This window comes from Chlorella variabilis, assembly GCF_000147415.1.
Source record: "Chlorella variabilis unplaced genomic scaffold CHLNCscaffold_4, whole genome shotgun sequence".
Lineage (NCBI taxonomy): Eukaryota > Viridiplantae > Chlorophyta > Trebouxiophyceae > Chlorellales > Chlorellaceae > Chlorella > Chlorella variabilis.
This window is the reverse complement of record NW_005435084.1, coordinates 1,254,365-1,372,709: the sequence shown is the minus strand read 5'-3', so window position 1 is coordinate 1,372,709 and position 118,345 is coordinate 1,254,365. Positions and strand designations below refer to the sequence as shown.

Here is a 118,345-nt window from a genome sequence, read left to right as displayed (position 1 = left end):
GGCGGCGGCAGCGCACGTGGCAACCCCCCGCGTTTCCTTGCCTCCCATCCACCGGACCCCGTCCTGCGCTTCACTTTGTTTAGGGAGGGGCTGCTCACTGCTCATTGCTCATTGCTCATCGCACACTGCTCAACGCTCATTGCCCTATATCCCACCCAGCCGCAGGACTCTACTGCCGCCCGCGCCCCGCCCCATCTGGCCGCTTGCGCGCCCCATCCCCCCTCGATGGGGCCCGCCCACACCGGGGCCTCCCCCCTCCCGACCACTGCTTTCTCAACGGCCCCGAGCCGGGGCTGCCCTCATTGCATACATAGTGCGCCTTTCCCTGCTTTTCTAGTGACCTAGCGTTCCGCACTGCCGTTTGGCCAGCCCATGCTCCCGTACCGTTGCGTTTCTCCCCAATGCGCCATGCCACTTTGCCAGTCATACACACGTTTCGATGCGTGCCCTGTCAGCTGCTTGCGTTGCATGTCGCCTTGCTCCACCCCTGTTTTATTGCTTTCTCTGCTTTCGCCCGGTTCCCGTCCCGTTTCGGCGGGGAGTCTATGTTGCAAGCTAGTTCTTGCTTTACCAGACTTTAAGCCCACACAAGCAAGCAAGGTAGAGCCTGAGGGCTGGACGGAGGTGTCGGCTGGCTGGGAGGCGGAATCCGAGGCAGATGGCTCCGAAGGCTGCGAGGAAGAGTCGCTGGGCTGGGGGGCAGATGGGTTGGATGGCTCGGAGGTACCCGACTCGTCAGCGGGCTGGGAGGCGGAGTTGGTGGGCTGCCACGCGGATGGGTCGGATGGCTGGGAGGAGTCGGTGGGCTGGGAGGACCCGGAATCATCGGCGGGCTGGGAGGAGTCTGGGATCCACTCGCTGAGGCAATTTGTCGCCGCAGCACAGCTGCAGCAGCTGGCCTCAAGTCGCATGATGGCATCGCATTCTCCAGGCTCCTTTTGGCATTTGCTCAAGCACTCCTGCATGCAGGCCCGCCACGCCGAGGAGCTCAGATACCCATCCTGAATGAGGCAGCCTGGCATGCCTGGCGTGCGCACGGCAACACCAGCGCCAGTCACGGCATGAACACGTTGCCTCCCTCCCCTGGCTGGTCCACATGCACCAACCGGCAGCAACTCACATCCGGATCCTTGATGGCATAGCTGCCAGCCGGGCAGCTGATGTCCTCCAGTTTGGCCCTGGCAGTATCCAGCACCTCATCGACAGCATTTTTACCGTACTTCACAGCATCTATGCAGTCATCCATGTGGATGAGAGCGCCCGCAGCCCCGCCGGCGATTGCCCCATAGGGGCCGGCCAGTGCGCCCCACCTGGCACCCTTGCCAATTGCCACCCAGCATTTCCTGCCGTTGTAGATGGCCTTAATAATGTCTGGAGTTTCCTCGATCACGGCTCCAGCTACAGCTCCCGCAACCTCTCCTCCCTGAGTTATCATGTCATCGGCAGCTTGGCCAATGTCCTCAATAGCTTCTCCTACGTCGCCGCCCACAACAGCACCAACCACTTGTCCAGCAGCAGCGGCGCCATCGCCCACGGCGCCCGTAACAGTTTCGATGCCGTCCTGTATCATGTTTCCTGCTCCATCAACCAAATCTCCCAGAACATTATGAAGCTGTCGCCCTGCATCATGATATGTGGCAGGGTGGGGTGCGCAGTCAGCGGCGGCAAGCGGGGCGGGAGCAATGCCAACCGCTGATGGCATCCTGCTAGACTCCGGTCCTCAAGATGATAATGAAACCGCATTCTCTGTTGGGTCTACTCATATGGGCTTGGGTGCGGCGGTGAGCTCATGAACGGAGGGCCCGGAAGGGTTTTCGGATAGAGGATTCTGGGGCCCTGCCCGCTCTTTGGACATCCCCACCCGAAGCATTGACTGCCTTGCTTACCTTCAGCCTGCAGGAGGAGGCCCAGAAGGCTTGCAAGTAGGGCAATGCGATGGAGAACCATCACTTGGGCAGGCAGCCGTTATCGGAGCTACCTCAAACAATCTCAAATGTGATGCAGAGCAGTCTGAGAGGGCCGGGGGGCTCGGCCACACATGTGGGTGTGGGGGGCTGCGTGCCCCACCAGGTGGCAGCAGGACTACGTGCACAACAGAGCCTTTGGAAGAGCTGACTTTATGCAGGTTTAAGCACCTTTCTATGTGGATGGCACTGCATGCAACCAGCAAACAGGCATGGTTGTAGTGGCGGCTTCGCCGCCGCCGCGGCGCGTAGTGCGGGATACTGGCTGCAGCTGGCCAGCGCTCAACTATTGCCTGCCAAACAAGCAGATGCAAAGGTGAATGTTACACAGGCTGATTTTCGTCAGTGGAGCAGACAGAGTCAAGTTGCAAGAAAGGAAGAAACAGAATGGAGCAGCACCAGAAGCGCATCACCTACCGCCGAGCTGTTGGGGAGGCAAAGCCACGGCCGAAGCAGGACCTGAAAGAGTGCCAGTGGCGGTGACAGCCGGTTCAGAAGGTGCAGCCAGGAGCAGCGTGCAGGGCAGCATGAAAGAAGCAGAGGAAAGGAAGGGCAGGCCGGCAGGCAGATAACGGGAGGGGCAGCCAATACCTCTGCCAGAGAAGGAGCAGGGCAGCGATGGAAGCGAGCGCTCAGACAACAACCTGCGGAAGGTGCAGAGTTACACAGGACGGGGGCAGCGGGCGCCAGGTGCGCAGCACAAGGCGCTGATGTGTGCTTGGGAGGAGGCCTCGACCTGCACTGCAGATTGCCGCTGCCGTGACCTGCATGCTCAAGTGTCCAGCGCCGCCGCCAGCTCGCTCGTCGCCATCTCGCTCGGCCTGCCAGGGCGTATTCGAAGGGCTGAGTGAGAGCAGAGGATGTTTGCCGTACCGCCTTCCATCTCCCATCCACACATCCAACCATCTATGACAAGCCAACTGCCCGCCACCGTCGCTCGCACGCCAGGAAGCAGTGTGGCCCCTAGACCCCAAAGTGCTGGTTGTAGATGGGCGTGAACTGCAGGCAGGGGAGCAGGGGGACGGGCGCAGGAGCTCAGGAGTGCTGCTGGGGGTGCAGTGCCGCAACCTGCAAGCTCAGAAAGCTTAGAAGTCATTGCTGGCAAAACGGCTGCCCAGGCCGGCAGCGCAGCCAGGCCTCACCTGGAAGTCCGCTGCGATCTGGCGCGCCGCAAACCAGCGGCCGTGCAGCGCCCGCTGGGCGTTGGCGGCCGAAGAAATCGCTGTGAACTTCTGCAGCAAGGGAGCAGAGGAAACGGTGCAGCAGAGCGCTACGTCAGCAGAACAGCTGTGGAGACAAGGATGACAAAAGCGCTTGAGTTGACTGACAGAGGAGCAGGCCCTACAAGCAGCAGCATGCCCACCTCACTGCCCAGCCCCGGGGCACCCACTCTGGCGCACACTCCCCTCCCGCAAGCCCTTCCCATGACTCACCACGTAAACAAATCCGCGCGAGTTCCTGTCCACAAACACATGCTCCACCGGCCCGTACTTCTGGCACTCGCTGCCCACATCCTCTGCAATCTCCGCATCCCAGTTGTCCGCCGTCTCCCTGCGGCAAGGGCAAGGGTGGGGGTAGGCAGGCATGTGAGAGAAGGACTGGGGGGGCTCAACTGCCGCAGCACAGCACGCGCAGGTTTGATAACATGCCGCACAGGACCAGCGGCACTTGGCCCCTGGCTGATGTGACCCCCCCACCCCACCCCACCACTCACTCTGCGGGGTCGAACATGTTCTTCAGCAGCAGGCACTGCGTGGGGATGGGCGAGGCCGGCCCCAGCAGGCCCTGCTCTAGCGCCAGCGCCGAGGGCACCAGCGGCTGCTGCGGCGCAACCTGCGGCAGCGGGATCTGCGGCACATTGGACACATCCAGCCCCGCGTTGGCGGCCAGCTTGCTCATCAGCGCCGCTCGTGACTGCGGGGCAGGCAGGGGGGGAGCAGGGACACCAGTCAGCACTGCTGCAAGCCAGCCGGGACCTGCTATGAAGAGAGCAGACGCAGCAAGCCAGTCCAGCTGTGGCTACAGCCCCAAACAACCTAAATCCCCTCGCGCACCTGCCCCGTCAGTTTCAGCCCGCCGCCCGTGCCCTCTGCCGGCTCGTCCAGCTGGTCCGCCACCTGCTCCGCTGCCGCCATCGCCACCGGCAGCGGCGGCGGCGGCGGCGCAATGGCCACCGCCTCCACAGGCGTCTCCACATTGGCCCAGCCCACCCCCAGCTGGTGCCCCACAATGTCCAGGCCGCTCAGGTTCTCCTTGGCCTTGGTGGCGTCAGACAGCAGGCGGTACCTGTGGTACAGGCAGGGCAGCGGAAGCAGGCGCGGCGCAGCGGGCACGGCGTTCGGAGCAGAGACGGCGCGCTCGGAGCAGACTGCAGCAGAAATAGAAGCGCCAGTGGGCGCAGATTTGCCCGCATGTGGCGATGCGCAGGCCATAGCGCGGCTGGGCGAGGCAGCGGGCACTCACTGCACAAAGCCGTTGCCGGTGGGGCGCGCCGCGGTGTCGCGCTGCAGCGTCAAAAAGTCCAGCGCCCCAAACGGTTCAAAGATGGGCCGCAGGTCGGTCTCTGCAGCAGCGCAGCGGGCACAGCAGCACAGGCGGGTGAGCAGGGAGCGCGCCGGCAAGGGCACGTGCTGGCAAGGGCATAGCAAGCTAGTGCACGGGCAACACAGCTGCAAAGAGCTCGGCCCAAGCACCGCGGGCTGCAGGCACCCACCCGTGATGGAGGTGGGCAGGTTGGAGAGGGCCAGGCGCGCGGGCCCCGCCGCCACCATGGGCGCCATGGGCATCGCCAGCCCCACCATCCCCGGCATGCCCGGCGGCATAGGCGGCGGCAGCAGCGGCGCGGCCATGGCCCCCGGCCCCAGCTCCCGCTCCAGCTCCTTCTGCTGCCGCTTGGCCTGCTCCGCCGCCTCCCAGGCCAGGTTCTTTTCCGCCTCGCTCATCTTGACCATCACGGCCTGCCCCATGAGCACCTGCCCCGTCAGCGCCAGCGCGTTGATCACGTCTTCCTTGCGCTGGAACTCGATGTAGGCAAAGCCCTTGGAGCGCCCCGTGGTCTTGTCGGTGATGACCTTGATGTCGTTCAGGGGGCCTGCGGGGGCGGGTTTAAGGTGGGGAGAGAGGTGCATGTGTGAGCCTGTGTGTGCGTGTGTGGCGTGTAGCAGGCTAGTGCGTGTGTTCAGGGCAAGGGGATGGTGGGGGCGGGGCCAGCAAGGCCAGGGGCGCCAGCGCCGAGCCGCCACCCCACCCAGCGCACCCGCTTTGATGAAGAACTGGAAGATCTCCTTCTCCTCCGCGCGCAGCGGCAGGTTGTAGGCAAACACGGTGCGCGTGTCGCGGTCGAGCGCCTCCATCTCCGCCGCACGCTCGCGCTCGGCGCGCACCTCTGGCGGCGTCACCTCCCTCCGCCGCGGCGGGCTGCGCGGGCGGCGGTAGGTGCGCTCTGGGGAGCGCGGGCGCTCGCGCCGCCGCTCGCGGGACCGCTCCCGCTCCCGCTCCTTGCCGCGGGAGCGGTCGCCGCGGTCGCGGCTGCGCGAGCGCCGCTTGCGGTCGCGAGACTTGCTGCGCGAGCGGCGCTTGCGGTCGCGGCTGCGGGAGCGGCGGCGCGAGCCGGAACGGTCACGGCTGCGTCGTCGGTCCTCCTGCAGGGCACGGCACGGCGGCAGGGGTGTAGGTGAGCAGCAGGCAGCAGGTGCATTTGTAGAGACGCCGGCGTCGGCAGCAAGCCCGTGGCGGCAGCCGATGTGCAGCATGCCGGGGCGCCATCTCTCCAGCGCTCACTCACCTTTGCTCCCTCATCCCCGCCGTTTGCCTCTGCTGGAAGCGGCGGGGCGTCCTGCTCCATCGGCTGAGGCGGCAGGGCCTCCTGGGCGGCGTACCTGCGGCAGCGCGGCGGTCAGCGTGTTGATCAGGCATGCCAGCAGGGCAGGGCGGGGCGGGAGCGGCATACAGTAAGTGCTCCTTACTCTGACATCGCCTCGCTGGGCGTCCCTAAGCCCCCGATTGCTGCGAAGGTGAGCTGGAGGTGCAATCAGGAGTATCAGTCTGACAGAGGGGCGGCGTAAACGCGCATTTTCCCGCCTAGAAAGGGGGTGCACCCATGCCGGCGCGCCGCGGCGTGAGTCAAGGGCCGACCCATTCCCCACCTGTTCAATTATAACTGCAAGTTCATCGGATCAAGGCCAGGGTGGGGGGCACGCAGCAGCAGCGCCCGCCACGATGAGAAGTCCCGCTGTGACTCGTTCTACGAGCCAGTTCTTCAACCCCACGGCGCACCCATGCGTGGTGAGCGGAAGGATGCGAGCGGTGCAGTCGCATTGCAGCACACGTTGCGCATGGCACCTGCCGCCGCCGCCCCTTGTCAGTCGGCTGCGCCGACTGACGGGCCGCCTTCCTCTGCACTTTGCTGGGTGGTTTCTCTGGTTTGCTGCATGGTTGATGTGCTGAGGGTGTGGTGAATCAGGCCTAGCATTCCCTGCCGTGTGACGCGCTGGTGGGCCGGGGAGCGGCCAAGGATGGAGGAGCCGGCCAGCTAGCGGAGTCAGGGCAGCTGCCAGTGGTGCATGAATCAGGGCAACCGGGGGCAGCTGCTGAATCCTCCTCTGTAATCTGCAGGTCATCAAGGTGGGCACCTCCAGCCTCATCCGCGCCGAGCAGGGCAGCCTCAACCTGTCCAGCCTGGCCAGCATCGTGGAGACGGCACGTGACCTCAAAGCACACGGCTTCAACGTCATCATCGTCTCCAGGTGAGCGGGCTGGTGGTTAGCGGGCTGGTGGCGATGGTGGCGGTGGCGGTGGCAAGCATGGCCTGGCCTGGCATGGCGCGGCATGGCAGCAGAGCACCTTGCACGCAGCCGGGGCATGCTTGCAAAGCGGTGGCGCTTGCCGTTTTGCCAGGAGGCGCCGCCGGCCCAAGGCCACCAGCCACGGGCCCCTTCCCCTTCCCTTTTGCCCCACCCAGCCCTGCTCTGCCCTGCAGCGGCGCGGTGGGCGTGGGCTGCCAGCGCCTGCGCCTCTGCGTGCGCCCCGACAGCCTGGCGCAGAAGCAGGCGCTGGCGGCTGTGGGGCAGGTGCACCTCATGCGATACTACGACGACCTCTTTACCGCGGTGGACATGGTGAGGAGGTGGCCGCCGCCGCCGTGGACCCCCTGCTGCCCGGCAGCTGGCACACAACAGCCTTCCCTTGCTGGCTGGGGGGCCTCTGCCTGGGGTGCAGGCAGGCGCTGGGTTTGACGACCCGTCGTGCACCCTCGCCCCGCCCGCCGCTGCGCGTGCAGAAGTGCGCGCAGGTGCTGCTGACGCTGGACAACCTGGCCAACCGAAGCCAGTACATCAACGCCAAGAACACGTTTGAGGAGCTGCTGCGGTGAGTGGGAGTGCACATGTGTGTGCAGGCTGTGTGTGTGGGGAGACCGCATGAGTGTGGGTGGTGCTGACGAGGATGGGGACTGTGCGGGAGGGGCATGCCGATGAGGGGCATGGGAGGCGTCGGGGAGAGTGACAGGCACCGCCAGCCTCAAGGCCGGCCAGGTGCTGGCCCCAAGGGGCTGAGCGCCGCCGCATTACTCTCTCCTGCCCCGCCTGCCCCGCAGGCTGGGCGTGGTGCCCATCGTGAATGAGAACGACACGGTGGCGGTGCAGGAGCTGCGCATCGGGGACAACGACACGCTGTCGGCGCAGGTGGCCACCCTGGTGCAGGCCGAGTGGCTCTTCCTGCTGACCGACGTGCCCAACCTCTTCACAGCCAACCCCAGCACCGACCCCGAGGCGCAGCCCATCTACGAGGTGCCAGACCTGTCCAAGCTGCACGTGAGCTGGGGCGGGGCTGTGGTGCCTGTTGTTCCCGCGCCTGCCACGATGCCTGGGCCCCTGCTGGCTACCCCCCTGCTGCTGAGCGGCCTGCCGGCTCCTTGCCGCCGCGTGTTTGGCAGCGGCAAGCCTGGGGAGGCTGCCCCTGCTAGCAGCCAGGCCGAGCCGTACCGTACCGCCCCTCCCTGCGCCGCCGCAGGTCGACACCACCACCCGCGGCACACAGTGGGGCACGGGCGGCATGGCCACCAAGCTGACCGCGGCGCGCATCGCCACCGCCGCCGGCTGCCGCATGGTGATCTGCACCGCGGAGGAGCCGCGCAACATACCCAGGATCATCGCGGGCGAGCGCATCGGCACCGTGTTCCACCCCACAGACGTGCCGCTCAAGCAAGTGGCGGCCGCTGTCGCCGAGCTGGCATAGCGGCTGGCAGCTCTGGAGGGCACATGCATGGATCTGCAGGATGGTACAACAAAAATGCAACTCTCTGCGCCTGCTCCCTCGGCCACCAGCCCCGCCTGACCGTCTGCCCCGCACTGCCACCACCGCCGCGTGCAGGGGCCGCAAGCGCTGGATTCTGAGCGTGCCTGTGCGGGGCGAGGTGTGGCTGGACGAGGGGGCGCAGCGCGCGGTGCAGGAGCGCAAGAAGTCTCTGTTCAGCGCCGGCATCCTGGAGGTGAAGGGAGAGTTCGAGGCACAGGTGCGCTGGCTGCTGCACACGGCGGCGCTGGCAGCCGTGGCTGGATGCATGCTCTGGGGCCCTGGGGCCCTGCCTGGCACCGTTCTCTTGTTGCTGCTGACTGGTGCGCTGGGTGAGGCGTGGTCAGGGTGGAGGCATGCCCAGCCCTGCCCCGTGGTGCCGGTCCCATGCATTCGCTCTTGATGCCACCAACCCCGCGGTTGTGCCTGCTGCAGGACGCGGTCAGCCTGTGCGATTGCCATGGAGAGGAGTTTGCGCGGGCGCTGATCAACTACGCTCAGGATGAGGTTGACAAAGTCAAGGTGGGCCGGGGCTGTGAGCGGCGCATACACGGCAGCAGGCGAGGGGCAGGGCGGCCTTCGAGGCTGCGGCATGGCAACCAGCAGCGAGTGAGGAGGAGGATGGCCTCTGTAAACGACAGCTGGCCTGTTTGTGTGGACTACACGTTGGCTGCCAGTGGTGTGCGGCATTCCATGAGCCCGTCCCCCCTCGCTTTTGCTGCAGGGCCTGAACAGCCGCGAGTTTGCCTCAGGGCTGGGCTACATGGGGCAGGAGGAAGTGTGCCATGTGAGGCGTGCGGCGGGCTGCCGGCGCAGGCAGCACCGGAGTCAGTGGTGCTAAGCTGGTTCAGCTACAGTATGCCTGCACGTCAGCGCTGCTGCCACAGTCAGCTGTCCTGCTTGCCGTGGGCATGCTTTGCCTTACGGTTTCTCTAATCCTTGCCTCTCTGCTGCTGCAGCGCGCCAACATCTGCTTGCTGCTGACGCACCACGACGATTCAGGTCAGGCCTGCAGCAGCTGTGCTTCCCGCTGGAGTGGTCGGGAGGGGCTCCGGGGTGTGGGTGTGCGCGAGGGCGCCGGCAGGAAGGCTGCAAACCACACAGACTGATCCGGTTGCTTGCTTCCTCTCGTGCAGACCACGAGCAAGACAGCGGCCACAGCCCCTACGACGGACCCTCCCGCTCCACCACGCCCCCCATTGGCTCCATCCTCCCCGCGGCGGTTGCCGCAGCAGATGCGGCGGTGGCGGCAGGCACGCGGTCTCCTCCGGGCAGCGGCGGCGGCCACCACACGCCGGGCAGCCACAACAGCGCGCGGCCCCACCTGCCCCCGCGGCGCCCGCCCCACAGCAGCAGCAGCGGCAGCATCGCCTCCACCAGCAACAGCTTCCGCCAGCAGTATGAGCAGCTGGAGCAGCAGCGGCAGCACCAGCTGGAGCAGGAGCTGGCGGCGCAGCAGGCTGAGTCGCAGGAGCTGGCGGCCCGGCTAGCGGTGCTGCAGTCGAGGTGAAGCCCTGCACTGTACCGCAGACACCTGTGGATCTGTGCATGGGTCCATTTCACCCTGTTGTCCCACGTCCCCAGCCCCGTGCACCATGCTCTGTAATGCCCACCTGCCCACGCCGGCTCCAAACAGCGTCCCGCCTCCATCGCCCTGCCACCGCCGCTGTGCGCTGCGCGCAGGGGCGGCGGCACGCCTGTGACAGCGCAAGGCGTGATTGGGCGTGCTTCTGGCACTACTAGCACCAACTGGGATGCTGAGCTAGCAGCTGCTATCGCCCATGAGAGGCAACAGGAGCAGCTGGCGGGTGCTGCAGCAGGGCAGCGTGCTGTTGCAGCAGGGGAGGACGTCACAGAGCAGGGCTGGCTGCCTCGCTGAGGTTTCAATTGTCGGTGCACGATGTAATGCTCTCTCTGCAACGATGCTGCCAAGCAACAGCATGTATCAGCGCTGCTTGCAACTCGTACCGGCGCCCGCGCGCGAAACTGCCATGTGGCGCTGAGGTGGAGCTGTCTTGAGTCCTTTGCTTAATGCAAACAGCCGGCAGGAGGTCCCTTGTTGTTCGTTGAATGCCCTGCCGGAGGTATGGCGGAGGGGAGCGGTGGGGGTGGTGGCTCACAGCCAAAAGTGGTCTGGGCTGGGAGGTGCGACGATTGCCTTGCTGCAGAGCCTGTGCGGCTGCTCACCCACCTTGTGCGCGCCTTGTTGCGAGTTCGCTCGCCGCCGTGGAGTGGCCGGGCCGCCCAAATTCAGCCTGGTGGCAGGGTTTGCGCGCCGTGCGCGACTGCTTCGTGCATCTGCAAAAGATGCGGCAGTCGCCAAAGGGCTTGTGGCCCTGATGGCGGCTGCATCACCGATTGGCAGCTGCCGCCCTGCCGCCCTTGCCTCGCCGCCCGCAACCACCCCTGCACGCTGCAGGCTGGAGGCCGCTTTCGAGGCCGAGGTCAAGCGGCTGGGTGGCGTGCAATCCGCCCGGCCCAAGCAGCTGCTTGATGCCCTGCGTCCGCAGGTAGGCGATGGGTGGCAGCGCAACACCGCCTTGCTACCGACATGCCGTGTGCTGCCCCGACCCTTGGGCCGCTTTAGTCACGCTTACTGAGCCTGCGTGTTGGGCGCCCTTCCTCTATCTATGTGCAGTTTCCCGAGCTCAACCTCCAGCTGCAGGTCGGTGGGCCTGGTTGCGTGCCTGTTGTGGGCGATGCCCCCAGCCATGCGAGGGAGTGGCCGTGCTGTAGCGGTCGTCACCCACCAGCTCTGTTTTTCTGCATCCCTGTGGCTGAAGAGTTGCAAGTGGCACTTACAAACGCTTCGCAAGCGGGAGCAACGGGAGTTGGAGTGGCTTGCCACCAACTCTGGGCCCGTGCGATGGACGGGCAAGTGAGTACGGTGGTGTGCTGGCCGGCAGGGGTTGTGGGTACTGTTCCCGGCTGGCCCTGGCTGCATCCCATTCCGAGGCTGCTCTCTATTGGATGCCTGGTGCAGGCTCAAGGAGGCATTCACAGAGGCTGTGGACCTCATGGGGGGCGTCCATTCCGCCCGCCCCAAGGCAATTTGGGATGCGCTGCATCACACCTACCCCATGCTCACGGTGCAGGTCAGTTGGCTGGATGGGTTGATGGCTAAGGGCGTGCAGCCCCATACTCGGAATTGCGGCAGGGGTGCTTGCGTTGGGCTGCGGTGGTGCACCTTTCCTTGTCGCGCAGTCACGCTGAAATCCATGCTCTCCATGCCGCCCCCTGCAGAGCATCAAGTGTAAGTGCATTCAGCGGCAGTGCGCATTCAGCGTAAGTGCACCAAGTGCAGAGCATTAAGTGTGGGTGCGTTGATTGTAAGTGCAGGGCACTTGCAGACGCTGCGCAAGAAGCAGGGGCAGGGGGGCGAGGGCGAGGAAGACGAGACGATGCTAGAGGGCGACAGGTGGGCCTGCGAACAGCTCTGCCTGTGGCGTGGTCGTCGGGTGGTACTTGCCTGGCTGCATGCTGCCGCCAGACCTGGGCCGCCAGGCTGGCTTGGTTGTGTGTGATGTGGCTAGCTGCGGCTGGCAACAGCTGAGAACACATTTTCTGTCCTGCTGGCCAACAGTGCATGCAGAAGCCAGGGCGACACGCCGTCGGTGGGTGGCACGTCGTCTGACCAGCAGCAGGGGCCTGAGCGGGGTCCGCTGTCAGCAAAGCGACAGTACTCTGCGGATTCAGGAGGCAATCCCCAGCAGCAGCAGCCGCCGCCGCAGCAGCAGGCCCAGGAGCAGCAGCAGGAGCCGCCGCAGCAGCCCTTGGTCACAGCGCTGCAGCCTCAGCGCGGCGTGCCGCCTTTGCCGCCACCACCGCCTTTGCCGCCGCCACCGCAGCGGCATGAGCGGCAGCTGGGGGTGGGTACTGGCAGCACCAGCCGCGGCCAGGTGCGGGAACCACAGGAGCAGGAGGGCGAGCAGCAAGGGTGGCAGCAGCAGGTCCAGCAGCAGCGCCAGCTGCGCCGGCAGCAGCTGCAGCACGCTTTGGTGCAGCCGCCGGGGAGCGCCAGCTGGGGGATTGACCTGGCGGCGGCAGCGCAGCAGGCGCGGCGACGGGCCACCGCCATTTCGCGGCATGTTCGCGTGGTGAGCTACCCTGCATGCCTACGGGCAGCAGCACTGCTTGCCTGCCTGCCGTGTGCATCATCTGTTGGCAGGGTTCAGAAGCAGTTGGCGCTGTCCTTCCGCCAGCCAACATCCCCAGTTCGTTTGTAGAGTGTTAGAGTTGTATGGCCGCAGCCTCCTCAGCCTGTCACGTGCGCGGATGCCCCCTGCCTGTGCACCTGCTGCAGCTGATTGCCGAGCTGGAGCTGCACGCTGCGGGGCAGGCGGAGGCCGTACATCTGCTGCAGCAAGAGCAGGCCAGCGGCAGGGAGGTGACTGAAGCCACGCTGCTGGCGCTAGCAGACCAGCTGCAGGGCGCACAGCCAGGCGGCTCCGGCCCCAGCAGCGCCGCCGCAGCCACGGCCGCAGCCGTGCTGGCAGCAGCGCGAGCGCTGGGGGCGCTGACACCGGCGCCGGATGGCAGCGCCGGCGCCGGCGAGGCGGGCGCTGACGGCGGCGGCCTGGGGCACACGCGGCGGCGGCGAGACACCGCGGTTCTGGGCTCGCTGGTGCCGCTGGTGCGGGAGGGCGCGCTGGCCGCCGCTCCGCCTGCAGACCCCGGCCACAACCCCGCCACCTGCCGCGTGCCTGGCTGCCGCCGCTGCGCATACCTAGACCGCCGGGCGGGGCAGGAGGCCGAGCGGGCTGGCCAGCAGGCAGCAGCCGCGCCAGACTCGCTACCGCAGCATGTGCAGGCGCCACCAGCGCCGGCCAGCACCTCGGCACCGGCTGCGGCTGTGAGCCAATGGGTCCTGCAGCAACAGCGCCTGGCTGGCCTGCCCGACTGGCTGCAGCAGCCGGGAGCGGCTGCGGCGCCGGGCGTGCGGCTGGCCACGACGCCCGGCGGCAGCGGCAGCGGCAGCGGCGGCAGCCTGCCTGGCAGCGTGGCCGCGGCGCTGGCAGCGTTCCAGCCGTTGCCAGACGCGGCCCAGCCGCTGTCCATCTCAGACAACACGAGCTCGATGAGCAGCCTGGAGAGCCTGCTGAATGCGGCGGAGAAGATGGAGATGGCGGCGAGCATGAGCCGGAGGGAGCAGTCGGCGCTGCTCGACCTGCTGCACTCTGACCCCACCCTGCTCAGCAGCGCAGCAGCAATGGTGGCGGCCGCCACCGCAGCAGCCCAGCCGCACACAGCGACAGGAGCGCCACCAGCCATGCCCGCCGCCGCAGGCGCCATGCCCAGCCTGACGACATCGGCGCAGGCGCAGCTGGCAATGATGACTGCAGGCATGGGGCGCTCGCCAACCCATGCATTTGCTAACCAGATGCTTCCCTCCTTGTTGTGCGCCCAGCAGCCAGCTTGCAGGAAGGTCTCAGCCATCCAACACCGGCCCTTTTCTTCCCTGCTGCCTTTGCCCGCAGGCGAGCTGCTGGCGTTGCCCACCCTGACGCTGGCCCCGCCCCCAGCCACCAGCCCCACGCCGGCCATGGCAGCGCCCTCCACCCAGGCCAGCCCTGTGTCCACGCACCAGCCCGGGGCTGCCCACCCTGCTCTAGATGCCACATGTGCGCACGTCTGATGTGGCGCTGCGCTCTGTTCTGTGTTTTGCCGGACAGCTTCTGCTTTGGGTGCATGCCAGCACTGCCCCGCTCGCGTACATCCCTCCACATGACCTCAGCCCCCAGCCCTTCATCTCCTCCCATGCGCCTTGCGTGCAGTGTGGGGCGCCATATGCCGTGCCGTGCCAGCTAGCAACGCGGCCGGGCAGCGCGCGATGGCGGCCTGGCTTGTTGAGGCCGGCGCCACTACGCCACGTGACGTGGTCAGCCTGCTGGACTCTTCCCCTCTGGTGCTGCAGCTGGCCCATGAGGCAGCCAAGGCGGAAGGAGTGCGGCTGATGGAGTGGGCTGCGCTGCTCAACACTTGCAAGCAGCTGGGGGCGGCGCCGCGGTAGCCGCCGGCGGCGGGCTGGCCACAGGAGCCTACCCTTTTCTGAATGACGTTGACCTACTCACCTTCAATATTTGATTGTCACCCTCCTTCTTGTACACCCTTTCTGATAGCCATCATCACATTACTCCTACTTTTCCCGTTTTCTTTCCGGGCACCGTACCGTGCATGACCCTCTTTGCCCTGCTTGCTGCTCTTGTTGCTTGCTTGCTTGCATGTTGTTTCACAAGACCTCACAAGACATCTTGCAGAGCGGATGCATGAAAAATGCAGAGGTTCCTGAAGGCCAGGAGGAGGGGTCTGTACAGGAAGGGGATGGAGAGGCAACAAGCGCCAATGCGGCGAGGGGGTCACGGCTGCTGCATCGGCAATGCGCCGAGGGCGGTCGAAAATTGGAGGCTCGTACAAATCAGTGGGCGGCGGCAGGATCAACGGCTGCCGCGCATCCGAATGATGGCGGGTGTGCCGTAGCCGGGTCCTGTTGGTAGTTGAATGTACTGCTAACCAGTAGGCAGGGGTACAGGGCGAGCAAATGCAGGGGGGCAGTAGCGCCGGTTCTGGTGGGAGATGCACGAGTCGTCAGGCAGAGATTTGGGCGCGGCGCTTGAAGGGGCTGCCGGTGGGGCTGCTGCCGCCCTTGGGCAGCTGGATGTTGGCAGGGGTGATCCAGCCGCTGCCGCTGCTGGCGACGGCGAGGGGGCCTACGGCGCTGCTGCTGCTGGCGCCGGCATCGCCGTCAGAGCCGGTGCTGCGGCTGGGCCCCCCCAGCAGGCTCAGCAGCTGCTCGTCCCGCAGCTGCCAGCAGCAGGTGAGGTCCAGGTGTGCCAGGCACGGCAGGAGCGGCAGCGCCGCAGCCAGCCCCTCTGCCGTCAGCAGCTGCGCCTCGGACAGGCCCAGGCGGGTCAGCAGGCCCAGGCGCTGCGCCAGCACCCGCAGGCTGGCGTCGGTGACCGCCTGTGGGCACCTGCAGGGCATGATGTGGGCGGGGCGCAAGTACCATGTTTGTGCGAAGGACGGGACGCAGAGCTCGGAGCAGAGCAGAGCAGCGTGAGGCATCCAAGGACCCCTAAGGCACCACGGCCACCATGCCACAGGATTTCGGCTGCGTGCATGCAAGGGCCTGGGTGGAGCTGCAGCCAGCTGGCCGGCTGGCGGGCCCAACCTGCACAGAGACAGCGAGGCGAGGCGGTCCAGATGAGCCAGCTGCACCACGCCGGCCGGCGTCAGCTTGTGGCAGCCGGTGAGCTGCAGGCCGCGCAGCTGGCGACAGCTGGCCGCCAGCTCAGCCACCGCGCCGTCGTCCACGCCAGTCAGGCTCAGGTCCAGCCAGCGCAGCGTACGGGCTGCCGGGCCGGCCGCCAGCGCCTGCACCCCCCTGCTGCCCACGTGCGCGCAGCCGCAGGCCGCCAGCTGGCGCAGGCTCGGCAGGCTGGCGGCCGCCGCCAGGCAGCCGTCGTCTGCCGCCGTGTGGCTGATGTCCAGGCGGCGCAGGCGCGGGCAGCCGGCCGCTGCCTCCAAGAGGAGCGTGGGCGACAGCGCCACGCGGCTGCCGGCCAGGCACAGCCACTCCAGCGCGCCCAGGCAGCGCAGGGAGGACAGGTGGCGGTCCGTCACGCCGGCGGCGCCGCCCAGGCGCAGGCAGCGCAGCGACGCCGCGTGGCGCCGCAGCGCGGCGGCAAACCGTGCGGCGGTGGCGGGGCGCTGCCAGCTGTCCGCCTCGGCGTGCAGCTGCTGCAGGCGGGCGGCCGAGGTGCCTGTGATGGCTGGGTAGGAGTCAAAGTGCAGGGCCCGCCTCGCGCCCGAAGAGAAGAACAGCTGACGCTGCCAGGGGGCCTGGTGGGAGTGCTGCGTGGCCGCCGCCGCCGGCTCCGCATCCAGGCAGCAGCCGCCCAGGTCCACCGCCGACAGCCGCCCCGCGCCGGCCGCCTCCAGGAAGGCGGTACAGGCGCGCAGCGGCAGCGCGGACCCCGCGGCCGAGAAGGTGTGCAGCTGGCGGAAGCAGGCGGCCGCCTCACACAGGTCCCGCTCGTGCAGCGACGTGAGGCGGCGGTGGGGGGGGCCCGCCGCCTGCGCCGCGCCCTCCCACCCGCCGCCGGCGCCGGCGCCGGCGCAGCAGCAGGGGCCGCAGCCGACGCAGCCGCTGGGTGCGACGCAGCCGCCGCCGGAGCCGCCGGCGCCGATGTCCAGGTGCGTGATGCTGCTGCCGCAGGTGGCCGCCAGCAGCTTGAGCTTGCTGGGGTGGCAGCAGCTGCCCGCCAGCGACAGGCGGCGCAGGCGGGGCAGGCGCCACAGCGCGGCCGGCAGCGCTTCGGGCATGGCCGGGAACTGAAGCAGGTGGGCCATGTGCTCCAGGTGCAGCGAGGTGAGGCCCTGCATCTGCAGCAGGCGCAGGCGGGGGCCACGGCAGGGAAGGGCTGGGGGCGGAGCAGGCACCAGGGGCGGGGCCGAGCAAGGGGAGCTGTGCGATGGGCTGGCACTTGCCGCGCCGGTCGGCCCAGCTCCTCACACGCCCGCATGCGGCCTGCGGCCGTCTGCTGGAGCACTGTGCGCCATCCCGGGCCTGCCATGCTGCCTGGCACTCCCGCCCCGGTGCTTGCTTCCGCCGCCCCCTACCTCTGTGATGGCCAGCCAGCACTGGTCGGTGAGGCCGGTGCAGGCGCTGATATCCAGCGCCACCAGCCCCACATCCACCGTGGCCCCGCACCCGCCCCCGGCCTCCTCAGCCTCGCTCCTGACGGATGAGGCGCTGCTGGTGCGGGCCAGCGGGGCGGTGCTGCCGCGGCGCTCCGCCAGGTGGCGCAGGCCCCAGTCTGTCACCTCGGCACTGCCCCGCACGCTGAGCTCCCTGCACGGCACAGCGGGAGACGGCGCGCCGCCAGGCGTGGGCAGAGCAGCCAGCTGCAGCAGGTGAGGCAGGGCTCCCGCACGCGCCCCACACCTGCCGTCTCTGCTCCCCGGCCCTCACCTGAGGTGAGGGAGCGCCGCAATGTGGCGCATCGCCACGTCGTCCACTCCGTCGCCGTCCAGCACCAGCCGCCGCAGCGAGGCGAGGCGCGGCAGCAGGGCCGACACCTCGGGATTCAGGCTGCAGCAGGGAGGGAGAGGCACGGAGCATCAGCGGCTGGCCGAGCGGAGCAGAGGTGCGGTGCAGCGCAGGGCCAAGTGGTTTGTGCTGCTGCACTGGCTGGGCATGCCCTGACCAGCTACTGGGGCCCGCTTCAGGGCACTGAGATCTGCAGGCCAGGGACCCCTGTGGCCGAATGATGCAGCTGCGCTGCCGAGCTCACCCGAGGGCCAGGGCGCAGTCGGCCATGTCTAGGGAGGCCAGCTTGGGGCAGGCCGCTGCCAGGTCTGCCAGCAGGCTGCCACGCAGGAAGGGGCAACCGCGCAGGCTCAGAGACTGCAGCTGCTGCAGGGGCGGCCCAACCGCCTGCGGGCTCCCCAGGGGCGCACACAGCCTGCCCTCCGGGCTGCTGCTGCTGCCGCTGCCGTCGGCGTTTGAGGGCCGCGCCAGCACGGCAAATGCCGCGTCCTGCACCGTGCTGCCGTCGGCTGCCAGGCTGCGCAGCGCGGTGCAGCAGCGCAGCGCGCGCTGCAGCCCTGCCGGCGTCAGCTGGAAAGCGCCGCCTATGTCCAGCGCCTGCAGGCGCCCGCCCAGCTGGCGGCAGGCCGCCTCCAGCTCCTCGTCACAAAGCGCCTGCCCCGCACCCCGGGCACTATAGTCGAGAGACACGGCTTGCGGGAAGGCGCCCAGCTGTGCGGGCTTGCCCTGCGGCAGGACGAGCAGCATGAGCTGTGAGAAGGAGCCATGCAGGCATCGGTCCAGCGAGCAGTCAAAGGAGGTGGGGCTTGGCACGCACCAGCGGCTGGAGCGTGGCGGGCGCCGGCGTCAGCGCGTGCCGCCAGGCGCTGCACGTGGCTCGCAGAGACTCCAGGTGCGCGTTGGATTGCCTCGACAGGCACGCCTCCACCTGCAGCAGGGCGGACGCAGGGTCAGCAGTCTTGGCGCGCGCAGCCCCCACATGTTCGTCGGCCCCTCCCCCCACCGGCTTGGACGGAATGTGGCGACGTGCGATCACCCCCAGGGAGAAGCAAAGGGAGGGGTCGGGGTTTCGAGCAGGGGCAAACATTTGAGATTCGCCCGCTCCACGGCTCCCTGGCACCCCTCCAAGCCTCTACCGACGCACTTACCAGCAGCACGACGTCGGAGGGCAGGGACGCCCAGTCAGGGGCCCGAGCCGCACCCTGCGGCAGGGCAGGCTCCATTCCGTCTGCCGGGTGTATAGCAGGCTGCCACTGTTGCTGCCGAATGCCCGAGAGTTTCGAGGGATATGCAGCCTGCCCCCGTATGGAGCACGCAGAACTCTTCCACACCTGCCAGCGAGGCCGCCACCACTCCCATCCCATATATGCCCGCCTGGGGAAATCGCTCATACAGGGGGAGGGCCCCGAAGGGGCCGAAAATACAGGGGGAGGGGGGAGGGAGGAGGAGGGGAGAAGGAGGGGGAAATTGGCGCGCGCAGCGCGCCGCGAGCACCAAACGGAAGGAAGTTCGCCCCACGCGGGCTCGGGGCCTCGGCTCTGAAGCGGCCTGCGCCGTGTCATTTACCTCCTTGTGATCGCTGAAGCTCGAGCAAAGCAGTGGCTAGCTGAACAAGAAGACGGGCGAGGGTGATGCCCGAGTGTTCCCGGTCTCCAGGCGTCCTGGCGCGCTGCAACACCCCCCAGAGAGTCCCATGTGTAGTAACAGCCAGGAAAGAGCTCTGAGGAAGCTGATCGCGCCAGAGGGCTTCCGCCGCCGCCGCCGCCCTTGCATTGCTGGCAGAGGGTTGGGCCCTCCAGGATGCAGCAGCAGTGTTGGCATTGGGCTGGGGCATGCAGCTGCAGTGTTGGCAGAGGCTGGGGCTCTCCAGCATGCAGCAGCAGTGATGGCAGAGGCTTGGGCTCTCCAGGATGAAGCAGCAGTGTTGGCAGAGGCTGGGGCTCTCCAGGATGCAGGAGCAGTGATGGCAGGGCTGGGGCAGGCAGCTGCAGTGTGTTGGCAGAGGCTGGGGCTCTCCAGAATGCAGCAGCAGTGATGGCAGGGCTGGGGCAGGCAGCAGCAGTGTTGTCAGAGGGCTGGGCTCTCCAGGATGCAGCTGCAGTGTTGGCAGAGGCTGGGGCTCTCCAGAATGCAACAGCAGTGATGGCAGGGCTGGGGCAGGCAGCAGCAGTGTTGGCAGAGGGCTCGGCTCTCCAGGATGCTGCAGCAGTGCTGGCAGGGGCTGGGGCATGCAACAGCAGTGCTGGCAAGGGCTGGGGCTCTCCAGGATGCAGCAGCAGTGCTGGCAGGGGCTGGGGCAGGCAGCTGCAGTGTTGGCAGAGGTTGGGGCTCTCCATGATGCAGCTGCAGTGTTGGCAGAGGCTGGGGCTCTCCAGGATGCAGGAGCAGTGATGGCAGGGCTGGGGCAGGCAGCTGCAGTGTGTTGGCAGAGGCTGGGGCTCTCCAGAATGCAGCAGCAGTGATGGCAGGGCTGGGGCAGGCAGCAGCAGTGTTGGCAGAGGGCTGGGCTCTCCAGGATGCAGCAGCAGTGTTGGCAGAGGGCTGGGCTCTCCAGGATGCTGCAGCAGTGCTGGCAAGGCCTGGGGCTCTCCAGGATGCAGCAGCAGTGTGGGCAGGGCTGGGGCAGGCAGCAGCAATGTTGGCAAGGGCTGGGGCTCTCCAGGATGCAGTTGCAATGCTGGCAGGGGCTGGAGGCAAATAAGATGCAGGCTGAGGCGGGCATGCAAGAACAGGAGTTGAGGGAGGGAGGTAAGTGCCCAACCATCTGCATGCTCTGACATTGCGCCGCGCCGACGGGCCTTGCATTTGCATGCCCCCTTGCTCCACCTCCTTGCAGTGTTGCATGATTACATCATGCGCGGCGCTGGAGGCTGATGCCTGTAAAGTTTGACCACATAGCAGCGATTCGGTTGGAGGTTGCCGCCGCTCCCGCCCCTCCTGCCGCCGCTCCTGCCGCCGCTCCCGCCCCTCCTGCCGCCGCTCCTGCCGCCGCTCCAGCCGCCGCTCTCGCCGCTCCTGCTCCTGCTGCCGCCCCTCCAGCCGCCGCCGCTGCGGGGCCTGCTGCTGCGGGCGATGCCTCTGGCCAGGCGATGCCTTGCCGCTCCAGCTCTGCGCGCCGCGCTGCCGCCGCCGCGGCGCGCTCCTCGCTGCTCCCGCTGCCCTTGGCGCGGAAGGCCTCATCTGCCGTCTTGGCCTTGCTCCACTTGCGCGACACCTGCTGCCGTTGCTGTTCGGTTAAGCGCTCGTTGAACGCCTTGTACCACTTGCACTGCAGGCTGTGCACGGTGGTCAACTGCACAGGCCAGTCGAGGTAGTAACGGCAGCCGCGGCAAAGGTTTGGGCCTTTGCGGGCAGCACGGCCTTGGCTACGCCCAGCATGCCCCTGCCCGCGACCGCCGCGCCCAGCAATGCCGCTTGACCGCTGCTGCTGCTGCTCCACCAAGGCCGGCGCGGGGCTGAGCACGATGGGGCCAGAAGCAACGGCGGTGGCACCGCCTGGGGTACCGCCGACAGCTGCCGCCGTTGCCGCCGCCTCCGCAGCTGCCGCCGTTGCCGCCGCTGCCGCCGCCTCCGCAGCTGCCGCTGTTGCCGCCGCTGCCGCTGCATCCGCGGCAGCCAGCGTAGCCGCGGCGGCGGCGGCTGGCGCGTTGGGGTCCTGCGCAGCGGCTGCTGCGAAGCGCTGCTGCTGGGCCTCGTAGAACTCCTTGAGGAACTTGCCGGTTGTGGGCTTGAGCGCTGTCGTGGTGCAGCTGCGGGCAGCCGCATCAAGGCGCGGCGCCAAGCCTGCCGTCCACTCTGCCGCCAGGTCCTCCCACCGCTGGCCGTCCTGCGGCACTCTGCCGCTCCGCGCGGCCAGCAGCTCCCAAAGGTATGCATACGTCTCCTCGCAGTGCGGTGGGGGGAAGGCCAACGCCACAGCCGGGGCGCGGCGGACGATGGAGTGGCTGCGTGTGGCGCTGCTGGACCGGGCGCCAGGCGGCGATGCTGCCGTCGCCGTACGCACCGTGCGCCGCTGACGCTGGGGGCTGCGCGCCTCGCTTGCATCCTCGTCGCTGCTGCCAGCAATTTCACTCCAGCGCCGCCGGTGCTGCGGCGTGCGGCGTGGCCTGGCACCTGCCTGTTCGGCGCCGTCGACAGGTGGCCCCAAGCCCTCTGCAGCACGCGCGGCCTGCAGGGAGAGGAGGGGACGGCGGGGCGGCGCGCTCAAGAGCGTGGGCGCCCATGCATTCACTGCTGAGGAGAGGGTGCTGCGCCGGCAGGCCCCTGCTGCAGCGCCGCCAGCCCCCCGTTGCTGCGCCCCCAGCAGCCCCCCTCCCTCCTGACCCCCGCACCCGGCTCTGCTCCTCGGCTGGCGCTTCCGCATCAGCAGGCCGCCCCGAGCCCTCCGCAGCACGCGCGGCCTGCAGGGAGAGGAGGGGACGGCGGGGCGGCGCGCTCAAGAGCGTGGGCGCCCATGCATTCACTGCTCAGCAGAGGGTGCTGCGCCGGCAGGCCCCTGCTGCAGCGCCGCCAGGCCCCCACCCTGGCCCCCGCACCGGGCTCTCCTCCTCAACTGCGTACAGTTCCCAGTCGGCCGCCACAGCCCGCGCAGCCTGCAGGGGAGGAAGGGCAAAGGGGCATCGCTGGCTGAGCGGGAGCGCTCAACTTGAGGGTGGCCGACAGGCGGCAGATGCGCAGCGTCACGTACCGTGCCCGCCACCTCCTCTACCAAGTCGTCGGCCTCCATCCAGCTCTCCAGCTCCGCGCTCTCCTCGGCCCTTGGCGTCGCCGGCTGCAGCTGCGCCAGGAGCGCCTCGAGCTCAGCTGCCCGAAACATCGCCTGCAGTGCGCCGCCCGGGTCGTTGAGCTTGGACTTGGTAGTAGCCTGCTCGAGGCTCGCCTTGAGCCGCCGCTGCGTGCGCGCAATGGCGTCGGCAGTGCTCCCGCTGCCACGCGCCGCCGCTGCCGCCGCATCGCTCGGCAGCTCCCCTGCCAGCGCAGCCAGCGAGCGCGGCACCAACAGGCAGCCGATGAAGTCGGCTGCAGTGAGGGGGGGCTTGGGCTCGCTGATGCCGGGGAACGGCAGGCTGCCCTCGGGGCAGCCCGCCGCACGCGCAGCTTGGCGCGCATCGTACAACAGGTGATGGTCGCCGCAGGGGTACGGCTTGAACTTGTCTGGGCGCGTGCGGGGGCGCGCCTCGACGGTGTACCTGGGGCCAGGGGACAAGGGGCAGGGGGTATGGTAGGCTGAGGATCAGGGGGGCACATGCGAGATGCATTGACAGCAGGGCGGGGCGGGAGGGCGGCGCATGTGGGATGCGTCCAGCAGGGCAGGCCCCCCTCCCCCAATGCCGCCCCTCAGCGCGCCTGAACTGAAAGTTGAGGATGGCGGCGTCCGCGTTCTTGGGCCCCATCTTGGTACCGGGCACAGCAGCCCGCATGTAGCGGTTCAAGCACTCCAGCTGGCTGGAACTGCGGATGGTGCGCGGTTTGCCGTTGGCGTCCTCATAGTACATGTCCTGGGTGGGGAGCGGGTCTGCAGGAGTGCAGGGGCTGCAACCATTGGGTGGGTGACGTGGCGGCGGTTGCATAGGGCAGCTCCTCAACCACAAGTCATGCCGCCGCACAGCCACCGCTGCCAAGCTCACGCACCCTCCAAGAAGCCTACTGCGATGAGTGCCTCGCTGCTGGTGATGAGCTTAAGCACGGCGTCGGTGATGAGGGGCTTGCCCGTGATCTCGCAGGTGGGGTTGGCGGCGGACCAGGCCTTGGCCCAGCCCTGGAAGCGGCGGAGGCCGTCCTCGCGTAGGGGGTGCTGCCAGCGCCTGCCCTTTGCCGACCAGAACCGGCGGAACGCCGGGTCCTTGGTGGGGAGCGGGGCAGCAACGCTGAGGTTGTGTTGCTGCTTCCAGGCATTGACGAGCTCGCGGTCCTTGCTATCGTAGATGAACGGCTTCTGGAGTGCGTCGCGTAGTTCCGCCATGGCAGCGCCTGCATGGAGTCAGGGCACGAGGCGAGGGCAATGAGTGCAACAGTATGCGCTGCAGTTACAACGCTGGTGGACAGCCGGGCAGCGTCGCAGCCGGGCAGCGTCGCAGCCCCCTAGGCCGCTGGCCGTTGATGCACCGCCCGCGCATGATCGCCGCTGCCTGCTTGCCCAGCCCCGCACCAGCGCTCCCCCGCCACACGCACATTTAACCCTGCAGCTCACCCCGGGCAGAGTGGTTGTGCGGCATGGCGTCCGAGAAGCGCTTCAGCACGTGGAAGTAGTCTTGCTTGACGATGGCCTCAGGCCAGACCTCCAGGATCACCCGCATCATGCCCTGCGGCCAGTCCACCCACCAATACAGCGGTTGCTGCAGGAAGGGAAGCGATGCGAGGCACCGGGGGGTGAGGGGTGAGGGGGTGAGGGGTGAGGGGGTGGAGGGGTGAGGGGGGAGCGGGTGGGGGGGGAGGCAAGCAGCCGCCCATGCGTCCCTTGCCCCCCGCCGCACTCACCTGGCCGCCGCTGCGCTCAATGTTGTCCCGCAAGCGTTGTAACGCGGGCTTGACCTCCTGCATGCTGGTGGTCTGCACGCCGATCTGCTGGGAGTCGGGGCGGCAGGGGTGGGCAACATGGGACGGCGGTGGGGGTTTGGGGGCAGCAAGGGGCAAGCGACCAGCAGGCACCGATGAGAGCGGCGGAGGGAGCAGGGGAAGGTAATGAGAGGTAGTGGGCTCAATGGCAGGCGGCCAGCAAGAGCGGCAGCGCCGACATGCAGCGCCGGCAGAGTTGTTGCACGCACCGAGAGCATGACCTCGCCCACCGAGTTGAGCATGTTGAAGATGGCCTCGTACGGCTTGCTCCCGTTGCTGGTGATCTTCTTGGCGGTTGCAAAGGTGTGGTCGCAGCTCACAGCGCGGTGGGGGCCCGCGTCGATGCCCGCCAGCACGGCCCGCTTCAGTTGCCGCCGCTCCTCCATGTGGACATCCAGCATCGTGCGCACGTAGGTTGCGCTCAGGAACTGCATGTGGGCAGGCAGGGAGAGGAGGGCAGGGGTAATGCGCTGTGGGAGAGGAGGGGGCTCTCTGAGAGACGAGGGGTGCCCACGAGTCCGTGGGAGGGCAAGCCGGTCGCGGCGGTGGCGCGCCGCTCCCTCGACAGCTGGGTGGTGCCGCGCACGCTGGCAGGCCGAGCCCCGCGCCGGCCAGGTCGACTCCGCCCGCTCCCTGCTTTCTCACCGGCAGCGGCCAGTCGTGCTCGGCGGCCGCTTCCACATCTGCAGGCAGCACACGATGCTGGCCGCCAATGCGGCTCATGCCGTAGAAGTCCAGCAGCACCTGCACGCGCCAGGCCTCCATCCTCGTGCGCACGCGCTGTATGGCGGCCTGCGGGGGGTGGGGACGAGACGCGATGGATGGGCAGGCGACGGGCTAAACGACATGCGATCAGGGCCCCTCGCCCCAATCCATCGGCCCCACCCACCCCAGCACCGCAGCGGTGCCATGAACACACCTCAATAGAGAGGCCAGACTCGTAGTCCAGGATGAGCTGGGCCAGCAGGTCCTTGTGCAGGGCACCCTTCTTGGAGAAGACGGCGGGCACCGCGTCGGCAATGAAGCCCAGGTCAACGATGCGCAGCGCGGCGTACAGCTCCTCACTCGTAGTGCTGTATTGGCCTACAAGCAAGGAAGTGTGCACTCTCACAGTCAGCTGTGCACACTCACAATCAGCAGCAGCCAGCCGCCGGGGCGCCGCAAACGCGTGCTCGGCCACCGCATGGCCGCCGCTCCCTCGACTCACGGCTGCAAGGCTCGCACTTCAGCTTGAAAGGCAGAACATAGGCGGCGCCTCCAGGCATCGCCAGCTTGCGGATGTTGGGCAGCTGCGGCCCCTTGGAGATGAGAGTGAACTTCAGGCAGTTGGGACAGGGCAGCTTGGCGTGCTGCGGCAGCGGCCCGCCCTGCGCCGCCGCCGCCGCCGCCCGGAGCGGGCCAGCAAAGTGCTGCTGCAGGTTGAGCGCCACGAAGTTGCTCCGGTGCATCAGCGCGTCGCCCAGCGTCACTGCCCGGCCGTGGGCAGCCGCAAAAGCAGTCGCCTCTGGCCCTTCAAAGTTGAGGCGCGGCTGGGGCGCGGTTGCAGCAGCCTTATGCTTGCCGCCCAGCCCCAGGACGTGCTTGAAGACGCACTGGACGGCGCGCAGCTCAGCTTCCTTGCACCCCAAAGGGTCCCCATCCGCGCCGCCGCTGCTGTCTCCCGGAGGGGCCGCGCGGCCCCTCCCAGCGCTCATGAGTGATGTTCAGGTGCTGGTGGTGCGGCGGCGAAGCAGGGGAACGGGAAATGAGGGAGAGAAACAGGTTGGGGAAATCGCAATTTCCCCTCCCCCTGGTGCGATCATCATGATTTAAGTAGGCTCGATTTTTACACGCCCGATGAAGAGCGGTGCGCGGTCTAGCAGAGGCACCACCTGCGCCCGGTGCCAGCGCCGCCTCAGCCGCCGCCGCTGTTGCTGGCCCAGCGTCGCAGGCGGGACGGATCCTGATGGCTGCGCACCAGGCCTTGCCAGTCAGCCAGTCGTGCCTGCAGCGCGGGCACCAGCTGCTGTAGACCGCCGTCTACCACCGGCGACGCCAGCGCCCGCTGCACTGCTGCCATGGCTGGCTCAGCATCGCCCACCCCTCCAGCAGCAGCTACCGCAGACACCGCCTCCAGCTGCTGCTGACTGGCTGCCAGGGCAGCGGTGGCAGCCTCCAGTGCAGCCACAACGTCGTCAAACTCAGACTGGAGGCTACGCACCGCCGCCCTCTCGGCCAAGCCTGCGGCAAGGGAGAGGCATTTGGCAGGATGGTCGTGGCGCTGCTCTACAGCCCCAAGCAGAGCAAGGCAAGAGCGCAGCAACGAGATGCAGGGCAGGCATAGATGAGTGCAGACAACAGAGGTGTGGTAGAACCTGCAACAGCCGCAGCCCCCAGGCAGGAGCGCAGCAGCGAGGCCGTCAGCGGCTGCCGCCGCTCAAACGCCGCCTGCAGCCGGCCCTGCACCGCAGCCACATCAACCATCCGGGCGGCGGGCAGCCCATGGCTCCTCGCTGTTTGCACCTGGAACACAGGCGAAGCAGGGTGAGTAATGATGTAGATAAAAGCGATATCTGCATCACGCATGCAGGGCAGCCAACACCAAGCAGTTGCAGGGCGTGGCGGGGCTGGGAGCAGCCCTGGCGGCTCACCTGCGCGTTGTCGCCGCTCAAAAGCAGCACGGGGAAGGAGGCAGCCGTGAGCGGCCTGTTTGCGGCGCTGCTGGCACCCTCTCCGCCGCTGCCGTTCGTGCTGGAGACCTCGTCGATAGCGCTGCTGCTGCTGCTGCCGCTGCCGCAAACCTCCCGCTGGAAGAAGAGCGCCACCTCAACAATCCTGTGGTCTGCCCGCTGCCCCTTGGTCCCCACATCCACGCTGCGGCTGCCCGCCACCTGCCCAGCAGGCAGTGTGCATTGTGTTTGTGTAAGGGGCATGCAGTTGGGAATTGCTGGCAACATACAAGCGGCAGCTGCGCGGTTTGCTGCCTGCAGAGGCGGCAGGTCCGCGGCAGGCGCCTCACCGCCGCGTCGTGCTCCACAACCAGCCCCTCGCCCTCGTGGGAGCCCAGCACAGTCAGGAAGTCGGCGCCTGCGATCAGTAGTGGCAGGGCGCAGGCAGCACAGTTCTGGGGCAGGGCCAGGGCCAGGAGGGGCACGTGGCAGCCCTGTTGCTGCGACCAGCACCACTGTAGGATGTGGCAGCGGCTACGCCTCAGCACGCAGCAGCGCAGGCCTGCCCCGCACCAGCCGGGCCGTAGGCGTCCAGGCCCTGCCCCAGGAAGCGGCGTATCGCGGGGCGCACCGCCCCGTCATTCTTCAGCCCATCCAGCTGCTTCAGCACCGAGTCGGTCACCACCAGGAACACCTGCGGGTTGTGTGTGTGGGTGGTGAATGATGGAGCGGGGCGGAGCAGCAGGGTCGAGGCACAGGGAGCGGGGAGGGAGTGTACGGGCATTGAAGCAGGCGGCACAAGCAGCACAAGTGTGTCGAACGGCAGGCTGAGAAGACAGATGGCACGACTGGCAGCGTACACACCTGCTCATGGGCGGGTAGACTGCGCCCAAAGCGCCCCTGCTGCGCCAGCTGGCCCAGCAGGTCGAGAGTGAGAAAGGTGGGGATGGAGACGTTGGCGCCTGCTCCCAGCATGGGCAGCAGGGCGGATGTGTCTGGGAAGAGCAGCAGCGGCCCGCTGCCCGCTGGGGTGGCGGGCATGGCAGGTGGTGGCGGTGGCTGCAGCGGCGATGCTACACTCTCGGCCGTCGACTGGCTGCTGCTGGAAGCAGCAGGCGCAGCATCAGCGGCAGGCTGCGCCTGCTGCAGGCGCTGCTGGCTCCAGCCGCGACGTGCGGCCTTGAGGACTGCCGCCTCCGAGGGGAGCTGGTACTGGCAGCTGCAACACCGGGTGGGAGGGGACGAGGGAGAGGACTTGATGCACCAGGACTGAACAGCTCCTTCTGCTGGTGGAGGCTGAGCTCCCTCTTGCAACACCATCACGGCAAGCCAGCGCCCGTCTCACCTGACCCACGGCAGGCGGGCATGGCAGGCCTGAACCAGGAACTGCAGCGCGTTGCGCGAGCCGCGGCTAGCGGGCACGGCAGCGGCGCCCGCGGGAGTCGCCACTGCCGCCGATTGCAGGTAGGGGGGCAGATCGGGCAGCGAGGGGGCTGCGGCGGCATGAGCAGGCAGCGCATCAAGCAGCGGATCAGAGGATGGCAGCAACAGATGGCACTGGGATCATATAAAACATGCGGAAAGAGAAAAATGTCAAGACTCGTACTTGCATCGGGCCGAATGGCGGTGGGCACGTCAACCACCAGCCCCCGCCGCATGTGCAGCTCTTCCAGCACCTGCGCGCGCACACACACACACACACATGTGGCAGCAGGAGGGACGGCGGCATGAATGGGGGGTGGTCGGGCGGGTGCTCACCATCACCTGGCTGTCTTGGTTTCCTTGGCTGTACCTGCCCACTTCCACCCACCTGCACCAGCCCCTCCAGCGAGATTCGGTTCCACTCCAGGCGCAGCCACAGAGGGCGGCGGGAGCCTGGTGGAGGCGCGCCGCCATTGCTGCCAAAACCGGCAGCAGATGCCCCCTCTCCTGCCGCTGCCTCCGAGCCGAGTGCCTCCACACCTGCGTCCTCAGGTTCAGCGCTACAACTGCTGGTGTTGCTGCCAGCAGCTGGCTCTGCAGCTGCCGCAATGGGCACAGCCAGCGCTTCCAGCAGCACGGCCGCCCCCTGCAGCGTCATCAGGTTGTGCGACAAATGCACCTGCGAGTGGAGGCAGCAATCATCAGGCGGGGCAAAAGTGTGGATATTGCTGCGCGGATTTTCCCCGCAACAACAGCAGAGGCCAGGCGGCAGCAGCACACACCGCGGGAAGCTGTAGAGGGGCATACCTCCACCATGCCGGGGTGTTTCTCCAGGATGCGGGCCACCTGCACAGCCCCCTCGTCGCCCAGGCGGTTGTCAAACAACCACAGCTTGCGGACGGATGCGGTGCCGCACGCCTCCTGGCAGCACCATTCAGCTAGCATCTGAGCCTCCCTACACAAAGCGGCAGACAGGGAAGCGGGCCGGGGGGCCGTTGCATTGCAGGCCATGGTGGCGTTGGCAAAACCACCCATCCTACCGCCAGGCTGCCTACCCTCACCGATCAGTCAGCGACATCCTTTCCAGCCGGATGGACAGCTGCACAGGTGGCGCAGCGCCCGGCAGTAGCGCCGGCTCCGTCTGCTGCACCACCGCCACTAGCTCGGGCGACTGCAGGGCGGCCTCCGACACTGGCCACCAGGTTCGGCACCCAGAGGGGGAGGCAGGCTCCCCCGAGCTGGCTGGGCTGCCGATGCTGCCAGACCCCGGAGCACTGCCTGCACCCGTGACGGAGCCACCGCTATTCTCCGCGGCCAAGCTGCTGCCGCCGCCTGCAGAAGACTCTGCTGCCGCCGCGTCTGCCAGCACGCCAGCCCAGCCCAAGTCACTGCTGCAGCTGCTGGCTGAACTGCTGGCACGGCTAGCAAGCCCACCACCTGGACTACAAGCAGCGACTGCAAACACCGCCTCATCCCCTGCCTCTGGGCTGCCTGCTGCTCCTGCCCTCGACCCTGCCGCATCCATATCTTGCTCTGCCAGGGAGCCGGCTCGTTCCAGCCGCTCTACTGACACCGGCGGCCTGCCCAGCGGTGGGCTGGAGGGCAGGTGCTCTGCCGTGACTGGCGGCGGCCTGGCCGTCATGTGATGTGGCTGTGGCTGCTGCTGCAGTGGTGGCGCAGGGGGCGGCGGGGAGGCAGGCGCGGCCAAGGGCTGCCCTTGCTGCGCCTGCTGCTGGTACTTCCAAGCCACAAAAGCGGAGAGGCCTCGCAGCCAGGCCGCTGAAAAGCGCTGCCCATCGGGCGGGCCCACCTACAGCGGCAGGCAACCTCAGCTTGAGTGCCAGGAACAGCAGGACTGCAAGACAGCTGTCCAGCAGCTGCGCACCTTCCACAGCCCCTTCTCCTTGTCTCTGTCAAATGACACCGCCTCTGCACCACGCCCAAACAGCTTGCCGCTGGCCGCCCCAAACCCAGCGTTCACGCCCTGCGGGCTGGTGCCGCCACCACTGTAGCCTCTGCCGTAGCTGCTGGCAGGGGAATACCGCTGCTGCTGCTGGCGCAGCTGAGGAGAGGGCGTGAAGGATCGTCGCCCGCCACGCCCCCTGCCACCGCCTGGATAGGGGCTCCCCCCTCTGCCCCTTGCAGCGGGGCCCGCATCGCGGCCGGAGAAGTCGCCTCGGCCGCCCCTCCCTATGCCACCCAGCGGCGGCGGAGGCGGCGTGCCAAACCGCCCCTCGCCGCGTCCAGGTGCGCCCCTCCCACCTCTGCGGCGGCCAAATTCCTGCAGTGATGGGCAGATGCTTCCGCAAGACTGAGGCGCAGAGAAGCGCAGGCGCTCGGCGTCAACCTGCTGGCGGGACCTAGCGCCGGCTAGGCACAGCACTCCTAGGCAAGCCACCGGCATCGGATCGCCTTGGATGATACCTACGAGCACCCCCAAGGGACCCACCTCGCGTGAGGAGCCTCCCCTCCCGGCCATCTTCTGATCGGCACCTCCCTGGAGCTCCACCCTGGGGTGGCTGTCTCCCAGACCACACCAGCTAATCGAAAATTCAGAGTGATGCAAGACTTGGGCCTTGCTGAATTGCGCAGCACGTGCTGAGCCACCCAGCAGAAGCGGGTTGCAATCGAAACAGCCCGCCTCCCCTGCCCAGCACACCGGTACCTGAAGGCAAACCAGCTGCCCCTCCCACGCTCTGCCACTGGCAGCGAACCCGGCAAGCTGTTCAAGCAGGGGATGCAGTCGCTCCAAACCTGGCTGGGAGGGGGAGCGCCCGACAAGGAGCCGCCGGCGGGGTCCAGCGTGCTCAGCGAATGGAACAAGTATAGCAGCGGCGGCGCCGCAACCGCTGCACCCGCCGGCACCGACCCGCTAGCTGCAGCAGAGGAGGGCACCTCAGGTGTGGACTGATGGCGCTTTAGGAGCAGGTGGCACGGCCTGGGAGGCAGGATGGCGCGCGCATTGCCGCAGCGCATTTGCACCGTCGGCCATTGCTCGACCGGCTGCGAAGCGGGGAGGTCTAGTCTGTTGCCCACCCGCCGCTGCTCCATGCGCCACCTTTTGCAGCCAAGAGCCTGCTGTCGAGCGCAGTCAACCTGGTTAGCGGCGCGGCCAGCAGCGCGGCGGCAGCAGCGAGCGGGGCGGCCTCAAAGTGAGCAGCCTGCCGAGCCGATGTGCCCATCCATCGACTCTCTGGCCCGCTCCGAACAGCGTCCTTAGCCCCCACCTCTCTCACATGTTGTTCCTCGTGCCCTACCCCACCCTGCACCTGCAGCGTCCCCAGCACCACGCAATGGACCTACTTTGCTTTCTTCCTGGGTTCAGGTGCGGCATGGGGGCCACGTACAGTGTGCGTGCAACCCCACCATTACCTTGCGCTGTGTCCAGTGACCTTCCGCGAGCCCGTGCACACCTTTTCTCGCCCCACAGGTGCCCTGTTCCTGGGCATGGCCTTCTTCCTCTTCCTGCCCATGATCATCCTGGCGCCCGCCAAGTTTGCCATGACCTTCAGCATCGGATCAGGTAGGCAGGCAGGGCTGGAGCTGGAGGCACGGCACAGTGTATCATGCTCGTTCTTGCACCACACCTCATCCTTTACCCCACCCCTGCCTGCCCCCGCAGCGCTGGTCAGTGCATCCCTGGGCGCGCTCAAGGGCTGGAAGACCATGTTTGGGCACCTGGCCTCCCGCGACCGCCTGCCCTTCACCGCCGCTTATTTTGGCTCGCTGGTGGCCACCCTCTACGCGTCCCTCATCATGCACTCCTACCTTCTCTCCCTCCTGTTCTGCGGGGCGCAGGTAACGGGCCGCAGGGGGCGGGGCGAGGCAGCGGGGAGCAGGGCGCCGTGCTTTCCTGCTAGGCTCGCCTGCCAGCCCAGCCGTGATGTGCCTCCACCTGCTGATGTCTGCGATGTTCTGACAAGGGATGTTGTGCTGTGCTGCCTTGCAGCTGGTCACCCTGCTTTACTACATTGCCTCCTATTTCCCTGGCGGCACTGCTGGGGCGCAGGTGCGCATGCGTGGGGCGCAACCAGAGGCGCAGCCGCGGCTTTTCGTCTCCCCAGTTGCAGATCTGCTGCTCGCCTCTTGTCCGCACCCCAGCAGCCATCTTGCGTGCCGCTCACTCGCCCACCCACCTGCCTCCTACCCGTACAGTCGGTGCTCGGCTTTGCGGGGCGCGCCAGCATGTCGCTGGGCAGCAGCGCCCTTCGGGCAACCTTCAGCTCCTCGGGGCGGTGACGGCAGCGGCGGCGGCAGGAGGCAGAAGGCGCCTGTGAATGAAGGCCGGTGGCCATGGCAGGGGCCTGACATTGCTCTGATTGGAAGTTCCGAGGCCTGAACGTGCCCCAACCACATTTTTCCACACGCTGGCATGCAATCATGCAAATGGCACCAAGTCTCTATAGGGTCTTGAAGCTGCCATGGACCACAAAATTAGCAAGAGCAGAGCGTCAAACACATGATATAGCAACAGATAGAGCATCAAAGCAAACGAAGCATGGACAGTAGAAATGGCGACCTCGGTGGGCCAGCAAACTAGCGCTCAACACACCAACAATGCCACTGCTGCGCGTGCTGTCGATCAATGAGCACAGCGCCATGATCTCCATCAATCACTGCATCAGGGCTGCCTCAGCACGTCGCACACCGCCTCCACCTGGGGCAGCACCGTCTGAAGCAGGTTTGGCTTGCTGAACACTGTGACCAGGATGCCGCTGGGCAGGTAGTGTGCCGTCATGCCCAGCTGCTTGCCACGGCTTACCGCACACACACTGCCTTCAGACTGCTGCACAACCACGGCTCTCTGGCCGCACACGTCCAAATGGTCTGGTGCGCCGGCTGCTGCATGACGGTGGAAAATGCAGGCGAAGCGGGGCGGCTCTCAGCAGGCGGTGGAGGAAGCGACGGCGGCGAAGCTGCAGCTGCAGATCAGGCTGCTCTGCGCGCATCCCTGCCATACACACCTGTGTGAAACAGAGTGTGCAGCTGCTGGGCGAGCGGGGCGGGCTGGTCGCAGCCCTCCCTCCAGAGCTCGTCGCTCAGCTGGCCGCAGCTGGCCAGACAGGCGCTTGTGTTGTGATCCAACAGTGCGTAGGATATCAGTGTGTTTTTGTTCAACAGAGCTTGCAAGGGGGCGTCCCATTGGGCCATCTGATCAGAATGATCAGACTGACCAGTCTGCCTTGTCTCACATTGCCCAAACAAAGCCACGAGTTACAGGCGCGGATGGACAGCGCCACATCAGGCCGGAATTGATTTTGCCATGAAGGCAAGGCGGGACAGCGGCAGTACCTCTGCAACTCCGCCCCGCCCACCAAAAGAGAGGCGCGCTCACTACTTCCTTTGCTCATTGATGAGCGCGTCTGTTGCTTCATGGCCTTGTGTTGTGCAACGGTTTACAGAGCATGGTAGAAATGGCAGGAAATGCACTTGAGAGCGGGAGACGAGCGGGAAGAGCAACAACAGAAATGAACAGCAGTCACGAGCAGCAGAGGAAACAACAAGCAAAGCAAACATTTACAGCAGGGGACAGCTGCCAGGCGCTACCGCACACAGCAGCCACGCCCCGGCACTATCGCCGGCGCTTGGCGAGCGGCGCGGCAGCAGTGAGCGACGCCTGCCGCCACTGCTGCTGCGCCATGTGGGCGGGCTGCAGGCTGCGGGCGGGCTTCAGCATGTCTGCAGACCGCTTCACGCCCGCTTGCAGGCGCTGCTGCAAAAAGTCTCGTGCGGCCTGCGACGGCTTGCTGGCCTGCTGCGCGTTGAGGACCCGCACCACCACAGGCCCCACCTCCCGCTCCACAATCTCCTTGCGTTGTGGCTGGCCCAGCACCAGCAGCGGCTGGCCTGGCTGCTGCTGCTGTCGGCGCAGCTGCTCCGAAATCAGCCGAGCCTGCTCTGTCGTCGGCACGGTCCTGCAGCGGCCGTGGCAGTGCGCGGCACCAGCACCAGCATCAGAATAATTATTGGCGAGGAGATGCTGTGCAGCACAGGCGAGGCTTGGGCAGCAGGTGTACGGTTGGGAAGGAGCCCGCACTCGAAGCACTCACCGCTTGTTCCTAGCAAGGGCAGCGAGCACATCATCCGGCAGCAGGTCGAGATCCTCTTCCTGCTCCTCCTCCTCCTCCTCCTCCTCCTCTTCCTCCTCCCCTTTTGCACCCTCCTCAGCAGCTGCTGCTGCTTTGGCCGCCTTCGCCGCTGCCGCTGCCTGCCGCTCGGCCTTGGCGGCGCGCAGGCGCTCCTGCTGCGCCGCTCGCCGCTCCTTGGCGGCGGTGCGTGCTGCCGCCTTGGCCCCCGCCTCATCCCGCCGCCGCTGCTCCGCCGACTGCTTGCCGGTGGCTAGGGACACCTCCTCAGGGGCATCGTCCTCTGCAGCGTCAGTGCAAGCAGTAGCAGGGGGTGGTGCAAGGAGTCGGCGGCAGCATGCGGCAGGCGGTGGCAGCAGCGAGCAGCGGCAGCAGCGGCGGCACTGCCCCCACACTCCGTGCACCCCTTGGGCGGCCCAGACAATCTCCGGCTCTCTCGCACCACGTGCCGCAGGCCCTGCTGCAGCGCAGGCTCTCCTTTGCATAGTCGAATGCACTGCATGCCCGCCGCTGGCCACCTCCACCGCTGCCCACCGACACTCAAACACACCCGAGTCTTCCGAATCGTCTGCTGGAGCCGCAGCTGCGGCCGGCTCGGCTGGCAGCTCATCGTCCGCCCTGCGCCTCCGTGTGCCCACCATGATGTCTTATTCTGCAGGTGGTATGCAGATAACTGCCCTCTGGGCATTTGGGGTGCCCCGCCCCATCACCCAGGCCACGACCGCAGCACGGCCGCCCGACGTTGGCGAACCAGGCTTCAGCTCTTTGTTTCCTTTCCACATACCGCTTCTGTTGTACGGAGGAGTCGGTGCAGGTCATAACCCCAAGGCACTTGTGCCCTGGCAAGTTCCCCTTCCTGGGCTCACACCCCTTGCCGCCGCTCCCCACATCCGCCTTGTGAGAGAACCCTCGGTCGTGTCCCGGGCCGGCCAGGCCAGCAAAGGCGCCTGCTTGGGCAGCCCACCCGCCGCTTCGCCAACTTGGGCCGCCAAGCTTCCAGAGCACCATAGCCCGCACGTAGCTGGTGAAGCCCATGGCTGCCCTGCTGGAACGGGAGCTGTTTGGAACCTTTGGAACGCACACATATGCCACCAGCATGACCACCGCCGCGCCCAGTTCCAGCGAGGCGGGCAGCCTGCCGCGGCGGCCACTCTTGCCACCACAGCCTGTGCCAGTGCGGCACCAGGCAGCAGGCGGCGGCCAGAGCTGGGAGGATGCCGCCACGCAGATCTCGGCGTCGCCGGCCAGTAGTGACGTCACCGAGCAGTTTCTGGACTGCTACAGCGAGAGTGAGTTGGAAGCAGTACCGCTGTCGGTAGCCCTGACCTCTGCTGGTGTTTTTTGTAGGTCGTGCATAAGGGCATCCTGCCAGCACCGTGTGCCAGCCCCTGACTTCAACCCCACCCCGTGCCTTCCCCCATCCGTGCAGTCCCCAGCGCCTCCAGTAGCCTGGGAGATGACGGGGGTGCGGCGGTGGAGGAGCTGATCAGCCGCGCCCTGCCCCGCCTGTCCACATCGCCCGCGGCCGACGCCCTCGCCGCCGCCAGCAGCAGCGGCGGCAGCACCGGCAGCTCCGCCACGTGGCAGCTGCAGCAGGAGCGGCAGCGCCGGCTGGCGGCAGAAACGGCGGTTGCCGACCTGCAGCATCAGCTGGACGACATCTCAGCCGTCCTCTTTGCCTTCCGCAGCGACAGCAGGAGCAGCAACAGCGGCGGCGGTGGCGGGACCGGTGCACCCCCAGCGCAGCAGGCCGTGCACAGCGGCACCAGCCCCGTTGTAGCGGCAGTGCTGGAGGGCGTGCTGCAGGAGGCAGCGGGGCGGCGGGCCCAGGCTGCAGAGCAGGCGGCAGCCCTGCAGCAGCTCCTGGCCGACAGGACGGCGGCGGCGGCGGGAGAAGCCCTGGTGGCGCGCTTGGTGGCGGGCATCTGCGCTCGTGCGGCCACGGCTGCCGACCTGGAGGCACAGTGGCAGGCGGAGCGGGCGCTGCTGGAGCGGCGGCTGGAGCAGGCGGCACGCATGGGCCAGGCCATGCTGAAGCACCAGAAGGAGCACAGCGCGGGTGGGCTGCACAAACCTTTTGGGATGCAGCGGCTGTGAGTTGCCAGCCCTCAGCTGAGGAGGCGCACAGAGGGGTCCTGCCAACCTATGCCTTGCCCCGCTCACGCACACTCCACCTGCCTGCTCCCGTGCAGAGCCCGAGCCCTGGCGCCAGCAGCTGCTCAACACCGCATTTGCGGTGGGGTGCAGCATCCTGGGGGCCGCCGCCGCGGTGGCAATCATCCGACGCGCACAAGGGGCGTAGCAAGTTGCAAAGGCGCCTGCCGTCTTGCCCTTGCCCGCTGTGTGTGGCTGGCTGGAGCCTGCTCCAGAGATCTTGAAGTACATCGATCACGATATTCAACCCTTGTTTGTTTAAACACAAGATTTACATTCACCCCCTGGCTGCTGTTGCATGCTTGGATGCCGTGTGTCACCACCGCCCGCATGAACCCTCCCCGCTGCATGTGCCCCTCATGGTCCTGAACCCTCGTAATGATCCTTGCTAATTTATTCCTACTGCGTTGCTGCAGTCGAGTCCCTTGCCCCTGTTCTTCCCTTGCCGCTAGCACATTGTTTTTTCTCATCATTCAAGTAGTGTAACCCTTGCTTGCTTGCCGACTCGACTACATTAGCAGCAAAAATGCCAGTAACCCCAGCCTCACTCACTAAGGGCACCGCATCATGGTTCGTCGGCCGCGGCCCACGTGCTGCAGGCTGCCTGCGCTGCCCATCCACCACCACCACCGCCCCTCCTCCCACCGCTGCCGGTACTGCCGCATGTCGCCGTCCACCTCCACCACGGTCTGCAGCACTGTCTGGAGCGCGTCCCACCTGCTCCCAGTGCACGCAATGGGCAGGCGATGGTGTTGTTGTCGGTGGGGAGCTGCTAGTGATGGCCAGCTGCTATCAGCCAGCCCGCTTACCTGACAGCAAGGTTGCGATCCTTGGGATAGGCTCCCTTGCGCCGCATCCCCATAACTTCCCTTAGGCCGGGCGTCCAGGCTTCAGCATCACACACCGAGATGAGCCACCAGAGAACAGATGTCTCATTGTCCTGCAACGCGGCACAAAACCCCTCCCACGGTGGTTAGGCTAGTAGCAGGGCAGGTCCCAATCGGTTGGGTTTCAGTTTGCTGCCACCCATGGCCACCCTGGCAAGCCGCTGCACACCACACCTCCATGTTTTTATGGGGGTACTGCAGATGGGTGCGGCGCACATCAAAGCCATACGGCTGCAGCTCAATCATGCTGCTGCCGGGGCGCATGAGCCAGGCGTTGGCCATATTGGCGCCGTGCACTCCCACAAACACATCCGCCTGCTGCGCCGCCGCCATGCCAGTGAACAGGTCGTTGATTTCAACCTGCACAACACCACGCAGCAGCCAGAAGCGCTGTGTTAAAGTGAAGCATGGGGACTACCCCTCCCAGCCAATATTCTGCACAGCATCGGCAACAGTGCGCACCTCTCGACAGCTCCCGCGCACATGCCGCCCCGCTGCTGTGGTGTGGCGCCATGCGTTGCACTGCTGCACCAGCTCGCGCACATTCAACAGCTGGCGGTCGGCGCTGGCGCGCTTGTGGAAAATGACGCGAAGCACCTGCTCGCTGCCACTGCTACTGCTGCTGGGCAGCACTCCCGCATTGGAGCCGTCCCTTCCAGCCGGCTGATGCTGATGCTGCTGTGGTGCGACCACTGCCTCTGATGCTACGGCAGCAGCAGACTGCAGCTGGCTGGCATAGTGCCGCACCAGGTGCTGCCCCAGGCCGTGCAGCGGCCAGCTGGTGATGTTGATGCCTTGGCTACACACAAACATCTGCTTGAAGCAGCGCTGTGGGCTGCCCTCGTAGCTGTCTGGTGGTGGTGGTGGCATCCCAGCGCCTGCCCCGGCGCCCTGCAAAGGATTGAGCGGAATGTAGCCGCCTGGTACCTGCACTCATGAAGCAGTGTGTGCGTGTGTGTGATGATGTGCACGAGCCCAGCGCGGGACCAAAGTATGCAGGCTGGTCTCACACAAGCCGCACAGTGCCCCCACCTCTCGCGAAGGCAGGCGGTTGGTGAAGTCAGCCCAGGTCTCCACCCGCAGCCCCACCATCGGCTGCATGATGTCGTAATTCATGGCCGGTGCCGCATGCCCCTCTGCCGTCACCAACACCCACTTGATGTGCCGTGCCCAGGGCGTGGCGCGCAGCACGCTCCACACCTTGGCTGCATTGTCCCGGAAGAAGTGCGCCAGGTTGGCATTCCACATGGGATACCTGCGGGCTCAGGTAGGTGGTACACAGGATACGTGTTAAGATAGGGCCCTGGGAGAGGGTGCGACACTCGCGACAGGAATGGGCCAGGCCCAGACGTCGACGTGTGTGCTGTAAATGCTCACCACACGATGGGCACGGTGCAGGCGGAGAACAGGGGCTTGTTCAGATAGGATGTGCCCTCGGTGCTGCTGGCAGGGCGCACACGGATAGGTGGCAGGGAATAGCGGTAGTCCCGTCCCGACTGCACTCAATAGGAGTGCTGACCACAATGAACCGAAATCAACAACATGATCAATTCGTTGCAGTGGTGGAAGCGCCACACACTCACACTGTTGCGGTGCAGGAAAATGTACTTCGTTCGTTTCTGTGGCGGGCTGATGAGGTATGGCGCCGTACCCGGGCTGCCCGGCCCCATGCGGTGCTCCTCGCCATACAGAATGACGCTGCCCTGATCCACGCACACGTCAGTCAGCAGGGAGCAGCTCTCGGCCCACTGCGACGGTGTGACTGTGGGGGGCGAGTCGCAGGCACGGCGACTGTCGCTGCCTTTGCCGCCATGTTGCGGTGCGGCCGCCCCATCTGCGCTCGCTGCTCCCCCTTCTGCCAGGCGCGGAGCGATTTGGCAGGGCAGCGGCAGCTGTAGACGCTCCTGAGCGATCAAAAACAGCGTGAGGGCCAGGAAGGCGAGCAGCAAACAGACTGCAGCGGGCCGCAACAGGCGATGACGATCTCGTGGCGATCCTGGGGCCATCTGCATTGCAGCGGACACCATGCAGCGATGCAGGGGGGCCTGCCATTTGAACCCGCCACGCCGCCACCGCCAGCGAGGCACGGCGCGGCACAGCACTGGCCAGGCCGAATTTTATTTGCTTTGTGGCCCGCCTCTGTATGTGGGAGGGAGGCTACCAGCCAGCATCTAGTTGATGCGATCTTGAAAACGCAAGCCAGCACCGCGGAGGCCCGTGGGCACGGCTGTGTAAACTGTGGCACCGGGGGGTGCCGGCACCAGGTGGAGAATGCTACATGGTAAGCTATTCAATGCTTGGTCAAACAGAAAGAATGGTTAAGAATATTCACATCAAATTGAGGCGGATATGCGAGGGCTTGGATGTCGCAACCCCAGCCTCACTCAGGGCACCGCATCATGGTTCGTCGGCCGCGGCCCACGTGCTGCAAGCTGCCTGCGCTGCCCATCCACCACCACCACCGCCCCTCCTCCCACCGCCGCCGGTACTGCCGCATGTCGCCGTCCACCTCCATCACGGTCTGCAGCACTGTCTGGAGCGCCTCCCACCTGTGCAGCAGTGCCGAGCACAGCATGCGCGGCGTGGTTGGAAGCGGGGCTGCTGGCGTGCCTACCGCACACCAGCGTCGCAAGCTTAGCCTGGCCTTTCTGGGGTCCGTCGCAGCCGAAAACCTGCAGAGCTGTTGCCGTCGAGGACAGCAGCCAGCCTGCATACCTGACGATTAGGTTGCGGAATTTTGGATGGGATTCACTATGCCCCAGCCCCGAAGCCTCGCCGGCTCCTGGCGTCCAGGCTTCAGCATCACACACCGAGATGAGCCACCAGAGCACAGAGGTCTCATTGTCCTGCACCGCGGCACGGACTAGCCATTGCAGTAGATTTGGGCCCGCAATAGGGCAAATGGGCCACATCAGCGGACTCTCCTGAGGCTGCCAGCACTGCCGTGAAACTCTCACAAGCGGGCCGTGTGCCGCACCTCCATATTGAATAGTGGATACTGAAGGTGTGCTGGACCAGCGTCAAAGCCATACGGCTGCAGCTCAATCATGCTGCTGCCGGGGCGCATGAGCCAGGCGTTGGCCATATTGGCGCCGTGCACTCCCACAAACACATCCGCCTGCTGCGCCGCCGCCATGCCAGTGAACAGGTCGTTGATTTCAACCTGCACAACACCACGCAGCAGCCAGAAGCGCTGTGTTAAAGTGAAGCATGGGGACTACCCCTCCCAGCCAATATTCTGCACAGCATCGGCAACAGTGCGCACCTCTCGACAGCTCCCGCGCACATGCCGCCCCGCTGCTGTGGTGTGGCGCCATGCGTTGCACTGCTGCACCAGCTCGCGCACATTCAACAGCTGGCGGTCGGCGCTGGCGCGCTTGTGGAAAATGACGCGAAGCACCTGCTCGCTGCCACTGCTACTGCTGCTGGGCAGCACTCCCGCATTGGAGCCGTCCCTTCCAGCCGGCTGATGCTGATGCTGCTGTGGTGCGACCACTGCCTCTGATGCTACGGCAGCAGCAGACTGCAGCTGGCTGGCATAGTGCCGCACCAGGTGCTGCCCCAGGCCGTGCAGCGGCCAGCTGGTGATGTTGATGCCTTGGCTACACACAAACATCTGCTTGAAGCAGCGCTGTGGGCTGCCCTCGTAGCTGTCTGGTGGTGGTGGTGGCATCCCAGCGCCTGCCCCGGCGCCCTGCAAAGGATTGAGCGGAATGTAGCCGCCTGGTACCTGCACTCATGAAGCAGTGTGTGCGTGTGTGTGATGATGTGCACGAGCCCAGCGCGGGACCAAAGTATGCAGGCTGGTCTCACACAAGCCGCACAGTGCCCCCACCTCTCGCGAAGGCAGGCGGTTGGTGAAGTCAGCCCAGGTCTCCACCCGCAGCCCCACCATCGGCTGCATGATGTCGTAATTCATGGCCGGTGCCGCATGCCCCTCTGCCGTCACCAACACCCACTTGATGTGCCGTGCCCAGGGCGTGGCGCGCAGCACGCTCCACACCTTGGCTGCATTGTCCCGGAAGAAGTGCGCCAGGTTGGCATTCCACATGGGATACCTGCGGGCTCAGGTAGGTGGTACACAGGATACGTGTTAAGATAGGGCCCTGGGAGAGGGTGCGACACTCGCGACAGGAATGGGCCAGGCCCAGACGTCGACGTGTGTGCTGTAAATGCTCACCACACGATGGGCACGGTGCAGGCGGAGAACAGGGGCTTGTTCAGATAGGATGTGCCCTCGGTGCTGCTGGCGGGCCGCACATGGATGGGCTGCATGGAATAGCGGTAGTCCCGTCCCGACTGCACTCAAACCCATGTCACACTTAGTAAGGCAGAACCATGGACAACAATGGGGGGGCATGCCAGGGGCTGCTGACCCGCACATCATTTTGCGGATTGCACAGAGTGACACACAATAACCTTGAAACCGCTGCAGCCATCACACGATCAGCCGCAAACATGGAAGCATGACTGCAGCTGGCAGCCCCTCACGCTGTTGCGGTGCAGGAAAATGTACTTTTTCCAGTCGAGGGCTGGTTCAATGAGGTATGGCGCCGTACCCGGGCTGCCCGGCCCCATGCGGTGCTCCTCGCCATACAGAATGACGCTGCCCTGATCCACGCACACGTCAGTCAGCAGGGAGCAGCTCTCGGCCCACTGCGACGGTGTGACTGTGGGGGGCGAGTCGCAGGCACGGCGACTGTCGCTGCCTTTGCCGCCATGTTGCGGTGCGGCCGCCCCATCTGCGCTCGCTGCTCCCCCTTCTGCCAGGCGCGGAGCGATTTGGCAGGGCAGCGGCAGCTGTAGACGCTCCTGAGCGATCAAAAACAGCGTGAGGGCCAGGAAGGCGAGCAGCAAACAGACTGCAGCGGGCCGCAACAGGCGATGACGATCTCGTGGCGATCCTGGGGCCATCTGCATTGCAGCGGACACCATGCAGCGATGCAGGGGGGCCTGCCATTTGAACCCACCACGCCACCACCGCCAGCGAGGCACGGCGCGGCACAACATGTGGTGCGCACCGGGCGGTCGGCCGGAAAAAGTCGCATCTGCTTTGTGGCCTGCCTCTGTATGTGGGAGGGAGGCTACCAGCCAGCATCTAGTTGATGCGATCTTGAAAACGCAAGCCAGCACCGTGGAGGCCCGTGGGCACGGCTGCGTGTGAACCCTGAAGGCAGCCGGGCTGGTGCTTGGTCAAACTGAAAGAATGGTAGGGGAGGTAGAGAACAATTGAGGTTGATACGAAAAAAATGGACACACAGGTCACGATTCACAAGGACGTAGCGGCGGGCAGAAACAACAAGGTGCGAGGGTGCGGCAGAAAACATCAAGCAGTTTGATAGAGGGGCAGCAAGGAGAGTAGTGGCCTTTTATTTTTTTGCTGGATTGTGGCTGCTTTCACTGGATGACGCCCTGCTCTCTTGCTGTCTTGCACGTCATATGCAGGTCGGGGCCCGCATAGACTGTCTGCGTGGCGCTGCTGAGCCACCACCAGCGGCCGTCCTGGAACAACTGGCGGTACAGCTGCATGTCGCCTCCCACCTTCACAATGTCCTCCAGCACAGCCCGCAGCGCCGGCCAGCTGCAACATGCAAAGGGCGGTGGCACAGTGTGTGAACAGCCAGCAGGCGCACAGCTGTGCTGGCAAGGGTGTGCTGGCCATCACCCCGCATGCATAACAGTCTGTGACGGTTCAGTGATTGACCAAAGACAGACTACATACATATAATGTAATAAAATCACCATAACCTGGGAGCTGCAACTGCTGCACTGCTGGCCCGCCACGACGCCCATGCCCTCTCAGCACCATTTGCTAACCCGAGCCAGACATGCAGCACTCACCGCACAACCAGGTTGCGATACTTGGACCAGCTCTCGCCCTCGGTAGCGCCCCGCTCCCGCTCCTTGCCCTCCCTCCAGCCGGGCGTCCACGAGCCCCTGGGATCGCAAAGCAGCAGCTTGTAAAACTGTACCTGGCTGTCGGCATCCTGCAAGCAGGCAGAGCAGGACGAGGCGGGCAGATTGAGGCACAGGGGCAGGGGCACAAGCAGCCAGCCAGCCCAGATGCCGGCGGGTGGCCTCACCTTCATGTTGCGCTCAGCCAGATTCAGGTGCGGCTGATTCTCCTCAAACTCAAACATCGTCAGCTCCACGATGGCGCTGCCGGGGCGCATGAGCCACGCGTTGGCGATGTTGGCGCCGTGGGCTCCTATGAAGATGTCTGCCTGGTGCGCCGCCGCAATCCCAACCTCTAGGGTGCTCAACTCAACCTGAGAGGGCATGCAAGGCAGCAGGGGCAAGGCTGGTAAGACAGGAGCATGCATAGAAAGGCAGAGGCAACGGCGGCCATCTCAAGGCCGCCAAGCAACATGCTACGCGCTGGTAGGGGGCAGCAGCCCCGCAAGGCACGCACCTCCCAGCACAGCGCGCGGACGCGGGCGCCAGAGGGCGCTGTGTAGCGCCACGCGTTGCACCGCTCCACCAGCTCTTTTGAGTTGATGAGCTGGCGGTCGGTCAGCAGGCGGGGGTCGCCGCCGCGCTTCTGGAAGACGACGCGCACCACCTGCTCCGCCGCCGCCGCTGCCTTTTGGCTGCCGCCTTTGGGTGCCTTGTTCAGCTGCTTGAGCACCGACACCGGCGGCGGAAGAAGCGTGCTGCCTTGCTGGCCGGGCGGCTGCGTCTGGGGCATGGCCAGGACCAGTGCGTCGCCGCCATAGTGGCGCACCAGCATCTGGCCGTACTCGTGTAGCTGCCAGGTGCGCGTGTTAATGTCGTGCAGGCACACATACATGGACTTGAAGCATCGCTGCTGGGTCCCCTCGTAGCTGGGCGGCAGCTGGTTCCGGCCGACGGGGCGCTTGCCAATCTGCAAGAGCAGCGGGGGTGGGGGTGGTGGGGGGTGGGGCATGGAGCTGAGGCGCTGCCCTTGCTCTGCGCACATGCATGGCCGCCAGCTGTAGTAGAATGCAGCAGCAGGGGTGCCAAAGACAGCAGCGCCAGGCCAACTGTCCTGCCCCGACAGCAACAGACACAGCAGGCGCTGCGTGCCCTCTTGCCTGGTCATCTGCCAGCCGCACAGAGGAATCTGCCAGCGATTCTACGCTCATGTTGCTGAGTGGCTGCCACAGGGCCAGGTTCATGAAAGAGAAGGCCAGGCCGCCGCCCGTCTGCAGCAGGACCTTCACATGCCCCGCCCAGGGTGTTTCCCTCAGGGCGCTAAAAAAACGAGCGGCATTGTCTGCAGGCAGCAGGAGGGGTGCATGGTCGAGTTGGCTGCAGGTGGTACCATGCACTCGTACAGCAAGAGATGCCAGCGGCGCCCAACGCAGCTGTGGCATCAATGTGCAGACTTGCCCAGGCCAACGTCAGCACCTCCCACCTCTAAACGTGTGCGCAAAGTTGAAGGCATTGTGCTGGTAGAACAGCACCGGAACCGTGCAGGTGGAGAAGGAGGGCTGGTCCAGGTACTGGCGAGGCTCGGTGGCGCTGGCCGGCCTCGTGGGGACCGCTGGCAGGCCCCACTTCAAGTCTGCATTGCCCTGCACACACCCAAGCAGGGGGGGTGGGAGCTCAGCAGCGGCACGCAGCTGGGGCCAGGCCACGCCAGCCGCTGTCCCGCCAGCCGCAAGAGGGAGGTTAAGTGCGCACCATGCGCCAATAGTGGAGGTAAAAGGCTGTCTGCTGCGGGTCTGGCACCAAGTCTGGCAGTCCTATGGGAGGCCCGTTGCCCCCCTCAGGCCTATACTTGGACTCATAAAGTATGATGCGACCCTGCGGCAGTGCAAATTCGGTGCCGTTTGCTGGCAAAAATGCCACACGGCGCCTTCTCCAGAGGCGCCTCTGGAGAAGGCGGGCAAGGCGTTGGCAATCCTGGAAGCATTCAAGCGGCTCACCTGGTCCAGGCAGACGTCCTGGAGCCGCACACAGCTGTCCGCAAAGGGCGACGCCTCGCCGACTGGCACGCTGCAGTTGAGCGGGGCACAGGGCGGGAGCGGTGCCTTCCGCACCAGCGGCCGCGCCGAGCGGCTGCTTAGCAGATCCCGGGACCCTTCTAGCAGGCCAATGTCCTGAATAAGACTCGACAGGTTCTGGCCGCGGAGCACAAGGGCGCAGACCACGAGGGCAACTGCAAGGGGCAGGACTCCGGCTGCTGTGCGCAGCACCGCCGTGCAGTTTGTTGGCTTGGAATCGCTCATGGTGGATCCGTGATCAGTTAGAAGGAGAGCAGTAGGGACCAGGAGGTGGGGGAACAGGCATCTGAGGCTGAGATGGCCCTAAAGCTCCCTCATCCCGCTCAATGGAACACCCGAGCCGCAAGTAAGATGCAAGGGGCGACGGGGGCGAGATCTGCTGCACTGTTGCAAGTTGAATTTGCAGGGCCACGTACCAGCTTTGCCTGCTGCCAGATGGCGTAAGGGGAGTGATCTCCATGGGCCCACCCAATGCCCTTGCTTGGCTTTCTATCCCATGCTGCTGCTAGTGAATGTGCATATGCACAGGATGCCCGCACAAGCCCATACAAGAAAAAATGCAGTGTGCAGTGGGGTCAGGTCAGGTCGGGTTTGTGTCAGTATGGGCGTCAAGAATGGGGGTGGGACAGGTAAACACGGTAAAGCAAGCCGCAATGAGCGTGGCTAATTTGTTTCTGTGTCATGACATGCTTCCAGTCAAAGGATCGTAGAGGCAAGCCAAGCCGAGCCGGAGTGGTGCTATCCTGCCCTTGCAGCCACTCTTGTCTTTCGCACCAGGCTGGCTTCGGCGGTATCCAGCGCCCAGCCCAGGTGCGACAGGTCCACCACCAGGCTCAGCTGCAGAGCGAGGGAGCGGGCATCCAGTGGGAGAGGGGGAGCCATGATCACTGGGCTATGAGAGGAGGAGGCAGCCCTCGTCAAGCCCGGTCCCCATCCCTACACCTATCCAAGCTACCCACCTCTTGCCGCTTCCAATGGAAGGTGCACAATTGGCTGAGCTGCTCGGGGCACTCCCCCGTTTCCAGAAGCGTAATCTTTTCCTTGCTGCAACATGAAAGAGCGCGAGCGGGCAGGCCAGAAGCCACACAAACATCGAAAGAATTTTAGCGGCACAGGCACAGGCACCCGCAGTGGCGGGGAGGCAGATCAGGCAGCTGGCCAGGCATCGCATGCCAGCTCCCCGCTCTCGCTCCTCCTTACATATTCCGTCTCACCAGCACCACAGCCTACTGCACCCCAGACCCCCGCCTCACCTGCTCAGCTGTTGGTACTGATCCTGCTTGGAGATGACCTCCCAGCGCATGTGCTGGCGGCTGGGGTCGGAGTTGTTGAGGGGCACAAAAGTGAGCCCCGTGAAGCCCCAGTCACGTGCCTGCAGGGATGTGTAGACACGTATATGAGGAATCGGAGAGTGCAGCGGACACGGGGCAATAGGGCTAATGGAGCGTTCTGACAGCACTCGCCTCCCCGGTCCGCCGACCCCCTCCACCCTCTGCCCGGCCGACACTGGCGCTCACGTATGCCTCTGCCCACACGCGCTGCAGGGAGTGGGCGCTCTCAATGTCTGGCGAGATGTGGATGGCCACCGCCTTGGGGGGCAGGAAGGGCCACAGGGCGATGGCTGAGCCGTGCACCATGACCAGGATGCTGACGCCGCTGATGATGCGCAGCTGGTCAGGGAAGGGGACGTCCTGCAAGGGGGAGGTGCACAAGGGAGTGCTAAAGGGACGGAGGAACAGGTGAGGGGATGGAGAAGCCGGGGACCTTCTTGAAGGAGGGGAAGAGCCACCCCAGCCAGCTGAGCACGCCTGAAAGCAAGGATCCAGCTGAGCAACTGACCTCAAAGTACTGCAGCCGCACGTCGTCCCCGGGGAAGCGCTCCCGCACAAACTTCTCCACGCTGCGAACGTTGAGCATGTGGCGGCCTGCAAGAAGGTGTGGCGAGCGCATGGGGAGGGGTGGGCGGAAAAGCATGGCGTGCCGGTCAAACGCGGCCCACCAGGATAGCACCTCGCCACCTCATCCACACCCATCCGCCCGCTCGCCCACCTGCTTCATAGGGCCTGTCGACAATCAGGACAGTCTTGCCCTGCACCCGGGCAGGCGTGTGCACGTCCAAGCCATAGCACGCCCCCAGCCGCTCCCGCCAGCTCTGGAGCGCCGCCGCCGGCATGCCGGCTCGCTTGTCCTTCCGTATCGCGCCGAACTCAGTTTCACTGAAGGGTGAGAGCGAGCAGGGCAGTCAGTGTCAGAAGGCAGCCACGGAGCGGTGAGCCTGCCCGAGACACTCCAGACCACACAAATGGTGAAACAACAAAGGCGTTCACAAACCAAGGGCAGCGAGCCCCCACGGGAATCTCGAGGCGGCGCTGCCCACCTGGCGCAGCCTCGCTGGGAGTGGCACTCTGGCCCGATACCAGACCAAGCCTTCTCCAGAAGCAGCGTCTGCAACATGGCATGGCAACACAATCAGCAGGCAGGTGGCATGGCACGCGAGGCCTACCCCAGGAACACCTCCACCCGCAGGCAGGCACAGTGCTGTTGCACTGCTTTTGCCCCCAATGTAGACTCCCTGCCTTGCCAGTTGCCCGCCCCAAATCAGCGCACTGCATGCACCTTGCTCTCCAGCCGCGGGTCGTCGCGATAAACGGCCGGCCAGCCAGTGACGCAGCGCGCCTGCGTGGCGTTGACTGGCGCCAGCAGGGCGCCCTGCTCCCGCGAGTGCAGCAGGAAGAGCTGCACCTCGCGCCGTGGCGGGTAGGTGCACTCCCCCAGGTGCCGGCACAGCGTGTTGTGCAGCGTCACCACCTGCCGGCGGGGCAGCAGGGGCGGCAGGGTGAGGCGGGCAGCAGCAGGCAGCAGGCCGGGAAGGGGGCACGCTGGCCCACGCGGTGCGCACTGCCTGCCCCTCGCTTTCCTCCTCCACCCATACCACTCACGTCTTCTCCAAAGTGATGGGCCAGGTTGTCCCACCGCTTGGTCACCTTCCAAAGCCAGGACAGGGGCACCCTGAACCACTGCGGGGTGCAGCGTGGAGAGTAGAGAGGCAGCTGGGTGGGTGGGAAGGCACGGAGGGGAATGGGCCAGCAGCAGCCGCGCCAGCAGACTGCCACGGCACTGATCGAGCTGCCGCTCTGGCGCCGGCACCCTACAACCCACCATCATCCCCTCTCAGCATCACATCACCCCACATACACCACACAGCGGCAGCCCACACCTCATTCTCCCCCTCCAGCAGAAAGCCCGCCTGGCTGCGGTGCAGCACGGTGGGCGCGTACTTCTCATCTGGTGCTGGGTGATAGGTCACATCCACGGCAGGCAGCTCGAGGGAATGGTCTGTGGCAGCATGGCATGGAAGCAACGGGGCGGTGAGAGGGGTCAGGCAGGGGCGCAGCATGACAGGGAGGCAGGCAGGAGCATAACGTGAGAGGGAAAGACAGGCGGGTATACATGAGATGGGGATGGGCGGGCTGCATCTGAGCGCACGAACCATCGGTCAGGTAGTAGGCGGTACCACGGTGCACGATGAGGCTGGAATACTCGCACACACGGTGGTTGGCGTCCTTAGTCGGCGTGCACTGCACATGGAGAGGCACAGGCACAAAAGTGGGCACAGCAGCTGTTCCAGCACAAGAGCCCGAGCAACAAAGGGAGGGCGGGTGGCGAACGTCTCGACCTGACGTCTTCTGCAAGTCAAAGCGTGCCGCCTGCGACAGCCCACCCGCCACCGTCCCTCGCCAGCCTTCCCACCCCGCATCCCCCCCCCCAGATCGCCGGCATACGCAGATCTTGCCTTGTGAGAGCTCTGGGGCAGCGCTTTGAGCCTCCGAGGTGCCTCCTCCAGTTGCTGCAAGTTGTACTGCCGCTCCTCGGACGCACCGAAGGCGTCAACTAACGCTGCTCCTGCCGCCTCTGACCGGCTGCGATGCAGCGCCCAGAGGCTGCCGGCCAGCACGAGCCCCAGCCACGCGGCGGCACGGCGGGAGGCCATGGGCGAGTGCCCCTTGCTGCTGCCGCCTTCGTGCGTCATGCACCGGTGCCGCTCCTGTGTGGCTGTATCTACGAAGGCTTGCGAAGATAATTGGAAAAACCTTCAGTTCTCCATCTGCGCAGCAGAGCAGGATAGGGCCCAGGCGCAGGTGTGGCTCGCCACCCAGAGCGCGTCAGCAGGCGGCGGCGGTTGTGGTGCACCATGTGCCTGTGCTGCCCGGGCCGGCGCGGCGCCCCTGCAGCGGCCCTGCTGAGGCAATCATCATGCAGCAGATGCCGCCAGTTCAGCCGAGGGGGATTCCCACGCGGAAGATGCAGGGCACCGCTTGTTGCTGTTGAGAGCCGCCAAACCAATGCAAGTGGACGCACCTAGTGGTTAAGTAGTTGGTGAAGTGCGCCAGGAAGAGGGACGGCCCAGTGGCGCGTCCAACCTGTGGCGGTGGTCAGGCTGCAGTGCGAGGGCCTCCAAAGACGTTGCAAGAGGGAATGCGGACAGAGAGAAGGCGCTGAGTTGAGGCAAACTGGATTGTACCATTGACGGCGGGGCGGGACAGTTCCTGCGACGGCAGCACCCGGTGCTTGTTGGCGGGTGGCACCTCGACATGAAAGTCCAAGCCAAACACGGCAGCACCCAGGATATTCAGTGTAAGACAATCAGGGCTTTCGGCACTGCCAGGGTGGGCGTTCGCCAACCGGGTTTGTGCCCTGCCGCCGGCGCCCGCGCCATCAACTAGCACGTGGCTTCAGGAAAGCCTTGCTACGTAAATCGATGCCCACAACAAAGCTGGACAGTCTGTTGTAGGCTGGACAGTCTGTTGAGGATGCACGTTGCACATTGCGCGCCGGCCGCAACCAGGCGGGACATGTCCGGCGGGCAACCCTGCAGTACAGTGGTCCAGAGGAGCTGGCGAAGCGACGCCAGGCAAAAGCAGCGGTGCCCAAAGCACCACAGCCCGTTTGCTTGCCTGCAGAAGGGTGGGGCACGCCCTCTACTAGCTCCAAGCGCCAACCACCCACCACTGTTGGCGCGCATTATCCCTCGCCACGCCGTTTACCACAAGTGTAGGAGGTGGGCAGCCGTCGAATTGTTGCGACGGGGAGTGCGCATGGGCGCGCAACATGTTGCTGCAGGTTCCCCCTGGAGAAAACGCGGGAGGCTCTCCCTGCGCGCGCTTGCCGAGCGCAGCAACACGCGATGTCGCTGTCACATTGGTGCAGGTTGCGCAGGCGGGCAGCAGCAGCGGCATGACGCCGGAGCGCGCCCCGCGGGTGACAGTGTCCACCGCCACGGCGACGGCACACATCCGGGTGCAAGCATCAGGGCCGCTGCTGGCCAAGGAGCTGCTGAAGACACCAAGGCAGCTGCCCCAGTCCTGGTGGGGCATCAATGCCAGCCGCGGAATGTAGCCCTGCCTTGCGTTGTTCGTCCGCCGCCGGCTCACCGCATGAAGGGCTTGCGGTTGTGCAGGCTCGACAGATGGTACTGGCCAGTGGTCTTGGTGGCGAGCGTGCTGCTGGCAATGTGCACGCGACTGGCAATGCACAGGTAGGAGGGCCGCTGTTGAGCTGGCTCCGATGCGTGCGTGGGCATGGCTCCACCGAGCTCATCCATGTGCTGCAGGGGCGCCGGAGCGGCAGGCGCGGCGCAGGGCGTTCACCTGCCGGCCCAGCAGGAGCTGTCGCTGTTTGAGCAGCAGCTGTATGGGTGTCGCACCTTCAAGGCGCAGCCCGTGCCGTATGTGGACACCAATGCCTCGCTGCGGGTGGTGGACACCTACACCCCCGAGCAGCGGAAGCAGGCGGAGGCGTTCACGGCAGCAGTGGGCGCATGCACCGACTTTGCATGCCTGCGCAAGGCCAACCAGCTGGTGAGTGGCCCGCGCAGCTGGGTTGGCGCCGCTCCATCCGTGTGGCGCTGCTCTCCGCCTGCACAAAGGCGGCGCCAGCTGTCTCCAGCTGCCTGGGCCGCTGAAATAAATGCCTGGGCGCCTGGTGCTCGCAGCCACGGGGCCCAGGCCAGTTCCGCTTCCCTCACTACATGGTGCTGGGCTTCCCCAAGTGCGCCACCACCTCCATCTACTGGTGAGCAAGCAAGCTGCCGCTGGGAGCAGGCGGCGCCAGGTGTTGCTGGTGGGGCTGTTCCCGGCGCTGGCAGCACTGCACGGCCCAGCTAGACACGCAGGTTCGCGTCGGGACCGGTGCCCACAGCGCTGACTGGCGGTTGCTGATTTTCCTGCCCGCCTGGCCTGCAGCCACCTCATCCAGCACCCTCAAGTGCAGTATGCCAAGGAGAAGGTGTGCAGGGCAGCGCCAGCAGCCTGGGTGGTGGGAGCCGGCAGGACTAGGCAACCGCCACGCCCGTCCATTGTTGGCTATACAAACCTCCCGCCCTGCCCGTCTGCAGGAGTCGCATATTCTGATGGACAAATGCGACGGACAGCTGTCCACCTGCTCGGCCGAGGTGCAGCGCGAGTACCTGGAGGTGAGATGAGAGAGGAGGAGGAACATGGCCCTTCACAGCCCCTGCCCTGCCATGCGTCATGCCCCGGGGGGTGCTGAGGAGGGACTGCACGGCATGGTCGCTGGCAGTCCATGCCCTCACTGCCTGCTGACCTGCTCCCACGTGAGTGGGCTGCTGTCGCAGGTGCTCAATCTGCAGGAGGCGTCGCAGGCACAGTTCACAAAGGCGGCGTTCGATGGCAGCACACATTATGCGCAGGTGAGAGGCGCGGCATGGCAGCACCTCACCTGGCATGCGCCATTTCCAGCCCTTGCTCATGCCCGGCCAGCCACCACCCGGGTTGCCTGCAGGAGGCGGAGTGGCTTGCGGAGCAGCTGGCGGCGGAGTTTCCTTGGGTCAAGGTGGTCATTTCCATGCGAGACCCCATCTCCCAGGCCCTGGCCATGTTCCTGCACAACCTGGGCCACAACCGGACGTGAGTGCCTGGGTGCATGCATGCGCTGCGTGCTGCACATGTGTGGAATTGGCAGGAGGTCAGCTGCTGACCAGGTTTCACGACCGCCTCCCGTGGCACGCTCCTGCAGTGCGGCGTGCTACGAGAAGACCGGTCACAGGGTGTACAGCTGCGTCATGGAGTCCCTGGGTGCGCTGCCAGCTTGCCTGTGATGACACATGGCGTTTGGGCAGAATGTGCATGTGCAGCAAGCTCTCCTCTCAACCGCCGCCTCCTGCAGAGGATGACAAGCGGGTGCGGTATGGCCCCAAGATCGAGCAGTGGATGAAGGCCTTCCCAAAGCGGGAGCAGCTGCAGCTCGTGCAGGTGGGGGCGGCAGTGCAGCTGGCTGGCAGGCCGGCAGCAGGCAGCCTGTGCACCTGCTTTAGAGCCAAGTCGCATCCACCTTGGGGCCGTCACTGAGAAAAAGGCTCTGCCACTGCCCACCCGTCCCACACACTCGCCCCACCTCACTTTGCGCCGCCGCAGTACGAGAGCCTGATCAGCAAGGCGACCATGAGCGGCGACCTGCAGGCCCTCAAGTCCTTTTTGCAGATGGACGAGCACCTGCCCTCTGACCGCCTGCCCCTCACCAACTGGAAGCACATGCGCGGCGACCCCAACGCGGTGAGCGTATCCTTGCACCCGCCAATGCTGCATCATGCGTCGGCAAGTGCTGCGCGAAGGATATCTCACGAGTCTCGTCCACGCCTCCTGACCCGCACGCTGTGCCGCCGCGTCTGCCGCCGCAGGTGGGGCGCTACTGGAACATGACGCGCACCGAGTACGAGGACTTGGTGGATGTGGCCAGGCGCACCACCAAGGAGTGCGTGGGCGCTGCCGACCCACCATACCGCAGCCACGTTGCGATGCAGGTGCTGTAATGCAGCGCAGTGCTAACATATTCGCGAGCCTGCTGCTGGGCCCCGGCCTGCCTTGCAGGGTCGTGAAGCTGCTCGACAAGCATGGCCAGGTAGACCAGGAGGGCAAGGTTGCCTGGACGCGGAACTGGGAGCGGGTGTGGAAGGTGAGGCAGACCACAGCTGTCGCAGCCTGTTCTTGTGTTGCATGCACATTGCTGGCAACCCAGGACAGGTCTGGGGACTACCGCGGCACTGGAATCAAGTCCGTGCCTGGCCCAACCGATGCTGCAGCAAAACCTGGATGAGAACTGCGAGGAGGGCCCAGCCGGCAATTGCAAGATCGTCGTGAGCTGACAGGTGCCGATATCAATAGCCGCACCCTCCCTGACTGACATACACTCGCCCGACCTGTGAATGCTGTTTTGCTGCCTTGCTGCTGCTTTACAGCCCCAAATGACCGACAATGCTGCCCAATCATCATTGACCGTTCTTGCGAATCGCTCGCACAGATGCGACTGCCCAACCCCATTCCTTGCATCTGTCGACCGTGCATTGCTTACCATCATGTTCAGACTTGCACCATGCTTATGCCACCCTGTAACAGCACGTATGAGCAGGAGTTCTCCTGGGAAGGAGCCTCCAAGCTTCAAGGAGGCCGTCGGCCGCCACATCAGCGGCTGACCTGGCGCCGCCTCTGCGCGTGATCTTTGATCGATCAGCGAGGTATCTGGGCCCACAAACTTGTCCAAATGTGATCGTCTATTGAGGTCAGAGCCCACCCAACATCTCTGTGTGCCAGCAGTTGTTTGCTGTGCCCCATGGCCTGGAGCGACAATGATGCGCGCATCAGGTCGCAAAGAATTTTGAACCAGCAGCTGCCGTCAAGGAGTTGCGGCGGCGGGCTGGGGCGGCCCGCAAGGGAGTCACCCAGTTCGGCGTGAAACAATGGCTCCCCCTGTGTTTCCTGGTCGCCCCGGTGATCGCGTTGAAGGCTCCAGCGCCGGGTCGCCCCGTCGTTTTCTGTTCGGTAAAGCCTGGGCTGGGCCGCCCCCCGCCGGGGGCTGCTTCTACCGCCGGGTTGGCGCCCCCACCGTCCCTTCGGTCCAGGATCACTTCTGACATTGTTCGCAGGTTTTGGGCAACATTCATCTTGTTCAGACCATAAATATTATCATCGTCTTCCTCATCTCCGGGTTGGTGTTGCGAACAGAAGACATCAAGCGGGCGCTGTCCTATTGGCCAGGCATTGTGTACGGCTTTGTGGGGATCCTCGCGCTGACACCCTTCCTAGGCTTTGCCTTGCGGGAGTTGCCTCTGACGCCGCCCGAGTTTGCCTCCGGCCTCACCATCTTTGCCGCCGTCCCGACCACCCTGGGCGTGGGCGAGGCGCTGGTGCGCGCCTCAGGCGGCAACGCGGCGCTGGCGCTGCTCCTGCTGGTGGGCACCAACGCGCTGGGCATCGCCACCATGCCGCCCTGGCTCAAGGTGCTGCTGTCAAGCGTGGATGGCTACCATGTGGCGGTGGATGCGCTGTCGCTGTTCACCAAGCTGCTGGCCACGGTGCTGGCGCCCGCGGTCGTCGGCAAGGTGCGCCCAGCCGCTGCCTTGGCCTGCCGCCGAGGCTGCACGACGTCAGCCTCATGCATGGGCACCCACTGGGCTGCCGATGCCTACGCAATGCCCGCAGGCGGCCCGCGAGCTCATCCGCCCGGTGGGGCGCTGGGCCACCCGGTACAAGCAGCCGCTGGGCATGCTGAGCACGGTGCAGCTGGCGCTGATCATCTGGCAGACGCTGAGCGGGGCGCAGGATGTGCTGGTGCAGCAGTCCTTCCTCGACATCTTCATCGTAATCGTGGCCGCCGTGCTCATGCACGGTTTCTACCTGGCCTTCAACGCCGCCGCCACGGTCTGGGTGCTGCGCATGCCGCTCAAGGAGGCGATTGCCGCCACCATCATGTCCAGCCAGAAGAGCGCCCCCGTGGCAGTGACCGTCATCAGGTTTGGCCTGGGCCGGTGGCTGGGAGTCCAACATGCTCTGCCGCCCACGCCAAGCAACACCACGGAAGCCCAGAGGCTACTAGACTATGTGCAGCATATGCGGCTGCTGCACAACTGCCATGCGTGATTAGCGCTGCCCGCTCCCTGCCCCATTGCTGCGCAGCTACCTGACGAGCGACGTGACGCAGCAAGGCCTGCTGGCGGTGCCCTGCATCGTGGGCCAGCTGGCGCAGGTGTGCGTCAGCTCAGTCACGAAGCTCCAACAAACTGCTGTCCATCCACGCCCCCTCATCATGACCAAACACTATGGGCACTGTTCCTTGCCCCTTGATTGCAGATCTTCATGGGCAGCTTCTTCGCCCCGTTTTTGAAACGGCGCGTACAGCGGCAGGAGGCGCTGGCAGAGCCGGCGCCTCCCGCAGCACCGACGGATGCAGCCACCACTGAAGCGGGTGATGATGCGGATCTGGAGGGCGGCAGCAGCGACAAGCTGGAGGCAGCGTCCAGCAGCATTGAAGCCGGCGCAAAGGACAGCCCCACAGATGCTGCGGGGCCGTCCGGGGCAAGCAAGCCGAGCGACAGTGGCGAGGTAGAGCTGCCAACGGCAGGCGCAGAAGCGGTGGGCACTGCAACAGCGGAAGCGGCAGCAAACACAGAGGCAGCAGCAGATGCCGCAGCAGTGGAGGCCGCGGCAGCAGCAGAGGAAGGCAAGAGTGCAGCTGCCACACCAGCCGCCCAAACCCCCAGCTAGAGGGCGGCGCATGGATGCAGCCAGCCGCTTGTTTTTAGGGTCCTGCCTCGAGTGGCCTTGATTTTTTTTGTGCCAAGGTACCCTGTCTGTCCATTCTTCCCCCATCACTCCACAGATCCTTTGCAGCTACCTCAACAGCAATCCAAACATCACCTGCTCCCCACTTTTTTGTGTGCTTGCACCATTTTTACTTACAATCGCTTCCGCTCATCACAGCAGTGTCCTCAATTTCTCGACCCATGAACAAACTAGCCTCGCTCTGCCAGGTGACACCAACAGTGCCATTCATCAGGCTGCACCTTCTTCTGCTTTCCGCTTGGCGCCCCGCCCGCCCTCATCGGCTGTCGCCGCCGCCCCGTTTGTTGCTGGCGCGACATCCGCTTGCTGCTTGTCTGCTGCTGCTGCCGCCTGCTCATCCTGCTGCTGCTCCCGCCGCTGGAGGTACACCCCACACTCCACATGATGCGTGTAAGGGAACTGCGGGGCAGGGAGGAGGGAGCAGGGCAGGAAACACGTGCAGGTTTGGGTGCAGGCCCTGGGGCTGCCCCACAGGCTGCCACAAACACTCGCCACAACCCCCACATACCTGGTCAAACATGGCGAAGCGCTTGATCTCAAAGAGGTCCCGCACCTCTGCCAGGTTGGCGTGCAGCGTGTCTGCAGGGCAGGGGAGCAGAACTGGCGTCAAGAGCATGCCAGGTCCTTGGCTTGCGGGGGCACGCCCAAGCCTACCAAGGCAGCCTGCAAGTTGCCCTGCTGTTTCACACGCTGCTGTGCCCTGCCAGCTCAAGTCGTCGCACCAGGGTTGCAGCTGATGTAGACCACGCTCTGGAAGTCCTTGAGCAGCTGCACGGTCTGGCTGTCCAGCCCCGCACGCGGCGGGTCCACCAGCAGCGTGGTGAAGGACAGGGACTGCAGGTCCAGGCCCTCCAGCCTGCACGGCAGCCAGGCGGGGCAGCCAGGGAGCGGGTGAGAGAGAGCAGCGGGCTGGCTGGGAACTCGTGCCTGAGAAGAGCCTGGGCCTGGCTGAGCTGCTGCCGGGCTCAGGGTTTCCTCACCCGGGCGCCGCACCGAGCTCACCTGCGCATCTGCCGCCCCTCCTTCCATGCCGCTGTGAACTCCTCGCTGCTCATGCGCGCCACAAACACGTTGCCCACGCCGTTTAGCTCAAAGTTGCGCTTGGCGGCAGCCACGCTAGACTTGCTCACCTCTGTGGCCACCACCTGGAGCGGGAGGAGGCCGAGGATGGGTGCAGATGGGTGCAGGCTAACAACTAACAGATGTGGGGCGAGGTACAGGCGTTGCGGGAGGGTGGGTGGCGGCGGCTGCCCAACGCCCTGGCCAGCTTGCTGCGTGTCATGAAAGGGGCTGGGCGTGGCACGGCTGCTTGCCTTTCTAAAGTTGGGTGCCAGTGCCACTGTGAAGTTGCCATTGCCGCAGTACAGCTCCAGCAGCTCGCCGCCTGTACTGCCGGCTGCAGGAGCAGCCAGGAGAATGCGGCGAGCGCTGAATCGGGATGCGGCAGGTCCATGCCGGCGACGACGCATGGCACAGCACCTCTGTTCTTGCCGTGCCGGGGCCTGCTTCACACCAGAAGTGGCACTGCTGCCCGCCCACCTGTCGCGCTGCGCGCCCAGCTCAGCATGTGCTGGCACATGCCGCCGTTGGGCTGGCTGAAAGACGCCTCCACCTGCACCTGCTTCAGCTGCTGGCCGTCCACGCTCAGCACCTCCTGCACCTCGTCCGCATCCACGCAAACCTTCTGGCCCCTGCGCCGCCCCCGGGCAAGCAGCAAGCCGCAAATGAGCGGCCTCGGCAATGCAGCTGAGCAGGCAGGCCGGCAGGCAGGCAGACGTGCCATGCCAAACCTCGCTCCCACTCTAACAATAACAATCGCACCTGCTGCGCCCGATGATCTGCGGCGTGGCGGTGCTGCTGGGCGCCTTGGCCAACACCCCTCGCAGCTCCTGCGCCGCCTGCAGGCAAGCGCAGCGGCAAGCTCAATGCTGAAAGTGAAGGGGTCACCAGGAGCCCTGGAATGCACTATGTGTGGCCACCCCGCCGCTGCGGCTGTTCAATGCCCGCCGGCTAGAGACCTCTGCTGCGGCGGCTGCCTGCCCTGCCCTAGGCTGACTCGCACCTCCTTCCACTCCTCGCCCAGCTTCTTATGATAGATCAGGCTGACCATAGACTGGCCGCTGAGGGTGGTGTGGAAGTTGGCCTGCGGCAGGGATACTTTGCGGGGTTGGTGCCCGCTCCAGGTTGATGCTAGACAACCGGGTTGCTTGTGGCTAGCCTGTCGGCAGTACTTCTGCCACCAGCAGTAGTCTAGTAAATTGATGGGCTTGCCTGGAACAGCTTGTGGCGTAGGATGGGGCTGGCCTTGATGTGATCCCGCAGCAGACCCATCAGCTCATTCAGCAGCTCTGCGGGTTGGATGAGCAAGCCGGCGTGCAGACAGGCGGGTGGCGGGCAGGCGGGCAGATAGGCAGCCAATGGCCGCTTGCTGGCCAAGTCAAACAGCCCCCGCTTTGAGTGCAATCCAGCCAGCCATCCACCTGAGGCCACCGGGAAGCTATCCACTCGCACATCCCGGTTCTTGCCCTCTCCGTCCTTCTCGTACATGATGTAAAACAGGTCATCCCCCTCATGCCACACCCGGAACTCCGCGCTGCAGCAAGGCGTTGGTGGGCACACTTATGGTGAGCCGCCGGCGGCTCGAGCCTCAGCGGGCCAGACAGCAGAATCTGAGCGGGTATTGGATGCGCATGGGCGCCCATACAGCCAGGGCACAGCAGCAAAGATGCCTCGCCAGCACAGGCAGCCAACCTCAGGGAGCTCACCGCATGCGGTAGTGCTCCGGGCGGCTGCGGAAGGCCTGCAGCGGCGGCGGGTTGAACTCTGCGAACAGGTTGCGGATGCGCTGCTCTTTGGCCTCCAGCTGCGAGTCGTACTGGCTGGGGTCAATCGCCGTCAGCGCGGGGCTGAACTTGGGCGGGGCGGGAGTGGCAGCAGCAGGCGGCGCCACCTCGCTGGTGGGCGCCGCCTCTGCCGCCGCCTCTACCCTGCGCCCCTGCGCTTTGGACCTCGTCATCTTGCTTAGCTGGCGCAGGCCCGCGTGCAGGCTGCAGCGGAGGGGCAGGAGGCGCAGGGAGGGGCCGGCAACAAGAGCCACCAGGACTGGCATGCCTTGGGACGAGCGACAGGGGCTGCGTCTGCCCACCAATTGCGCAATGCATTGACTTTTGCATGCAAGGGGGTGGTGGCCTCCCGTCCTGCCTGGTGTACCTGTGCCTCTTCTTTTCTCTGCTTTTCTCTTGCGATCATCGCCCTGTCATTCATCGCCAGCATGGAGGCTCCTGCAAGAGCAGCAGGAGCACCGCCATCCTCCGCAGTGAGCGGTGAGGCCCGACCAACTGAGCCTTGCCCAGGCCTGTGAACTGCTGTGTGAGATCACCGTGCCCCTGCATCAGCTGCCTGCATCGCAGAGGCGCTGCAGCAGCACCTGGATGACTTCACGCAGCAGGTGGCCGCCACCCGTGGCAGCCAGGCGGCGCTGGCTGCCGCGCTCGACAGGCTGCAGGCAAGGCGCAGGCCGTGTCTTTTGTGGTGAAATCTATCAGTCCATCTATTTACTAAGGTCATGCATGACGCACGGGTGCACTTCCATGACTTGCGATTGCCGCCATGCCCGTTCCCGCCTTCCTGCAGGGCGAGCTTTCGGCGGCAGAAGCTGCCCTGCCGGGCAAGGAGGCGTTCAGCGCCTCGGTGCGGCTGGTCAAGCTGCAGGGACGCATACATGCGCTGAACAAAAAAGTGGCAGAAATTGAGGTGGGAGCACACCTTGGCATGCCTCGCGCTGCACCACCTTGATGAGGGCCCACCTCCTAAGCAAGCTGGTGTGCTACTCCTACCTGGTCGCTCTTGCTGCTGCAGCACCGACTAGAGGGCATGCGCAGCCACCTGACGAGGCAGCAGGCAGCCCAGCAAGGCGGCATCAACACCAGCGCCGGCAGTGCGGGGGGTGGCAGCAGCGCCGGCACCGGAGCTGTCGGCGAAGCCACGTGAGCTGGGTCCTGCACAGCAGCCCGCCGTGAACACACCTGCCAGCTGTGCCTCGCGGTCAACCCATAGCAGCATGACCCACGCCGCTCGCCTCGGAGCTGGCAGACCAGCAGGGTCACCCCCGGGGATTTAGCACACGTCTGAGCATCAGCAGCGGCACCCGGCATTTTAAACCACGTCGTTCACACTTGCGGCATGCCCGATCGGTACGCTGTGCCGCCTATGACTTGTCCTGAAACCCCCTGTACTGTCTATTATTCCTGTCCCCTATGCCATCCACGCCTTGTTGTTGCTGCAGATCCATCGATGCTGGAGTGCGGGATATTTTCCCATGTGCTGAGACAATGCTGCCTGCAATCCGTGGGGCTTGCCAGCCGAGGTGCGACTCCCATCCGGCTCTGGGCAGCAAAGCAGCTCAAAGCTTGTCAGCCGCGCTGCTAGTGCATCGCTTCCAATGCTTCAAAGCCATACTCTCCTGCTGTATTCAATTTGGAGAGGTCAAGTGGTGGCAGCCACCGTCGACGCGGCTGCCACCGCCGTCGGGGTTCATGTGCCTGCCAAAATGTTACCTGCCTGTGTTAACTCTCCGGCGGCCACCAGCTTGCAATTCAATCATGGTGGCCATCACATCGCTCACTCGAACCCCCTTAGCGCTCCCCCGATTTCGTTTGGTTGGTGCCCCCGGTTGCTGCAGTACGCCTGGCTGAGGAGCACTTAGCGGAGCGGGGCGAGCAATATTACAATTTTGCTGGGCCGCGGTTTCGCTGGTCTGCAAGGCGGCTTGGGCGACCCGTCTGCAAGGCTCTGCGCAGCTCGCGCTCAGGCGCCGCCTGGCCGGCGGCAACGATGGCGGCAGGCAGCGAGAGGCTCAAATGGACTGCCCGGTGCGTCGCTAAGCCCCCTGCACGATGGCTCCAGCCAATGGCAGTCGGCGCCCACAAGCGGCCTGCTAGACGAGCCATCTAGAGCCTCATGCTGTTTCGAACGCTTCTGGATGAGCCAACATATGCGTGGGCGTCGCCAGCACAGACCCCTGAAAACCCAGCATAGGGCCGTCGCGCCGTTGGCGTCGCTGCAGCTGTTCGCCCCACACGCATCCAATCTGGTACATCCGTGCAGGATGGAGGAGGCGTACGAGGCGGCTCTGGAGCAATTGGGAGGCCTGGAAGTGGCCAAGCCCAAGGTGAGCAGGTCGAGCAAGTTGAAGGGGCAACTTACGCCGCGGACGCTGCCGTCAGGTGTCTTGATGCCTGTGCTGCTGCCTGCAGACTATGCTGGATGTCCTACAACCCGAGTTCCCCGAGCTCACGCTGCAGCACGTGAAGTGGTAAGGGTGCTTCCTGGCTGCAGCACGGACAGCCTGCTGCTGCCTGGCCTGCTTCCTGGCGGCAACGGGGCTTCCAACCTTTCTGCAGGCACTTGCAGTCCTCGCGGCGGCGGGAGAGCCGGGAGAGGGAGCAGGGCCCCAGCGATGCCATCCGCTGGACGGGCAGGTGAGTCTGCTGCGACGAGCAGCAGGCACAGGGCGGCGCTGGAACTATATACAGCTTCTGGCTCCATGCATGCCTGCCTGCCCGGCCAGCCAGCCAGCCAGCCAGATGCCCATGTACCTACCTACTGATGCTCGGCGGTGGGCAGCGCTCAGCATGCCACTGCCGCCCCGGCCAACCATCCCACTGGCATCGTGCAGGCTGGAGGCGGCGTACGAGGGGGCGGTGGCTCAGCTGGGCGGTATCTACCAGGCCCGGCCGCGGGACATCCAGGAGAAGATGCAGGGCAAGTTCCCAGACATCACTGCCATGGTGAGCCGCCTTGCACTGCATTCGGCTGGATGGACACAGCCCAGCCAGGCTGATGAGCCGCCTTGCAGCGCCAGTGCAGCGCATTGCCAGCGCAAGGCATGCTGGCATTTGTGTCGGTGTTGCCCGATCCGACTGCTTGGTGCTGTCGATCCTTCAGCAGAGCAGCCCTTGTTGTGTTCCAACAGCTTGGTAGCGCATGCCGTGCTCAGACCACATGATGCGCCGGCTCTGCCACATCCCGTCGCCACTGACGCTTGTACACACCCAGCACTGCCACCCTGCTCCTCTCTCCCAATTGCAGTCCATCAAGTATCACCTCTTTGCCCAGCGGCGGCGCGAGCAGCGGCTGCAGCAGCGCGGCGCAGGGAACGCGGGAGGGGCGGCCGCAGATAGTTCACAGGCGGCCGCCCCATCAGCGGCAGACGCACCACCGCCAGCAGCCGCAGCATCCGCAGCAGCAACAGCAGCCGCCGCTGCAGCACCAGCACAAAGACAGCCCACCAGCAGCGGCGGATTTGCTGCCCATCCTATGGATTGTGGGCAGGGGCAGCAGCAGCGGCAGCGGTATTGTTTCTTTGCGCACCCGGAGCATGTGCCGTGGATCCCTTTCACCGTGCCATCAGCAGACGAAGCGCTGGCCGTGCTTCGCAAGAACACGCAGCATTGCCGCCAGGTGATGACGCGCTGCCTGCTGGGGACGCGTCGAGCAAGGCTGGCACCGCCTCCACCCGCTAACCTGGTGTGCTGGTGTGGCTGACCGGCTGCCTGTACGTCCCTGCGTGCAGGTGATTCAAGAGCTGGAGCAGCAGGCGGACCAGCTGGCGGAGATAGTTGTGGCGCTGGAGGCAAGCAGCATCACCGCAGAAGCTGTCTTGGGCAGCCCTGGCGAGGACGACATGGCAAGCAGCAGAGCAGGCGCAACGCTAGGTGTGGCGCCTGGCGGCGGCACCTTGACGGCAGCAGAGCTTGGGAGCGGCCTGGCGGCCGCGCAGCGGCTGCTGGATACGCCAGCACAGATGGCGCAGCAGCTGCTGCAGCTCCTGCCAGACCTGTACCCCCTGGGGCCCGGTGGCAGTGCTACCATCAGCGAGGCAGCCGCGGTGCAGGCAGTTGGGCAGCGCAGCGACCGTGCCGTGGCTGCCCTGTGCGCCCTGCTTCTGCAGCAGGATGCGGCTGCAGGCCTCCCGGGAGGCCCAGCCTCTGGCGCAGCAGCGGCGGGGCCGTCAGGCGGGGACAGCGGCAGCCACGATGCCGCCGCCTGCACTGTACCCAACTGTCGCTTGTGCGGCTATGAGCGGCGCTTGCAGCAGCGGCGCGGTAGGCAGCAGCAGGGGAAGGGACAGCCTTTAGAGCAGCAGGGGCCCGCGCAGGATCAGCTGCTAGCACAGCTGGCGCCTCTCTCGCAGCAGGTGCAACAGCCGCAGCGAGCACTTGATGATATGGTGGACGCACCACTGCCGCTGGCAGCGCTTCACTCTCACGCCCCATTTCCTCCCTGGGTGCCGCCACCCTCGCAGCAGCCGCAGCAGCTGGGCCGTGGCGCACCGGGGCTGCTACAGACTGAGGTGCAGCTGACCCAGGAGCAGCTGGACTTGCTGGCTAGCCTGCTATGCCAATGAATCCATCCCACCGCGCCTCCTGCCTGCATGATTCCTCTGTATTCCTGAAATGCAAAACCTGTCTCCTCCCTCTTAACCTGTCGGCATTTCCTCAGCGGCGCCACCAGCGGCGCCAAACTTCGCTCGCTGGTTGAAGCAGTGATGTGCATGGGGTTGATTCAAAATTTTCAGCCATGCTAGAAAAATCAAAACTGAGATACGTTGAAGCTACATTCATCAATGCCCTTCAGCTGGGTCGCCGGAGCAGGGCGGTGAGTTGGGCTAGCGCATTGTCTGCGGCGCTGCTCACAGCTCCCGCCAGCGACCCCGCATCCTCCGCCGCCTTCTCCGCCTCCACCACATCGCCCAGCCTCCGGTCGAGGGCGGCCCATGTGTCGGCAAATCCTGCGGTTAGAATGCACAGCCAGGAAAGCATGAAGGAAGGCCCTGGAGTGGGGGCGGTCGAAGAAGAAGGCTCTCCTGCATCACCAGCAACCAGCAAAGCGCAAGCTACCTGGGGAGCAGTCGGTCAGCATGTAGAGCTCTGTGGCGGTGTATGCGCCGGTCAGCAGCAGCCGCTTGGTGTACCTGCACCGTACCACACACGCGGTACCGTGATAACAGGCAGGCAGGCATCGCAGACGGCCATGTCTGCGCTGCGGCTCGCCACGGTGCAGCCGGCGACAACAAGAGGCGCCAAAGGGCAGCTGCCCTTGCCGACTCACCAAGTGGAGTCTGTGGAGGCATCGCCCGCAGCGTGCCAGATGGCGTCAGCCAGGTCAGCATACAGCCGCAGCGTGCGGGGAGCCGCTGCGGGCTGCAGGCGAGGTGGTAAGAGGCAGGCAGGGCAGGTCAGCAGCCCCCACACAGCAGTGCTGGGGCTGGTCCCTGATGGGGCAGGGCTCCTGGCGGTACGAGTGCCAGCTTGCCTGGGCGAGGAGGCTGAGGGCCTGGGGCCAGTGGGCGATGTAAGGCTCCACCATGCGAAGCCGCAGCTGCAGGCCCGTCCTGAGCCGCTCCCTGCAGCACTACTGCTTCCACTGTGTGACAGAAGCATCACCAGCCGCATCCACAGAGCTGGGTGCAAGCACCATCCCCCAGATGCGCGGACAGCCACATTAGCGAGCAAGGAGACTGCACACCCACCTCATGTCCATGTCAGCCAGCTGCTGCTGCATGCCGGCCAGCTCCTCCTCTAACCGCTGGTTGCAGTCAGCCACAAACAGCTGCACCGCCTCAGCATCAGAGCCCAACATGCCCGCCGCTGCCGGCGACAGGCCCAGGTCGGCCGCCGCAGCAGCTGCAGCCGCGCCGCCTGCCCAGCCATGCTGAGGGACGTGGCGCAGCATCGCCTCCAGCAGCTGCCGCCGCCGCTGCTCGAAGTCCTCTTGCCGCTGCTGCTCCTGGTGGTGCTGCTGCTCGCCGGCATGGCCCGAGCCGGCAGCAAAGCTGCCGCTGGGCGCCTCGCCCACCCCGCCGCCAGCAGCAGCATCGTTGCTGCTGCTGCTGCTGCTGGTGTAAAGCCTCCATGGCTGCGTGGTGCGCCGGTGGTCTGCTCTACTGCCGCCTGCTGGTGCCGTCGCTGCCGCCGCCACCACCACTCGGATCAGTGCTTCTGGCAGCAGGCGCTCCATAGGCGCAGCTGCAGAGCCCGCCATGGTTCTACACAGGCCCAGCATACTGCTTCTGCAGGCGCAAGGCGGAGCGGCGAGAATGGTGGCCAAGTCGGCTGCAGGAGGCCCGCACACTGGCGTGCAATGCTGCAAAGATAGCTCGTAACGTCAATTGATCGAGATCGGTGCCAGAAGCCGGGCAGGCGGGCGGCAAAAGCCGGCAGCATGGTTGCCGGTTTTCCAACGCCAGAAAAACCTCCCAGTGACTGCTGCTCGCATCCATTTCCTTGAATCAACTCGTGTCGATCGCTCCCGCCCGTCGCAAACTCCATCCTCCCCCAACCGATCGCTCAGTTTTTGCCCAGCTGCCGATAGCAGTCCGCTATGCCGCCCAAGCAGCAGCAGCAACCGCAGAATCAGCCGCAACAGAAGCCACCCCCCTCCGGCAAATGCAGCGGCAGCAAGCCGCCCGGCGGTGACGGCAGCGGCAAACCAGCCGGCCAGATGAACTACTTTGCAGCTCTCGCTGGCATTGCCGATGCGGATGCACTCAAGGACGAGATTGCGGTCGAGGAGGAGCAGCGGCGGGCTGCCAGCAGCAGCAATGGCGCAGCAGCGGCAGCCAACGGGCGGCGCAGCAGAAATGTGGACGGCGAGGGCGGCGGCATGAAGCAGCCCTTGATTTGGATCGACCTGGAGATGACAGGACTGGATGTGGAGTCGGACCAAATCTTGCAGATTGCCGTGATTTGCACAGGTAGGCGGAGGGGCTGGGGGAAGGATGGGGTTGCAGGAAGAAGCTGGTGTGGTGGATGCCACACCAATGGCTGCCTGCTGTGCAGACCGAATTCAGCTGGACGTGTGCCCCAGCCTGCTGCTGCCACTTCTTTTCCCCGGCTTGCTGAGCTTTTGCCTCTTGCAACCACGGCACAGTGCCTAATGTCTGCTCTACTATGCAGATGGGGCGATGGAGGAGGTAGTGGAGGGTCCAGAGCTAGCCATCCACCAGCCAGAGGAGGTGCTGCAGGTGAAGCACCAGGGCTGCGCTGGGCAGCGGCAGCACCAGCAGCGGCCACCAGGCTGCCGCGCTGGTCCCAGCCTTTTCGCGGCTGCTGCTGCATGCATTGGAGGGAGAGGAGGTTGAGACCTGTCTGCATGTGTGTGTTGTCAAGCCCGCCACCTGCTGTGCCCGCCCGCAGACCATGAATGAGTGGTGTGTGGAGCAGCATGGCAAGTCTGGGCTCACGCAGGTGCGCACTGGCAGGGGCAGGGCACCGGCATCATGCTGGCTCTTTCCGCACCCCACCTCCCAAGCAAAGGCTGCCTGCGTGCAAAGCCGGTGCCGCCAGGCTGAATGCGGAGGCAAGGTGTCGTGCAGGCATGCCGCGACAGCACCACATCGCTGGCAGAAGCAGAGCAGCAGGTGCTAGAGTTTGTGCAGCAGCATGCGCCGGAGCCTGGCACAGCGCAGGCAAGCAGAAGGGCGCGCAGCGGCAGGGCCTGCCCGCCAACCTGCTTTCCGCATGACACTGCATTGCTGCCGCCTGTTGCTGCCCTGTGCCTGTGCCCACTTGCGTGCCTGCACTATCGTCCATGCTGCTCTCGTTGCTGCTGCCTGCCTGCCTACCTGCCTGCCTACCTGCCTGCCTGCCCGGTTCCATGCGCAGATTGCGGGGAACAGCGTGCATGTGGACCTGGCTTTCATGCGCAAGCACATGCCGCGCCTGGTGGACCACCTGAGCTATAGGTAGGCGGGCGGGTGGGCCATGCGCTTGTTGGCGTCAGAAAAGTACAGGCAGGCAGCGGCACTCTGCACACGCTGATGCAATCGCCTCCCACCAACCAATGCTGAGCGTGTGCAGGATTGTGGATGTCAGCACGGTTGGGGAGCTGTGCCGCCGCTGGTTCCCGCGGGAGCACATGCGCGCCCCAAAGAAGAAGAACACCCACACCGCGCTGTCAGGTGCGACTCCCGCATGGTGCGTGGATGCTGATTGGGAGTGGTGAGGAGCCGCAAGAAGCAGGTCCCCGACACAATGCATCACGCTCTGCTGCACTGCAGACATCCGTGAGTCGATTACTCAGCTCCTATACTACCGCCGATCCATATTCAAGAAATGGTCGGGCGCCAACCTGCCCTGAGGAACCAGCTGGCCATCAGAAGTACAGCAGCTCCGCACAGCCGCCAGCATACAAGGGGCAGCACAGAACAAAATGTGACATGAAATGATGATTATGTGGTCAGAATCATAACATTCTTGCGCATAAAACGAACACCATGAAATGCCTCAGCTGCCAGCAGTGTCGCCTCCAACGAGCTCACGCACGCTCCCTGGTGTGGATGAACACGCTGCCTTTGTTGCCGCGGCTGATCCTGAAGTCCTCTTCGAGGTGTAGCCACTCCACAAACCCGCGCCCATCAGCCTTCACAGGCAGCGGCAGCTTGAGGGGGCCTAGCTCCAGCACCACCTGCAGTGGCGCATCGCAGGCTGCTTGGCCCCACCACCAGCGCCTGCGGCAACACACCTCCTAACCATACATAGATGTGGTTGGTGCGCCCCTTCCAATCAACCCAGCGGCAGCATTTTTCCACTCACCTCGTCAATATCAACAAAGGTGCGCGTGTTGCCCTTCTCGGGGCCGCAGGCTGCGCATGCCCGCACCCGCACGCCGGGCGCCAGGCAGACCAGGTTCTCCAGGCGGCTGCTCTCAAGGTCGACGATCTGGAAGTTTTCCACCTGCAACGCACATGCCAGCCAGTTATGGAGCCGGTCGGCTGCAGTGGGCATGCCAGCTCGACGAGCAGTGCAGATTGCAATCCCTGCACAGCTGCCGCTGCCGCTGCCCACCGCTACACAAGCACACGAAAGGCAGCAAAAGGCAGCAGAGGCTGGAGGTCGCAGATGCAGCCCGCTGTGCACCTGGCTGGCCAGCGCCTTCTGCAGCGGGTTGGCGGTCTCGCCCTGCTGCATCCACACCAGGCGCCACGTGCCGCCGGCCAGGGGGCTCGCCGCGGGCGCCGCCTCGCCGCCGCCGCCCGCCACAACCTCCTCCGCCAGCCGCTGCACCTCGGCATCGTCCCGGCTCCGCCGCTGCGCCAGCACATCCAGCAGCCGCTGCTTCGGCGGCACATCCTTTGCAAGCACAAACAGCGTGCCCTGCACGCAGCGGCAGGGCAAGGGTGCGGCAGAAGTTGGGCGGGCATGCGGCCAGCCAACAACCAGCATGCCAGGAGAACGAAGCGCGCGCGCCTGCCCGCAGAGCCTGTCCTTGCCTTGTTGCCGCGGCTCAGGCGCAGGCTTCCATCAGGTGCCAGGTATGTCACGTCTATCCAACCCTTGCGCTCGTCTCCCAGCAGCTTGAACGGGACAGGATAGGGGATCTTAAATGGCAGCGACTTAAATGTGAAGGCCGCCCTGCACAGCACAGGCAGGCATGGCACACGGCCCAGCGCACATCTCACCGGCAGCATGCAACTGCTCGTGTGGCAGCACATCACTCCTGGCAGCTGGCCAGCACGCATGCTCGACAGCAGGGCAGCGGGGCCGCCTCTGCCGAAACCACGAGCCGCTTGGCTCACCGATCAAACTGGAAGTCCACTCGCAGGTTGGGTCTGGCAGGGGGCTGCGACGAGCTGACCCCCAGGATGCCAAAGGGGAGGCCCTTGCCGACGCGCGGCGTGAAGCCCGGCAGCGGCTGCGCGTCGGTGGAGGCCTCTGCCTCCACCCGCAGGAAGCCCACCGAGCTGCCAAAGTCCACCACCTGGCACACGCGCGGCACCTCCTCCCCTGCCAGCTCAATGTCCTGGTACACTGCAGGCGCAGCAGGTGGCATGATGTGGGGGGGGTGATGCAAGTTGTGGAAGCGACCCCTGGCAGGGGGCAGTCGTGGCCCAACGCCGAGAGCGCAACCAAAGCAGGATGCGCCGGGCGTGATGCCCTCCAGCTGGCTGTTTGCCCCACCTGCGAAGCTGTCCACGGCGGTGAATGTGCGCTGGATGGGGCTTGCGGTGCCCGGCCGGGTGGTGAACAGCAGGCGCCAGCGCCCCTCCAGCAGCGGGCTGGTGGCAGGGGCCTGGAGGAGCACAAGCGACACAGCAGCTGCTAGAAGGCATGGCCGCACAGCTGGTGGCGTGCCACAGCACCGCATCATCGGACACAATTACAATGCACTGACTATGGTACTGCTCCCTTGCTTAACAACCCCAGGCTCTCCATCCCCAAACAAGTCTTGCTGCTGGCCACCCCACCTGGACACCACCGTCGGCCTCGAGGATTGCGACCGCCTGGTCAAACCGGGCCTGCTGCTCAGGGCTCATGCCGCCCTTGCCGCGACCCTCCACACCCGACAAAACCTCCAACACCGTTTGCTGTGCACGCTCCACCTGTGGGCAAGGTGCATGGTGCATCAGTGGTCTGCATCGCTCAAAACAGGCTGCCCTGCTGGCACATCCCGCCAGGGCCTGGTATATCTGTGGCCTCTCCTGCATCCCCATCGCCTGGCTTTTTTGCCCACCCTGCGGCTGCACTCGCCTTGCGGTCGAGCTTCGCCAGGGACAGGACGCTGGGCTGCGGCCTGGTGGCTAGGGCCGTGGCTGCTGCTGCCGCCAGCGCCGCCGCAGGCTGCCGCCGCCCGCGCTGGCACTGCTGACGCAAAGGCACGAGGGCCATGCTGCTGCTGCTGCTGAATGCTGGCATGGCGTGCTGTCTGGTGCTCATCAGCGCCACAGTGCCCAGCGTTGCTGCAGGCATTTTTGCGGGCGCTCGATTTCGGGAGTGCAGCAGCTTCAAGCACCAGTCTTCAGGTTGTTTTAAGGTCTGGATGCAACAAGCAATTGATCAGAAGCGCTGGCTCGGGCCAGATTGCGAGCATTTCCTGTCGCTGCGGGGCCTGCTGAGCCTAAGTGGAGGCCAAAGGCCTGTAGAACTGCTCTCCACACCGAGTTGGACGTCTCCTCGCGAACCCGTCTTCCCAGTCATGCCATCCCCGGCCCTAAACGCAGCGCTAGGCACTCTGGGCGGCCTGGCCGCGGCGGCACTGGTAGCTTGGCCTTTGGCTATCTGGTATGAGGTAAGTTCTATACCATTGCAGGAACCCCAGGCATAATGTGCGGTGTGGTGCAAGACAGGGGCCCAACCTTCCGCCACCCGCCTTCCGCCCGCCACCGCCCTGCGCCCTCCGGGTGCTTCCATCCGCTCACATTTTGTGAGATGAACATCCACGCCAACTGCCTGCGCTGCCTGTCGCATGCGCAGGTGCGCAAGTGTGAGAAGCCCAAGCACACGGTCCTGCGCACGCTGGGGCAGAAGAAGGGGTGGTTTGGCAAGGTCCGGCCGGCGGCAGAGGTCCGCCTGTACTCTCCCTACCTGCTGGCTGAAGTGACACTGTCTGGCGGCAACATGGACAAGGCGCTGTCAGGTGGGTGCTGGCGTGCCCACCAGTACTGCAGAGGGACCTCAGCTGGCAAGCCATGCGACTGACCTGCTCTGCTTCCTGCTCTCGGCCCCCTCTTCTTCGCTGCTGCAGACGGCTTCCGCCAGGTGAGTGTGTGATGCAGCCGCTGCACACGGGCATGGCTTCTGCTCCCTGTGAATCAAGCTGATGAACTTCCAGGGCGGCGGGGGACCTGGGCTGACGTGTGCCACCGCGTTGCTGCTTGTTTCAGATCGCCGGCTTCATCTTTGGCAAGAATGTGGCAGCCGACGGCGCCTCCAGCAAGGTGGCCATGACCAGCCCCGTGACCCTGGAGATGGGCGGCGACAGCCAGAAGATCGCCATGACAAGCCCCGTCACCGCCGAAATGGGCCCAGGTGCGCGGCCAGGCCGGGCACCTCGAGCCCTTGGCGTGCGGGTTGCCGCCTGCTGGCTGTCGTGGCGTGCGTGTGGTTGACGGCTGCCGGCGCTGCTGGGCTGCATGGTTGAGGTGTGCAGGCAACGAGTTGAAGGTGTCCTTCATCATGCCCAGCCAGTACACCAAGGACACGCTGCCCAGGCCAGGTGAGCGGTGGCGCGCAGCCGCCTGCGCCTCTGCTGGCCTTGGCATGCTGGATGCTGCTGGCCTTGGCATGCTGGATGGGATGCCGCCCGGGGCCACGCCGCATTCCTTGACGATGCCGCTGCCATGCCGGCGTTGCGGCACCGCAGTCAACCCCAATGTGGTGATCAAGGAGATGCCGGCGCGCACGATGGCGGCGTTGGCGTGGCACGGCAAGCCCCCGCGCGAGGCGGAGGTGCAGGCCAAGGAGGCGGAGCTGCTGGAGCTGCTGGGCGAGGCGGGGCTCAAACCCAAGGGGCCCGTCCACTGCTGGCAGTACGACCCGCCGTGAGTTGCAGGAGGGCGGGTGGTGCTTGAGAACAGCATACCCAGTCCTGATACCCATGGCTGTCGCCCTGGCACCAAGGCAATCACCCACACTCGGCCTTGTGCTGCAGGTTCCAGTGGCGCTGGCTGCGCACCAACGAGGTGCTTTTTGAAGTTGAGGACGGCGCGACTGCCACCAGCTGATGAGGGGATTGTTGGGGAGGCACAGGCGTGCTGGCTTTCTCACGGCAACGCCTTGTCACAGACAAACGAATGTACCATAGAATTCAGGCCAACTGCATGTATAAAATGTCAGTGTTCATTCATTGTCCCGGTTTGTGTAAAGCTGCGCAGCAGTTCATTCAAAGTGGAGCACGCTTTAGAAGCCCCCCATGCCGCTGGCTCGGCGCAGCGCTTCGTAACTTGTCCAGAAAACCAGCTGCCAGGGCCCGAGCCTGGCCCAGGTTGGCAGGAAGCCGGCATACATGCCCCGCCATCCCTCTGCAATCCATGGCAGGCAATGAGCGTCAGCCGACCTCTGCATCGGGACCATGTCGCGCTGCTGCCTTCCTGCTGTCTTGCATGTCCTTTGGTAAACCCCGGCACTCCAGCCAAGCGCAGGGCCCACCTGTTCGCAGCGTGGCAGTGAAGCAGTGCAGCATGCCGCGGTAGGTGGGGTGCTGGTGATCCTGAGCCATCAACCGACTCTTCACGACGTCTGCTGGGGTGCTCACCACTGCGTGCATGCAATAAAGCAGGCCCCAGCAGCAGCGCACCACAAACGCGATGGGGTGCAAGGAGGAGTGGAGCAGGGTGGGAATGGAGCGGGGCCATCGCATGCATGCGACAGGCAAGGTATCCCGCTCGCTGTTGCTGGTGGCTGCTACCCACCGCTGGCACAGAACCCGCTGCACACGGAGCTGAGCGCATGAGCCCAAACATTGTCGCCCCCCGTCACGCCACTGTGGAGCACAGCCTGCTTTGCAGAGTCGTAGGTTGCCAGCTCTCCAAGGTTGACCAGCGCCGCACGCTGCACCGCGGGCAGGCTGCCCCGCCACAGCCCCACCATGCCCTGCTGCTGCACAATGGTGCTGAAGGCATGCAGAACGCCACGGTACCTGCAATTAGCACGACAAAGGATGACCCTTAGCGGCAAGCATGGCAAGCTGCGCATCGTAAATGCCATGCCGTCACTCACGTCCATTTTTTTCTCGCTTTTTTCTCACCTCCGATCCGCTTGCATGCGCACTTTAATTAAGTCCGCGGGGACTGCCACCAGCTGTGCCATGCCGCCTGAAGTCAGTCCGATTGCCAGGCTGGCAGGCAGCGGCAGCCTGGCGCTGGCTTGAGCGCCGGGGGCTGGCTGCAGCAGCCGCTGCTGGACTAGGCCGCGCAACTGTTCAAAGGCAATCACTCTGATGCCAGTGTATGGGACATGCCTCAGCACAGCCGGAGCCAAGCCGGCATACAGCCCCAGCAGGCCCTCGGTGCGCATCACGCTGGCAGCGGTGTGGTACAGGCCCGCCGGTCGCACACCCGCCACCTGCTGCTGCTGCCCCGCAAGCTGCAGCCGCGTTTTCAGCATGTCCAGCGGGTATGTGGCGGTCTCGGCGGCGCCGGCCGCCGCCGCCGACAGCATCAGCTTGGCAAGCAACCCGTGCTGCGCTTCTGCCATGGCAGGGGCGGTGGACGCCACCCGGTCGCACCGCCGCCGCCGCGCGGGGGCACAGGCGGCAGAGCCCAGGAACTGGACCGATCCAGGCTCCCAGAATTGTAGGGATGTAAACGTGAATTGAATAGCAGCAAAACCAGCAACAGGGAGGCGACGGGGGTTGGGCCGACGGGCATGCGTTGGTCTCAGCAATGTACCGTTTGCTGGCAGCAAACGTGGCCAAGATGTCGATCAAGTCGGTTGATCGTCGGCTTGACCAGGCTCCACTCTGAGCGCAGCACGCAGCAGCACCATCATCTAATACCCAAACCAACGCTTACCTCTGTCTAACAGTGCACAGCAGAGAGAAAGCGCTGCAGCAGCAGGCGTTGCGGATGCAAGCTAGGCTCATGGCCGCCACCTACGCGCAGCCCTGCGGCCTGGTGTCCCGCCCTGCTGCCACACCGCAGCGGGTCGCATTCAGTGCAGCAGGGGCTCGGGTGCTGGCGCGCGGGCGGCGGGCCAGGGTGGCCAGCGGCGGCGGCGGCGGCAGCGTGCAGGTAGGCACGGTCGTAACCCCGCCCCCTCATTTTCTGTATGCCTTAATAAGGGTTAAATAACCATGGTTAGCATACTTGGCTATTGCATGGTTAGAAAAATCTGTAGCCCACCCAAAGCCCCGCTATACCGTACTATGCCGTTAGTATGCCATAGTAACCGTACTATGCAACGGCAACGGCTCGTTGAATATGCCATAGTAACTGGTTAGTATGCCGTAGTAACTTAGTTATTAGTAACTGGTTAGTAACTGGCTAGTATGCCATAGTAACTGGTTAACCAAGTATGCCATAGTAACTGGTTAGTATGCCAATAGTAACTGGTTAGTATGCCAATAGTAACTGGTTAGTATGCCATAGTAACCGGTTAGTATGCTTAACCCTTTGACTCGTTATGGTGAATCCCATCCCTACGTGCAGGCCCCCTCCCTGGACGACCTCCGGGCGGGGCTGCAGGAGGCCATCAAAGCCGAAGACTATGGCACGGCGGCCAGGATCAGGGACCGCATCGCCCAGGTGGAGCAGGAGGACCCGGTGGTCACAGCGGAGCGGGAGCTGGAGCAGGCGGTGGCGGAAGAGCGGTTTGAGGTGGGCAGCCAATCAGCAGTGCGTCCATTGCCTGCCCAGCCCGGCACCAGTGTCTCTAGCCGGTTGGACCTTCGTGTCACAACAGCTCATTGGCCAGAGGTTAAATGGGGCAAAATGGTGTCTCTCTGCAGCACGCTCACCCTCCCTCCCTCACCTGCATGCTCCGCCCCATGTGCCGCAGGACGCCGCCAAGCTGCGTGACCGGCTCAAGGAGCTGCGGCCCCCGCCGCCGCCCCCTCCCGCTGTGCCCGCATTCGACACCACTGCCACCACCACCAGCGAGGAGGTGACGGATGGCGTACGCGTGGTCTGTCGCTCCTTCTTCGTTCCCAGCGAGAGCTCGCCCGCCCGGGGCGCATACTTTTTTGGGTGAGGAGAGGCAGCCAGTGGCGCCAGCTCTGCATCCTGCTGCAACTGGCACAGAGCCTGCAGCCACCGTTGAACTCTGCTGCGCCTGCACTTGACGCCCTGGCCCGCCTGCAGCTACCAAATCAGCATCACCAACGAGAGCCAAGATACCGTGAAGCTGATGGAGCGGTACTGGCACATCACAAATGGGTGGGTTGGGCAGGCAGGCAGGCTGGGCATTCAGGCAGACGGGCAGGTGGCAGGCGCTTACCTGTTCCAAACCTGGTCTTCCAAGCTTGTGTATTGCTGTGCCGAGTGTGCTTGCTTGATGTGCTGGCTGGCTCCGCCCCAGCAGCTCCCGCCGACTGCTGGTCCCTTCCCGTGCTGCCTGCCCTGCAGGCAGGGGCAAAGCCAGGAGGTGCGGGGCCCGGGCGTGGTGGGCGAGCAGCCCGAGTTGGCGCCAGGCGAGACTTTCCAATACCAGTCTGCGTGCCCGCTGCCCACGCCGCGGGGTAAGATGAAGGGTCACTTTGAGTTTTACGCGCGAGACGAGGAAACGCGGCAGTGGAACAGGTCCTTCCTGGTGAACATCGGCACCTTTGAGCTGCGTTCGGATGTGTGATGGAACCACTTTCGCCACCTTGTCCCACGCCTCTTGAATGTGCGCTGCCCTTCCTCTGCTTCCTGTTCTCCATCTTCTCTTTCTGAATGCCTGAATGAATGCACACAATCACTAGTCTTTACATCGTCTGTTGTCAGCCTTTTCCATTTCTGTTCCACTTGCCTGCTGAGCTTCTGAGCTCCTCTGCAGCATCGTCCATTGCCAACCTGCTGGTGCCTGCTAACACGGTCCTCTCACTCACCTTGCCACGACTCTCAGCGTCTGCTATGCAAGTTAGTTTACAGAAGGCAAATGCTACAGCGGGGTGCTGCTAGTGCTACAGCGGGTGTGCCTCTGCGGGGCTGCTGTCAACTCGTGTGCGGAAGCAGGCAGGCAGCGCTTCATTGTCAGCAATCAAACAAACATGGGTGGCCCCGCGGAAGGGGGCCGCAGAGGGAAGCAGACAGGGAGAACAGATGGGGCACGGCTGGAGAGCCGTGCCCACATTCATTGGCGAAGCGCCGGCGGACAGCCGCTGAGGCGGCCCGCCGCCTCCTCGCCAGGTGCCGCTGCACCGGCGCTTGCTATGTGCTAGGTCTGAGTCAGGTGCGTGGCTTGGGCAGCGCTGCCAGCTGCAGCTGGCGTCCTCATGCCGTGATGTCCTTGCTGCGCTTGGCGGCGGAGGGCACGCCGGAGCTGTCGGCCTTGCGCTTGCCGCCGCGCCCGCTCTCTGCAGGGAATCAGCAAGGGGAGCCACGCCAGCGAGGTGCGCACGGCATTCAGCCACCCAGGCGAGCCATCCCGCGGCCGCAGCTGCACCCTGCTTGCCTCCATCGCAACAGCCCAGCCCTCCACCACACAGGCCATCCACCACCAACAAGCGCCCACCCCACGCACCCGAGGGCGCCTGGCTGTCGCCGCCGCCGGCCTTCTTGGGGCCGCGCGCCTTCTTGGCTCCCGCCGTCGCGTCGTCCTCCTCGTTCTCCTTCTCAATCAGGCGGATAAGGGTCTCGCAGCGCCGCGACAGCTCCTGAGGCGTGCGGCTCTTGAAGAACCAGTCGAAGCGGAAGCGCCAGTGGTTGCGGATCTCCGCCTTGAGCTCGTCCCACGCGCCATACCCCAGCTTGTGCATCATGCACACCTGCGGGGGGTGGGTCCGGTGTGCATGTGTGTGCGTGGCTGGGTTGGGGGTGGTGAGGACACGCGTGCATGTGTCGCATGGCAGCGTGGCGCGAGCATCCACCAATGCCACACGGAGCAAGCAGAGGCAGCAGTGCGTGGCGGCATCCCGCCACCCACCAGGAAGCGGTCCTCCTCTTCGGTGTACGCCTTGCCCTTGGCGGGACCGTACTGGATCTTGAGCTCCTGCACCAGGTTGGAGCAAGCAGCGGAGCGTGTGCATGCATTGAGTGAGCAGCAGGGCGGGCTATGGCAGGCACAGCCCTGCGTCCACAGCACACCGCAGCGCAGGCCTGCCGCACCTGCCACGGGTTCTTGTACTTCTCCAGCTTGGTGGCGATGGCCTGCATGATGTCCTGCTGCCGCTGGATGCGCTGCTCGCCGCGCTCAATGTTCTTGATGTACTGCGGGCGGTACATGGTGCACATCGCGGTACAAGTCAGGGAAAACGAGTTTCCCGGCGCACCGCTTGGAGCAACCGCCAGCAAGCGGCGACCGCCAGCGGCAGGCGCAGTTCCCAGCCCCATGTGCCGCCAGCAGCTGAGTCGCAGGCGCCAGCTCAGCAGCTACCCACCCACCTTCTCGTGGTCGTTGATCTCGGTGTACCGCTCCCAAAACACCTTGGCATACGCGCGCACCTGCGCAAGGGGCGGGAAGGAAATGCGTCATGCGTGTGAGTTCGGGGGGTGACGGGGCGGGTTAGGGGACAGCAGCAGCGGGCGGCCCGTCGCTGCTCCATGCCCCTGCCCACCCCCAACTGTGCTTTGCCACAGCCCCAGCCGTACCCCACACCAGCACACACACACACGCGGCCCCGCACCTCCTCCTCGCTCTTGGTCTCGATGTCTCGCGCGATGTCTGCCAGGCTGGCGCGCCCGTACTTCTCGCAGGCGCGCACAAAGGCATTGAAGTCGCGGCGCATCCAGTTGGAGAAGCCCTCCCCCAGCAGCGCGTCGCGCTCTGGCAGAGGTAGGGAGGCAGGGAGGGTAGGAAGGGAGGGAGGGCATCGTGAGGCGGGAGGGACGCAGGATATGGCAAGGCAGGCGCAGGAGTGTGGGCCTTTCTTCGCTGTTTTCTTGGCCTCCTCCTTCCACATCTCCTTGCCACCACCACCCAGTGCACCAGCGCTGCCCCGCACCCGCCAACTCCTCCTCCGACAGCGGCTGCGGGTCGTCCTCCTTGGGCGCCATCTCCGCCGCAATGGTCTCGTCGCTGGCGCCCTGCTTGCGCATGGTGTCCTCGCGCTGCGGGCAAGGGGGCGCAGGCAGCGTGGGGGCGCCGGTGGCATGCTGCTGGCGGACACGCAACCTCACCCAGCACTCCCTCTCAGCAGAAGAAACGCGATGGCCTATCATCCACAGCGAGCAGGAAGGCGCCGCCCGATGCCAGGCATCCAGCGCTTCAGTCAGCGGACCCTGCCCTTGGCTGCCTGGGCTGCCCCGCCCGCCCTCTCACCTGCGCCTGCGCATGCTTGTGCACCTCATATGTGTTGTCCTTCTCGTACAGCTCGGTGAGGCGGGCGACGTTGAAGAACTGGAAGTCCTGCGGTACACATGGGGCGGTACAGGACGGGGGTCGGGCGAGAGCCGATGAGGAAAGCCCAGCAGCCAGCCAGGCGCTCCCTCTGATCATCCACCGCGCCCCAGGCACGCCCCCAGCTTGAACATCCCTGCCTGCCCATCCCGCCAGCGCGGCGGCGTGCCTGCAGTGCGGGCATCTTTGGCAGCTTGGGCCCCGTGTTGCGCGGCCCGTACTCCCGCTTCTGCAGCGCCATGCGGTAGAACTCGTTCTCTGCGTAGCTGGCCACGCGCTTGCGCTCGCGCTTGGGCGGATCCACCCAGTTGGCGCCTGCGCCAGGGAGCGTGTGGGCAGGCGGGAGGGGAGGGGAGCGCAGTGAGGGGAGGGGCAGGGCTTCGGATTTCAAACAGGGGTGGAGTGCGAGAGGACGGCGGCCCTTCAGTAAATGTGAGAAGCGGAAAGGGGGGAGAGGAGCACAGTGGGGCCGGGTGGGCAGGGGAGCGCGTGCGAGCGCAGCGCCGGCGCCGCCCACCCATCAGCGCCTTGAGCTGCTCAATCTTGGCCAGGTCGGCGTCGCCATCCTCCGCCCCCTCCTTGTCCTCGGCAAACTCGTAGGCTGCAGGCGCAGGGGGGAAGGGGAGGCAGGTGGGGCAGGGGCAGGCAGGCAGGAGCAGGCAGGCAGGCAAAGCGGCGCGCGCACCTCACAGGCGCCCCCACGGCGCGCCCCGCCCAGCCCAGCCCCACGTGCTGCCCAGCCCAGCAGCGCGCCAAACCCGGCGCCCGCCCCCAGGGCGATGCAGCCAACAGGCATCGGCGGCGGCAGCGGCGGCGGCGGCAGCCCCGGGCCTGCTTTCTTTCCCCCCACCCACCCGAGATGCCTCCATCCATGGTGAACTTCATGGCATCGTTGGAGAAGTTCTGCAGCTTGTCGTTCAGCTCCTTGGTGGCGGCCTCGCCCTATAGGGCAGGGGAGGGGGCGCATGCGCGCGTATGTGTCTATGTGTGGCATGCGTGTGGCATCAGCCGGCTGTGGCACGTGTGCCCCGGCACACACGCAGGCTGGCAGCGCAGCACGCCGGCCGGCCAGCAGCGAGGGCGCAGCCACGCGTGCGCGGCAGGGAGGCGGGCGGGCCGCCACCACCCTCACCTTGGCGATCAGCGCATCCACGTCCTCATCTGTGATGTTGGCGGCCTCTGAGGAGAAGACGCGCTCGGCGCCGTACCGCACCTGCGCGCCGCAGGCGGGGGGTGCAGGGCCGCGGTGAGGAGGCGAGGCACCAGGCCGCCGGCGCAGCGCCGGCCAGCAGCGGCGAGGGCGGGCGGGGCGTGGAGGCCCAGCAGCATCGCAGCTCCAGCCCCCAGCCAATGGCAATGCCCCCAGCCAGCCGCCAGCCAGCGGCGAAGCCCCAGCCAGCCGCCAGCGGAGCCGCCAGCCACAGGCAGGCAGCCCACCATGCTGAGCAGGTCCTCTTTGTTCACGCTCTTGGTGTTCTCCACCAGGCGGCCCTGCTGGATTACCAGCGCATCCAGGCGCAGCTTCTTGTACGCCTTCTCAATCACCTGCGGGTGGCGGCGGCGGCGGCGGCGGCGGCGGCGGCGGTTGGTGGGAGGGGCATGCCACAGATGAACAGGAGGGGGGCATCCCAATGCGCGCGAGGGCAGGGCAGCGCCGCGGGATGGGCCCGGCAACTAGCTTGGCGAGCGGGTAGAAGCGGGAGGGCGGTGGTGCAGGGCAGGCTTGCAGCCGCCAACACATGCTGCGGTGCACCAGCACCACGCCCGTGCCCCGCAGCTGCCGGCACTCGCCTTCTCCTCGATGGAGTGGTCTGTGCAGAAGCGGAACACCTGCACCTCCTTCTTCTGCCCAATGCGGTGCGCCCGGTCCATGGCCTGCAGGTCCATCTGCGGGTTCCAGTCTGCAGCGGGGGGGCGGAGGAGGCGAGGGGCGGGGCAGGGGCACGCAGGCGTCAGAGAGAGCGGCAGCGTCGGTGCAGCCTCCGGCTGCGCAGGCGGCGGCCGGGCAGCGGGGCAACCCACATCAGCGGCTTGGCGCGCGGATCGCCGCAGCTGCGACTCTCCACCCGGTTCTGCAGCCAGCCAGCCAGCCAGCCAGCCCAGCCAGCCCAGGCCAGGCACCCAGGCCGGGGGCACCCACCCGAGTCGTACAGAATGACGATGTCTGCAGTGTACAGGTTGATGCCCAGGCCGCCGGCGCGGGTGGACAGCAGGAAGACAAACTTGTCGCTGCCGTCCTGCGGGGCGGGCGCAAGAGGAGCAGGCGCGTGGTTGGGGGGCATGGTTCGGGGAGCGGCATGGAGCCAGGGGTGCGGCTCGATCCAGGCGGCAAACACAGCGCCGAAGCCGAGGCCGCCAGGGGTCACACCCTGACCGCCACCTGCCCACACACACGTCGCCGCAGCCCCACATATCCACCCTGCCACCACTCGCCTTGTTGTAGTCATCGATCTGCGACTCCCGGTCCTCCCCGCTGGTGTTACCGTCGATGCGGCAGTAGCCGTACTGGCGGTACAGGCAGTAATCCTCCAGGATGTCGATCATACGCGTCATCTGCGAGAAGATGAGCACGCGCGAGCCGCGGCTCTGCAGCTTGGGCAGCAGCTTGTCCAGCAGCACCATCTTGCCTGCGGCAGGGGCGGGGCGGTTGGTGGTGGTGGTGGGTGGGTGGGGCAAGAGGACATGGGCGAGTGGATTGATTGTGTGGTGAGAGGGCACACATGGCTGGGTTGCCTGGCTTCTGGCCCCCTGGCCATGCCGCGCGCAAGGGCCCCACCCCCCGCTCACCCGCATTCTCGACCAGATGGTCCCCTGTGAGGTAGGGCGGGCCCGGCTCCGCGCCCTGGAACAGGTAACTGCAGGAGATGTGGCGGGAGGAGGGAGCAGGGGCTGGTTTAGAGGACCCTACTGATGATCACAGCTGAACGGAAGCGAGGCAGGGCCCGCAAACCAGCAGCGACACCCCCCCCTCGAGGTCCCAGCAGCGTCTCCCGGTGGCAGCAGCGGGCGGGCGCGGCGGCTCACGGGTGGTTGCAGCACTTGCGCAGCTGCATGACGATGTTGAGCAGGCGGGAGCGGTCGGCGCCGCCCGTCACCGCATCCATGTCCTTTTGCAGCAGGGCCGCATAGTACTTGCGCTGCAGGTGGGGTGGGGGTGGGGTGGGGGTGTTCAGGCGTGAGGGCAGATGAGTGTAGACTGATGGGTGATGGCGCGGGAAACAGGTGCGAGGGCTGTGAGGAGAGGAGCAGTAGGTGTGGAAGCACAGCCCTCCCGCATCTCCCCACCTGCATCTCGCTCATGCCAATCTTGAGGATGGTTTCCTTCTTGGGCGGCAGGCTCTTCTCCACGTCGCTCTTCAGGCGGCGCAGCAGGAAGGGGCGCAGCACCTTGTGCAGCTGCTGCACCACCTCCGCCTCCCCCTCCTTGCTGTCGCCCATCTGGAACCACTCGTCAAACTTCTCGGCTGCACGCAGGGGCGGGAAGGTGGTGGTGGTGGTGGTGGTGTGGATTGGTGTGGTGGTGGTGGTGGTTGCTGGGGGAGGGTGGATCAGAGGAAGCGACAATGCAGGGCAGAGCGCACACACGACACAGGCGCCCAAGGCGGCAGGGTGAGCACAGCGGTGACCGGCGCCTGCCCTGCCAGCGGCCGGCCCGGCTGCCCGCCCACCTGAGGAGAAGACCTCTGGAAGCAGGAAGTTGAGCAGCGCCCACAGCTCGTGCAGGTTGTTCTGCAGCGGCGTGCCAGTGATGAGCATGCGGTAGTTGGTCTTCAGCAGGCGCACCACCTGCGATGGGAAGGGAGGTAGGCACGGCACATGTCAGCAGGGCGGAGACCCCGGCCGCGGGCCTAGGTGCAAGGTGGGCGGATGCAACCGCAGGCTGGAGGCTGGAGGGTTGGGGAATTGGTTTGAGAGCGCTGCGCCGGCGCCCGCACCTGGGACAGGCGCGAGTTCTCGTTCTTGATGCGGTGCGCCTCGTCGATGATGATGTACCGCCAGTGGAACTTGCGCCAGTGGTTCTTTTCCTGCAGGCAGGCAGGAAGGCGGTGGCGGCAGCCGGCTAAAATCAATGCCCGGCGAGGCGAGACGTTGCCGCGACCTGCTGGCTGGTGCCACCGTGTGTCCTGACGCATCGCTGTCCCTGGACCGCCTCTCCCTCCCTCCCTCCCACACTGCCCCATCTCAGGTTTTTCTCTCCCCCCCACCTTGATGACCATCTCGTAGGAGGTGACCACCACGTCAAACTTGCCGGGCTGGCAGATGCCGTTCTTCTGGTTCTCCTGCAGGCAGCACACGCGCAGCGCGGCGCGGAGAGGGCGGCGAGGGAGGGTGACGAGTGGGCGTTGTCGATGGGTGGGGCAGGCAGGAGCAGGCGGCTGCTCCCACGGCAGGCGAGTCCAGGCGCCCCTCCCTTGGCTGCCAAGGCCAAGAAGCACTGCTGCCCGCTGGCTCTCCCTGCACCCACCCCCTTACCACCCACCCCCACGTGCCGCCACACAGCCCCGCGCCACCCACCCGCTCCTCCCTGTTGCCGTGGAACTTGACCGCCTTGATGACGGGGCACCAGCGCTTGAACTCGTTGAGCCAGTTGTGCAGCGTGGACTTGGGCACGATGACCATGTGGGGCCCAGTGATGCCGCGGAACTCGCGCAGGTAGCCCAGCAGGGATATGGTCTGCAGCGTCTTGCCCAGGCCCTGCGGGGGGTGGAGGCAGGAGGGAGGGGGGAGCGGAAGCAGGGGTGAAGGGCAGCGTGGGAGCGGGGTGAAGGGTCGCCGCTAGTGCCTGCCAAGGCAATCGCCTCTGCCACAGCCAGGCACAGCTGGGTCCCGTGCCTGTACCCCTCACCACCAGTACTCAGCACTGCCACCACCAACACACGACCACACCCAGCCACCAGGCCCAACCCTCACCATCTCGTCTGCCAGGATGCCGTTGATGCCGTTGTCGTACAGGTGGATGAGCCAGTTGAGGCCCTGCAGCTGGTACTCGCGCATCTTTCCTCCCGAGATCACGCTGGGCTGCACCTGCAGGCGGTGCCCCGCCCCCTCGCCGCCGCCCTCCTCGTCGCGCAGCAGCTCCTCATCCTCCTGCTCCTCGGTGTACCCGGCCGCGTGGCGGCCCCGCTTCTTCTTCTTCTCCTCGCCCGCGGCCGCCTTGGGCGCAAAGTGCTGGAACACCTCCGCCTGCTTGAGCAGGAACTGCAGGCGCCTGCGGCCGCGCTCCGCCTGCAGCACAGCAAAGTCGGAGAGGTGGTGCGGTGAGGACGGGCACGAGGGAATGACGTGGGGGGCGGTTGGCGGCGGGCTGCAGGAGCAACCGAGCGGCAACCGTTCCAGTGTGTGCCCAGTGCAGCTCTCCCCTTGGAGTGCCCGCTGCCGGCCAATCTGCGTGCTGCCATCAGGGATACACAGAACCGCTGCGTGGGGGGCCACAGACCTCGCCCTTGGCGGCGTCAGTGTTCTGCGTCGTCCGCATCACCTCCAGCTGCTCCCGCCGCAGCTTGTCCTGCGCCTTGAGGCGCTCCCGCTCCTTCCGCGCAATCTCGCGCGCCATGGCGGACTCCAGCTCCTGCAGGTGCGGCGGCAGAGTGAGAGCGCGGCAGCAGCAGCAGGAGGGAGCCCATGGCTGCTGCACCCCCAGCACAGCACTTGGCAAGCCCCCAGCGCCCCGATTTAAACGTCTGGGGAGATTCCCACCTCCTCGGGCGCCTCCTCCTCCGTGTCATACTCCTCCGTGGGCTCCTCATCGCCCAGCTCAGTGCTGGCCTCCTGATCGGCCTCAACGAAGTCTTCGTCGGGTGCAAAGCCCTCGCTATCAGACCCAGACATCGCCTGGTCCTTGTCCTGGGCAGACATGGCTGGCCGGGTTGATGGCTGTGTGAGACGCCTGCTCCCAACGCCGCCTGCTGGCCCCGTGCGCTGCCCTACAGGCCTCAACCAATTGGTGCACCTTGTGGGCGAATGCTGGAGCGTCGCAGAGCGCGGGAAGGGGTGGACAGGGCCTGTACTGCCTGCCGTGATGGCTTTAAATAGAAGGCCCACGTTTGGCGCCCCTTCATGCGTTTCCTCGTCACTGGGATTGCCCCGACGCTGCCACACGCCGCGCAGGTATCAGCTTCCTCTGTCAAGGCCAGTCAAAATGCGCCTGAGGCCCTCTACCTTCCCAGCACACCCTAGGCACTGCTGCCACTCTTAGGTTGGGCTGGACGTCCAGCGCCGGCAGCCGGGCTGCACAGCCTGCCCGCTCTAGATTATGGCGGCGACAGCGCCGCTGCCGGTGCCTATCGCGGACGGCACAGTTCGCGACAGATATGGCTTCCCGGTGGGTTGCATGCACAGCTGTGCTGTTAAGAGTTGACAGAGCATATATGTGAGCCATCCGCTGCCACGATGGTTGCAGGTGAAGCGTGAGCTGCAGCACCTGTACCTGCACCTTGCGCCGGTACTGGCGGAGGAGGAGGCGGAGAGGTGCGAGCGGTGGGATGAATACCTGAAGGAGCTGCGCCAGCTGGTGCCCAGGTGGGTCTGTGGGTCAGGCAGGTGGCAAGGCCATGGGCTTCCTTCCATCCTGCTTGCAGCGCTCCACCACCGTCTTGGAACCAACCCGCTCCCCTGCCTGCCTGTGCAGCGTGGAGGGCGAGGGCGAGGTGGAGCTGCTGCGTGGGGTGCTGTCGCACCTGGATCCCAGCACCAGCGAGGGCGAGCCCCCCGCGCAGGCCGCGGCGCTGCTGCAGCGCCTCAGCAGCCTGGTGCAGGCGGGGCTGCCCATGTCGAAGCGCGGGGCGCTCTGGTGCCTCTTCCTCAACGTCGACGCCAAGCGGCGGGAGGGCGAGTATCAGCGGCTGGTGGCAGAGGTGGAAGCCATCGAGGCGGCCTGCAGCGCCGACGCCAGCGGCGGTGCAGCTAGGGGCGACAAGGATCATCATCATCATCAGCAGCAGCAGCGGGTGGTCAGCGTGGTGGCGGATGCGAGCAGCGGCGCGGCCGAGGCGCAGTACCAGCACTACCGCCACCTCCAGCACAACTTCCACGCGGTGGTCGACGTCTTCTCTATCGTCCAGCTGGATGCTGACGAGTCGCCACGCTGCACGCCCGCCAAGCCAGCCGGCAGCGGCGCAGGGGCCCGCAACTCCCCCAGCCCACAACCGGCAGCGGCAGCGCAGCCTGCGGCGGCAGCCGTCGCGCCAGAAGCTGACGAGCGCTCGCCAGTGGCCACGCCGGCGTCCACGCTGCACATTCCCCATGCTTGCAGCACGCCCAGCAGCAGCAGCGGCTGCGAGGGCGACCTCGTGCCAGACGCTGCGGCGGCACGCTGGCGCCAGCAGGAGTACCTGTCGCAGATTGACAAGGACCTGCACCGCACGTTCCCGGGCCACCCGTGCATGGACCTGGGGGGCCGCGCCGCGCTGCGCCGCATCCTGTCGGCGTACGGGCAGCGCAACCCTGCTGTGGGGTACTGCCAGGGGCTGAACTTTCTGGGGGCCACCTTCCTGCTGCTGCTGCCCGAGGAGGAGGCCTTCTGGTGCCTGGCGGCGCTGGTGGAGGACCTGCTGGGCACAGCCTACTTTGATGAGCGCATGGCGGCGCCGCAGGTGGGGCTGGGGGCCGGGTTGGTGTGTGTGGGGGAGGCTTGGTGGCAACAACGCCGTCAGTCGCTGCCATCGGGTTGAGTATCGTCTTGTGGTGTGCTGTGCCTGTGCAGGTGGATGTGCTGGTGTACGGCCACCTCCTGCAGGGCCGCTTCCCCACGCTGTGGCGCCACCTGGCTGCGCTGGAGGTGGACGCCGCCTCCGTCACCCTCCACTGGTTCCTCCTCTGCTTCCTCAACTCCCTGCCCCTGGACAGCGCGCTGCGGGGTGAGGCCGGGCCAGTGCCTGCTCGCCTGCTGGAAGCCATGGATGCAGGCTGCCTGCCTGCCAGACGCCTGCACTCATGTGTACCATGCCTGCTGCCTCCCCACCTGCTGCACTCCGCCTTGCCGCAGTGTGGGACCTGCTGTTCTTTGAGCACTCGCCTGTGGTGCTGTTCCGGGTGGCGCTGGCTCTGGTGGAGATTTACGAGCAGGTCAGCACAGGCCCCTGGCGGCCCTGGGTCCCAGCCATTGCGCCCTCGTGCCACAGCCGAAAGCCCCGCCCCGCCCTCGGCCACCCTCGCACCTCGCCGCCGCCGCCGCTGCTGCCCCCTGCAGGCGCTCATGTGCAAGGAGGAGAGCAGTGACGCCTACATGCTCCTCCAGTGGTGCGCCCAGATGACCTTTGACGGCAGCCGCCTGGTGGACACGGCCACCATCGGCTACGCCCACCTGCGCCCCACTGGGCTGGATGCCCTGCGCAGCCGCTACCGCTCGGCGGTGATGGAGAACCTGAGGGTGGGTGCCCCGCCCAAGAATCAACATGCCTGGCTGGATTTGAGCCACAGGCAACCTGCCTGGAAATGCATCGCCCTGGTGGCACAACAGCTGCCTTCAACCGCACTCCGCCGCCTGCCGGGCGCTCGCAGGCCTCCTTCTCCTCAGACGACGACTACAGTCGCTACATGGACAGCCAGGGGTCGTCCCCAGCAGGCGCAGCACCACCGTTTGGGGAGACCTTCCAGCGCGTCAGCTCCGCCGTGCTGGCAGCAGAGGAGGCTGCCCAGCGTGCGGCAGCGGCTGTCGGGGCAGACAGCGGCCACCTGTCGGTGTCGGGAGGCAGCCAGCGCAGCAGCCCTGGTGCCGCCAGCGCCGGCAGCCAGCCTGCCAGCCCGCTGGTGCGCATGCGGCAGGCAGTCAGCGGGTTGACCTCACGCCTGATGCCATCAGCGCTGCCGCCCCTGCTGCCCGCCGGCGCGGTGAATGCCAGCGGGCAGGAGCAGCAGCCGCTGTGCAGGGCAGCGCCGGCTGCGGCGGCACGGCGGTCTTTGCAGCCGGCTGCGGAGCTGCCGCCTGCTGCTGCGGTGGGCGGGAGCAAGGGGAAAGGCCTTCACGTGCGGACCAGCAGCATCGGCGGGGCCAGCCATGCCAGCCCCAGCCCTACCGCCGCCCTGAGCCACTCTGCAGGCACCGGTGCAGCGCTGGGCAGGCATCCCGATGGGAAGCTGCTCACCCCATTCAGCGAATTGGAGCCTCTGGTTGCAGCTGCCCCGCTGCCGGATGGAGCTGTGTCCTGGACGCCGCCGCAGCGCCGGCCGCTTGCGGCTGCCAGCCCCGGCGGCGGCGGCGCGGCGCCCTGGCCAGCCAGCGCTGCGGCAGCGTTCCAGTCCATGCCCGCCACACCCTCTGAGCTGCTGCTGCCGCTGCCACCGCCGTCGGCCACCCACCGCCGTGCCCTGACTGCCGGCGAGCCCCACAGCCGGGCAGGCACCCACAGGCGGCGGCGCCGCCTCACAATCGACCTCCTCAACCTCGCCGACCTGCGCCCAGACCTGGCACAGCCTGGCGTGGCTGCCGCGCTGGCCATCGCCGCCAACCCGTCGCCCAGGGCTGGCGGCCAGGGGTGCGGCAGCGCAGCGCGGCTGCGCCTCAGTGCGGCGGCGGTGCCGCCGCTGGGCGTCGCAGCAGCGTGCGCTGGCGGGGACGCTGCCGATTCGTGTGGTGCTGGCAGCAGCGGCCCTGGTATCGGCGACGCGGGGGAGGATCTGGCCCTGCCCATCCGCACGCTGCACTTTGAGGATGCCGCTGATGGGCTCAGCAGCAGTGATGAGGATGATGCAGGAAGCAGTGGTGAGCGGGTGTGCTGCTCTCCCTTGCTCCGTGCTTTTGCTGGCTTCCCGTGTGGACCACATGGCCCAGCCACTCCTGGCCTGGGTGGCAACAGCGGTCGATATTGATGCCCAGCTTTGCCGATCCGATGCTGCAGGCAATCCGGGCGTGCACCGCACTACCACAGCGCCGCCCTTTGCCCTGCTGGCGGCTGCCCGCCCATCCGCAGCCACGGTTGGCAGGCGAGCAACCGACCCCGTTGAGGCTGCAGGGGTGGCCAGCGACGGCAGCGGCAGCAGCAGCAGCACACCGCCGACGGCGGCGGGAGCGGGGCTGGCGGTCTCTGAAGCATCGCTTGACCACCGCGCCGGCCCAGCGCCTACCCCTGGCGCTGGGATGCAGCTTCCCGCATGCCTGCCTGCCAGCCCCGGCCGCGGCGACCAGCAGGGCCCTGCGCTATCTGCCGTCATCGCCCAGCTGCAGGAGGAGGTGGCGCTGGCGGAGAGCCGGCGGCACGACGCCGAGGTGGCGGCGCAGCAGGCGCAGCAGACGGCGGCCGACTTGCGCCGCCAGCTGGACAAGGTGCAGCGCCAGGTGGCCGCCAAGCGGGCGCTGCTGGCGGAGCTGGAGGCGCGGCTGGAGGCCACCACCGAGGCGGAGGGCGAGGCTGCGGCCCGGCAGATGGCGGCGGAGGCGGAAGAGGCGCGGCTGGAGCGGCAGCGCCGCCAGCTGGGCGCAGCAGACACCCTCATCCAGCGGCTGATGGATGCAGTCGGCGCCGCCACGGGGCGCCGCGCCACCGCATCTTCCGCCACCAGCAGCGGCATGTCGGTCGGCAGCGGCGCCGGCTCTACCAGCAGCAGAGGGGCCGACGCCGCGAGCGCTGCCAGCAGCCAGCCGCCAGCCAGCCCGCAGTCGTCTTGCGGCAGCAAGTGCAGCGCTCCGCCCAGGGCAGGCAGCCCTCTGTCCCTCTCCTGAGCTTGTTCGTAACCCTTAACTTCGTATCCAGTTTTGCGTGTGCCCAGATTGCCGGCACCCCCGCCCTGTCATTCTACCTTTGCGCTTTAGGTGATTCTGTTTACATTGAAGACTGCAGATACTGACTTTGTTACAGCTCCAACACTTGCCTACTCGTAGCCCTGTAAAACCGGAACGTGACTGCCAGTTGCCTACAACACGAGCGGCTGCTGCTGCGGCAAGCGCTGAGGCGATGCGACCGCCGCCGCTGCCCGCCGCTGCTGCTGCTGCGCTGCTGCCGCCGGCCCTTCCAACGGCTCCACGCTGATGAAGCGTCGCTTGGTGCGGGGGTTGCGGCTGAACTGGACGTGCCCCTCGATCAGCGAATAGATGGTGTGGTCGCGGCCCTGCCGGGGCATGGGGCAGGAGGTGCGGGGGTGAGCGCCAGCCAGCAGCGGCAGGCCTGGTGATGGGGTGGGCAGTGCAAGCTGTGCACATCAGCAATGGGCGTGCAAGGCGGGCAGAGGGGCCTGCGCACCATGCCCACGTTGTCTCCCGGATGGAACTCGGTGCCGCGCTGCCGCATGATGATGTTGCCGGGGATGCACCGCTGCCCGCCAAACAGCTTGACGCCCAGGTACTTGGGGTTGGAGTCCTTGGTGTTCTGCGTGGAGCCGCCCTGCTTCTTGGAGGCAAAGCGCAGCTGCTGCCGCTGCGCGCCCGCTGCCGCCGCCGCAGGGGCCGCACCGCCGCCGCTGCACTCGGCTGCCGCGGCGCACCCCGCTGCAGCGGCAAACGTGGGGCATGCAAGGGAGTCGGGTGTGAGCACCCTTGCAGCGCAAGAGCAGCTCTGCAGCGGGCGTTGACAGCAGGGGCTCAGACTCACCCTCAGCGTCGCGGACGGCTGCCAGTTGTTGGCAGCTCCTGCCCACGTGCCTCCATGCTGCTGTCAGGCGCTGCATTGGAAGGGTTTGCCCACTGGTATTGGCGGCAGGTGGCTGGTCGAGCTCTGGCGACACTTCTTGGCGTGGAGGAAGAAGCAGGATGCAGGGATGTCCATCCTGTGCGATCGAGCGTGCTGAGTGCATTTCCTGCTGACCTGGCTAAATTGTTTCCATTCCTGCCTTGGATGCATCCAGCTTCCATTCTCAATCGCATCCACTGAAGAAGTCAATTTGCACTTGCTATCAGTCTGCACGATGGCTGCGGCGCACTGGCGGCAGGAATTGTTCTGCAAGTCCACACAGCGCGCCAGGGAGCTGATTCCCTTCCTCCTGGAGCAGCACAGGATCTGCGGGCTGAACATGCCAAACAAGGCGAGGCACTGGCCCATGGCAGCGGTCGGCGGGCGGTGGTGCGGTCGGCGGTGTGCCGGTGTCAACTGGTCTTGCTTGCTGCCTGTTTTGGCCCTGGTCTGTCGCCAATCTTGCTGATGCAAAAGTTGTGCCATCGCAAGCGAGCTTCGTCGAACCTTTCAAATGCCCCCCCCCCCCCCCCCCTTGAATGTTTTTGGGCGGTGCCCACCTCCTCGTGCGCCTCTTCCTCTGCTCCCCAAACTCCTCCCTGAAAGCATGACATCAAAAGACAGCCGCCGCCTTCCCATCATGCGTGCCTGCAGGCCCGGGGGGAGCTGCCGGGGCTGCTGGAGCGCGCCCGCCTGCTGAGCTCGGCGCTGCCGCACGCCGACATCTGCTGCCACTTCTCCATCAGCCACAACTACTCGGGGTCGGCAGCCGCCGGCTTTGCGGCGCTGACCAACTTCTGCCGGCAGCTGGCCGGCATCCAGGGGTGCAGCCTGCTGCTGGTCAGCGGCGGCGGGCGGCGCAAGCAGCTGGACTCGCTTCGGGTGGGTGGGCGGGGCCGCCTGCCAGCCTGCACCTCATGCCTCCATCCAGCGGCAAGGCTGTTTGCTGTTCTACCCTAAGCAGTGGCTCGCCAGCCTGTCCTATGCTGGCATGGCTGCTGCCGACCCTCGTCTTGGAACAACCCGGCTTGCAGGCACTGGAGCTGGCGGCTGCTAGCCCGGACTGGCAGGAGCTGCGGCTGCCCGTGGCGGTTGCCTTCAACCCGTACTTCCCAGATGCCGGGCGGCAGCAGGAGGAGCGGCGCCGCCTGCGCCGCAAGCTGATGGCCGGCAGGGGCCGGGTGGCTGCTGTGTACCTGCAGGTGGGTGTGTGGTGCATGTGATGTGGCATGCTGCACAAGAGACAATGCACCATAAGGTTGTGGGTGCGTTTGCTCACACGTGCAGGCAGGCAGCGACGTGCACCGCCTAAGAAAAGGGCTGCATCACCTGCGGCAGCTGCTGGCAGAGCTGGAGCAGCTAAACGCTGCCAGCCAAGAGCCTGGCACAGAGGCAGGGGCGCCTCCGCAGCAGCCGGCTAGCAGGCCCGCCAAGCGGCAGCGGCAACAGCAGGCAGGGAGCTCAACAGCAGCGCAATCAGCCCCACTCAGCAACCATCAAGGGCCCAGCACAGGTACAAAGATAGCCAGGACGCAGGAGCAGCGCATCCAAGTGTTTGGCTCGGTGCTGGTGCCGAGCCGCAAGCTGCTGGCAAACATGAAGTTCCGCCCGTGGGGAGGCGTATTCCTCAGGCAAGCAGGCCCGTCTGTGGTACATCAGTCGCATGTAATGTCCCCCGTACTGGCCCAGATCAGCCGGTCATTCTGACAGCCGGCTGGTTGTCTCCCTTTTTTTGTCATGCAGCCCGCAGTACCTGAGCGGCGTCCAGCAGGCAGAGGCGATCACCCGACAGGTACTGCAGGTATATGCCGAGTACTCGGTGACACCGCTGGTGGAGACGGAGGTGACGAGCGAGGCGCAGGCGGCCCATGTACAAGAGCTGCTATAGGAGGCGCTGCCAGGCTGGCTGGCTGGCATAGCTAGTTGCTCGGCGCTGCCTGGCGCCGCCACGCCGGCTCGACATCTGCCCTGTGCTGTAAGTTACACCTCAAACGATCATGCTGGGAGCTTGCGTCAATCAAAACGCTGGTGAAATCGAGATACAGGCGCGCAAACGGGGTACAGGGCACGGACTTCAAAAATGCGTAATGGCGGGAGGGGCTGCAAGGGGCCATAACATAACGGCTCCAAAGCAAAAAATGCAGCATCCACAGATGTGTGGATGCTGTGGATGAAAAGGGCTGAGTACTGCTCGCAAGTACACTACAAGGTATCAAAAGTTCATTCCATGCTCAACACTGCCGCCCATCTGTCGGTGCACAACAGACGGCGCCTGCACGGCGCCGACCTCAGGTGCCGCCGCTGATGGCAGCGGCTGTGCCTTTCTGCAGGCGTCGCGCCAGGTCGGCCGCAGTGCTGAGTGCACTGTCTAGCTGCACTTGGAGCTGCCGCATCGCGTCCTGCATCTGCGCGACATCGTGCCCCAGCGCCGCCGCCGCCAGCGCCACCTGCTGCCCACTGCTGCCCTCGGCAGAGTCTGCAGGCAGCACCAGGGCTGCGCCTTGCCCTTGCTGCTGCTGCAAGCGCGCAAGCTGGTGGTGCTGCTGCAGGATCACGGCAGCCTGAATGGCGATGATGGCAGCGCAGCAGGCCCACGCAGCAGATTGCTTGCTGCTAAACGTACGGGCGCCTGCCCGCAGCAGGCTCAGCAGCCAGCCTACTAACGCAAGCACGGTGGCTACAAGTAGAGGCCGCTTTGGCTGCTGCTGACGCTCCTGCTGCTGTTGTTGTTGTGTGGTCAGCTTTGGCTGCTCAGCCTGCTGCTCCACAAGCTGCTCCACAAGCTGCTCCAGGTTGCGGAAGCTGCAGGCAGGCGCATGGGAAAAGGGGACGATCACAGCGAGGCTTCAGACAGAGCGAGGCTTCAACCAGGAAACAACCAGGTTGGAAATGAACAGCACAGAGAGCAGCAGTGCGCACGAGAGGCGTGGTGCGGGCAGCGGCTGCCTTACCTGGCAGCTCTGCTGCTTGGCCTGGACGGGGAACCGAGATGCGTGTGGTGGCCCACCGGGCTGCCCCGCCCCGCGCCGTCGCTGCGGCTGGCGTTGCGGCGGTGCCGCGCCAGCACCGGCAGCTGGCGGCCCACGTGCACGCCGCCCTGCTGGCTGATGGAGCCGGCGCGGGAGTGGCGGCGCAGGTGCTGCACCGCGCCTCGGTAGTGGGGGTCCACCCTGCTGAGCAGCAGGTTCCACTCCGCCTCGCTGTGCGGCTCGCTGCCGCCGGGGGTCAGGCCGGTGGACGGGTCTGCCGCCAGATTCTGGCTCGCCTGCACGGCAGAGGGGCAAGGCACACACTGAGTGCTGCCATCCACGTGTTGCTTCTAAACAGCTATACGCAGGGGCGGTCTGGATCCCACTCGGCATGGGCATGCGTGTGCCGCCGGCGCCAGCTCGGCGCCGCCGCCAGCTCAGCGCCGCCTCACCATCTGGCGCCACCCCTGCACCATCTCCAGCGTGTCGTCAAAGCTGCCCTTCTCGATGAACCGCTGCCACATGGTCTTCTTGGAGAAGGGCACCTGGATGTGCACTGTTACTCTGCTGCCGCCTTTGGCCGGCGCCACATCCCACCGCGTCTCCACGCTGCAGGGGGCGGGCGGGGCACCAGGGCCGGGGGAGGGGAGCAGACGCATGACTTGTGTTGCATTCAGGTCACCAAGTGTTCAACCCTCCCACGAGCAGCCAGGCAAAGAAGGCATACATCCACATGCTCACATGAAGCCATGCGGCGCACTATATACACACGCACACGCACACACACACACACTCTGCTCACCTGAAGTGGTCTGCGTAGGGGATGTCACTCATCACCTGGCTCGTCTCCAGCACCAGGTGCCGCCGAGCAAACACCTGCCAGGCACAGTGGCGGGGCAGGGCAGGGATCGTCGGCATGCAGGCTGCGGCTCGGGACGTTTGGGCCAGTCGTCATTGCCTGTCTGCGCACTCAGTTCCGACCAACAGTCGTCGGTCAATGCGCGCTGCCACCACCAGATGAACACACACCTTGAGCCTCTGGGTCTGGTGGCACACCGCCTGCGGAGGACCGATGCGCGCCTTGACGGGGTGCACAAACTGTACGTCCCGCACCATGCCCACCTGTAGGCAGCAAGCGACAGGCGGCAAGGGGTCGGGGGGACAGCACGGCAACAACCGAAAGTCAGAAGGTCAGCAGGCGCGCCTCTGCAGGAGCCAAGTTGCCACATGCTGCCGCCACCCCAGCGCGGCCTGGCATGCAGTGCAGGCCGCCGCCGCCGCCGCGCGGCGTGCCTTGAAGTGCCGCTGCCACTTGCTGACGCGGATGCTGGAGTCGCCGCGTGAGGCGTGGAACTTGTGCAGCCAGTTGGAATGGTTGGCCAGGAAGCGGCTCCAGAACTCCAGCGGCGGGCAGGGCAGGTCAAACTCCTGCACGGGTGCACGCCGGGCGGCATTGGTGTATCTTCCCTATAACTCCAGCACAGGTGCAAGTAATCCCGCGCAGGTGCAAGTAATCCCGTGCGCAAGTAATCAGGACCGACACAGCAACACAACCTAAAGCAGCAGCAGGCGAGCCAAGCGCACCAGCACGAGCTGCATGGTGGGCGGCACCGGCGGCGCGGGCTCGCTCAGCGCCACCTCGAGCTCCAGCTCCTTCTGGCACTGCAGGTCTGTCAGCGCCTGGAACTCGTAGGTCAAGGGCCCGGCATCCCCGCCGTCGGCTGCCGCCCCTGCGTCACCATCACCGCTGGCGCCGCCACGGGACACGCCGGGGGTGGCGGGCCCCTCGCCGGCGCCGGCCGGGAACGAGGCCCACGACACAAAGCTGTTGTCTTGCAGCAGAGAGGGGTGGGAGGTCTCGGCGGTCGCCTCGCCCGCGCCAGGCACGTGCCCCGCGCCGCCCGGGTCGCCGGCCAGCGAGCTGCAGCCGCCGCTGCCGCTGGCGTCTCCCACCGACCCCTCCTCATGTAGCGCCTCCAGCGGCGCGCCCACGCCCAGCCCAAACGCCCCCGGCTCAGGCGTGTCGCGGGAGCAGCTGCCCTCGCGGTGCACCAGGCTGCTCATGCCGCGCAGCAGGCGCGACACGGACCGGCTCCTGCCCGCCACCTCGGGCACCGCATCCGGCTCGGGCGTGGGCGGCGCGTGCTCGCTGCAGTGCCGCCATTGGTTCATGATGAGCCTGCACTCAACCCGTTGGGGTGGCCACGGCATATGTTAGGGCTGTGGCTGCATGGGCAGCGGGATAGGCAGCAGCGCTGGGCTGCTGAGGCGCGGCGGGGCACTGCCAGGCTGCCGCCGCCAGCAGGCAGGCCATCCTGCTCCTGCACCCACCCACCCCTCCGCCCATCACACCGCACCCCCACCCACCCACCGGTACGCCTCCTCCCTGGCCAGGAAGCTGGTGAAGAACTCGCGCTTGCCGCTCTCCAGTGTCAGCTCGATGCTGTTTGGGAAGCCCACGTTCTTCTTCTTGCGCACCTCCACCACGCCGGCCAGCGGGATGCACTTGGTCTTCTGGTAGCCAAACAGGTTGCAGTGGAAGCAGACGTGCTCGCGGAACAGGTACATGCGCCCCTGCAGCAGCACCTTCTTCCTCAGTGCGCACATGAATTCGTCGATCAGGTGCTGCAGGCAGGGGGGCAGGGTGGAGGCGCAGGGGGCAGGGGCACGGTGTGGGGGGCACGGTGTGGGCGCTGTTGGGCAACGGCAGTGCATGGCTGTTGGCACCGACCCGGCGGGATGGCGGCAGCCTTTGGTCGCTGTCCCAGCATGCCAGCAGTGGCAGCAGCAGCAGCGGCAGAAGCCCACCTCGGTGGATGGCAGCTGGAACATGCGGCGCAGGTCGTCGGCACGATTCTGCGCCCGCCGCAGCATCGACTTGGTGTGCACCAGTTCGGCAGGCGCCGACTTGGCTGGCTGCGGCACGGCACAGGCGGGGTGCGGCGACATTGCGTCAACATGCATTTGTGCATGTATAGAGTTTGGGGGGCATGAGCAGTCAGGGGAATGACACCCCATGTTGTGTAGCGGCACCGCACTCGGCTGATAGGCCGCCAGTCACGTCTTCGGGGCCCCAAGTCTGCGCCTCATGGCAGCAGCCCCACTGCCCACCTGCATGTAGCCATCATCGGATCCATCCACCAGCGGCGACACGCGCTGTACTGTGCTCAGAACAGCACGGGGCGGCGGAGGAGCTGACGTGAGCGGGGCGGGTTGCGGGGCACCAGGTTGGAGCGCTGGCTCCCCGACGGATTCCTCGGCTGATCCAGAGCCCTGATATCCATCTCCTGCCTCTACAGGCGCCTCTGCCGGAGGCTCACGGTGCTCTGGAGCGCCTCCGGAATCGCCCACTCCCTCCATGCCAGCCGGCAGGCCACGATCGCAGCCCTAGGCTGCTGCGCTGCTGCCCAGCGGAGTGTGGGCGGCTCCTGGGCGGCTTGCTGCGCGCACGGGCCTGGATGCCGTAACTCCCCCTGAACTCGGGTGAAGCAGAACTCAACTCAGTGCAAACCCTCGAGAAAGCACTGCATCCTCGTGTAGCGGGACATTTGAGAGCAAAGCAAGCAGCAGTTTCCCCTGCCTTCTCTGCAGCTGCGGCCAGATGGCAGGCACGTCAGCAGCCACATCTCCGCCACCCTTCCATACCCACGGTGGTGGAGACTGTGCGATGCTCAAGGGATTACAGTGAACTCGGACAACAGCACAAGTGAGCCGCAGGCTAGGCCGCCTATCGGCACCAGTCCAGTAGTGCTATGGTGCGCGACAAGCAGGCCCGTGCCGCCTGCCTCAGTACACCACCTCTGTGACCTCCGTCAGCAGCGTGTTGATGGCCAGCAGCAGCGCCGCGGTGCCCGCCACGATGCCGATGACGAGGAAGGTGTTGAGCACGGCCTTGACGGGTGCGGGCCACTTGATGAGGCCCACCTCCTCCATCACGCCCTGCGCAGCAGGAGGGCTCGCAGGGTGAGGGGCCAGGGCAGGGAACAAATCAACAAGAACAGCCAGCAAGGAATGAGGAGCCAAATGTATGCCGAAGCACACATCCCACTCCACGAGACACTGCCGCACGCGGCAAGGCCTCTACCCACCTCCACCAGGCCGTCCTTGGCCTCCCCTGCCTGCTTCTGCTGCCTCATCATCGCCGCGCGCTGCTGAATGTCCTCAATCGACACAGGCTCCGCCTGCGCAAGGAGCGCGAGCACCAGCAGCAGCAGGCGTGATCCAGGCTGTGCATGTGAAGCACTGTGCCATTGATGACAGGCTGCGAAAGCACCACCAGTTGTATGTTGGCAAGTTGCTGCGCCCCAAACAAGGTGCGCTGCGCAGGGTAGCCCGCCCATGCATTACCTGCTGGCCGCTGGTCCCTGCTGCCGTCGCTGCTTGCTGCTGCTGCGCTGCTCCCGTGGGCGCTGGCGGGGTGTCTGGAACCTGGGGCTGGCCCTCCTGCTGCTGCGTGCCCTCCTTCTCAGCTGTGGCCCGGCAGAGCCGCTGCCGCCCGGTCACAAGCCTTGCCGCCAGGCGCGGCGGCTGCAGGGCACGCTGCGCCTTGGATTGCAAGCAGCGCCCTGCGCTGGATGTGCCCGCTGCGGGGTTGCGGAGGCAGGCCACAGAGGGCGGGGGAAGAAGAGCTGTGACCGGCATGCTTCGGATAAGGCGACGGCGGGGCCCAGACGAGATGGGTGACCCGCCGATTGACTCGATTGCGCTGCCGGAGGGTGTCGGCAAGGCAGGCAGAGGGCTGGGCGAGCGGGCTTTCCCGTGCAGCTGCTCTGGTGACCTCCGCGGCGATTCCGATTGCGAGCAAAGGTAGCGTGGCGACGAAGTAAAGCAGACTGGGACAGAATGGCGTTGCTGGGCGGAAATGCAGCTCTGGAAAGTGGCTGGCCAGGCTTTCCCAGCCTCTGGCTGCCGCGCCTGGCCCTTTTCGTCACGCCTGCTGCCCCCCTGGTGGCTTCTCGTGACCCCCCACAGACCAGGAAGCATGTCTTACAGGGACAGGTCCAGGAGCCCTCCTCGGGCCAGCTACGGCGCCTCTTATGGCGGTGGCAGCAGCTATGGAGGTGGTGGCGGCTACGGCGGTGGCTCCAGGTGCGCATCAGGCCCTTCCAGACTTAAAGTCCCCCGCGCGCCTGGCGGCGCGGATGCCACAAGCCTAAGGGCGCTGCTGAGCGGGCTACGTGAGCCTGAACAGCTGCAGCAGTGCAGACAGGCGGGCCGTGTGCGGCGCATCAGGGCGCCATGGCCCGGCGCCGCTGCCGCAGGGGTTGCCGCCGCTTGCCGAGGGCGTGGTAGCTGGGCTCCAGCCTGCATTCCTGGCTGGTTCTTGATTTCTGAGCTGCTAAAATGCAGATATGACTCTGGCGGCGGCTACGGCGGCGGCGGTGGCTTTGGCGGTGGTGGCTTTGGCGGCGGTGGCTTCGGCGGCGGCGGTTTTGGTGGCGGCGGCAGGGATGGCATCAACTCCACGTTTTTGCCTAAGGAGGACTTCAGCAACCTGCCCAAGTTCGAGAAGGTGGGCGTCAGGAGTGCAAGCAGCACTAGCAGGGCTGTGAAGCTGACACGTCTGTCCTTCGGTGCTTCCCGCCTCTCCTGCCTCCTGCGCCCTGGTGGAGAGGGCTGCTCACCCCCAGCGCCCCACGTCCATTACTTCTGCAGAATTTTTACTACGAGCACCCGGCTGTGACGGCACGGTCTGAGGAGGAGGTGCGGCGGTACCGCGAAATGCGCGAAATCCACGTCACCGGCGAGGGCATCCCCAAGCCCGTGAGCAACTTTGAGGAGGCCTCCTTCCCTGGTGAGCCCCTGGAGCAGAACCACGTGTTTGGCTGGGAGGGGTGGTCACCGTCCAACGCTCCTGGCTGCTGCGTGCTGCTGGCGAAGAAGCCGGCCGAGCTGCTCCGCTGCCTGCCCATGAAAAGAAAAGAAAACAAACAGCTCTGCCCGTTTTTTCCCGCACCCCTCGATTGATGCTCGCATCTTCATCGCCCCCCCCACCCCCACCTCCACCCCATCCCACCTGCCCCGCCGCCTGCCCCGCCTGCAGAGTATGTGCTGGCGGAGATCCAGCGCGCGGGCTTCACGGAGCCCTCGCCCATCCAGGCGCAGGGCTGGCCCATGGCGCTGCTGGGGCGCGACCTGGTGGGCATTGCAGAGACGGGGTCGGGCAAGACGCTGGCCTACCTGCTGCCCGGCGTGGTGCACATCAACGCACAGGTGAGGCAGGGGGGGCACCGCCGGGGAGGCGAGGCCGGCCAGCGCCATGCCTGCGCCGGCGGCCCTGCCTCGATCCGGGCCCCGCTCCCTTGCCCGACCTCCCCTGCTGGTCCTCCCCTGACCGCCTTCACCCGCTGGTCCTTGTCACCCGTGCCGCAGGCGCACCTGTCCCCCGGCGACGGCCCCATTGTGCTGTGCCTGGCGCCCACCCGCGAGCTGGCGGTGCAGATCCAGAACGAGTGCGCCCGCTTCGGATCCACCTCCCGCATCAAGTCCACCTGCGTGTACGGCGGCGCGCCCAAGGGCCCGCAGGCCAAGTGAGCGCCGCAGCGCCGCCTGCTGGAGGCCGCGGCCGTTGCTTTGCGCACGTGCCGTTTGCCAAACTTGAAGCAGCAGCTGTAGCCCACATGGCCAGCCCCATGGCCAGCGTTCCTCCCCTCCCCACGCCTGACCCTTCCCCCCACCCTCCTGCTGCGCCCTGCCCCTCCCTCCTGCGCCCGCCTGCAGCGACCTGCGCCGCGGCGTGGAGATTGTGATTGCCACCCCCGGGCGCCTCATCGACTTCCTGGAGTCCCGCACCACCAACCTGCGCCGCGTGACCTACCTGGTGTTGGACGAGGCGGACCGCATGCTGGATATGGGCTTCGAGCCCCAGATCCGCAAGATTGTGGGCCAGGTGGGCTGCGCTGGCGCCGGCGCCGGGCGGGGCGGGCTGTCGTCTTCATGGCTGTGCGGGTGGCCTCAGTAGCCTTGGTGGCTGTGTGGCTGTACAAAGGGAATGGCGCCCAGGCCCTCGACGCGCACCATCGGCTGCTCTGTTCGACCCTGCCCCGCGCCCCGCGCTCGCCCTCGCCCCTGCCGCAGATCCGCCCCGACCGCCAGACGCTGCTGTGGAGCGCCACCTGGCCGAAGGAGATCCAGACGCTGGCCCGCGAGTTCCTGAACAACCCCTACCAGGTCCTCATCGGCTCGCCAGACCTCAAGGCCAACCACCGCATCACCCAGATCTTCGACTTCCCCGCAGAGCACGAGAAGTATCAGAAGCTCGTGCGGGTGCTGGAGAAGGTGTGTGTGGGGCCGCGCGGGGGGGGGTGTGTGTGGAAGAGCCGCGGCAGGCTGGGGCAGGGGCCGGCCGGGCGGCAGGCGCAGGCGCGGCATGTGCAGCGGTTGGACCAGGCGTATGGACGGCGGTTGGCTGAGGCGTTGCGTGCCTGTGGGGGCCCTGCCTGTACCCCTGCTCTCTCGCTCGCTCGTCCCCACATCACATCACACCACCCTCTGTACCGCCGCCGTGGGCGCAGGAGATGGACGGCCGCCGCATCCTGATCTTCCTGGAGACGAAGAAGGGGTGCGACGCGGTGACGCGCCAGCTTCGCATGGATGGCTGGCCCGCGCTGTCCATCCACGGAGACAAGTCGCAGCACGAGCGCGACTGGGTGCTGGCTGAGTTCAAGGCGGGCAAGCACCCCATCATGATTGCCACAGACGTAGCCGCGCGTGGCCTAGGTAGGTCGGCGCCCCCGCAGGGCCCCTCGCCGCGGGCAGCGCTGGCGGTGGTCTGCCCGCCGCCGGCTCCCGCGGCCCTGTGTGTGCTCGAGCGCGTGCGCTGCTGGCCCAGCCTGGCTGTAGCGCGCGGTCAGCTGCCTGCGTGCGTGTGCGAATGTGCCTGTGCTGTCAGCAGCGCCGCCTGCTACCGTGCCCGCTGCCCTGCCCTGCCTGGATGCGTTGCCTTGCTTGGGCGCCTGCGTGTGGCTGCGATGGCGAGCGGGGCGTGTTGCGCGCCTGGCGCTGCCGGCGGTGGCAGCGGCCGAGGCAACGCGGCGACGCGGCCTGGCTGGGAGCGGTTCCATGGGAGCACCATGCACGGGCGCCCGCCTCGCGGCGCTGCTGCGGCCTCACCCGCCGCGGCTCGCCGCGGCAGTGCGGCCGCGCCTGTTGCCTGGTGTGCAGGGCACCTGCGAGCTTGCACAGCCACCCACCCTGTCCCTTTTGTTTGGGGAGATGGCAAAAAGGAGCCGCATGTCGCGCCGCGTTCTTGGCCTGCCGCCTCCCACTCACTGGGAGCCGCGGCGGCTGGGCGCTGCGCAGGCAAATGCTGGCCACCCATCCACCCCCCTTGCATGCCCCCTAGCTCCCTCTCTGCTTGCCCCAGGTAAGTCGTGGGTGGCCCGTGCAAGCTCACCGCAGCGCGGCTTCACCGCCGCCGCTGCGGCAAGGACCGCCGCCTTCAGGCGTGAGGAGCCGGCGCGGCGCGGCACCCCCGCCCGCCGTCGCCACCTCACCCGCTGAGGCCCCTGCGTGCCGACCACCGCCTCCGCCACCCGCCGCGGCGCCCCTCCGCCAAGCCACCTGCGCCGCCTCGGCGGCCAGGCCTGCTGCCCCCGCCTTGTCTGCCGCGCCACCGGCACGCCCACCCGGCCCCGTCCCCTCCTCTGGGCACACACGCTCGGCCCCTTGCCCCAGTCACATGGGTTGCTGACAGCCACCCCACCATGCTGTGTGCCCCCGCCCCCGCGCGTGTGTCGCGCCCCTCCCGCGCGTCCCTCGCCCCGCCCCCGTGCTGGCGGCTGCAGACGTCAAGGACATCAAGATGGTCATCAATTACGACATGCCCTCATGCGCCGAGGACTATGTGCACCGCATCGGGCGCACGGGGCGCGCCGGAGCCTCGGGTGAGTGCCGCAGCCGGGGCCAGGGCCCGAGTGGTAGAGGGCCGGGTGGTGGGGGCGCAGCTGGGGCGGCCAGCAGCTTCGCCCTGCCGCACTTGGATGCTCCCCACACCAGCCTGCCTCCTCGCCGTTGTGTTCATGCCTGCCTGCCTGGGCTCGGCCGGCTGCTGACCCTTTGGCCCCCCCTGCGGCGGCGCACCCGTGCTGCCCTCCTCTGTACCGCAGGCGCCGCGTACAGCTTCTTCACCGCCGCCAACGGCCGCATGGCGCGCCAGCTGGTGCAGATCCTGGAGGAGGCATCGCAGGCGGTGCCCCCCGAGCTGCGCCAGTTTGCCATGACCAGTGGCGGCCCCACCAGTGAGTCGGCTGGCCGGGCTGCTGCCCAGGCCTGTGTAGGCCCTGCGCCTGCTGCTGGTGCAGCCTGTGCCATCACTGGCACGTCCTGCGTTGCTCGCCGCTGTCGCTGCCTGAACCCCGCTGCTTGCTTTCGCTTGCAGGCTTCCGCTCGCGCGGTGCCGGCGGCGGCCGCGGCGGCCGCGGTGCCGGCGGCGGCGGCTTTGGCGGCGGCGGCTACACCGGCTCCAATGCACTGCCCATCGGATCCAGGGGCGGCGGCGGCTACTACTGAGAGCGCCCAAACCCGTTTCCCGGCTCACCCCTGCCTCAATCTGTGCCTCTACCCCTTTGTACCGCGTTCCTGCCATCCCTTCCCTCTTTTGTTGCGGCTAGTCGCCCCGCCATCGCTTGCCAATGAGCAGAGCCATTTGTGAAATCCAGTATTCAATCAGTTGAGCTCGCAGCTCGCGCAGTGCCGGGTGAGGCGGTTGGGGTGGTTGGGGGCGAAGGCGCCCGAGCACACCGGCGAGCAGTGCGGCTAGGGACTGTGTGCTTTGCCCTTTTACTTCCAGGGATGATCGCCCTTTTACTTCCAGGGATGATCGGGGTTTGACATCGGGGGTTGACCTCTTCCAGGGGTGACAGAGACGGCCAGCGAGGGGTTGGCAGGGGCAAGGGGCAGGTGCGGGGGGGGGGTGCGGAGAGGGGCCGACGCCCAGCTCGCCTGGTGCTCGCAAGCTTGCGGCCCTTCCCTGATCGGTGCGTTGCCATCATGAGCTCACACGAACCAGTCCTGTCCCCTTCCCATCCGACGCATCGGTGGCTGCCACCTGCTGCCGTGCTGAGCGCCACCCTCATTTTGTCTTGGCCATCCCCTCTCGTCCCTCTTTGCCCTCTCCACGGTCCAACCTTCAGCCTGCACCCAGTGCAGCCTCATTCGCCTCGTCTGTTTGCGTTCTTGGGCTGAGCACTATGACTGCCGAGAATGGGCACAGGGATGAGGTCTACCAGCCCAAGAACATCCTTATTACGGGCGGTGCAGGTGCTTTAGGCTTCTGAACAGGGCCAACGGGCACTGTGGGCTGGTGCAGGATTGCTTGAAACGGGGCTGGCCTGCCGAACGCTCCCCGCCGCGCCCTCGTGCCCCGCATGCAGGGTTCATTGCTAGCTGGGTGGTCATCAAGCTGGTGAAGCAGCGGCCGGAGTGCAAGGTGGGCAGCCGCGTGACGCTGGGGGTGGTTGGCGCGGTGCGGGCCCTTGCACGGCGCCGTGGTGGGCTGCATTGAGGCTGCATCAGGCGTAGCATCGACCACCACGGCTTGCAAGCGCCGCCAGCTACCAGCGCGGCGCAACTGCCAGTCGGGCTGCCGCCGCCGCTGCGTCACCCATCCATTAATGGTGGTGCCACGCAGGTGATAGTGCTGGACAAGCTCGATTACTGTGCCACCCTGAACAACCTGGCGGCAGTGCGTGACCTGCCCAACTTCAAGTGAGCGGGCAGGGCAGGCAGGGGGGTGGCGATTCGGGAGCGGTCAACAGAAAAAAAAATAAAAGCTGAGCTGCCCTGCTGCCAGTGGAGTGGAGGACTCACCGCGCCGCTGCCTGCTGCCCCGCAGGTTCATCAAGGGCGACATCCAGTCCTCGGACCTGGTGGTGCACATCCTGGAGCAGGAGCAGATCGACACGGTGATGCACTTTGCGGCGCAGACGCACGTGGACAACAGCTTTGGCAACTCCATGGCCTTCACCATGAACAACACGTCAGTGTGCCCGCCGGGTGCTGCCCGCACGACCTGGGTGCTGCCCGCTGCTGCCCGCACGACCTGGGTGCTGCGCAGCCGGCCTTGCTAGGGCTTGCCATGAGCTGGGTGCTGCGCAGGTTGGTGCTGGCTAGGCGGCCTGTCCGCCAGTGCAGCCTTTGCCGGCGGCGGCGCATGTGGAGCTGGCAGCTGCCCTGCCCCAACGCCGCTCGCCTCCCTGCTCGCGCCGCCGCCTGCAGCTACGGCACGCACGTGCTGCTGGAGTGCTCGCGGCTGTACGGCAAGGTCCAGCGCTTCATCAACGTGTCCACCGATGAGGTCAGCAGCACCCGCTGGCTGCACACACCCCGAAAATCGACCACACCCCGACCTGCGCTGGTGCTGGTTGTTGTGTCGGGGGCTGTTGCGCTGCCTCTGACGCGGCCTGGCTCACGCCACATCAGCACCCCGACACCCTCCCTGCACCCTGGCACCGCCCGCCTGCCCGCAGGTGTACGGCGAGAGCAGCCTGGGCAAGACGGAGGGCCTGAAGGAGCACAGCCCGCTGGAGCCCACCAACCCCTACTCGGCGGCCAAGGCGGGGGCGGAGATGATGGCGCGCGCCTACCACACCTCCTACAAGCTCCCCGTCATCGTGACGCGCGGCAACAACGTGTACGGCCCGCACCAGTTCCCCGAGAAGATGATGTGAGGGCGGGGGGTTGGCGCCGCGGGGGGGGGCAGCGCCAGCAACCGCGCAGGGAGGAGGGCGCCCGGCTCCCTGCCTGCGACCTGCGCGCTGCGCCGTGCTCCACGCCCCTGCGCCTCACCTGCCTGCTCGCCCCCCGCCCGCTGCCGCCCGCGCGCAGCCCCAAGTTCACGCTGCGCGCCAACCGCGGCCTGGATCTGCCCATCCACGGCGACGGCCTGGCTGTGCGGTCGTACCTGTATGTGGAGGATGTGGCGGACGCGTACATCACCGTACTGCTCAAGGGCGTGGTGGGGGAGACGTACAACATCGGCACGCAGAAGGAGCGCAGCGTGGTGGACGTGGCCGCCGACATCTGCAAGATGTTCAGCCTGGACCCCGCCACGCACATCAAGCACGTCAAGGACCGCGCATTCAACGACCGCCGCTACTTCATGTGCGCGGCCGCGGCGGCGGGGTGGTGGCAGGGCAGGCTGGCGGCGGCAGGGGCGGCGGCGGCGGCGGCGGCGGCGGCCGGCGCGTTGCACTACGCATGCGCTTGCTGCGGCTGGCCGGCCCTCCGCCTTGGGCCAGGCTGGCCCCGGTGCTCACCGCGTCGCCCGTGCCCTTTGCCTGTGCAGCTGCGACCAGAAGCTGCTTGCCCTGGGGTGGCAGGAGACGACCCCCTGGGAGGAGGGCCTGCGCAAGACCATCGACTGGTACCTCAAGCACGCCAACCGGGAATACTGGTGCGCGGCGGCGCCCGGGCGGCTGGGGGTGGCTGCAGGCCAGCCGTGTGTGCTGCCAGATGTGGGGGCAGCGGGTGGCTTGGCTGCCAGGTGGATTCGCGCTGGCCCGCGCTGCTGGCGCCCACCGGCCCGTTGCCCTGCCCCGCCGCAGGAGCCACGGCGACATGGAGCTGGCGCTGGATGCGCACCCCACGCTGCAGCTGCCCTCCTTTGGCAGCACCGTGTTCCCCTCGGCGCACTAGGGGAGGCGCCCCGGAGGACGCGCCCCGCTGCGGCGGGCCGCCGCCGCCGCGCCAGCCCCGGCTCAGATCTGTTGTACCCGCTCTGTGTGTACTGCTCCTGCTCCCCCCCCCCCCCCCGCGATGCTGCAGCCCGGCATCTTCCTTTTTATTTCCTTTACTCCAGCATCCCTCCTGCTTAAGTTATACGTGACCCAACACACAACTGCCAACTGCGGCCCATGCACGGGCACTAGTCAGACGCGAGTGCCTTTGCTCCAGGTGTAACACACAGCACTCCCAACTAGGATACAGGGGGCCAATGAATGGCAGGGTGTAGAGGGAGGGAGAGGGTGACCAGTGCCTCAGGGCTGCGCCGCCGCCTGCAGCAGCTCCTCGGCCGCCGCCTCGGGCAGCTGCCCCAGCATCGCGCTGATCTCGGCCAGCCGCTCCTGCCGCTGCCGCAGGGTGTCAAAGCGGGTGGTCACGCGGTCGTCTGGCCCCACCCCCTTGCGCACCACAAGGTGGTGCTCGGCGTGGGCAGCCACCTGCAGAGGCGGCAGGCATAGGCCGACGGGGCCAAGGGTGCCGTCAGCGCGCCAGGCGGCGGCGGCGAGGGCTGTGCATGCCCAGCAAGCGGCGTCGAGTGCATGTGTGCCCCCGGGCGCGCACTATCCACAGGCGCCGGCAGCGAGCGCGGCGCACCGCAGCGCACCTGCGGCAGGTGCGACACGCACAGGATCTGGCCCGTGTTGAGGCCTGCGGCGCCCGCCATGCGGCGCAGGATGCGTCCGATGGGCTGGCCCAGCCGGCTGCCGATGCCAGAGTCGATCTCGTCCAGCACCAGGATCTGGCTGGCGGCCGCCGGGGCCTCGCTGACGCCCGCTGCACCGCCCCGGCTGCCGCCCTCGGTGCTGGCGCCTGCCACGCTGTCGCCGCCGCCGCCGCCGCCACCGCTGCTGCTGCTGCCTGCTGCGACAAACGCGGGCGCGGCTTTGAGGGCCAGCATGATGCGGGCGTTCTCGCCGCCAGAGGCTACCGCCGACAGCGGGCGCAGCGGCTCGCTGGGTCCCGCCGCAAACAGGAACTCGGCAGCATCCAGGCCGGCGCCGCCGGGGCGCACGCGGTACCGCCCCGCCTGCTGCGAGCAGCTGGCGGCGTCGCCGGCGCCGATGGCGATGCTGCTGCCCGCGGCAGCGCTGGGGGCCACCGCGGTGGAGAGCGGCGTCCAGCTGACCCGCACCTCAAAGCGGCTGCCCTGCATGGCCAGGTCGCCAAGCACCGCCTCCACCGCTGCCTGCAGCTGCCCGGCCGCCTCCCGCCGCAGTCGGCTGCAAAGTCCAGGGCGGAGAGCAGCGGCAGATCAGTCGGCCAACGTCAAACAGCATTGGAGCGCTGCTGCACCCACCCAGCAGCACTGCCTGCGTTTGCCACCGCTCTGTCAGGCGTGCAGACGTGGCCAGCCAGCTGGATGCCCGGGCCCACCTGAGTGCCACCGCCTGCTGCTGCACCTGCCCCAGCAGCTGCTCGGCATCTGCCTCCAGCTGGTTCCGCTGCCCCTCCAGGGCAAAGTACATGTCCAGGGCAGATTCCTGCGGTACCAAGTGCAGTGCAGGCATGGACAGGGGTCGGGTTAGGGCATGCCATGCCTGCGCAGGCAATCAAGTTGTAAGCTAAACCCCCGCCAGGCTGCCAGGCATGGGCATGGTTGGCAGTGGAGGAGGAGGGCGGCGGTTGGCGTGTGTGCAGCAGCTGCGGGGCAGAGCGCGCGTGCCTGCTTCTCGGCCATCTCCAGGAGCTCATCGGCCGACGAGGCATCGTGCTGCTTCATCAGGCGCTCGAGCTGCAGGCGGGCGGGGCGGGCCGAGCAGGGCAGCCACTCGCATTGGGCCGGCGACAAGCAGAGCGGCAGGACCAGCAACAGGCATAGCGGCAGTACGCAGTACGGGCACCCCTGGCAGGGCAGCCTTGTGGCAAGCTGCGCCTCACACCTGCTGCAGGCGGGCCGACAGCTCGTCGTATTCAGCTTGGGAGAAGCGGTGGAGCCTGGCGTACGACACAACCCGGCCCTCCGCCTCCTCCAGCAGCACCTGTGCCTGGTCCAGCAGAGCCATGGAGGCCTGCAGCATGCCCGCCGCCGACCCGACGCCCTCCTCCGCCTCCTCTGCCTGCAGCTCACCGTCACTGTCCCCTGCGCCTGCCTCCTCTGCCCCCGACGGCTGCCCCCGCTGCTCCTCCTTGCGCTCCGCTGCCACCGCCGCCGCTAGCCGCTCCTCCTGAGACAGCAGCTGCTTCACTTGAAGCTGCACCTCGCGCATCGCCTCTGCAATGCCGCCCCCGCCGTCGCCGCTGCGTCCAGCCAAGGCCGCAGGGAGGCCGGTCAGTCAGCCAGCCAGCGGCGAGGGGCACACCAGTGCGGGTGCCTCTATGCGCTGGCATGCTGGGCAGCGAGCACAGCTCAGCACGGCACAGCACAGCACAGCGTGGCATGTGTGTCCCCAGCAGCGCAGCACCCGCACACCTGAGCCCCAGGGACACGAGGCGGCACCGCTCCGCCGCCGCCCGCCGGCCATCCAGCTGGCGCAGCTGCTGCCGCAGGAGGCGGTCCTCCCCCGGCTCGACGCCCGCCGCCTGCACCTGCAGGCCAGGTGGGAGCGCCGGTGAGCCCGGCGGGCCACAGCTGTAGCCTCCAGAAAGGCATAAGCCGACCCTGCCAGCCAGCCAGCGAAGCTGGCACGGCAGCGCTGCCGCTGCAGGGCTCACCTCATCCACCAGCCGCTGCATGGCCTCCCGCTGCTGCTCATCCGACAGCGCATCCAGCTCCTTCAGCTGTTCCTGCGCCTGCTGCCACTCCGCCAGGCTGGCGCCCAGCTGGTCGGCAGCAGCACAGGTGCCTGCCAGCCGGTCCAGCAGGCGGAGCTGCGCAGCACGGGTGGGCAAGCAGCCAAGGTGGCAGTCAGGGTGCAAGCAACCTGTGCATCCCGACCCTGGCCCCTCCAGCAGTGATGGTGGCAAGGCTGTCCTGCCACCATCGCCTCCAACCCCTCATCCCACATCCACATCCACATCCACAGCCAGCGCTGCTGCTGTTGCACGGCAGGGGCTGCCGCGGCGCATGGGCGCGCACCCGTGTGGCGCCATCCCGCAGCTCCAGCGCCGCATGCTGGCCGTTGACGTCGACGAGCAGCGAGCCGACCTGCCGCAGCACGCGCACTGCACACATCGCAAGATGCGCGGAGTGATGGGGCGGGGCACAGGGAGGGGAGACAGGGAGGGGTGGCAGGGAAAACCCAAGCTCTTCGTGGAAAGGAGGAGGGAGGCGGGGGGACACACCGCCCCCCGTGCCAGCGCCGACTGACCCGAGGTGGGGCTGCCGTTGATGGAGCAGCGGCTTCGCACGCTGCCATCGGGGCCCGCGGTCAGCTCGCGGCGCAGCACCAGGGTCCCCAGCTCGCGCTGAGCCCGCTGCGTCACCCCCAGCTGCCGCAACAGCCGCCCCAGCAGCGCCTGGTCGCCAGACGCCACCGCCACGGTGGCTTCCAGCACCGCGGTGCTGGCAGGCGGCCGCACAGCCTCCTCGAATGCCGGCGCACCCAGCAGCTGGCCCAGAGCTTCCACCAGCACAGACTTGCCAGAGCCAGACTCGCCTGTAGGGTGCACCAGATAGGCAAAGTAGGCAGACAGCGAGCGACAAGGATGGGAATTTGTACTGCGCAGGCCCACCTGTGATGACTGTCAGCCCTGGGCGCAGCTGCACCCGCTGCTCCTTGATCAGGGCAAAGTCGAAGATCCGGAGCTCTTGGAAGTGGGTTCGGGCTGCGGCGGCGTCCGGCGCCCAGCTGGGCGGTGCCGTCACCGCCGCTGCCGCCGGCGATCCTGCTGCAGCGCTCAGCGCTCGACAAATGCTGCTGGGCCCAGCTCGCCAATTGCGATGAGTGTGAGATCCAGGGAAGGGTTTGGAGCGCTGAGTTGCCTTCGGGGGAGGAACGAGCAGACCCGAGCGCTCCGCCAGTCCAGGCGCTGCCAAAACCATGGTTGCGCGCGGTAAGTTTGTTCCAGACGCTAGCAGAGGCAGGCTGCTCGCCCGAGGTTGGCTTGCAGTGCACACTCGAGCTGAAGGGGCCTTGCACGCTGCTATCAAGCGTGCCCACATGCGGCAGATGAGAAAGTGGCGTACCCGCCATGTGTGCGGCGTGCCAGGACAACTTTGCAGCCGGCCGCTGCCAGCGGGGCACAGCGCAGCGCGCCGCCGCCGCCGCTGCTTTGGTTCTAATGACCTCTTAAGATCTATCAATTATCGTTGCTAAGCGGGAACAGCACGACTTGAAAGGAAAAAAAACAGCTAGCACATCAGGGGGCAACATGTGAATGAACAAAAAGTCCAGCCCCCTTCCGCTTGAGGGCCTTCACCCAGCCACCTTGCGCTTGGCTCCTTCCTGCCTTTGCTGTGCTGCCGAAGGGGGCGCGTCAACGTAGTACACAACCTCCTCGTAGTAGTACTGCAGCGCATCAAAGAGGGGAAGGCATCAGCATGTGTGGCAGGAGCGGACGTGTTACACCGCCCCAGCCTCACCTCGTATTTAGGTGGCGGCGGCGCCTTTGGCATTCCTCTGGGCAGCGGGGGTCGCCGCGGGAGCGGCGGCGGTGGCGGCGGCGGCGGCAACGGGGGAGGAGGTGGCCAGGGGGGCGGCGGAGGCGGCGCCCTCCAGATGCACACCCCCACCACCCACACCGCCTCGAGCGTCCTGAGACCGCCCCGCGTCTGGGGCCTGCCTCGAAACCCAAGGTCAGTGCAGTTGGGGGGGCGGTTGACCAGCTGCTCGCAGACGCGGCGGACAAGCGGGTGGTCCTCATAATTTTGATAGACTGTTGTGTTGCAGTCCCGGCGTAGGTCAGCGCAGATGTTCTGTGCCGCAGCAGGGGGACAGGTGAGGCAAGAGATCAGCACAGCGGCGCAGCCAGCCCCTGTGGCCAGCAGCTGACGGCGCATGCCTGTCGCTGCCGCATCCGTGCGCACCTGGCAGAAGGCTCGGGCGGCCCCGGGGTCGGCGTTGCAGGCAGTGTCGTTTGGGGGGCAGGTGTAGGTGGCCGTCACCGTCACGTTGCAATACCTGGGCCTGCTGCCGTCGTAGAAGGGAGGCGCATCCTGCGGCAGCCTGGTGTCATTCTCCAGGTGCTTCTGGTAGTAGCGCTCGCTCTGCAGGCAAGGCAGGGTTGGCAGGTGAGCAGGATTCACAGCGGCACAGGCTCCAACAGCAAACGAGTGGGCGGCTGCCTGGAAGCGGCACCTTTGGAAAGTCCACCTCTGTTGCATTGTAGCGGTCGGCCCGCATGTTGGGGGGCGCCACAGAGCAGAAGGGAGGCGGCGCCGGGGGCCGTGGCGGCGGCCATGGCGGGGAAGGCGGCGGCGGGTGTGGGGAGGGTGGCGGTGGGTGTGGAGGAAACGGAGATGGCGGGGGGCTGGAGGGCCGCCGTCGCCTCACCCGCCGCTTCACCAGCTGGCCTGTTGTCTGGTCCACCACGTACTCGTACTCTGCTGGCTCTGGTGGCGGTGTCAATGCTGGCGGCGGCTCCAGCGGCAGCGGTGGGGGTGGCTGCCGAGGTGGTGCCAGTCCGGGCAGCAGCGGTGGCCACGCCCACAAGGCCGGCCGTGCCGCCTGCTTGCTCTGGTGGCTGGCTATGGAGGTTGCGGTTAGTACCAGCGAGGACAGGAAGATGCCGACGATCCAGGATGCCACCCAGCCCTCGGCGTGGCGCCACAGGCTTGCACGCCGATCGGCGCCATATAGGGCCGTTGACCCTGCCGGCGACAGCTGCGGGAGGTCGATGGGCAGGGCCCCTGCCAGCTCGTCGGAACCCTTCTCGGAGCCAGCATCCACGGGCTCTATACGCCGCCTCATTAATTGCGTGCCACCGCCTCAGCAAGACGGGACGCGGGCAACCCGCATCAGCAGATGCGGGCGGTGGTTGGGCCTCCCGCCACGGTTTAGTGCGTTAGATCACTCTGGTAAGGCAGAAACAGCAGCAAGGCGGCGCCCTGTCCCCAGCTGCGCAGAGGGCGCCAAGGCGGGATGGGCAACCGTGCTGGCACCAGGCGGGCTTTATTAGCATATGTATGAACCTAGATCAGCAGACGGTCAGTTAACATACGGAATTGGCGTCCAAAAAGCCTTGCAAAGCATGGGCGGCCATCCTCCCCCCGCCCGCCTGGCGCTGACGGGCCTTTGCGCACGTTCTGCTCAATCTGTTGATACATTCCGTTGTGCTGAATATGCTGATCTGTAGATAACCAAAGGTGTAGAACATGAAATGAAAGAAAGGTGATGAGATTGCACAGGGCGCTCGGCACAGAGTGCCTGCAACGCTGGCGCCATTCACGCAGCCACCTTGCGCTTGCTTCCTCCCTGCCCTTGTTGTGCAGCCGAAGGGGGCGCGTCAACGTAGTACACAACCTCCTCGTAGTAGTACTGCACGAAGAGGGGGAGGCATCACCATGTGTGGCATGAGCAGGCGGTGGCAGCTCCTGCACCACGCACCCCACCACATCACTAGACCCCAGCCTCACCTCGTATCTGGGCGGCGGCGGCGGCGGCGGCGGGCTGGATGGCAGGGGAGGCGTGAACGGCAGCGGTGGCGGCGGGGGAGGCGGCGGCGGCGGCGAAGGGGAGGGGGGCGTCGGGAATGGCGGCGGCGGAGCACGGTACTGGCACACGCCGACCTGCGCTCGGCACGCGTGGGGCGCAGCAACGCACTGAGCAGCATGTGGGGGTGGGGTCCTGCTTGCCTCGCTAATGCAGTCTGCCCCAAGCTACGCCGCCGCTGCCACCCTCCTCCGCCACAACAGCACTGCCCGACTCACCACATAAGTTGCGTCCATGGTCCTGACTCCTCCCTCTTCCAGGGGCACATCCTCAAACCCACGGTCACTGCAGGCAACGAGCATGCCAGCCGCGATGGGTTGCAGGCAGACCGGAGCTGCCAGGACTGCACCCGCAAGGCTGCCTGCCCGCCAGCCTGCCTGCCCCGTGGCGAAAGCGTCAGATCCCGTCGGGCGCAGCATGGTGCAGCATGGCGCAGCATGGCACCACCCGACGCGCCTGCACTCGGGCATCAAGTTGATCAGCTGCTGGCAGACACGGGGGGCCAGCACGTGCTCGCCGATGGTGGCATTGCAGTCTGCGCGCAGATCGGCGCAGGCGTTCTGCACGGGTGGCGGGGGCGAGAGACAGCACGGCAGTGCGGTGAGATACTGCGTGATCAGCTAGCTGCTCACACAGTGTTTTCCAGTGGGTCTGAGCAACAGCCACTGGCAGCCGCTGGGCGCACCTGGCAGAAGGCTTGGGCGGCCCCGGGGTCGGCGTTGCAGGCGGCATCGTCCGGGGGGCAGGTGTAGGTGGCCGTCACCGTCACGTTGCAGTTCTTGCGGTTGGTTGCATCGTAGTATGGCGGGGCCTCCACGCCTCTGGTGTCGTTCTCCAGGTGCTTCTGGTAGTATCGCTCGCCCTGCAGGCAAGGCAGGCTGGTGCCCGCAGGTGAGGGGCAGGCAGCATGCCGGCTGGCGGGGCGCACAGCGGCAGCGGGCGGCAGCTGCATGCAATGATCCGGCAGCCAGGTGGGCTGGCTGCTGCTGCCGGCGATCCTCGGCCATCTCTACCGCTAGCCCTCTACAGCAGCCCAGCAGCAGGCAGCAGGCATGGAGGCACCTTTGGAAAGTCCACTTCTGTCGAAGTGTATCGGTCGGCCCGCATGTTGGCAGGCGCCACAGAGCAGAAGGGGGGCGGGAGAGGCGGGCTGGGTGGCGGCGGCGGCGGGCTGGGTGGCGGCGGTGGCAGAGCGGGAGATGGCGGCGGCGGCGGAAAGGGGAAAGGAGGCGGCCTGGAGGGCCGCCGTCGCCTGACCCTCCGCTTCACCAGCTGACCTGTTGCCTGGTCCACCACATACTCGTACTCTGCTGGCTCTGGTGGCGGCAGCACCACCGGTGGCGGCTCCCGCGGCAGCGGCGGGAGCGGGGGCGGTCTCCTCGGTGGCGGCTTGGGTGGTGGCGGCGGAGGTGGGCGCGGTAGCGGAGGCTTAGGGGAAGGTGGTGGCGGCTTGGGGGAAGGGGGAGGGGGCTTGGGCGGTGGTGGGCTGGGAGGCGGTGGGGCGGGAGGTAGTGGGCTAGGCGGCGGCGGTTGAGGGGGTGGGGGCGCTGGGCTAGGAGGCGGGGGACGAGGTGGAGTGGGTGGTGGGGGGTTGGGCGGTGGTGGGCTGGGAGGCGGCGGGGCGGGAGGTAGTGGGCTAGGCGGCGGCCGAGGAGGCGGGGGCCGAGGTGGTCTGGGTGGTGGGGGCCGAGGAGGCGGGGGTGACGGCGGCGGCGGAGACGGCGGCGGTGGAAGCAATCGCCAATTTGCCGGTTGCGCAGCTTGCTGCTGCTTGTAGTTGAACACAGATGCTGCGGTGATGACCATCGAGGAAAGCAGGACGCCGATGATCCAGGATGCCACCCAGCCCTCGGCGTGGCGCCACTGATGACCCCACGGCCTGTCGATGCCGTACAACGGAGCGGCGGCGGAGGCGGTGGCGGCACCCGCTGCCGTGCTCGGGAGCGGCGACGGCGATGGCCCGCCTGCATCCACCTCGCCGGCACCCTTCTCCAGTCCAATCCCGGCCTTCTCCTCCACTGCGGAGTGCGGTGCCCTCCTCATACTATCAAGTGTAGCCTCGCCACATGCGGCCCATGGCACCCTCCGTGTTACCGCCGGCCGCCGGCAGCTTTGAAATCGTTGCCAACAGCGCTATGTGCACAAGGCAGCCACGGGACGACAGCCGAGGGGCAGCGCGAACACGACGTTGGCAGGGGCGTGGGGCCAGGGCAATTTCGGCTACCGGGCGGCCTGGTGCGACCACAGGAGAATTATGAGGTCCCCGCACTGTTGCACCACAGAACCCGCCGTTTCCATCCGCGCCATGGAGTGCGGGCGCCAGCGGGGCAGGCGCAAGCGCTCTGCCGATGTACTCTTCTGATGCATGGTGCTCAGTGGTGTAAACAGTAGTAGAGGACAAGTGCAGTGGTAACCGTGATAAAAGGTCTCACGAAGCAGGCTTTCGCCCCGACTGGCGTGCCAGCCCCGACTTGCGCCACAGCGGCGGCATGGGGCCCAAGCTCGACCGCCAGCTGTCTGGCGATCGCCGGCTGTCTGCCCCGCCGGTGCTAGCGGTGGAGGCGGACTGGAAGGAGTCGGGGTGGAAGAAGCGGGGCACCCGGGAGGCGGCGTCGGTGAGGTGTCCCGCCGCGCCGGTGGCGGCGCCGGCAACGTGCCCCGCGGCATCGGCGACGTGCCCTGCCGGGTCGATGTTTGTGACCTGGTCGGCCATTGTTGCGGCCAGCTTGCGGGCGAAGCTGATGGCGCGGAAGAGGTCGAGGCGGGAGGAGGGGGAGTGGAGGGGGGCGCGCTTGCGCGAGGGGGAGGCCGACGGCCGCAGGCAGCTGGCGATGTTTTCAAGCGACTCCAGCTGCAGGATCTCGGCCCGCCCCTTGGACAGCGTCAGCCGCAGGTAGACCTGCAGGGGAGAGGGTGGCCGGGTGGCGGTGGTGGTGCGGTGTGGAGGGGCGCAAGGTACGGGCGCGGGACTCCACCAGCGCGCAGCAGCAGCACCAGCATGGGAGCTTGGCGAACTCCCACGCCGCCTGCTGCCGTGCGCGCGACAGCGGGGCATGGCATGCGCCAGGCCTGCGGCCCCCACCGTGCGCCGCTCCCCCTCACCTGCGCCAGCGGGTAGTGCTGCAGCACCAGCTCCACCGCCTGCCGCGACAGCACCACGGCGTGCACCTCGGTGCGAGCCACGAAGAACGCCTTCCACCGCGTGTACAGCTGCTGGCACGAGGGGGTGCCGCAGCGGCAGGGGACTCCTGGTCAGCCCATACACCAGCCAGGGGGCAGGCAGCGGCAGCCAGCTAGGCATCCCATGCAGCGGCACCCACGCCGCCGGCCCAGCGGACGGCACTGCACTGCTCGCCTTCTTGTGCTGAGCTGGATCCAGCATGGAGCTGATCCCCAGGAAGTCGTTGGGGCCGCGTGTGGTGGAAAGCATGTTGGTCTCTGAGTTGGAGCTGCGGCAGCACAAGTGTGAGCAGGCAGGGGCAAGTCAGGCTGGCTTGCTGGCTTGGCTCGCCCAACGATCGGCTTGACGGCAAAAGGCAGCCAGCCAGCCGATGCCACGTGCGAGCAGGCAGGCCAAGCCAAGGCTCACAGGGCGGAGCTCAGCACGCGCTGCGCCCGAGCCAGCACTCGGTCCACCGTGTCTTGGAGCGAGGGTGAGGGCGCCAGGCCGCGGTGCTTCTTGCTGGGCGCTGCAGCGCACAAGCGTCGGGAGGCCAGCAAGCGGGCGTTGGTGTGGGCCAGTGGATAGCCAACAGCGGTTGCAATCAAGCATGCTGCTGCCTCCTTCAGAAAACCAGCCGCAAAAGCAGGGCACCAAGCCCTGCCATCGGCTAGCACAAAGGGCGGACACCAGGCTTCCCCAGGGCGCACCATAGGCCTGCGCCTCTGGCCCCCTCGCCACCGAGTCGCGCCGCTCAAGCCGCCCCTCCTCGTCGTCGCTGTCGCTGCTGGCGCCGCTGGTGCCGCTGGCGCGCGAGGCGCCGGACGGCGGCTGCGCCTGCTGGGACAGGTTATAGGGCAGTACAGCGACGTATCGCAGATCAATGATGCCTGCGCAGAGGGGAACACAAGGAGGCCAGCAGACGGAGTTGGAACTTGAGGGCCAGGGAGGCAGCCGGTGCATTGGAAGGGCCCAGCTGCCACAGTTTATGGGAAGGCAGCGCCGCTCTGACGCCATGGCTGATTACCGGCACGGCTTCCCCAGCCGGGCAGGTGCCGGTCCGGCGGCGGCGGCGCCTCACCGCTCTCGATCAGCAGGCAGTAGTTGCCGGTGGCCTTCTCGGGGATGGTGAGCTCCGCGCCCGCCGGGAACTGCACAAACTTGACCCCCGGCACCTTGTTGCGCAGAGCCTTGCTGCGCATCGCGTCCCACACCTCCCCCGTGCTCTCCAGGCGCCGCCCCCCCGCAGCCACCAAGTTGCCAGCCATGCTGGCCCGCTCCAGGGACGGCGCGTCGCGCTCGCTGTGGGGCGCCTGCAGGCTCAGGTGGTGGCCCAGCGGCAGCGAGTGGGCGCCGTCGGGCATGCTGGCGGAGCCCACGGGGTTGCTCTCAAAGGGGCTGATGGGCAGCGAGGTGAGCGCGGCGCCGGGGATGGACAGCGGGGAGGAGTGCGCCTGGCCCGAGGGCTGCCACGAGGGCCTGCCCGAAGACGTCGACCCCAGCCTGGCCTTGCTGGAGCCGCCAAACCGTCCCACCGCGCCCGGCGCTGCAAAGGGCGTCAGGGAGGGCTGCTGCCTGCCGCTGGGCATCGTCTGCTCGGCGGCGACGGGCTCGTGGAACCTCGAGCGCCGGTCGCCCCGGCGCTCGTCTCCAGCTGCTGCTGCGGGGGCAGCCGCGCCGCCTGCCGCCCCGCCCGCCGCTGCGCCCGCATCTGCTGCTGCTTGGGCGGGCTGCCCCTGCTGCACCGCAAGGTCTGCCAGGGACACCTCATCCCCTAGCGACATCCTCCCCAGCAGGCTGTCCAGAGCCGCCGCCATCTGCTCCATGGGGCTGCTGTCCTGGCTGTCCAGCCGCTCCGCGCTGCCCTGGCTACCTGGTGCCGCTCCTGCCGCCGTGGGATCCAGCCCGCGCACCGCGCCGCCGTTCTCCAGCGGCTGCGAGTCCGAGGCGGCCGCGCTGCCCAGCTGCTGCTCCGCCATCCACGCGTCGGCCACCGCGCCGCTGTCGCTGCCGCGCAGGGTGCTGCTGCGCAGGGAGGGGTCGCCCCACGGCGCGTCCGCGCCCGTCATGCCAGACAGCAGCGGGAAGGCGGAAGCTTCTGTGTTGGACTCCTGGATCACGCCCATGATGTTCTGAGCGGTGATGGGCTCCGCATTCTCCAGCATGCCCCTCCCAAACACAGAGATGGCCACCTCGTTTGCCAGCGGCAGCCGCCCCACAGGCTGTGGCTCCTCCACCGCCTGCGGGCGCAGGCCACGGGGCGCAGCGGAGGGCGAGCGGCGGGGTGGGCACGCGATGGCGGCAGACGCAGGCGTCCCGGCCAGCCCATCGGCAGGCAGGCAGGCACGCAAGCAGCGTGTGGCACGGCCAGCACGTCCGCCCCGGCCCCACATGCAGAGGCCCTTGCTGCTCGGCCATGCCCCCCTCACCCACCCACACACCCACCCACACCACACACAACAAGCCCTCCCCACCCTCAGCCCACCAGGTCGTTCATCCACTTCTCTAGGGACGGCGCATCATCCATGCGGGTCAGCTCCAGAGGCTCATCCAGCCCCACCGCCTGCCGCCCCTCCTCCGGCTCCGCCACCCAGGGGTGGTGCAGCAGCTGCGCCACGCAGCGCATATCCACAGGAGGCCAGGTGGGGGAGGGGTAGCGGCAATCAGGCGGGGGCGTGTTGCTCACAGGCGGGTGGGGTGGCTGGGCGCCTGGGGCTGGGCATCCTGGGCTGGGCCAGATCCATCCAGATACCGCCCCACCACACACAGCCCCGCCACCCACCTCGAGGCTGCTTGGCCGCCGCGCTGGGTCCTTGCTCAGCAGCCCATCCAGCACAGAGCGAAGGCCATCGCTGCACCGGGAACACAAAAAGCACAGGCGAGGTAAGCGCAGGCCAGGTTAATTGCAGGTGCGCATCTCCACGCAAGCCGCTTTGTAGCCTGCTGCCGTTGAGCCTGAGCCCCGCTGCTGCTGAGAGCCTGAGAGCCTGCTAGCTGGCGAGAGAGTACCGTACCGCACCTGATGGGTGTGTTGGCGGGATACTGCACCTCCTGCCGCTGTATCGCCGTGTACAGCTCATCCAGGCTGGCGCCCTGTACGCACACGGGCAGCGCATGGGGATGGTGCAGGGTGGCTCAGCTCCTGGCAAGGCTGGCGCAGCGAGATGGCAGGCTGACAAACAGGTCGGGACGCGATGAGGAGGTTTACACACCCGACAGAGCAGCCCGCCCCGACCACCACACTTCCCAATCCACAACACCCTCGCCCACCAAACCAAGCCGCCCACACACCTTGAAGGGAAGGTCCCCAAACACGAAGCAGTAGAGCGTGATGCCCAGCGCCCACATGTCAGCGGGCTTGGCGTGGTAGGCGTCGCCAGAGCGCATCTCGGGGGCTGCGGCAGCAGCCAGGAGACGAAAGCATGGCAAGCGTGAGGGGAGAACCGTGTTGAGCATGCGAGGGGGAGGGGTTGGGGCAATGAACCCTCCCGGAAGCGTGCATGGCACACACAGTGCATGCAAAGCGGCCGTGCCGCCTGCCCACCCACCCACCCACCCATGAATGCGGGTGTGCCCAGCGTCTTGTCAAACACGTCAGCGCCCTCATTGAAAAACTGGGCCTGCAGGCAGGAGGGTGTGCGCGCGTGTGTCTGCTGAGCGGCGGACGGGTCGGGTGCGGGTTGTGGCGGGCGTGGGGCGCGACAGCGTAAGCGGGGCGCTGCCTTCGACGGGCAAACTCTCGCCACCACATCAAGACCTTCCCTTGCCTCGTGCTGCCCTGGTTGCTGCCTGCCGGCCCACCGCCAGCATCACTCACACACACACACACACACACAAACACACCTGCCCAAAGTCTGCAATCTTGACCAGGCCGCTGCCGCTGAGCAGCACGTTGTCGGGCTTCATGTCTCCGTGCACCACGTTCTGGGCGTGCAGGCAGTGCAG

The 118,345-nt window shown here is 66.3% G+C and overlaps 26 protein-coding genes across 26 annotated transcripts; 12 read left to right on the top strand and 14 right to left on the bottom strand.

The window, feature by feature from the left end:
• Window positions 1-2,274: 2,274 nt before the first annotated feature.
• On the bottom strand, window positions 2,275-5,988 carry CHLNCDRAFT_57088 (hypothetical protein). Its single transcript, XM_005850053.1, has 10 exons — window positions 5,930-5,988; window positions 5,749-5,842; window positions 5,221-5,605; window positions 4,678-5,055; window positions 4,428-4,527; window positions 4,019-4,250; window positions 3,679-3,878; window positions 3,398-3,515; window positions 3,107-3,196; window positions 2,275-2,963 (listed from the first exon to the last, which is right to left on the bottom strand). The coding sequence occupies exons 1-10, from the start codon at window positions 5,935-5,937 to the stop codon at window positions 2,928-2,930; spliced, it is 1,641 nt and encodes a 546-aa protein (XP_005850115.1). The 5' UTR covers window positions 5,938-5,988; the 3' UTR covers window positions 2,275-2,927.
• A 194-nt stretch (window positions 5,989-6,182) lies between these two features.
• On the top strand, window positions 6,183-14,265 carry CHLNCDRAFT_142199 (hypothetical protein; the record flags this gene model as incomplete). Its single annotated transcript, XM_005850297.1, has 22 exons — window positions 6,183-6,248; window positions 6,579-6,709; window positions 6,943-7,081; window positions 7,243-7,331; window positions 7,558-7,774; window positions 7,974-8,137; window positions 8,334-8,475; window positions 8,691-8,777; window positions 8,980-9,042; window positions 9,215-9,257; window positions 9,392-9,761; window positions 9,939-10,063; window positions 10,424-10,481; window positions 10,675-10,765; window positions 10,894-10,920; window positions 11,039-11,133; window positions 11,239-11,350; window positions 11,606-11,673; window positions 11,848-12,352; window positions 12,559-13,467; window positions 13,738-13,876; window positions 14,030-14,265. 22 exons carry the CDS (start codon window positions 6,183-6,185, stop codon window positions 14,263-14,265), a joined length of 3,876 nt encoding a protein of 1,291 aa, XP_005850359.1.
• A 575-nt stretch (window positions 14,266-14,840) lies between these two features.
• On the bottom strand, window positions 14,841-25,553 carry CHLNCDRAFT_57086 (hypothetical protein; the record flags this gene model as incomplete). Its single annotated transcript, XM_005850052.1, has 19 exons — window positions 14,841-15,225; window positions 15,424-16,637; window positions 16,875-17,106; window positions 17,227-17,346; window positions 17,549-18,030; window positions 18,122-18,232; window positions 18,308-18,434; window positions 20,196-21,472; window positions 21,636-21,704; window positions 21,840-21,896; window positions 21,992-22,493; window positions 22,657-22,819; window positions 22,936-23,274; window positions 23,495-23,639; window positions 23,782-23,865; window positions 24,069-24,287; window positions 24,505-24,651; window positions 24,779-24,942; window positions 25,067-25,553. 19 exons carry the CDS (start codon window positions 25,551-25,553, stop codon window positions 14,841-14,843), a joined length of 6,324 nt encoding a protein of 2,107 aa, XP_005850114.1.
• A 200-nt stretch (window positions 25,554-25,753) lies between these two features.
• CHLNCDRAFT_142196 (hypothetical protein) lies at window positions 25,754-30,408 on the bottom strand (the record flags this gene model as incomplete). Its single annotated transcript, XM_005850051.1, has 13 exons — window positions 25,754-26,079; window positions 26,214-26,298; window positions 26,490-26,729; window positions 26,858-26,925; window positions 27,081-27,201; window positions 27,372-27,726; window positions 27,853-28,000; window positions 28,114-28,183; window positions 28,318-28,608; window positions 28,737-28,884; window positions 28,991-29,592; window positions 29,815-29,991; window positions 30,379-30,408. 13 exons carry the CDS (start codon window positions 30,406-30,408, stop codon window positions 25,754-25,756), a joined length of 2,661 nt encoding a protein of 886 aa, XP_005850113.1.
• Window positions 30,409-30,666: 258 nt separating this feature from the next.
• On the top strand, window positions 30,667-32,168 carry CHLNCDRAFT_142195 (hypothetical protein; the record flags this gene model as incomplete). Its single annotated transcript, XM_005850296.1, has 7 exons — window positions 30,667-30,829; window positions 30,997-31,081; window positions 31,205-31,254; window positions 31,360-31,452; window positions 31,552-31,727; window positions 31,879-31,938; window positions 32,085-32,168. 7 exons carry the CDS (start codon window positions 30,667-30,669, stop codon window positions 32,166-32,168), a joined length of 711 nt encoding a protein of 236 aa, XP_005850358.1.
• Window positions 32,169-36,720: 4,552 nt separating this feature from the next.
• On the bottom strand, window positions 36,721-41,976 carry CHLNCDRAFT_50676 (hypothetical protein; the record flags this gene model as incomplete). The annotated part of the gene is made up of 14 exons (XM_005850050.1): window positions 36,721-36,886; window positions 36,979-37,109; window positions 37,231-37,416; window positions 37,519-37,983; window positions 38,089-38,311; window positions 38,434-38,552; window positions 38,640-38,804; window positions 39,479-39,605; window positions 39,772-39,902; window positions 40,034-40,219; window positions 40,322-40,786; window positions 40,892-41,114; window positions 41,237-41,355; window positions 41,548-41,976. 14 exons carry the CDS (start codon window positions 41,974-41,976, stop codon window positions 36,721-36,723), a joined length of 3,135 nt encoding a protein of 1,044 aa, XP_005850112.1.
• A 477-nt stretch (window positions 41,977-42,453) lies between these two features.
• CHLNCDRAFT_57085 (hypothetical protein) lies at window positions 42,454-49,017 on the bottom strand (the record flags this gene model as incomplete). Its single annotated transcript, XM_005850049.1, has 20 exons — window positions 42,454-42,637; window positions 42,898-43,043; window positions 43,140-43,325; window positions 43,469-43,921; window positions 43,995-44,293; window positions 44,435-44,594; window positions 44,704-44,826; window positions 44,949-45,143; window positions 45,801-45,863; window positions 45,986-46,070; window positions 46,280-46,398; window positions 46,544-46,717; window positions 46,866-46,951; window positions 47,076-47,242; window positions 47,404-47,471; window positions 47,643-47,834; window positions 47,966-48,043; window positions 48,244-48,362; window positions 48,517-48,604; window positions 48,748-49,017. The coding sequence occupies 20 exons, from the start codon at window positions 49,015-49,017 to the stop codon at window positions 42,454-42,456; spliced, it is 3,255 nt and encodes a 1,084-aa protein (XP_005850111.1).
• Window positions 49,018-54,009: 4,992 nt separating this feature from the next.
• On the top strand, window positions 54,010-55,202 carry CHLNCDRAFT_20234 (hypothetical protein; the record flags this gene model as incomplete). Its single annotated transcript, XM_005850295.1, has 3 exons — window positions 54,010-54,420; window positions 54,521-54,831; window positions 54,995-55,202. Coding segments are annotated over 3 exons (930 nt in total), but the record flags the coding sequence as incomplete, so codon positions are not given.
• Window positions 55,203-55,870: 668 nt separating this feature from the next.
• CHLNCDRAFT_20361 (hypothetical protein) lies at window positions 55,871-58,676 on the bottom strand (the record flags this gene model as incomplete). The annotated part of the gene is made up of 11 exons (XM_005850048.1): window positions 55,871-56,059; window positions 56,169-56,239; window positions 56,383-56,516; window positions 56,663-56,792; window positions 56,964-57,056; window positions 57,200-57,351; window positions 57,482-57,549; window positions 57,723-57,837; window positions 57,939-58,008; window positions 58,141-58,253; window positions 58,426-58,676. 11 exons carry the CDS (start codon window positions 58,674-58,676, stop codon window positions 55,871-55,873), a joined length of 1,386 nt encoding a protein of 461 aa, XP_005850110.1.
• A 255-nt stretch (window positions 58,677-58,931) lies between these two features.
• CHLNCDRAFT_142187 (expressed protein) lies at window positions 58,932-59,650 on the top strand (the record flags this gene model as incomplete). The annotated part of the gene is made up of 4 exons (XM_005850294.1): window positions 58,932-58,983; window positions 59,071-59,108; window positions 59,294-59,413; window positions 59,519-59,650. 4 exons carry the CDS (start codon window positions 58,932-58,934, stop codon window positions 59,648-59,650), a joined length of 342 nt encoding a protein of 113 aa, XP_005850356.1.
• A 1,117-nt stretch (window positions 59,651-60,767) lies between these two features.
• On the top strand, window positions 60,768-63,068 carry CHLNCDRAFT_142186 (hypothetical protein; the record flags this gene model as incomplete). The annotated part of the gene is made up of 7 exons (XM_005850293.1): window positions 60,768-60,830; window positions 60,916-60,974; window positions 61,063-61,140; window positions 61,338-61,449; window positions 61,751-62,122; window positions 62,235-62,714; window positions 62,967-63,068. The coding sequence occupies 7 exons, from the start codon at window positions 60,768-60,770 to the stop codon at window positions 63,066-63,068; spliced, it is 1,266 nt and encodes a 421-aa protein (XP_005850355.1).
• A 226-nt stretch (window positions 63,069-63,294) lies between these two features.
• On the bottom strand, window positions 63,295-64,726 carry CHLNCDRAFT_50671 (hypothetical protein; the record flags this gene model as incomplete). The annotated part of the gene is made up of 4 exons (XM_005850047.1): window positions 63,295-63,452; window positions 63,562-63,635; window positions 63,773-63,864; window positions 64,190-64,726. 4 exons carry the CDS (start codon window positions 64,724-64,726, stop codon window positions 63,295-63,297), a joined length of 861 nt encoding a protein of 286 aa, XP_005850109.1.
• A 591-nt stretch (window positions 64,727-65,317) lies between these two features.
• On the top strand, window positions 65,318-66,778 carry CHLNCDRAFT_12089 (hypothetical protein; the record flags this gene model as incomplete). The annotated part of the gene is made up of 7 exons (XM_005850292.1): window positions 65,318-65,417; window positions 65,620-65,687; window positions 65,860-65,910; window positions 66,039-66,095; window positions 66,328-66,407; window positions 66,523-66,623; window positions 66,723-66,778. Coding segments are annotated over 7 exons (513 nt in total), but the record flags the coding sequence as incomplete, so codon positions are not given.
• Window positions 66,779-66,979: 201 nt separating this feature from the next.
• CHLNCDRAFT_142183 (hypothetical protein) lies at window positions 66,980-68,978 on the bottom strand (the record flags this gene model as incomplete). Its single annotated transcript, XM_005850046.1, has 7 exons — window positions 66,980-67,129; window positions 67,258-67,398; window positions 67,582-67,818; window positions 67,986-68,076; window positions 68,241-68,472; window positions 68,623-68,734; window positions 68,910-68,978. 7 exons carry the CDS (start codon window positions 68,976-68,978, stop codon window positions 66,980-66,982), a joined length of 1,032 nt encoding a protein of 343 aa, XP_005850108.1.
• Window positions 68,979-69,637: 659 nt separating this feature from the next.
• Window positions 69,638-71,165, top strand: CHLNCDRAFT_50668 (hypothetical protein; the record flags this gene model as incomplete). Its single annotated transcript, XM_005850291.1, has 7 exons — window positions 69,638-69,730; window positions 69,916-70,078; window positions 70,187-70,200; window positions 70,326-70,470; window positions 70,592-70,657; window positions 70,805-70,982; window positions 71,093-71,165. The coding sequence occupies 7 exons, from the start codon at window positions 69,638-69,640 to the stop codon at window positions 71,163-71,165; spliced, it is 732 nt and encodes a 243-aa protein (XP_005850353.1).
• A 178-nt stretch (window positions 71,166-71,343) lies between these two features.
• Window positions 71,344-72,573, bottom strand: CHLNCDRAFT_11705 (hypothetical protein; the record flags this gene model as incomplete). Its single annotated transcript, XM_005850045.1, has 4 exons — window positions 71,344-71,462; window positions 71,590-71,697; window positions 71,853-72,106; window positions 72,188-72,573. Coding segments are annotated over 4 exons (867 nt in total), but the record flags the coding sequence as incomplete, so codon positions are not given.
• Window positions 72,574-72,982: 409 nt separating this feature from the next.
• CHLNCDRAFT_57083 (hypothetical protein) lies at window positions 72,983-74,895 on the top strand. The gene is made up of 5 exons (XM_005850290.1): window positions 72,983-73,172; window positions 73,590-73,757; window positions 73,939-74,126; window positions 74,241-74,315; window positions 74,505-74,895. Exons 1-5 carry the CDS (start codon window positions 73,008-73,010, stop codon window positions 74,725-74,727), a joined length of 819 nt encoding a protein of 272 aa, XP_005850352.1. The 5' UTR covers window positions 72,983-73,007; the 3' UTR covers window positions 74,728-74,895.
• Window positions 74,896-74,990: 95 nt separating this feature from the next.
• Window positions 74,991-82,972, bottom strand: CHLNCDRAFT_34395 (hypothetical protein; the record flags this gene model as incomplete). The annotated part of the gene is made up of 26 exons (XM_005850044.1): window positions 74,991-75,436; window positions 75,604-75,847; window positions 76,006-76,071; window positions 76,188-76,289; window positions 76,464-76,523; window positions 76,706-76,845; window positions 77,024-77,129; window positions 77,341-77,427; window positions 77,588-77,733; window positions 77,936-78,019; window positions 78,273-78,360; window positions 78,551-78,631; window positions 78,856-78,963; window positions 79,156-79,160; window positions 79,206-79,319; window positions 79,559-79,640; window positions 79,837-80,045; window positions 80,206-80,273; window positions 80,443-80,555; window positions 80,704-80,882; window positions 81,087-81,204; window positions 81,354-81,443; window positions 81,624-81,698; window positions 81,934-82,113; window positions 82,330-82,644; window positions 82,856-82,972. The coding sequence occupies 26 exons, from the start codon at window positions 82,970-82,972 to the stop codon at window positions 75,354-75,356; spliced, it is 3,060 nt and encodes a 1,019-aa protein (XP_005850106.1). The 3' UTR covers window positions 74,991-75,353.
• Window positions 82,973-84,743: 1,771 nt separating this feature from the next.
• Window positions 84,744-85,273, top strand: CHLNCDRAFT_12890 (hypothetical protein; the record flags this gene model as incomplete). Its single annotated transcript, XM_005850289.1, has 2 exons — window positions 84,744-85,010; window positions 85,121-85,273. Coding segments are annotated over 2 exons (420 nt in total), but the record flags the coding sequence as incomplete, so codon positions are not given.
• A 2,993-nt stretch (window positions 85,274-88,266) lies between these two features.
• CHLNCDRAFT_142177 (hypothetical protein) lies at window positions 88,267-88,996 on the bottom strand (the record flags this gene model as incomplete). The annotated part of the gene is made up of 3 exons (XM_005850043.1): window positions 88,267-88,461; window positions 88,593-88,837; window positions 88,987-88,996. 3 exons carry the CDS (start codon window positions 88,994-88,996, stop codon window positions 88,267-88,269), a joined length of 450 nt encoding a protein of 149 aa, XP_005850105.1.
• A 222-nt stretch (window positions 88,997-89,218) lies between these two features.
• Window positions 89,219-90,906, top strand: CHLNCDRAFT_57081 (hypothetical protein; the record flags this gene model as incomplete). The annotated part of the gene is made up of 5 exons (XM_005850288.1): window positions 89,219-89,370; window positions 89,673-89,900; window positions 90,053-90,220; window positions 90,306-90,715; window positions 90,762-90,906. The coding sequence occupies exons 1-5, from the start codon at window positions 89,254-89,256 to the stop codon at window positions 90,904-90,906; spliced, it is 1,068 nt and encodes a 355-aa protein (XP_005850350.1). The 5' UTR covers window positions 89,219-89,253.
• A 400-nt stretch (window positions 90,907-91,306) lies between these two features.
• On the bottom strand, window positions 91,307-95,347 carry CHLNCDRAFT_142175 (hypothetical protein; the record flags this gene model as incomplete). The annotated part of the gene is made up of 12 exons (XM_005850042.1): window positions 91,307-91,494; window positions 91,642-91,820; window positions 91,970-92,283; window positions 92,440-92,596; window positions 92,790-92,863; window positions 93,017-93,109; window positions 93,215-93,415; window positions 93,572-94,166; window positions 94,359-94,612; window positions 94,796-94,903; window positions 95,099-95,148; window positions 95,308-95,347. 12 exons carry the CDS (start codon window positions 95,345-95,347, stop codon window positions 91,307-91,309), a joined length of 2,253 nt encoding a protein of 750 aa, XP_005850104.1.
• Window positions 95,348-96,916: 1,569 nt separating this feature from the next.
• CHLNCDRAFT_30080 (hypothetical protein) lies at window positions 96,917-101,476 on the top strand (the record flags this gene model as incomplete). The annotated part of the gene is made up of 11 exons (XM_005850287.1): window positions 96,917-97,075; window positions 97,337-97,499; window positions 97,643-97,781; window positions 98,031-98,200; window positions 98,360-98,517; window positions 98,708-98,876; window positions 99,065-99,265; window positions 99,502-99,706; window positions 100,774-100,872; window positions 101,095-101,226; window positions 101,367-101,476. Coding segments are annotated over exons 1-11 (1,653 nt in total), but the record flags the coding sequence as incomplete, so codon positions are not given.
• Window positions 101,477-102,177: 701 nt separating this feature from the next.
• On the top strand, window positions 102,178-104,623 carry CHLNCDRAFT_142172 (hypothetical protein; the record flags this gene model as incomplete). Its single annotated transcript, XM_005850286.1, has 9 exons — window positions 102,178-102,247; window positions 102,361-102,452; window positions 102,618-102,694; window positions 102,822-102,965; window positions 103,205-103,283; window positions 103,456-103,652; window positions 103,814-104,089; window positions 104,274-104,381; window positions 104,533-104,623. 9 exons carry the CDS (start codon window positions 102,178-102,180, stop codon window positions 104,621-104,623), a joined length of 1,134 nt encoding a protein of 377 aa, XP_005850348.1.
• Window positions 104,624-104,964: 341 nt separating this feature from the next.
• CHLNCDRAFT_57077 (hypothetical protein) lies at window positions 104,965-110,499 on the bottom strand (the record flags this gene model as incomplete). The annotated part of the gene is made up of 13 exons (XM_005850041.1): window positions 104,965-105,147; window positions 105,315-105,930; window positions 106,085-106,191; window positions 106,591-106,948; window positions 107,121-107,236; window positions 107,363-107,518; window positions 107,727-107,812; window positions 107,959-108,246; window positions 108,323-108,572; window positions 109,018-109,098; window positions 109,173-109,505; window positions 109,617-109,796; window positions 110,083-110,499. The coding sequence occupies 13 exons, from the start codon at window positions 110,497-110,499 to the stop codon at window positions 104,965-104,967; spliced, it is 3,171 nt and encodes a 1,056-aa protein (XP_005850103.1).
• A 5,856-nt stretch (window positions 110,500-116,355) lies between these two features.
• CHLNCDRAFT_34388 (hypothetical protein) lies at window positions 116,356-118,333 on the bottom strand (the record flags this gene model as incomplete). The annotated part of the gene is made up of 7 exons (XM_005850040.1): window positions 118,244-118,333; window positions 117,957-118,020; window positions 117,692-117,795; window positions 117,420-117,493; window positions 117,183-117,252; window positions 116,886-117,008; window positions 116,356-116,640 (listed from the first exon to the last, which is right to left on the bottom strand). Coding segments are annotated over exons 1-7 (783 nt in total), but the record flags the coding sequence as incomplete, so codon positions are not given.
• Window positions 118,334-118,345: the final 12 nt, after the last annotated feature.

Excerpts from the sequence above, each read along its gene's own strand:
- CHLNCDRAFT_57088 (XM_005850053.1), bottom strand. Across the intron at positions 4,528-4,677 it reads CCTGCCCACCTCCATCACGG|AGACCGACCTGCGGCCCATC; the intron begins GTGGGTGCCTGC and ends GCGCTGCTGCAG. Across the intron at positions 2,964-3,106 it reads AGATCGCAGCGGACTTCCAG|TTCACGCCCATCTACAACCA; the intron begins GTGAGGCCTGGC and ends CCCTGCCTGCAG.
- CHLNCDRAFT_57083 (XM_005850290.1), top strand. The coding sequence starts at position 73,008 with ATGCAAGCTAGGCTCATGGCCGCCACCTACGCGCAGCCCTGCGGCCTG. Across the intron at positions 74,127-74,240 it reads CGGGGCGCATACTTTTTTGG|CTACCAAATCAGCATCACCA; the intron begins GTGAGGAGAGGC and ends GCCCGCCTGCAG. Across the intron at positions 74,316-74,504 it reads TACTGGCACATCACAAATGG|GCAGGGGCAAAGCCAGGAGG; the intron begins GTGGGTTGGGCA and ends CCTGCCCTGCAG.